At 39.2% G+C, this 144,179-nt stretch overlaps 6 protein-coding genes and 1 long non-coding RNA gene across 7 annotated transcripts in view; 6 read left to right on the forward strand and 1 right to left on the reverse strand.

Annotated features, from left to right (window-relative positions):
- Nucleotides 1-5,258, reverse strand: part of LOC139128390 (uncharacterized) — a 12,450-nt gene extending 7,192 nt beyond the window's left edge. The window contains exons 1-2 of the long non-coding RNA XR_011551283.1: nucleotides 5,136-5,258; nucleotides 4,000-4,079 (exon numbers count right to left, since the gene is read on the reverse strand). This is a non-coding gene — a long non-coding RNA (uncharacterized lncRNA). The remainder of the gene's footprint in view (nucleotides 1-3,999; nucleotides 4,080-5,135) is intronic.
- Nucleotides 5,259-5,503: 245 nt separating this feature from the next.
- On the forward strand, nucleotides 5,504-8,589 carry LOC139128381 (uncharacterized). The gene is made up of 4 exons (XM_070694165.1): nucleotides 5,504-5,863; nucleotides 7,307-7,377; nucleotides 7,786-7,874; nucleotides 8,061-8,589. Exons 1-4 carry the CDS (start codon nucleotides 5,555-5,557, stop codon nucleotides 8,171-8,173), a joined length of 582 nt encoding a protein of 193 aa, XP_070550266.1. The 5' UTR covers nucleotides 5,504-5,554; the 3' UTR covers nucleotides 8,174-8,589.
- A 2,481-nt stretch (nucleotides 8,590-11,070) lies between these two features.
- On the forward strand, nucleotides 11,071-18,952 carry LOC139128371 (uncharacterized). The gene is made up of 6 exons (XM_070694155.1): nucleotides 11,071-11,370; nucleotides 12,018-12,158; nucleotides 13,355-13,755; nucleotides 17,178-17,445; nucleotides 18,303-18,473; nucleotides 18,869-18,952. The coding sequence occupies exons 1-6, from the start codon at nucleotides 11,143-11,145 to the stop codon at nucleotides 18,950-18,952; spliced, it is 1,293 nt and encodes a 430-aa protein (XP_070550256.1). The 5' UTR covers nucleotides 11,071-11,142.
- A 17,295-nt stretch (nucleotides 18,953-36,247) lies between these two features.
- LOC139128372 (solute carrier organic anion transporter family member 3A1-like) lies at nucleotides 36,248-70,620 on the forward strand. Its single transcript, XM_070694157.1, has 7 exons — nucleotides 36,248-36,388; nucleotides 61,749-62,528; nucleotides 62,715-62,972; nucleotides 64,510-64,708; nucleotides 66,425-66,489; nucleotides 68,234-68,488; nucleotides 70,598-70,620. Exons 2-7 carry the CDS (start codon nucleotides 61,928-61,930, stop codon nucleotides 70,618-70,620), a joined length of 1,401 nt encoding a protein of 466 aa, XP_070550258.1. The 5' UTR covers nucleotides 36,248-36,388; nucleotides 61,749-61,927.
- A 13,479-nt stretch (nucleotides 70,621-84,099) lies between these two features.
- Nucleotides 84,100-85,251, forward strand: LOC139128373 (uncharacterized). The gene has a single exon (XM_070694158.1). The coding sequence runs from the start codon at nucleotides 84,100-84,102 to the stop codon at nucleotides 85,249-85,251; it is 1,152 nt and encodes a 383-aa protein (XP_070550259.1).
- A 271-nt stretch (nucleotides 85,252-85,522) lies between these two features.
- On the forward strand, nucleotides 85,523-88,462 carry LOC139128374 (uncharacterized). Its single transcript, XM_070694159.1, has one exon. It carries the CDS (start codon nucleotides 85,523-85,525, stop codon nucleotides 88,460-88,462), a length of 2,940 nt encoding a protein of 979 aa, XP_070550260.1.
- Nucleotides 88,463-88,591: 129 nt separating this feature from the next.
- LOC139128375 (uncharacterized) lies at nucleotides 88,592-89,725 on the forward strand. Its single transcript, XM_070694160.1, has one exon. The coding sequence runs from the start codon at nucleotides 88,592-88,594 to the stop codon at nucleotides 89,723-89,725; it is 1,134 nt and encodes a 377-aa protein (XP_070550261.1).
- The last annotated feature ends 54,454 nt before the right edge of the window (nucleotides 89,726-144,179 follow it).

Here is a 144,179-nt window from a genome sequence, read left to right on the forward strand (position 1 = left end):
GCCTGTAACTTTCATGACCTCTGCTGTTTCAGTCCAGACACCCGAGATGTTTTTGCTATGAGTAACTAGAGTATGCAGTTTTCTTGGGCTGTTATAAAATTAAAGTGGGGTCACTAGCAAATTATAAATCAACAGACCAGACTCTAATTTACTAGGGAAACTGCAAATGTATAAACTTTTGGCAATTAACAAAATTGATGACTACCACGTTTGTATTTCTCATCATGTAAAATATTGCTCAACTTACTCAGCAAGATTACACCCAAATGATAAGGTAAGTTAAACTTAGATGAAAGTTTAAGTTGGGCTTTGCTGCAGTTCTGTACCCCACAATTATCTGCGACAGTGTGTATGTGTATAGACCTCTCAGGTCCACAAAAAACATCAAGGAAGTCATGGGCTCTTGAACTTATGGCAAAGTTGGGGTGTGGGCTGCACTTGTACGGGCAGACACGGCTAGGGTGCCAGGCGAAACAACCAGGGTCATAAATATTATGGGTTGAAACCAACACAGGCTAAAATATTTTATAAACTTCTTTAGGAAACCTTTGATGACACTACATTACTTCAGCCATGAAGGCGCGACATAGGCTTTTTCTTTATTATCGGATAATATCGTCTAAAATTTCTAAGTTAGAGAGTTCCAGAAACATGAGACCAAAGCGATCTAATAGGGATAATATTATCGATTTTATCCGATAAAACAGCGTTTTTAGAATTTTCCACCCATCTGCTTCTAATATTAGACTCTAACTTAGAAGTTAGACGATATTATCGATTTATCGGATATTATCCGATAAAACAGCATGTCGGGCATCTGCCTCTTCCCCACTCGTCTAATATTAGACTCTAACTTAGATTTTAGACGATATTATCGATTTTATCGGATATTATCCGATAAAACAGCATGTCGGGCATCTGCCTCTTCCCCACTCGTCTAATACTAGACTCTAACTAAAATTTTAGACGATATTATCGATTTTATCGGATATTATCCGATAAAACAGCATGTCGGGCATCTGCCTCTTCCCCACTCGTCTAATATTAGACTCTAACTTAGATTTTAGACGATATTATCGATTTTATCGGATATTATCCGATAAAACAGCATGTCGGGCATCTGCCTCTTCCCCACTCGTCTAATATTAGACTCTGACTTAGATTTTAGACGATATTATCGATTTTATCGGATATTATCCGATAAAACAGCATTTCGGGCATCTGCCTCTTCCCCACTCGTCTAATATTAGACTCTAACTTAGATTTTAGACGATATTATCGATTTTATCGGATATTATCCGATAAAACAGCATTTCGGGCATCTGCCTCTTCCCCACTCGTCTAATATTAGACTCTAACTTAGATTTTAGACAATATTATCGATTTTATTGGATATTATCCGATAAAACAGCATATCGGGCATCTACCTCTTCCCCACTCGTCTAATATTAGACTCTAATTAGATGTTAGTGTCTATCATTAGACGAGTGAGGTATGGCTGATGCCTGACATGCTGTTTTATCGGATAATATCCGATAAAATCGATAATATCGTCTAAATTCTAAGTTAGAGTCTAATATTAGACAGGTAGTGAAGTGGCCACTATATTATCCAATAAAAGAGCATGTCTGGCATCTGCCTCTTCCCCGTCTAATACTAGACTCTAACTTAGATTTTAGACGATATTATCGATTTTATCGGATATTATCCGATAAAACAGCATGTCGGGCATCTGCCTCTTCCCCACTCGTCTAATATTAGACTCTAACTTAGATTTTAGACGATATTATCGATTTTATCGGATATTATCCGATAAAACAGCATTTCGGGCATCTGCCTCTTCCCTACTCGTCTAATATTAGACTCTAACTTAGATTTTAGACGATATTATCGATTTTATCGGATATTATCCGATAAAACAGCATGTCAGGCATCTGCCTCTTCCCCACTCGTCTAATATTAGACTCTAACTTAGATTTTAGACGATATTATCGATTTTATCGGATATTATCCGATAAAACAGCATATCGGGCATCTGCCTCTTCCCCACTCGTCTAATATTAGACTCTAACTTAGATGTTAGTGTCTAATATTAGACGAGTGAGGTATGGCTGATGCCTGACATGCTGTTTTATCGGATAATATCCGATAAAATCGATAATATCGTCTAAAATCTAAGTTAGAGTCTAATATTAGACAGGTAGTGAAGTGGCCACTATATTATCCAATAAAAGAGCATGTCTGGCATCTGCCTCTTCCCCGTCTAATACTAGACTCTAACTTAGATTTTAGACGATATTATCGATTTTATCGGATATTATCCGATAAAACAGCATTTCGGGCATCTGCCTCTTCCCCACTCGTCTAATATTAGACTCTAACTTAGATTTTAGACGATATTATCGATTTTATCGGATATTATCCGATAAAACAGCATGTCGGCATCTGCCCTTTCCCCACTCGTCTAATATTAGACACTTACTTACATTTTAGACGATATTATCGATTTTATCGGATATTATCCGATAAACAGCATGTCGGGCATCTGCCTCTTCCCCACTCGTCTAATATTAGACTCTAACTTAGATGTTAGTGTCTATCATTAGACGAGTGAGGTATGGCTGATGCCTGACATGCTGTTTTATCGGATTATATCCGATAAAATCGATAATATCGTCTAAAATCTAAGTTAGAGTCTAATATTAGACAGGTACGCAGTGAAGTGGCCACTATATTATCCAATTAAAGAGCATGTCTGGCATCTGCCTCTTCCCCGTCTAATACTAGACTCTAACTTAGATTTTAGACGATATTATCGATTTTATCGGATATTATCCAATAAAAGAGCATGTCTGGCATCTGCCTCTTCCCCGTCTAATACTAGACTCTAACTTAGATTTTAGACGATATTATCGATTTTATCGGATATTATTCGATAAAACAGCATGTCGGGCATCTGCCTCTTCCCCACTCGTCTAATATTAGACTCTAACTTAGATGTTAGACGATATTATCGATTTTAATCGGATATTATCCGATAAAACAGCATGTCGGGCATCAGCCACTTCCCCATTCCTCTAAATTAGACTCTAACTTAGATAACTTAGATAATATTATCCGATAATGCCTATAGTGCCAATGTCGCGGTATCCTCACTTCAGCTGGCAAAGTCAAGACTCTTCCGCTACAACCATGTGCTTTGGCTTGGACCTGGCCCTATGTTTCATGTAACCTCACATTTAGCAGTTTGTTAGACAATTATAACAACTCTGAATGCCACCAGATTATCAAGCTAAACGATCATACTTAGAGCTAGTTTCTTCAGGAAATCTGAAAGTTGCATGAAATGGTCTACTTCCTGTACATATTTGACCATTCTATAGCCTACAAGCCAATGAACAATGCATTGTTTGTCCAGTGCATGTGGTCTTTACACCTGACAAGATAAGGGACAAGCAGTGGACAAGCCAATAAACAGTGTATTGTTTCATGTTTACAGACTGACAACATGAACTGGCTGCTGTGATCAAAGGTGAGAATGGGTGAACACCTTGCTCAGTTTCAGGTTTTCAAACAAACCAGAAGGATGGGCAAATCAACAAGACCCTTCCACACTAGCTACATTCTAACACTAACATTTTGGTAGATTCTCAAGACAAAATTCGAATAGTTTGAAGATTTCAAAATATTTTTCGATATTCAACAATTGTGAAATATAAGTGGGACAGAATAGACATTAAAAATACATGATCAATTGTGTTGACATGACAGTCTGGGAAAAAAATTATGAAGAACACATAATTCTTTGCAAATAGCGTATATATTGTCTTGTACCCAATTAAAATTGTCATCTGAAGAATATTTTTTGTTTTGTCAATACTTGATTATTCTGGCTTGGCTATGGCATGATGTATATACTAGTATACAGACCTAAGAAACCATGGTGGTAGCAACATTACTTCCTCGCTAAAATTAAACAGGAAGGATCTTGCAACTTACCGTATTCAGAATTCAAGTATCAGTCAACAATTACAATAACTGATGAAGATTGCTATTTCAAACTGGCATGTAGGAGCGACCTACAGGGAAAAACATAGGGAAAGCCTTAGTATTTGCTTTGTTAGTCATGACTTGTGTCATAACAGTGGTACTAGGATCATGCCATTTCCCAAAACCTTAAACCTATGACTAAATCGCTTGAATGTTCATGGAAACAATGGATGGATTACAATAATTTGAGTCTTGTCCTGATAAGAAAATGTTTTTCTGGACTATTTCCAGACATGAGCTCACCGCTGCATTTGACAATGAATTTATTTGCTTTTAGGACCATAGCTTTTTTGATTTTATGCCCATAACAAAATTGAAAGTGTATTTTTTATTCCTCTATTTGTGTTCAAAACCACTCTCCCTCGTGCCGATGTGAAACCATGGAACTACCAATTTTGGTAGCTCTAGCCTATAGCCTCCTCTATGGTGAAACAGTGACATTTGCCCTACGAACGTAAGGTGAAGTAGAGTGGTAAACATGACTTAATTTTCTACTGAAGCTGTATGGAGATTTGGTATACAAATCAATACATTCGTTGATGCTACTTTCTTGGCAGCATTTTTTCTTACGTACGGCTAAATCTGTACATCGGAGCAGGGGCAGCATATCCGTGGGGGTCATTCACGGTTCCGTGTGTTTCGATACATATTGGCCGGCCGCCGCGTGGTATGCATAGAAAAGTCGGCATGCATATCACGCGGCGGCCGATACGTATCGAAACAACACGGAACCGTAGGGTCATTTGGAGGGGAGGGGTAAGGGGACCCGGGGATCCAACTATTACAAACCGTACCATCGGCGGCGGAGGCCCAAAATTCAGTCAAGGATTTGGTGAATTCATGGGTCGAAACGGTACGTATTCAAGTTTCTAGCCTCCAAAACATTCTGCGATCCATTCTGAATTTCTGTACCGGTCCGCCACGGATATAGTACACATCCACGATACATGCCGAGGGAGAAATTTAACTTTGGTTTTACGTTTATGCCGTACTTCGTCGTCAACCGATGTATACCAATCGTGAAATGGAGAAGAAAACATTTATTCCTTTTCACCGATTGCCTTGCCTTTATAAAATAAACTTACCTGTAGCACTCTCTGTGCTCTCGGATTCGCGTCTCTCGTTGCACGCCGGAAAACTCTGTCAAGGAACAGGAAGTTCAAAGTTCAGGTCTGGCAGCGCCCTCATGCTCAGAACGTCCTCGTGCGCTTCAAAACAAAGTGCCTATTTAAAATACGCGAATGTTGGCTCCACAATGTGGCTCTTTTACAGAAATCAGAAATCAAACCTACAAATTATAATGTTTCATCTATGTTCACAGACAAATGTGTAATGTGCGAGTGCGTCTTATTATTTTGTGGATCTTCCCATTAATGTCAAAGGTTAGAGCCTAATGGGGCGTGGTATATGCTAAACTGAATCGAAATTTGCATACATACGTGTATATAAACAGTACAACAACCGCGAAGTTTAAACAACCCTCAGCATTTCGAAATCATCTACGATGTCTACGCCAAGCACCGAAAATCAAACAGAAGTAACTCCGCAGTCCAGTTTGACTGAGTCATCATCCATTCTTGGTCTCATCCGGCCAAGACGAGAACTTCTACTGGGTGGAGAGGACGTGGGTCCGGGCACTGACGCCGCAAGACCGTCTACTAGTACTACTGAAGAAGTTACTATCAGCAGAGAAGAGTTTCAGCGCCTCCTCAAGAACCAAGAAGAAATGCTAAAAAAGCAGCAGTTACTCGAGGAAAAGCTGGCAGAAGAGTCTCGGGCTAGGCGAAAAATAAGGCCATCGAGAAAACTTAAGGTATGGACAAGTTAAATTTAGGCAATATTTTGACAAATCGAGGACGTAGGCCCTGTATCCAGGGAGATGTTGGCCAGTGCTAGTGTATGCGAGCGGCAGCTCGCCAGTGCTCGCAATACAGACGTGATCATAGGGGAAAGAAATCAGTCCCCTGGGGTGGGGAGGGAGTTTTTTGTGCAACGGTTTACCTCATTTGATTTTATTAATTTTGGCTGATATTTCAAATAAAGTTCAAGTCCAAACCGTCTGACTACCTTCTTTTTACTACAAGTATATTTTATTATTTTGACTATCGTATTTCAAATACAGATTTCGACTCCACACCGTCTGACTGCTTTATATATTACCGACAAGTCCTTATCTCCTCTCCAACTTGTGTATACGCCTCTGTAATGCTCAGAAAACATTGCCAACTTGCTAATCCGCTGTCGGTATCAGCGGATTAAGTGATTGAGTCAACACCACAGCCGTCTCACACACATTACGTGTGGACGGCCGTGGTGTTGACTTAAATAAGCTAATCCGCTGATACGCTCAGTCATTAACAAGTTGGCAATGTTTGCGCAGCAATTAGAGTGGTATGTGCACTGGTTGAAGAGGAGATAAGGAATTGGAAACACAGTCAGACAGTTTGGAGTCGAAAGCTTTATTTGAAATCTCACAGTCAAAATTAATAAAATCAAATATTAAAGGTGAACCGTTGCACAAAGAAAACCTCCTCCCAACCCCAGGGGACTTTCATCTGCCCCTGTGACGTGATGTTGAAGTATGTTCCCACGCAACGTCGATAATATGTACGTAAAGACGTTGTGTCGTATCACGCCTGTGTTGCGAACAGCATCGGCAAGGCACAGGCGCAGTACGAATTTTTTAAAAGTCACTTTTCTGTCCAGGCCACTGATGCTGTTGTGGGTTCGAACCTGATTGAAAACTAGCCGTATTTAATGTTGAAACATGCGTTTTATTGAGATTGAACGTGCAAATGAAATCGTTCGGATTGCCTATGTGACACACAGCCAATAGCGCACAGTGCACGGCTTTGGCCGCTTAGGTCTACTGTTACGTTTTCACTCGGCGAATTTTACAGCGTTGTAAAATCACTTGCCTGCATTTAATGTTGAAATATGCATTTTAATTTTTTATTGATAACTGTACTGTAAACGGAAATCATACGGTAGCATTTGATAGTACATACAGTGATCAGGACCCATAGCTGGGCCGCCGAAATGCCGCTCCGCTGTCTTGCGCACATTGTTTAATCTATGTGCAAGAGTGTATCTATTACATTTAATAGGCCTACATTAACAACGAATTGTGCGAAGAATATCTTATGCTCCAAAATGACTACGGAATTTCGGTAATAGTTTTTTTTTGTTACCTCACAACAGAGAACCTGTGAACACTGGTTAACATGTTGATTGTATATTTCTTATTCTTTTTCAGAGTGCTATTCATTCCATTTATGATGGACTTATCGACGCAGACGCTGGTAAAAAGTGGGATACGACCAAACCGTAAGTATACATTTTTACTTATATTTTTTTTTTGCTCTAATGACAATAGAGACGAATACTAAACGATTTCAACTACAACTTAAAAACGCAAATGATGAAGGAAGATACTAAAATAGTATCTGGAAAGAATATAATGAATATACAAATTTTACTTTCTTGTGTTTAATAATAAATTATGTAACTGAGAGCTCTTTGATGAGATAGTTTTCAATATATCAAACATTTTTCAATCTAGCTGTATGTACCGCAAAAGCAGCAAGCATAATAAATCAGTAAGAATTTCAAACCTGTGTCATGTACCTCCGGGATAAACATTCCAAACCTTCTATGCTATCATTTTTATTTTCACGGTTCACTTTAATTTGTGATGCTTAGCTTAGTTCATTCTGGTTAACTGTTATCTTCCAGATTTGGCCATGCACACAATGTGCAGATAAACAAGGAAATCAAGACAGCTGTCCAAGGGCAGATGACAGAAGATGACTCTGTTATTCATGGTGAGTTTCATTGATGTAGTGCACGCTTGCATTATTTCCTTTTCTTACCAACAGTTTGTGCTGATGGTTTGACTAACGACAATCACACACTTTTTTGATCGGTTGGTGCTTTCTTCTCTTTCACTTAATGATTATAATTTGTCCCTACCTTGAAAGTAATTATCTCCTTTCTCTTCTTTATTACAGTTGCAACGAAAACTTATTTTATGACGAAACGGCGCGAAAGCAAACGGCAGCAAAAGGGAACTGTGGCATCGTTTAAGAAAAAACAAGCCCGCAGACAAAGAAACAACAGGTAATTTGTGTACATGCAGGTGGCAAAAACCTGTTATTAAAGGTTCTACTCAAGCTAAGATTTGTTTGACAATACCCCAAAAACATATACTGCTGAAAACGCTAAATATGTGATATCGACCATGTTTATTTTGTTTTCATTGATTATATTTGTAAACATTGACATCAGATAATAAGACTGCACAGTTTCTTTATTCTGCAAAATATCTTTTGCTTCTTACTTGTTCAGTCGAGTCACACGTGGCTAAATTGAAAAAATATAGCTTAACGTCCCATAATCTCTAGGGCCATTGTTTGACAAGTAATACCCATGTCTATGTGTGACCATATAAGGAATGCATTGAATTCGTATTGTAAAGATATAATGATTCTGCTTATTTATTGATACAACCTGAATGTATGTTGTATGGCATATAATAGATCGATCATAACCTGTCAAAACATTTAAGAGCTTCTATTTTTACCCTTGCAGAAACTAACAAGGCGCCGTGACATGCTTCAATCCTCATCGTCAATTAGTCAACAGGAAAAACATTACATAACCATGCTGCTGAAAACTACAGATTATATCTCCAGTGAAGAGACAGACTCAGGCTCCTGCGAATCTTCCTCTGACGACGAATTTAATATTGCTCCAAATAGAAAGAAAGTTCCTTTGCAGGCGGCCACTCCCTTGGAGAGCCACCAGAATTGACAAAGTTTTTGAGATTTTAGATGCAAAACACGAAAAAAAGTTAAAAAAAATGGGGGGGAAGTACATTCACACAAGAAGAGATGGGGCGCATTCTCTGCGTGCTGCCCCTGACGACGCTCTTGATTGGGCGATTCAATGATATTTATTTATTTTCAATATATGCTTAGTCACTTTTTTGTACTGAACATGATTTTTATGTAATAGAATAAATGTTTTCAAATTGCATATTTTTGTATTGGTTTTGCTTTATCAAAGTATGTGTGCAGTTGGTAGTAAAAGTGTGTTTTAATTAGTGGTTTTGATTGTTGTCATTCAGCAGGTTAGATTAAGTACGTTATGTTTGAGGGATGTTGTATGTGTTGCATTAACATTTGTGTGAACCAAATTTAAAATTGATGAAAACTACCTGCTTTAGAGGGGGAGCTGTATGTGTTGCTTTATTTCACATTTGTCCTGGCCGAATTTCAGCGGCTTATGGCCACCTTTGCCCATATTTCCCTCCTGGGGTGTAATTGATGAAAATTACCTGCTTTAGAGGGGGAGCTGTATGTGTTGCTTTATTTCACATTTGTCCCGGCCGAATTTCAGCGCCTTATGGCCACCTTTGCCCATATTTCCCTCCTGGGGTGTAATTGATGAAAATTACCTGCTTTAGAGGGGAGCTGTATGTGTTGCTTTATTTCACATTTGTCCCGGCCGAATTTCAGCGGCTTATGGCCACCTTTGCCCATATTTCCCTCCTGGGGTGTAATTGATGAAAATTACCTGCTTTAGAGGGGGAGCTGTATGTGTTGCTTTATTTCACATTTGTCCCGGCTGAATTTCAGCGGCTTATGGCCACCTTTGCCCAAATTTCCCTCCTGGGGTGTAATTGATGAAAATTACCTGCTTTAGAGGGGGAGCTGTATGTGTTGCTTTATTTCACATTTGTCCCGGCCGAATTTCAGCGGCTTATGGCCACCTTTGCCCATATTTCCGTTCTTTGGTGTAATTGATGAAAACTACCTGCTTTAGACGGGGCGCTGTATGTGTTGCTTTATTTCACATGTGTCCCGGCCGAATTTCAGTGGCTTATGGCCACCTTTGCCCATATTTCCCTCCTGGGGTGTAATTGATGAAAACTACCTGCTTTAGACGGGGCGCTGTATGTGTTGCTTTATTTCACATGTGTCCCGGCCGAATTTCAGCGGCTTATGGCCACCTTTGCCCATATTTCCCTCCTGGGGTGTAATTGATGAAAACTACCTGCTTTAGAGGGGGTGCTGTATGTGTTGCTTTATTTCACATTTGTCCCGGCCGAATTTCAGCGGCTTATGGCCACCTTTGCCCATATTTCCCTCCTGGGGTGTAATTGATGAAAACTACCTGCTTTAGAGGGGCGCTGTATGTGTTGCTTTATTTCACATTTGTCCCGGCCGAATTTTAGCGGCTTATGGCCACCTTTGCCCATATTTCCCTCCTGGGGTGTAATTGATGAAAACTACCTGCTTTAGAGGGGGTGCTGTATGTGTTGCTTTATTTCACATTTGTCCCGGCCGAATTTCAGCGGCTTATGGCCACCTTTGCCCATATTTCCCTCCTGGGGTGTAATTGATGAAAATTACCTGCTTTAGAGGGGGAGCTGTATGTGTTGCTTTATTTCACATGTGTCCCGGCCGAATTTCAGCGGCTTATGGCCACCTTTGCCCATATTTCCGTTCTTTGGTGTAATTGATGAAAACTACCTGCTTTAGACGGGGCGCTGTATGCGTAGCTTTATTTCACGTTTGTGCGGGCGTAATATCAGCCGTATATGGTCACCTTGCCCTATGTGTTTATTGTTTGAAGATATGTCCCTTTGCTTAGAGGGAAATGTAATTAGATATATGTACATATAAAGCCTTGGTAAAGCAGTGAATTATCAGAGAAAACATAGATATTTACATATACTGTGACACTGATATCAAATGCGGGAATTTGTCAACTGTGTCATCCCTGTCAAAGCTCTGTGTCAGGCGCATATGTGAACAAAGATTTAGGAAGTATGATGTGGTCAAACTTGGAAATTTGACTACCTTTGACAGGTACTTTACCTACCCGTTCAAATCAGCTTTTTGGTAGAGTGTTAGATAATATTTATCATGTGCTACCTTTTGGGTGGCCTTTTGGAAAAGCCAAATTCGCTTTAAGTGGCCTGATTTTGCACGAAAAGAATGGAAACAGTTGCTGAAGTTGCAATTCTGCTTATATAATAATGCTTATATTTTATTGTTCATTTCCTCCAGAGATTTTTTCGCATCCATGCAGGACATAATGAATCCTGACAAGTTCGTCAAAGCCATGAACAATCAAACACAGATGGGCTTGATCTGCAGTTTACGCAAGCATGAGCTGTTCGAATATGTACAGCGCAAAGTTGCTGCATATTATCGAACATCCTTGGAAAGGAATGAACCGACAACCCCGAGAATAAGCACTGCAGTGGTGGGTTTTAATAAATCAAAGAAGGTCTTTGTCTTATCTAATACTGTAAGTTTCCATTTATTAACATGATGCATAATATATGATATGCACATATGCTGGAAGACCAGACCTATTGCAGGTGCTTCTGGTCCTCAACCCATGTGCTACTGCATTGAAAGTACTTCCAAAGTCTCAATCGTTACAATTTTGCTAATAAATTTAAGTCCTCTACACAGTCTGCAAGTTAGTCCTCTACACAGTCTGCAAGTTAATTTTCTAAACTATTTGTCTGTGCCTGTAAAATAGTCATAAGACATTCAAAGTCTCATGACTTGGTCTGGATCATGTATCTCAAACCTTCAAGTCTACAAAGTTGCTTTATTAGCTGATTGATCTTACACTGACATTCACACAATAAGAAAGGTGAGAACTGTATGTCTCACTGATGCAGAATTGTGTTAGAATTCATTCTCATATATATAATTATTGTGATTTGCTGTGTGTATTATTCATGTCACATTGTTATTATCAACACTTCACAATATAAATGAAGCCATGTCAAAAGAGATTATTTAAAGTACATGTAATCCCTGAGGACTACAATTTAGTAGGACATTGTATAAATTTAATGCCATTGCTCTTTAATTAATTCTACTTTCACCAAAGTTACCCTCTGTAATTGTACCTAAAATTCCACCTGTATTTCTCCCTAGCTGCAGTTCTCTGAAAATGGACTATTGCTTGCAGATCCACCTTGTATTTTGACTGATGAAGTCAAATATTTAATTCCAAGTATTCCTCTGCCTCTTTGTCAGGCAGAGGAACCCCTCAAGGACCTGTTGGCATTAATGGAGGTATTTACAATATCATTATTTTGAAACTTGCTGCAACTTTTTTTCCACCAAATTTCTGAATTTGCATTGACAATTTTTTAAGGGCTTGTATCTTTAACATCCCCCCCCCCCCATTTTCATTTAGCATGTCAGTAAAAACTTTTCTCTTCTTCTCCTCAAAACATATTTCAATATTCACTTCTTAGAGTATTACACTGATCATCTAAGAATATTAAATGCAAATTGCTTTACTTCTAGTATGGACCAGAATCTACTTCTCAATGACATTAATGCATTTTACATATGTGAAGGCTGAGTACCCAAGCTTAATACTGTACATTTCAACCTGTTTTATGGTGTACACCAAGAAACTAAAGTTTGCATTCAGGACAATATTTTGAAAAAATAATCAAGAGTTTCAACTACTGTTCCTTTAAAATCTACTCAGTGCTTGTAATTATCAGACTGGAATATACATATTTTATAAATTCAAGTGAGGTTTCCAATTTAAGAAAAATACTTTTGACATTGTTTTGGTTATGTTTCCTATGTGGTTATCGCATCACAAACATCAAAGACTATTATGAAGTTTTTGTAGTCACACTTAACTTTACTTCGGCTGCGCTCACTAAAATCAGTTAGGGGGTTTGAAAATTTTTGGGTTATCAGAAAGAGGGACTTGGAAGTAACTTTTGAAGTCCCCCTTTCTGATACCCCAAAATTTTTGTTTGTTTTGCCTAAAAGGGGTATCTGAAAAATGTTTTGTTCCCATTTTATGATTACAAGGTTAAAGTTTGATGGGTAATTCTATGACAATTTAATAACATTTAAATGTCATCCAATTGTTCTTATAATACTAATACTCAGACAAGATACTGAAGCATTTTGTTGCATTTCATTACTTTTGACATCCAAAAAAAAAATTCTCCAGCCACCCCAGTAAAAGTCAAGTTTTGGGGTTCGATGATCTGCAAGCTGTGTTATCCATTGAACTTCATGCCTGATGCACGTGCCTCTATTGATTATGAGGGTACGTACCGTTAATTTGTGACTATGCAGGGATGTTAACTTATATTGGCCATTGTTCTGAAAAGTGCACCGCATTATAAAGGGATAATCACTATGGTGATATCACCATAATTCTAATTAAAATCAGAGCACTGTGTTGTTTTTATTAGTATAAATTTGTAACTACTTTCCTCTTTTACCCTCAACAGGGCATGTTTATGCATAACTTTATGTCTGCAGTTGGCATTCTAGCAGGAGGACTGATGTCCCTGCATTATTTGCGCATTGTTGAAGCTTTTGGAAGTTGTCCTGTAATTTTTGCATTTTCTAAAGATGTCGACACTGGAAAGACAACAAGTTTGAAGGTACTGTGTAATCTTTTCGGGGTTGCAGACAGCTTTCATTCCAGTATCACGGAGGCAGTCCTGAAGCGAATACTCAGCCAGAGTACACTTCCATGTGTTGTTGACGATGTTGATTCTGTCCGTGGAATTGAGAAATTGGCCGTGCGATACTTCAATGGAGGAGCTCAAACTGATTCTAATGGTACATACAGTCCTGTTACCACCTTTCTTTGCTCAGCAAACTTTGTGCTCGGAGAAAATGCCAGGTAAGTATTTAATTAGAATCAGTATATTATACCACATATGGCTTCATAAAGATAAGTGAAATAATTTTTCTGGAACAATAACTTAATGCTACATACATCATGTGTTGGAAGAATTTTTATTGATTCATCATCATGAATTTTTTGCATATGAGGTGTTTTGAAAAATCTAGTCATTGAGAACAAGTCATCGTTGATGACACAGTCCCCACTTGTAATGGGTACTTTGATTACAGGTCGTCAGAGAGGATAGAGTCCTCTTCATTAGGTCTGTGATAAAAATACTTTTGAATAAATTCGCTTGATACATGTCTGAGCTGTAGTTCAGGACATGAAAGAATCGTAATAAAATGGCCACATGGCGGCCTAATTGGATCGTATCACAGAACAAATCTATGTGCATATGTATGACAGACATCCAGCTCTATGGGTTTGCTCAGAATTAGATATATGCATAATTAATGAGGTACAGTATGAAGCATCATAAGGTCTCCATATATGAAGGGTGTAGCACTTGTGGTTACTGAGTTATGGACAAATATGTATATTTGAGGTCAAAGGTCACCGAGGTCACATGACATTTTGTCAAAAAAATTGTAGTGCTAAGTTATCCCTATATACCAAAAATCAGACCTCTAGCTCTATTGGCTCGCTCAAAATTAGACATGCGCATAATTGATGAGGTACAATATGTGGCGTCATAAGGTGTCCCGTCATACCATATATGAAGGGTGTACCACTTGTGGTTCCTGAGTTATGGACAAATATGTATATTTGAGGTCAAAGGTCACCAAGGTCACGTGACATTTTGTCAAAAAATTGTAGTGTTAAGTTATCCCTATATACCGAAAATCAGACCTCCAGCTCTATTTGCTTGCTCAAAATTAGATATGCACATAAATGAGGTACAATATGTGGCGTCATAAGGTGTCCCATCATACCAAATATGAAGGGTGTAGCACTTATTGTTACTGAGTTATGCACAAATATGTATATTTGAGGTCAAAGGTCACCGAGGTCACGTGACATTTTGTCAAAAAAATTTTATTGCTAAGTTATCCATATATACAAAAAATCAGACCTCTAGCTCTATTGGCTCACTCAAAATTAGATATGCACATAATTAATGAGGTACAATATGTGGTGTCATAGGGTGTCCCATCATACCATATATGAAAGGTTTAGGACTTGTGGTTACTGAGTTATGGACAAATATGTATATTCGAGGTCAAAGGTCACCAAGGTCACGTGACATTTTGTCAAAGTTTCTGAGATATCTGCGTGAACGGATGGACTCATGGATGGACTCACGGACGGACATGACCCAATCTAAAAGCCCCCTTGACTTTATCTTTGGGGACTAAAAACTGTGTAACTGCATCTTTTTGCAATATGAATACGATGAGAAACTAAATTTTTATTTTTCTTGGCCTTATACATGGGAGTCTATGGACTGCCTTATACATGGGAGTCTATGGACTGCCTTATACATGGGAGTCTATGGACTGCCTTATACATGGGAGTCTATGGACTGCCTTATACATGGGAGTCTATGGACAGCCTTATACATGGGAGTCTATGGACTGCCTTATACATGGGAGTCTATGGACTGCCTTATACATGGGAGTCTATGGACTTCCTTATACATGGGAGTCTATGGACTGCCTTATACATGGGAGTCTATGGACTGCCTTATACATGGAAGTCTATGGACTGCCTTATACATGGGAGTCTATGGAGGTGAAAACTAAAAAGTCCTCTAACACGGCCAATTTTATCGCATTGTGAAACAAATCGATGTGCATCTGTATGAGGTAGGGTACTATCCTTGTACCAAGTTTGAACGAAATCGCTCCAGGCGTCTCTGAGATATCTGCGTGAACGGACGGACGCACGGACGGACGCACGCACGCACGCACGCACGCACGCACGCACGGACATGACCAAACCTATAAGTCCCCCCGGACGGTGTCCGTGGGGACTAAAAATCACTTACACAATGCATGGTAGACACTAAACTGTGCCTGACCTTGACTTTACTAGCCAATGTTTAAATGTTTAGTTATAAATTCACAAATTGACTTTCCGTTTTTAGCTACTATAGACTATAGTCTATAGAAGCTATTGGGATGGGTATCCGTCCGGCGTCCGTCGTCAGTCTGTATGTATGTATGTATGTATGTATGTATGTATGTCCGTTTGTGAGGCGTCCGTCCACTCAAATATCTTGAGAACCACAGTACTTACTGATTTGATATTTGTTGTGTAGATGAAAAATACGATTTTGAGAAACTATTTTTTTTTAATTTTTTGATATTGTTGAAAATAGGCAAATTAATGCCAAAAAAGGTGTTTTTGGTAAAAAATCTTCTTCTTCATAACCGCTGGTCAGACAGCTTTGTTATTTGGTATACAGGTCCATAGGGGTAACCCAACTGACATTGTTCAAATTGTGATGAAATATGCAAATGTGTATTTTTAAGGAATTTTTTTGTCATTTTAGGTCAAAATTTTTGACTTACATTGTATGTAATTCTTGTACTGTGTAAACCCTATCAATTCACCCAGAAAAAAATAATTAATATGATTTTAAATAATTGAATTAATTAGGAAATCATCAAAGCCATAATAATTTTAGTGTAGAATTATCAGAAAGTTCAACTTTTTTGACAGTTCATAGTGAAATGCTTACCTTCTTGGAGGATTAAAACATGTAAAGGCAACTTTCCTGAATCCCAACTTTGACATATTCTGAACCGTCATTTATTGTGCCCTGTATGTTATCTAAAAGAAATTGCTCAAAATAGTCAATAGAGATAGAGATAGAGATAGAGAAAGTTCTAATTTCCATTTATGGTTGACTTGGTAAGGATAAAATAAAATTACTTTTTGAGGAAAAAAATAGAGTGGTCAATTAAAAGAGTGGTCAAAGTGATAGGGTTTTTATGGTAAAGCTGGGCTGTATAAAGATTCCTCATGTGCTATTTATAGTAATTATGCAATCTGTGTAAACAGTGCCATGAAAGTGTAACATGATTCCTTATAATGCTTTTGATGACCTTGAACTTCTTAAGTTTCAAACCTTTGTCTCTTCAGTGTGCTTTCTCTGAGTATGTACAGTCTCAACTTATTAAACAGAACTCACAATGTTAATCAAAGATATCTACCTTCTTCATCAATACATGTGTCACAAAAGGTTATTCTCTACATAACTCAACAGAGCTCTGTCAACTGTTGAGTTGCTTGTTCTTTCAAAACCGCTGGCAGACAGCTTTTATATTTAGCTTACTTGTCCGTAGGATGACCTTAGTGAGATAATTTCATACAGTCAGGAAATACTTAATTTTGTATCCATGTCTATAGTAGCTTCAGGGACTTTGGCCCTATGACTTTCCGTTTTTTCTTTGGGTACTCAATTTTCACAGGCTAGCAACACGTTGCCTTCTTGTGCCGTTCACACTCCCTAGTATCACACCCACAACTACAGACCAATACAAATACTTTGAAAGCTATGTCCAAGTGGCGATCGAAGCAAGCTCAGGGATTGGCCAGCTGCTTGCAGTTGGAAGCAAGTTCGTCAGAGAACAGGATATAGTGAAGGATATTTACAAAAAGGAGGTTGAGAATGTGTTGCGCGGAAAACACCCTCGTCTGCAGAGTGGCTATGCAGCACTGCTGTACATGATGCACGAGGTAAGAACAATTAAACTTTGTTATAACTCCAGCCTATCACATCCACATACAGATACATGTACTGGAAGCTTTCTTTTACATCTATTTTATATTCTGTACAAGAGTAGTTACCCTGCACATTCATGCCTATTTTAAGAAAAGACTAAGAATATTTCTTTTAGTCCTCACCACTTTTTGGCTAAAGTTACTTTTGATATCTAATGAGAATATGCATGGTGACAGAAGTTATTAGTACAGACTGTAAGGCATTTCGCTCATGAATTTACTAAGTTATACGTATGTGAAATGATTATTTTTATGCAAACAATTGCTTGCCAAGACCATGACCGGACGGCTGAAAAATTGCACGTTTTGTAGATGTAACTTCATGTGACTTAAAATTTAGATGAATGTAAATATCCGCATTCTTCAAAATTTTGACACATAGTATTTAGTATTCACCTATTGGAAAGAGTTCCTGAAAGCCCCACCAAATTTTTATTTTCTTAGGTAGGATATACAACACTTTTAAATATGCTAACCCTAACCCTATAAATTCTAAATCCCTCCAAAAGTTGTATTTGATGTGCTTCTTCCAAGAGGTGTCTTCCAAGTAAAGTCCATGATTAAAGTGATTTCCAGGGGTGGTGGGCCTGAAGGAAATCTTGCTAACTTTTTATTGGGGTCAAAATTTTGTCTACCATGAACACACCAAATCTGTTAGCCAAAGTATATAATTGAATTAGCTGACCTGTCCATTTTAATTGTCCTTTGTATTTTACATACCAGACTGATATGAACATTGTGAATTCCAATAGGTGTAGTATTTTGTATTATGTATTATGCAAGGAGATGATAGAGTTATTGTTTTCTGTTAGATTCTGCTCCTTGGTGGACGTCACAAAACTGTAGAAGAAATGGGCTGCTACTTCAAAGACCTGATGGTACCAATCATTGATGACCTTGTCACTCTACAAGAAGATAAGTCCCATCTGTACACTTTCTTATGCGATGTCGGAAAACTTATTCAAGTTACCTCCCACGAAGAAGTAAGTATATGATACAGTCTATGATATGCTTATGATAGGTTTCAATACCATTGTTGTATCCAATAATTTTTATCAATGTTATATTTTTACAATATCATTTCTGATATATATTTATGATGCAGCATAGGACTACGGTATATTTCCATGCTGTCATCCATTATGTTGTTTATTATTGTGATCATCAACAGAGCTGCTCACCATGCCATGGCAACATTAGCTTTCTTTTATTTTTTGAAAATTAAGTTGAAGTTAAACAACATGATCAACATGCAACACTTTGTATGTTTAACTAGAACAATTCATAATCACATATGATGTCATGGAATAACATTTTTCCAATTGCTACTATAGGTATGTGTAATACTGATCCATTACTGTGTTCATCTGCTTTTAAGGTGAAAACGTTCATCAATGCAAGCACCTTACATGGTGACCGCTTGCGTGGCCGCTTGTGGTGCTTGGCATGGAGTTATTGGTAAATAGTTGATGATGTAGGGCATGAGGTGAGATATGGACCCAAAGAACCCAAAAGATGATTAAATATATCAATCAAAAATAATTCTAAGCTAACAGTATAAACTGCCTAAAGATAGTTCAGTGTGGAAAAAAGGTTAAATAATTCAGAAATAAGAATTAACAGTCCAAAATAGTAATGACGCACTTCCCTACTGACCTGAGTGCATGTGAAATACACAACCTGGCATCTGTAAATTAAATGTATACCAAGTGATCATTTTAAGTCACTTTAACTGTTTTTAAGGGATATTCCAAAGAGTCCTGTGGAAATGATGAAAAACGCTTATCTGGTTTTGTGTTTGTAAAACCTCATGGTTGATAATTGTCATAGTATTCAAAAGAAATTGAAAGTGAAGAAATTACTGTTTTTAATAGGCATATTTTCCTTGAAATACATGATCGTGTAAAGAATATATGCTAAAAGTGTTTAAGATAAATTTCTTTTCAAAAAATAATTTAATCTGTGACCAAAGGATTTTTATTCTTTGAGTTTACAAATTCAAACATTGCAATTTGTTCAATCATCTTGTGCAGTGCAAAATTTATAAAATGATTGAAAAATAAAAAAAATTAGCAGAATTACAGTCTTTGTGATGTAAAATCATGGGTCGACATCACGATAATTGTTAATCTGTTCGAAGTACTTTCTATAATTTAAAAAAGAAAGTTCATGCAGAAACGGTAACATATATTGTCAGAAATGTAGTGTTAATTTTGACTTTATATCAAAATATGCCTTTGCTGGATACCAAATATGTAGGGTGAAATGTTAAAATCAGCCATGTTCAGCAAAATCCACACAACAGCATTGATCCTTTTCTAATTTGATTTGATTTGCTTATGTTATCCTTGTATGACAGTCAGTACAATATGGAACTTGAACACAACACAGTGAATAAGTATGCTGTAAATGAAATGGTGTGGCTGCATCCACATGCAGCAATAGGAGTGCCTTTGTCTCTCACCCCTAATTTCCAACCTGTCCCATCCCTGAAAAAATAGTTTGGTCTTATATTTATAATGTTAATAATTTCTGTATTTGTTAAAATGTGCACATCTCAAAACTTTTGATCATAAACATTTCATTGTTTTTTATAGCTGACCAGTCAGTTAACCTGTTTATTTTGAATATTTCAGATTTTTTCTCAGTATTTGACATTTTCAGAATAGCTTCTTATTCAATTTGTCATTTTCTAAAAGTTAAAATGCTCCTTTGTGTGGTCAAGCTTTCCACAAGCATCAAATGTTGTACTTCATATAGGAAGGTCTGCCTCTAGAGGGCGGCATCATGAATAGTGTTTGTTAGTTATTTCCTCCACATAAACTTCTGATTGTACTGTAAACATTGAACATGGCCGACGTCCGATTTTCCTGTCTAAACTTTCACTCATTTTCGTTCATATGACTCTGAAACTCACGGAAACGATTGGGAAGAAAGATTTATCTTGAAATATTGAGGTACTCGCCGATATTTTGCAAAATTAAATGAGAAAAAATGCAAGGAAAATGCCGACAGGCTTACACAACGACCGTTTTCAGACTCAGAGGCATATGATCATCTGCAGATTATGGAACAGGCCCATATCACGTGAGGCCATGAGGGGATACCCACGCAACTCAGTACCAAACACTAGCGCACACAGGGTGAGCAAACACAAAGTGAGTACCCCTAAAGTCAGCTCAGTAGTCTGTAATAGATCGTAGTCAACTAAGAACCTTGGAGAAAGGCTTACATGTAACACTGTGGCTTATGCCACTAAGTCCCTTTTGATTTTTGTCACAGCTCAAAATCGTTCTCCTACACCTCAACCTGAACCATGAACACCCCCACCAGTTTATGATATGACCCATCACAATGGCATAACGTCAACGGATCTTGACAGACGGAAGTATTGACAGACGGAAGTAGTTGACACCAGCATACTCGTTTTCAACTCTAATACCTTCTCTGTCTATAAATAGACACGAGAAGGTAACATAACGTCAACGGTTCTTGACAGACGGAAGTATTGACAGACGGAAGTAGTTGACACCGGCATACTGGTTTTCAACTCTAATACCTTCTCTGTCTATAAATAGACACGAGAAGGTAAAAACCTCCGTCCTAACCAAACCATGCCGGCCAGACGAAGCACGCCTCCATACGTCGACACGCTGTTGGATTACGTACTGATCCGACAAAGTCAGATCCCGTGAGGAGTACGGTGCCCAGAGTACAGTGATCCAAGGTCATCAACATGTCGAGAAAAATACGGAAAACGGAAATAACAGCCAGGTTAACGAAGTCAAGTCGACGGGCTATTGATAATTGGATCGTGTACTGATCCGACTTACTTCACTAAGTCAGATCCCGTGAGGAGTACGGTGCCCAGAGTACAGTGATCCACGGTCATGATTTACAGGGCGGGAACCTACTGGTGGATTCCCTTCCGGGCCCCCGGCATCTTAAAAATGAAGAATATTTGCCAGAAGTTAAATTGCTTTGTCAAAATGGAACGTCAGGTGCTCGTTAGAGTCGTCAAAAGGTGCAGACCACTGTCCCTCTACCCACTGCACAGACCAATCTACTTATGGCTGTTTGAATGATACTCCAGTCAACTTGTTGGTGATGAAAACTTCACGTAAACATGGCCTCCTGGTATGGTATCCATCGATAAGTACAGCATGAATCTGCCCAGTCGACTGCATACCGATGTAAACGAATGCGATTGTAGAAAGTAGAGGTCGATTACGCCTACGGTCACTTAAATGTATGGATCACTGCTTCACCAAACATCTTCTCTTCAGGTTTTAGGCGTGATATTACAGGATTAGTCTCTGGATCATCCCAGCTCAACAATAAATCGCACGAGAGTGGTTTTTCCACGTCTTCGACGGCTCCGTAGCTAGGTTGCATACGTACGTCTAAAAAACGTCTACGTCTCTGAGTCTTATGGCGAGCGCGAGAAGAACAAGTCTATATTTAGCCCTCTATCGTCACTCAGACTTTTTAAAAATTAGACCCGCGTGTGTTCGGGAAACTTAATGTGCCACTTCCTTCTTAAATTTGATTTTTAGGTGCTAAGCGATTTGGAAAATACAATGAAAATAGTAAAGCACCCCTTGATTATCCTATTCCGAAGAAACTTCACACAATTTTGAGGGCTATGGTGAGGGGTTTACAATTTAGATGTTACGTCCTGGCGGAAGAATATTGCGTTTTGTAGTACGCAAGTGGGCCAGCGGCGGTTCCTATGACTACAGCACTATCGGAAGGAAGCTATGGGTAAGCATTACTTCTTAGCAGGGGGTGCAAGCATGCTTGTGACGTTTATTCCAGCAGTCAAGTTGAGATACAGGAAGAGTGAAATAGAAATAATGCTCATGTTAACGCCTTTACAAAAAACGTCGATTTTCTTTGTTTTCATCACCCATTTTGGACTGCTGTCAAGTCCATATTGTAAGACTTGATTCACACATATACCCGTACACACAGCTGGTGATTCCGTGGTAGGTCTAAATCGAGGCTATGTGCTATGGTTTAAAACCAATAATTTTGAATACATTTAACGCTCGTGCTATTGGATGAAGTTTTAGGGTGTCGAGAAAAAAGCAGGGGTTCCTGATTCACTCCTTGGCGCTGACATATGTCAACTTTTGAATGCGTTCTCCAGAAATTTGCACAGATGAAAGAGAATATATTTTAACCACAGGCGCCCCTTAGCTGGGTAGTCTGCTAAATAGATCGATTTTCGGATGGTATTTAGGTTGCAGTGGCGGACATATCGACCACGGGATCAATAGATCGATCCGAAAATCGATCTACTTAGCAGACTACCCAGCTTAGGAGCGCCTGTGGCTCGGGCTGCGGCTAAGTCGCAAAGTGTTTTACAACATGTCACGACAATCTTAGTTGTAAACAAAACGTTTACCGAAGTGTTGAAGTAAACATCAGGCGATTTCAAACGGCTCTGTGATCATAGTTACGCCCAGTATGATGCGTGGTGAAAACTGATACTCGGACACCCAAGGCCATGAAGTTAGGGGAGAACCATCTGATTTCTGGGGGGATTGGAGGATTTTGAGAAAAAAAAAATTGTCACCAGGTGAGATAAAAGAAAATAAAATGATCCTGTCATGGCCTGAGAAAAAATAAATTGTCATAACAGACAGAAGTGAAAAAAATTGTCACAATGCACCAGAAATTAGCAAAATTTGGAAACCTTATTCTCATGTATTCTTTGCCGGCGCGCCACCATAATGAAATACAATGCGTGAGCCTTGTTTCTCTGACCACAAAAGATAACATCTTCCTTGCCTGAGAACTTACATCGATGCTTGGTCATGTTATATGACACCACACACTGGATCGCTCACTATAGAGTCTATCAATAGTGGCGAACTCTGTCAATAACTAATCTGGCTTCTCCTCTTTGAGGACGAAGATGACTTAATAATCACACAACCAAGCGGAGGGGATACAAAACAAGAGAGCGACCGTGATGAAGGAACCCCATTTTAGTTCTTAAACACACCGTTAAGACGAATCACTTAAAATTAATCAACAAACCGGTTTACCGGGGACTGAAATCACATGACCAGGGTCAAAGCACTATCGATTCACCGGTGTCTCGCCATGGCATGTATTCGGGGGAATGTGAGGGGGGAGGGGGTCACTAAAAATTGAAAACTTCAGGGGGTGTTACTCAAAATGTGGAGAGGAAGAAGGGGGGCGGGGTTACTCAATTTTTTTTGTTTGAAATAAATTGAAACATCTCAGATTGCACCATTGCACACATCCATTTCTCAAAATTTCAATGCTAGAGGGGGCACCCCCTCTCGTTTTCTCTCCCCTTGGGTCTTCCAACAGTTTTACTGGTAAAAGACAAATTAAAAATACCTCTCGGATTGCACTACACTGCACCGTGGCGCACATCAATTTCTCGAAATTTTCACTGGATCTAGGACAAAAATAACTCCTTTATTATCACAGAAATATGTTTTAATTTACCTCACTTCAATGACCATTTTGACAGTTAAACATACCATATTCAGGATTTTCATTAGAAACTGGCAGCTGGAGAAATGACACAAGAAAGTCACAGATTTTCTGTTCTTGTATAAGTCAGTCTCTGGCAAACAGAACTGTTTTTCACAAATTGTATTGTCATTGTTTGGTTGTTGAATATTGTGACTCAAACACTGATCATGCAAAAAATGTAAAAAAATCAGTGTTCTATGTCATTTTCAAACAGTTTTAGCGAATGCAAAATAAACTGAAACTCCTTTCAGATTGCACCATTAAACATCAATTTCTAACAATTTCCAATACGAGAGGGGAACCCCTCTCGTGCTCTCCCCCTTGGCGTATTCTAACAGTTTCACCTAGTAAAAAAAATTAAAAACACACCTCTCAGATTGCAGCAGACTGCATCGTTGCACACATCAATATCTTAAAAATTTCCATGCAAGATAGGGGAAAGCCCCTGTGACACTTTCCCCCTAAGCCTCTCGCATGTTCTCCCCCTGTACTTTCAATTCTGCCCGATCAGATATCCTAGTGAAAACCCTGTCATAATACCCATCCAAATTAAACAATATGCAATGTGGTTAGATACTGCGTGAGCTTTTATATCTTTATTTTATTGTGACTTTGTTCATTTTGATGGGTTCACCTTTTTTGAACCATCATGAGATAATTGATGATAATCTTGCAGGGTACATCAGGATTTGAAACGTCTTTACTGTTGCTGTATTTTGTAAATTTTACAATTACATGTATTGGTATTTAACTTTTCTAAGTGGGGGGATCAGTCAAAATTCAAATTTAGAGATGGAGGTTACTCAAATTCATCATGGTTGGCGGGGGGGGGTCACTCGAAATTTCGGAGTTTCAGGCCGTAAATAATGACGACTCCCTTATATACAACGCATTACAAACTTGATGACCAATAAAAAAAATTGCACTGCTACTCCATCTGAAAAAAAAAATTGATGCTCCCATATTTGCTCCCATACCCACTTCCTCCATACCCCCCCCCAGAAATCAAATGGTTCTCCCCTTATTTACATAAGTCAGTGAGGAGAGTGTAATTATCATTCTGGTGTAGGTACAAGGAGGCTATCCCTAGACGAAGTATTTTTGCCACCGGAGACTTTTGGCCTTCGCCCGTCGTGGACGAGGGCCAAAAGCGAAGTATATGTGTAAGGTCTAAGCTAGCCATTCACTGAACTCTACTGGACATGCCCGGCTGGACTTAATACGTCAACGGCTAGCCCTGCGAATCGTACGATGCTGCGAGTTCCCGGCGTTTATGGCCTCCCTGTGGTGGGAGAAGTCATATGTAACGCTGGGAGCACACAGCATCATGCGCTATAGGCTAGTCCGATGGCAACTAGCTGCAATAATTGTAGCCCTTGGTTGGTGGGGATTGGGCTTCTGTCGTGCGGCTCGCGCCTTGCCCCAACCTGGTTGGGGCAAGGCGCGAGCCGCACGACAACATGCTAGCTCTGCGTGACAGGGCTGTGTGTGGTGGGAGGCCGTATAAAGCCGGTAACACACAGCCCTGCCACGCAGAGCTAGCATGTTACAAGCTGTAGTTTCTACATTCGCGTGCTTGTCATCTGAATGTAATATTTTTTGTGTGTTATGAAAATCAAGGCATTCTCTGGTATTTCCATTTCATTTTTTTGCACATACACGTTCATATTCAATACCCATTCGTCAATCCATCATTGAGTCACACTGCATTCAAGTAGGCCCTGCACGTTGTGAATTCACAAACAATATCATAATATTAAGCATGTATTTGACATCGCGAATTTTAAAGATAACTTTATTCCGGCGCTATCAGCGAACAGTGTTCTATTAGGATATGACGCAAACTTTAACCACATATAATTGGGGCCGCCGATCTGTATGCATGCAAAAGCTGACGCACTCGGGGGAGGGGTAAGAATCCGTGGCATTTTTATGCCAACCATATTTCCAATTTTTCGATGTTGAAAACACAGAAAGACATGATAATTCATAGCTAAATTGCATTTTGTTACGGATTTCAGACCTAAGGAGATGACGTTGTCAAGCAATTTTTACATAAATCGCTGCGAATTTGTGAACGAATTCGAAAATTCAAATTGCGCGAGGTGCGTGATACAGTTTGAAGCCAGGCATTTTTCTAGTGTGGTAAGAGAAACCATTTGTGTGGAATCGGCTTTAAATTGATGTTTATGAGTGTTGACGAGCAATACTGTGCATAAAGTACTAGTTGCTCATGTGTGACGTGTTCTGTCTTATGCTAGCAACAAAATCGAATATTGCAATTTGATGCACGGATTGGTTAGAGCCCGATGCGATTTGCGTCAAAATCACTCTAAGGATTCAATAACAAAATATTTGAAAAAGTATCTCGACCGTTGTACCCCCGGTGGTGGCAGTCTCTGCATGGGTGGATACCCACGCTCGTTAGCAGAGTTTGAAATGTACCCCTTTTCCCAGAATTTTTCTCTGAAAAACACCCCTTTTTGGGAAAAATCTGGGAGAAAATCATTGCGAAAAACACCCCCTTTTTCCGATATCTGGGAGATTTTACCTAAATGTTTGCCGAGATATTTGAACACCATAATTTACCAATTTCAAAGCAAGTGTCTGACTCTTGGTGAAAAAGGAACACATAATACATTAGCTTAGCATGGGTTGACTGTGTGTTTGATGTGCACAGTAACAGACTGCCTTGTTCAATGTATGCTTTAACATAAGCTTAATGAAAACTTGAAATACAGTGATCGTTCAATGTTTTGTCTTCACCATATGTTCATCAGTTACACTATTCTCGGAGGATGACCTGAAAAAGTACCCCCTTCTCTCGATTTCACGGACCTAGATGTCTCCATGATGTCCGACGAAAATCACCCCCTTTTTCCGCGAGATTTCTAACGAGCGTGCGTACCCGGCTGCTCCGAAACTGCCACCACCGGGGTTGTACCATAACAAATACGATATTTTAGGTGTAATAATACATGACAGCAGAATTCTGAGGAGTTCAAGAGAATCTCGACAGAAAAGAAAGACACAAGAGAGTGTTGTGCGGTTCTCATACCCCGGGTCTCATACGTGTTGTGAAAATAAGTGACGCCGTCGGATACAGTACTACATGTATATCTCTGCCTTGAAACACAGGGACAACTATGGAAATCCGGTCGCAACATGCGACTTCAAAACTGCGACCTGCGTCCTGCGTGTTTGTCAAACTGCAACCTGCGACTTCCGGGGCTCTGGCATATAGCTGCCACCTGCGAGTTTGAAACTGCGACCTGCGAGATCACGACCTGATTCATGATTTTAGGTATTTGGTGTTTGTTTATTGAGAGTATGAAAAGCAGTCACAAGTAATATCAGTGATAGGTGGTGTCATTTAGGTAAGAGATGAGCTTCGATGACACAGCTGTGTTGGCCTACTTGTTGTTCGGTTGCTTTCAAAGTCCGGTTTCAAAGGGACAATGCTCAACTGATCACCGATTTTCATGAATAAAATTTGTTTTGATAGGCCTACTTTAACAAGCATGTTGTTATATAGGCCCTATGTTGTTTCCTAAAGTGGTGGCTATTTCACAGATCGAAATGACCTAGTTTAGGCCTAAAGAAGTATTCTGTGGTTGTTGTACTTCGATTCGGTGACCATGCACCCCACCCAGCCCTAGACATTATAAATATAAAGGAAAATGAGGGCAACTCCACACATCGGCTCTACCAATTTGTTTAATATTACGAAATGGTGAATAAAAGGATCATTGCATTTATTTTGTGTGGAATACATAGCGAGACACCGGTGAATCGATAGTGCTTTGACCCTAGTCTGATCATGTGATCTGGGTCCCGGTAAACCCGTTTTGGTGATTGAGTGATTCGTCTTAGTTTCGGAACCAAAAATGGGGTTCTTCATCAGTCGCTCTCTTGTTTTGTATCCCCCCCCCCCGCTTGGTTGTATGATGAAGTCATCTTCGTCCTCGAAGAGGCAAAGCCAGATTCGTTCGAGTTAGTCACTATTGACTGACTGTATAGTGAGCGATCCGGTGTGTGGTGTCAACATGACCCAGCATCGACCGGAGTTTCTGGACGCTTATAAGGATTTTTGTTTAGGGCATATTTTGAGCGTTGCTAGTGCTCGGTATGTTAACAGTAAATGTTGTACTAATCTGACAACGATAAGTTTGTTTTGGACATTGAAATCAATTATCCGAACTTTTGGTTTTGTGTCAATTTTTCACATGGACTTTGTAACAGATTTCGGGTCGATATTGATGCCTGTTTTCCGGTGTTTGAAAAGCATATTGTGAAAGGCTGTTTCAAGAAATAAATTTTATTTTTCTGTGTTTAGCCATTCCCAGGTTTCATGGTTTCGTTAACAATATTTGCTGTAAACGGCCTTTGAAATTGGTTTGGTCTGAGGAGAGTATTGGTTTATTTAATTCATGCCGCCAACTTTGATTACTTGTATGGCAGCTCTCTCAGTTTTTGATTTTCTTTGCCAGATGATGTTTTCTGTATTGCTCAGCAATCTTTTCAGTTTGGTTGATTGTAGTACCAATTCGATGACAGATTGCATCTTGGTTTTATACGATAAGTTGTGGCATAAAATGGAGACAAATTAAAAACAAATTCAGATTCCCCGTTGTTAAACCCGCAGTTGTGAAGTCGCAGGTCGCAGTTTGACAAACACGCAGGACGCAGGTCGCTGTTGTGAAGTCTCAGGTTACACCTAGGTCTAATAAAAGTATTGCCATACCTTTCTTCGAGTAAGTTCCATGCAGCTTTGTATGATCCCTCAGCCTTCCAAGGTGATGTACACAGAGTGAGGAGTATCAACCCAAGTGAGCTAAGGTGAGGTACAGAGATAAATGCCGAAGTCGCAGGTCGCATGTTTCAAACTCGCAGGACGCAGGGTCGCAGTTTTGAAGTCGCAGGTCGCATGTCGCATGTCGTGACCGGATTTCCATAGACAACCGAGTATTAACAAAACACATACTTTGAACTCTCCTGACAGACGATGCAGAATACATGGCATGTTGAAAATGTTTGCAACGTAACCTGGAAGTCTGTTTATCCACATCGTTCACATTTTGCATAACGTACATGCGTTGAAGATCGGTGGATATTTTTGATGATACATAGAAAACAGCACGGCTTTCCTGAAACCAATTTCGCATCGAGTATCCTTTTAGGGGGAGAGATTGACACCAAAATTAAGGAACTACGTTTCTAGTGCGTCAGCATTTGATTGTAGACTCCTTTATTAGGCCAAAACAGAAAATTATATTTCTGGTTGTAGGCCATGTTTTCAAAAGTGATAAGACAACACGATTTTTCCACTTCAAAGACCAAAAGAGATTTTTTTTTCTGACAATTGACATTTTGCAAAAGTGTTGTGGTGTTATTTTTTCTTTTCTTAATCCATTTTTGTTTGACATTTTTACTGGAATTTCACTTTTCCACTGATTGAAGACTACTTTGCCTTCGGAGTGTTTTAATCAAAATATTATATTGAATATTTTTTTTTTTTTTGGCCCGGCCGCCAAGTTTAGAATACAGTACAAGGTACACCCTGTCAAGGTGTACCTTGATGTAGCTGAAATCTTTGTAGCCCACGGGCCATGCGCCGGCTTTTTCTGTCGTGCTGGGTGTAGCCCCGGCCAGCGTTCAGTCCGTGAGCTACAACAATTTCAGCTAACCTTGATGGTATTAGGTGTAAATTAAACGGGGATCGTGACTCTTGTGTCTCATTAAAGTCAAAGTGAAACAGAGCAATGTGAAATCTTCTGGAGTTACAAATAACACCCTGATGACATCATGAAGGTAGCAAGGAGGTGACATGCAATACTTCCATATTAAGCTAAGATCACAACAATACAGAAGAGGAAGAAAGTTGAACTCCAGTTAACCAATTGGGGGTTATCGTGGTATTATTAGAGAGATAAGTTACCTAAGATTTCCTAATATTTGAAATTCAAAATGGCCGCCATCCCTGTAACTGTTTTGTGAAAAAAAAAATTCCGATTTTCGAAATACCAAGACAGTGGTAGATTTTCTTGCGCCAAGAGCTTTAAAATGAGCCCCTACAAGTGGTAGATCAGAAGAGAATTGAGAAAATTTGAAAATCCGAATATCTGTCCCCAAGGCGCGATTTACTTCATAAAGCCCCAATAGCTGCGAATTTTATGCATTATTTTCATAATTTTTTTCAAACCAAAGTTTGTTTGTATTAATGTGCTAACTGTGGGACATGCATAGAAGTATCACTGATCGCTAATTTACACCATGCCTACGGGTTTTAACAGATTAATAAATGAGTGCCACACATAAAATGGCGCCACACATAAAAGAACGAAAACTGCAGTATTTCCTGCATAGACATGTGCATCTTGATCATAAAGGAAACAAGCATGATCCCATTCACTTGCATGCACAACACACGATGGCCATCATTTTGTTGTTGTAATCCTTAACCCTAAAATGATGTTGAAACATTTGAGTTTATATCCACTTTCACCACTTATGACAGTGTTATACACTTTTTCATTCTTTAATGGGTCTTATTGAAAGAAAACTCTTGAAAAACTCAGGATATTTTGAGATTGGGCTATACACATTCGCAGCTATTCGGGCTTTAATATGCATGTTTTACAATCGACTGACGTGAAAACATTGAAAAGACGTGATTGGTGGTACACTGCAACATCATTACAGGTATAAGAATACAGTGTCCTGATATAGTGATCCTACTTATATCTCCATCGATAGCTCTTATCTGATTGAGAGCAGTTTAGACAGCGTTTGTAATTCCAACTGCGGATGTACGCCCTCTGTGTTCAGCCCAGTTTGCGGCATAAATGACGTCAGCTACTATTCTCCATGCTATGCAGGTTGTGTCGATATAGTAAGTGCGTTGTGTGACTGCCCTCGCATGGCAATCAAAATACATTCACAAGACATGTGAATTCTTCACTCTTGGAATCCAATTAAAGAGCCAGATTAGATATTGCTTCACTGAAGTTTAAACTTCGAAATTCATTAACGCTTTCAAATCATCTTCATTGTGGATATACTGTATGTCGATTAATGCTGACAACACATATCACACCAATGAATTAATAAATCCTCATACATAACTGTGTGTAAAATTCACCCCACACTCAAACGGTACATATCTATATTATGTGCCTGTTTCTTTCTCTGAGTGTCCTTGCGTGGTAACTGATGTTTCCGTGATCGACGATGAGTATTCCTAAGGAAATTCAAGTGAGCTTCTCCGGGAATGTGTGTAAGGAAATGCGATATCATCATGATCACATTCGTCGTCATTGCTTTCTTGTACAGCTGTGCGAGTGGCGTACCTTTGACGCGTGACGTTTTGGTCGCTATATATACGGTGAGACGATCTAGAGTATTTCAGCTTTTAGTAGACTTGTAAAATAAGACTAATTCGGCAGACTGATAAGTACGAACATGCGCACTTAATTCTGCACTACTATGCACAATTTATCAATGTATGTTTTTATGTATGAATTGGGGAAGGTATGCATCTCGTATAGAGTGAGTTGATGTATGCATACCTGTATCTGACAGTCATAGACAAATGTTGTTGTATTTCGAAACTCATTTACCCATATTATCAATATCTGGTAGCTTACACTTCTTAAAGGGACATAAGCTGTAACTTGTGGCAAGTTTTTCAGTAATCTCCTTCTGTATATCAACTGCCGTGTCTGACCCTAATCTGTTTGTCATGCTGAAATTTCGAGTATATTCTTTTGTCAACACAGCTTGTATGTGTGTAGTGATCATTGTTTATTGTTTACAAATGAATTCTTGTCCGGACTTTAATACAATTTCAACAATAACAATGAAGATTATACTTATATAGCTTGGTTTATATGCTAAATACGTGGCTTCAAATTACATATTAGGGATTCAATGCAGAAGGTGTAGGGAAACTACCATACAAAAGTTATTCTAAAGTAGCCAAAAGATACGGCTTGTGGAGCTTTAAGAGTTAATTTCTCCTCAACTAAAAATATTTTATAAAGTTTGTTAGAAAATTAACATGCAGACTTAAGAAGAACATGGGGAAACGTGACTACGTCTTGAGCGTCAAAAATATAGGAAAATTTCGATAACAAGTGTCTTTTATTCGAACATACGTCGCCCCAAAAGTGTATTACATTTTAGTCAATTGCAATATATTTGTTGTATTTAAAACCGAAAGGAAATAAAAAAAGACGTGGCACAGATATCATACCTGTGCCGAATTCATAATCAAACATCAAGAAAGTGCAGTTCTTTGATAACTACAAGAATTCGGTTATGAAACAAAATATTAAAAGTAGCAGTGCCAACGATTAAGACGTATGTAAATATTGGTATCAAGACTTCTAGATGTTAAGAATTTATAGACAACAAACGATGGCAAGATTCTCAGTAGGACTTTGTGCGACAAACACAACTATACAGCCAGGATAACTGGTATACTTGGAACGGATGAAATCTCGAACATTCCGTCAATGGTGCTTTGTTTTTTCATAAACGATTTTACGAAGTCTCATTTAATAAAGGGACAGGGTCCATCGAAATGCGCATGTGCAACTTTTTTGTTTACAAAAATGTATTTCATGCATTATATCTTGAAACATCCCGTCAACATTGCTGCAACATTAAAGTTTGGATGTACATAATGACAAATATGTTTGTTAGCGCAGCTCAGACGAACACTGCCACGGCTTTATTATGAGACGATCATGTCTACTGTAATTTATTCAATATATACAGGATGGATACCAATCCTCTTTACATGGGTTTGATCATTGACTCATCTTGTATACTCTGGATGCGTATAATATGATTTATACCTAAACTTAACGTTGAATTGTTACTAACGACTTGTATGCATCATGCATAGCTGTATAACCAGTTTAGAAAACTGGACAATGGGAGGGCGCTAGGAATATAACCACGGGGGAGGTGAAACCATAGCTTCAATTTCCAAGAGGGAGGCCATGTTGTCGTATTTTTTCACGTGCTCGCTTTTCAACATTGTTGAACAAAAATCTTGAAATATATCTATCGAGATGTATCACCCGTTACAGGTAGACACTTTCATACTAAAAATCGGAATTTGTTCAACTTGAATTTGTTTCGAAAGAAACTGTTTCGACCCACCGTGATATACCACAAGAGTATCTATAATTACTATGATAATGGTTATCTATAATTACAAATCATTCTTCTACTGTCACTTTAAAACTCGGAATGTTCAATTGTTCGTGCATTGTGGTAAACGAACCAAATCATATCGCTTAGATTATCTGAAGTTCATTCATCTTAGTGATAGCAGAGTGTCAGTCGTAACTCATGGTTTGACCGAACTTTGGAAAGACTGGCGATCTCTCCAGGCCTGGTCCCGTCGCTTTGGGAATTTTCAAACGGGCTTTGCGATGTCTCCACTTCAAATACATGGTCATTTTGCTGAATCGAACTTTATAGAATTTTGCAATCCACGAAATCCTAACTTTGGCCAAATGATATGATGACCAAGAAGAGCCGGAGACATCCTGACCCACTAAGTCAACATGTATAAGTCCAACATTTGACCAGGCACGGCATAGAACCGTCTGGAGAAAAATTAGCCGGCCGTCCATTAGCTAGATATGGACCCTTAGCCGTATATCGCAGGTAAAATAACAGTTTGGGACATCACAAGAGTAATTTTTTGCAGTCTGTGAGCGATTGAGTTATTCGGGTAGGCATAGAACGGAATAAAGTTGATTTCAGCCAAAATGGTTAGAAAAGGTAGTTTTTCATGCGCGGTCCAATTCGAGACCGCATCCGCTGGATTTCCTATGAGAGTCAGCAGGGCTGTGGTGGCGGCCGTATAACGCCGGGAACACGCAGCCAGGTACGAAGGGCTAGAGAAAAATTCAAGAAAAAATTACGAGTCTAAGAGTTTCAAGTCGCACTCACTTTCATTTATTTCCTTGTGGGTGTCACAAGATTAACAGTTTGGATATTATATTCACGGGTAATTTTACGTAAATATGGACAGAATAAATGGGAAAGTGATCTGTCAAAAGTAACGATTTATGTAACATGGAATTGATCCAGTAGAGTGCTGTACACACATAACAGTACTGCAAGGCACAGTTTTGTGTAGTGAATTTCATTAAAAATAGTACACATACATTTGTTGGAAAGGACCACAACTAGTATCACTCCAACATACCCACCATTTTTATCATATTTGGTGCTCATGGGCAAACTTTGTACAGCTCGTATACAATTGACAGATGAAATGACAGAGAGTCACCTTTGGAACGCATGTGCTCATTTACATCAAATTGATGGTGAACCCAGGCATGCGAAAGACTGAGAGCAACATTAAAAAAGGAAGGCTACACTAATTCAGCTAAATTTCACTCGTGATTTGCTTTTATCGATGCTTCGCGGAAAACTTGCATCAATTCCTTTCACGAAAATGAGTGTCGGACCGTGAGGGCGCAAAGAGCCATTCTCCAATCCATAACATGAAGGGTCTTGATGTTACAGGTTCGTCTCGGGTCGTCTCGGATTTTCACGTTTGCAAGGTGACTTGCTGTCAATAGGCTGTGCTATAGCGAACCTCTTGAGGTAAGTTTGTTGCTTTTAAGCTAATAAAAACATTTTTTTTTAAATTTAAATTGATCATCATAGTATAGTATGCAATGTTTGCCCATCGTCGTACACCACGCCCTCTTCGGCGAGTCTTATCACCCAACGCCGAAAAGATTTTTGCGTAGGTCAGCGGAGCGGAAATTATTGCTCTGGCCTGCGAGAATGTGTTTGCCCAACTTCACTTTGTTATCCTACTCTAAAGAGGCACTCCCACTTGGTAACATTTTTAAAACACATTTTTTTAATGCCAACGGTCGATATTTGACGTGGAGACTGCGCGCGGATCGCGAGATATCGATAAAAACATGTCCTCAAAAAAGTAAAAGTTTGAATTCCGGTGGCCCACCTAAATTCAGCTTCCGAACATCGATCGTTCGGCACTGGGGCCATTGTCAACTAAGCTATGGAGTACGAGTCTACGCTGACGCTGCTGTACGCTAGAGTACTCGCGTCGGTGATCGGTCATGCCCGGTGGGAGAAAGCTGAGACTTACTGACTTGGCGAATAAACGGAAAACAATTTTGCTGATTTCACCAGAATTCACATGGGTGACTAGCACAGTTACGTGCGGTTGATACATAGCGGCCGCCGCGTGGTATGCATAGACGCTTACCACGCGGCGAACCACACGTAACTGAGTGACAGACGACCAAATTAAATGTAGTCATCAACTGATATTTATGTGGTATTGGTTAGAAATATAATACAGCCGATTGAGAATAATGAAAACGACAAAAAGTAAGGAGAAGTTTCAAAAAACTCACCTGAGGTAAAGGCATAATGCTGTATATAAAGTCTTTGCAGTGGGAAGTAAATTAATTGCGTCGAATTTGAACTTATTATGGACTCCCTAGAATATCGTCACTCAGCACAACAACAATCATTCGGGTGATTTCGGGTCATAATCAGAAACGATCGTAAAACTTCGGGATGTGAAAATACGCTCGGGAAATGACATGTTTTTATCGATATCTCGCGATCTGCGCGCAGTCGCCACGTCAAATATCGACCGTTGGCGTTAAAAACATGTGTTTTAAAAATGTTACCAAGTGGGAGTGCCACTAGGGCCTGTAATGCTAACTTTTGATGATTTTTTTTCATTTTGTTATTTTATATATCAATTTTTGCAACTCTTTATTCTACTCCACAAAGAATGTTGAAACACCCACTATTTAACTCGTAAACGTTAACTTAGCGTTTGTATGCGTTAAATACATTTGTTATTATTTACCTTTGAATTCTGGTCCGGACCAGAAGTCACTTTTCAATAATAACAATGCAGTTTACACTTGTAGCGCTGAGTTGCCAGGCTGAACAGTGCATATTAACATGCTTTGGCGAGTAGAACAAGGAATTACGGTTCACATTCAAAACAAAAATGGTGAAAAAATATCAAAAGTTAGCAATACTGGCCCTTCAAAGGAAAGGGTTGTGTTAGTTGCGGCAGTTTCCGGGAAAGAGGCAATATTCAATATTTGAACAAGAATGCCGGTCGTGCAGCCGCAGATAGGACGACCCCTCCCTTTAATTGTAACCGAGGGACCCCCTAAGAAGGGAGTTATGTGAAAGTGTAGGCTAGGTGCAAAAGGACACAATCTGTTGCGACCTGTATTAAGCATTTGCTTTTGAAATTTTGACAAGCCACGGACTGAGTACAAGACGAACACGTTTCGGTCGCAGAGCAATCTGCCATATCTGGAAGACTTCTTACACAAGTCGGGTAAGATATTTTTTCTATCAAATGCTCTCTGACGAGTTGGGTGCCAGCATGTATAGAGCACTGTCTTAGGGAGCCTCCAGTAATTACAGGGGTGGGGGAATCCGTGCGCACCTGTACTGTGAAATGTGACCCTCCCCCTTGTGCGGCATTCTAAAAGTTGACCCTCCCCAATCGCTGCTGTATTCTCCCCAGGAATCAGTATCACCGAATCACCATAACAATTAGTTTAATTGTTATGTACGTTACGGACAGAAATTACAAGGGGGTCCCAAATATTTTCCGCAATTATAAGTCAGCAAGATGTGGCTGATATAGTGCTTCACCCAAAATATCAATACATGGGAGTCAATCAGGCAAACTATTGACAATTTTCCCCTAAACAACAAGCTCTACCTGCACATTTATATATGTTTAATAATATGCGTCAATGTACGTTGCTTGAAGTGGGAAAAACATACACGTGTGTACAAGAAACTGGATTTTTGGATTTCATTGAAACAGTTGATTTACTTTACATGGTACTCTATGAGGAAACTATGAATATTTTTTCCAATACAAAAACAGGTAAATTATTGTATTTATGTATGCTTAATCATTGATATGAAGGTATTTGATTAGACTAGGATGGTTAAAAATGGACGTATGCGCAAGAAATTGCATATTGGAATGTCACCGAAAATGTTGATTTGCTATGAGTACACTATAATTATTTTTTTTTAATACAAAACACAGAAATTTTTGTATTTGTTATGCTTGATTATTGATATTAACGTGTGTGATTAGACTAGGGCTTTTACAAATGGATTTGCGTTCAAGAAATTGAATTTTGGAATTTCACCGAACATACAACATAAAACTAACAATATCTGTGCATTTATAGACATTTGATAATTAATATACACTTTGCCATCTGTCCCATACGTTTTCGCCTCTTGTCTTTTATCAGTTATAACTGTTCAAGGTGTTTAATGTAAGATAACACTGCATCTTCTTTCCTTGTGAAACTTGTCGATAATGTGTATGTGTAAGAATCAATGTATTTCTTTGGCAATTTCCTATTCAGGAAATACCAAATGGACATTCAAAGGTTTAGCCGTAAAATCATCTTCTGTTAACAGTGACCCCCCCCCCCAGATAGATTTATAAAAAGTTACTCTCCCTTTGGACGGTTTTCTAAACCGTTTTCTAAAAAATGCCCCGGCCCACCCCCTGTAATTACTGGAGGCTCCCTTAGCTAAACCAGACGCCAGATGCCCTTCGTTTGAGATACGCTGTCACTATTAACATGGCGACCGCGCAAAGAAATTTTAAACAAAGAGTCACAATTAATGGTAAAGATCAAAAGTGTCACGACTCTGCGCCAAAAACTGCCGACAAGTAACATTTCTACGATAGCGTCGCAGATTCTTTTCTCCAGTGTACCGCCGCACTATCGCCGATTCGCACGAGCGGCCAGCCGCCTGTATTGCATTGAAGTGAGACCTCAGCAAACAATAAGGGTCAAGAGAGGTCACACTACAACCCGTAATGTGAACTGTTCTTTAGAGGAATGCTTTGTCAAAACCGGCAACTAGTACATACCTGAACTTATTACATAAAGAAGAGCCAATGTACAGGTTACCGAAATTGCAAAATCAAAGTATTGGTCACAAGCACCGAGAACATGGCACGAGAAAGAAAAATAGCTGTAAACAGAACAATCTTGTTGTAGCCTGAGCAGCCCATAAAAAGGTTACTGTCAAGAATGCTTAAATCTATCCTTTTCTGCCACCTTAGTTATGATCTAGATCATTCAAAAATAGCACTGCATTGGGACTAGGATGGAGGCAAAAGGTCAGCGGGCAATGGGCGATGTATCTTTGATATTTCGCCAAGACATGTTTACCTACAATTCGAATATGCAATTCCGCTCAGACATTGTTTAAATGTCTAACACGATACTTGAACACACTTTATGTTATAAATTTCTTATTGTGTATTTATACATATTGAATATTGACTGTCCCTGCGATATTGGGCGCCAAATGTAAAATAATTAGTTTACACATTCAAAGACGTTTTTAAAGGTATACAGTGAAATAAAATGGGTTGAGTTTGCACATATACATGTAAATACAACACGGATAGATTTACATGAACGTAGCCATGATTTCAAATGTGTTCGCGTTACATATATTGCAACAGGCATATACACAATGTGTATATGCCTGAATGCCTGTTAGGTTCATTCATACACCCGCACATATTTACATGTGTGGGTGTTTCATAACATACCAAGATTCGAACTAATTTTGGAGGATAGGATCTTTAAATTCTTCAATTTATCAAAAGTGGTAGGTGCCCTATATTACAAAATACCCGTAAAAACAAGTGAATTGCAAAAAAGGAAAAATAGACGATTGTACTTAAACTTGCAGATTAAACCAACATCACTTCTATATTTCAATCGTTTTATATGTTATCGCCCGAGAGAGAGAGAGAGAGAGAGAGAGAGGAGAGAGAGAGAGAGAGAGGAGTTGCTCGACATAACATATTTTAAGAGCCTGGAGTTGACGCATATTTATACGACGTATCTTCACGGTCTGAATAACGTGCTGCCACTTATTTTGAGTTGCAAGACGAAAGGTTGTTCACTGTCGTCGAAAGACAAGAAGTCTGTGCACCAATTTATATGAAGTCCTTGGGACTTATATTTCCGAGTTTAAATACGTTTCTCGGTAACTCAATTCGCATTTCAAATGGAAGGGAGCTGGGAATAGAAAAACCAGTTTATATCCACCCATAGAAACGGAGACACCCCGTGCCATTTGCCCGCGCGTGTGACTCAATTCAAACAAATGTTGAAACGACCTGTACCAAATTTTATGAACATGTACAAAATAAAGGGCCTAAATTGATGGTGTTTCATTAAAAAGAGTATCAGTTGTTGTTCCATTCACCGATACGTACATCAAGATTACGCGCTCAACAAACAATGATTGTCGAATGTTGAACTTAAATCGAGGTAAAATATGGCAGTTTTTGACGTCACACGCTTCTAACTTATACTCATAAATTCGCTTGCCACATGTGTTATTCTGAACTGAGAGTCGAGCGATTCCTTTCTGATATCATAAGCATTCGAACGGCAAAGAAAGTGCAGGAGACATCGGAGATTTCTACATTTTATTTTCAAAGTTATGTCTGACGAGACTATCGTCGCCAATAATCAAAATACGCCGTACAACCACATACTGAGAACTTAAAGTCTTCTCAGGACAACAGAAAACGACAATTAATGCCACAAAAAAGAGGGTTCTTGCAAAATCAAACTATGACACGAACACAAAAGGTCTTTGGTTGATTGAGGTCGCGAACGCGAAACGCCAAACACTATGAGCCACTGTTTTGAATTGCGCTTCACTTTCTGGTATCACCACAAATTGAGAAGTCTTGGTACCACAGAGGAAACTTTTAGTATATCTCATTGAAAATGTGCATTGTCATTACGGCTTTGTGCAAATCGCGTTCGTATACGTTCAAGACATTCCTGCTGCTTTGAGTGTATGTTGTGACCCATTGTCTTCACGGCGATTGACCCAAGTATGACCCAGATACATTTCTTAATGTTTGGTCAACGCACTGAAAGGACAGCATTTTGAAAAACTTCGAGAAAATTGGCACGAAGGGTGTGTCCTATATGGAATAAGGGACTGGTCAGTTTCTTCGGCGGGGGGGGGGCGGTGGATTCATGGGGGGGGGGTCACCCTGTTTTTGACTTTGGTGATAGGGGGATCACCATGTTTTTGAAATGCCCAATAGGGGGTCAGTGTGTTTGTAATTTGGACACAGGCTCATCATTGCCTAAAATGCATCGTGTCAGCCACAAGTTTCATCCAGTTGCATTTTTCGGCGCGCCCTTCGGGCGAGTAACTTAATAATCAGACATATTTTTCAGAATGCCCAACTATAACATATCAGGCATACATATATCAGAGATATATGTATGTTCAATAGTAGTAAAGTAAACGTGGACAACTGGGATGAAGTAAGAATTTTACACCCCATTTTATTCATTTATCTACATGAAGCGAAGGAAAAATTAACCATCCATGTAACTAAAGTGTGACCCTGACCTATATACGAACTCACGCACGCGCAGCAGTGCATTGTCCTGAACTAAGCGGGAAATTCCCTGCTGAGCATGTTTATACACGTTCCGAAGGTGTACGGGAAATTCCGTGTGAGTCATCACCATCAAACTAGCCTATATAAAGGACCCCCGTTGTCAGTCCGGCCGGCCGGTCGCGGAGTCTAGCTGATGTTGAACACGAAGTTCCTATCGGTGCGAACTAAATTTCATATCCATTCAATCCATAATGTCTTAAATATCTTTCCAGAGGTGGACTAAATCCTTCTTGTTTGAATTTCTAGTGCCTGATGAAATATGTCCTGAATAAGTTCTGACCCCGGAGCCTCCTCGTTCCGAAGGGTTGTACCTTTTTCTTGTATTTGTGTAAGCAGCTGTTTATATTGCACATAATAATGTTTATATTTCTCTCGTCTCTTTGCTACACCGTTTTCCCTTGTATTACATCAATAACAACACCTGGTATAGGAGTTAAGGCTAACAGTACCGGAACTGTCGGAATTGCTGCTATTACAGCAGAGCTTACAAGAATTCCCTTAGTCACATTAAGAGCCATATCAATTCGTCCCATTAATTTATAACTTCGTCGATATGCAGCACTTGTTCTTTCTATGTAATCAGCCAATTGTTCAACGCTTTCAACAACTGAGATGTGCATTTTTACTGTATATGTAAGGATGATAAAAATAATTGTAGTAATATAGAAATACAATATGGCAGAAGGAGGAGAAGAAAATATAGATCTCCAGGATTTCGATGATGCAAATTTAAATGATGATGATGACGCTACTGCTGAAACATTCTTTATAGACGATGATAATGCTCTTGCAGAAGCCGATCCTTTCCTTGCTAGCCCGAAGGTTGATCGCTTGAATGAACTTAGAGTAGATAAAAAATTAAGTATGATTAGGCAATTCTTAAAGGAGAATAAGATTACTGATCCGGATGCACTAAATGTATTGGCTACGGAATCTGAGATTAGGGATGGAAAGCTGTATTATAAAAACCTCAAGCTGTCTAAAGATAGAGGAGGTGGATTTTATAAGCTCACCACATTAATGAGAGAAAAAGGAGGACATGAATTTATGAGAGATGTACTCGGAGGTCGCTCTAGCGCAGAGCCTGAATATGTGAGTCGTACATTGTATTCTGAAGATGTGAAAAATGATAAAATACCGGCTGAGAAGATGACGCCAGAAGACATGGGTATATACAAAGATGAACTGACAGAGTTACGGCAAGATGCTTCCGGTAATGCAGATAAAATACAAGATTTTGAAAATAAAATCGAACAATGGAACAATCTAAACCCAGAATATATAGCTATTAATGATGAATTAAGGATTGCGAATATGCATCTTGGCGAGCTTAACAACGAAAAAGTTAAAATAAGGCTAGAGAAAAGAGAAGTGAAAAACAGTTAGAGGATCCTGAAACGAGCACCCAAGGAAAAGGAAAAGCCGAAAAAACTACTAGCTGAACTCATAACAAGAGAAGCTAAAGTTGACAATCGAATTGAATACGAACATGGTAAGATCAGTGAGGCACGTGAAAGTCTGGCTACGACTAGGTCTCTTCGTGATGTAATTTCGATCCAGAATTATCACTGAGCTGAAGCTGACAGAGTTATTTAAACGAAATGGTATTACAATTGCTGCAATACTGACTGCCCTTGGAATGACAATATCAACAATTGCCCTGGCTGTAACTAAAGGAGGAGGGGAGGAGGGGGAGCAGGAACTGGCGGGTCTGGTTCAGGTCCGCCCAAAGTATATACAAAAGCGAAAGAAATTGTAAAGCAATTTGGCGAATGGTTAAAAACCTTGGCCGCAAAAAGTGCTGCTGCAATACCCGGTCTAATCGGTTCCCTCGTCAGTTTTCTATTAAAAACAGCAGGATCGGTTGTCGGATTTGTTGGAGAACAGCTATGGATATTTTTAACTGGTTTAACATTAGTCATTATAAATAAATTATGTATTAATATATGACACCCCTACGGCATCGACATGTTTGGTGAAAAGAATATTGCAAAGTTTCTTTCTAAAAATAAAGACCTGTTTGGTTTCTCCGTCGAATTGGAATGGTGCAAACTTCGGCGGTAAATCGACATATACTTCGAGCAAATCCAGGTGTCCGACTCAAAGATGATAATCTATATCATAACATTTTAGCTTTCGTGAAGGAATGTCAAAAGACTAACTTCTTTAAGCGACTAGAATTCATAGCTGTATTCCAGGATACTGAGGATGACCAGGAGGCTCATCATCTCCAAGAATATTGGGTTCTTCGATGATTCGCGACACAGGTAATCGATTTATCTTTCAGTCAGACGGAAATATTTATGTAAAGATGTGATTTTTTTTCTAAGTCATTATATACACAAAGTGAAACTTAATTTTCTTTATAACATGTAATTTCTTTTTTTTCTTCTACTATATACATTACACGAAAAATGGGGTACGATAGAACATTATCACCGACTTTCACCAACCGAATACCGAATGGAACGAAGTCAGAAAGAACTCATCATGTGATTGCTCATAATCCAAGTGAGGCAGATCCAGGCCAGACACTTATCATACGATGTCCGAAGTTAGAAAGCGGAGTACTCTTAGTTCCAGATACTTTCGACCTGGTTTTTGATCTCGAAGTAACGGGAGGTGGAACTACCCGTGTAGTACAAAATGTTGCAAAAATTTTGGTGGAGCGAATGAAACTCACATTCGAGGGGCAGACACTTTCCGATTTGAGTAAATATAACTTTATTGAATGCTATCGTGATCTCTTCAAACATAAAAAGGAGAGAACGAACATGACACTGTACGGAATTCAGAACGAAAATCTAAGAAAATTAAGAAGCGGTGCGACCGATGCAGATGCTGCCGTCGTGGGCGATAATTTACTTTTCGACACATATAAAACAAAATATGCTATTCGTCTCACTCATCCCCTCATAACAGGCCATGGAGTTGCATATCCAAAAGCGTTAGGGAGTCATATTGAATGGGAAATTACGTTGGCACCCGCCCCCAATTACTTGTCAGTAATCAGTTTATTACAACCAATTATAAATTAAAAAACATTCAAATGGAATACGAGACAATTTCTGACCTCGATCTCGCGAGGTCAACTGCTGGTTATTACAACGGTGGAAAAAGTTACCTTTACGAGCATATACATTATTTTAGAACAATCCCATTCAAAGAATCGGACACGGTTATCAATGAAAATATAAATGTACCACGACGTAGCATTAGAGGTATCGCTATACTCTTCACTAAAAATCAGAATCAGGCAGAACTGAACAGTGAACTTTTCTTTAACCCATCCATTGAATCTGTGTCTGTATCAATCGAAGGCATTGCAAATAAAGTGTACGCTCAGAAGATGATACCAAGACAATTTTGGCGAGAGGTGCGACGGTATTTTGCTGAAGATAAAGATTGGTGTGAAATTGATATAGATGAGGCCGATTATTGAAGAATAAATTCTGTCTGTTTATCGATCTGCGTAGTTTTAAAGATATTGAGTTTCATGGAAATGGTTTAAAAGTAATGAACACAAAGGACGGAATTCAACTTGAGATCCTGAAGAAAGATACCGCGTGGGGTGGCGATGACGCTCACAATGATAATATATTTGCCCACATTTATGTTATCAGTGATGCCCTAGTCTCTATTGAAAATAGTAGATTAATGTCTTTACAATTTTAACCATGACCCGTCGTCCGTCCTATCGGCCATGTTTCTGCCAACCATTCGCCCGTGTCTGGATTGTATAACTGCACACGTTTGATATCATTTGGCGCCATCATGATTTTACTACGCTTTTCACTACGGATTTCTCCAGCCTTTTTCCGTACAAACTGTACAAATTGTGCCGGCTCGGGCTTCTTCCCAGTTTCAAACAGATCTTTATAATCTTCAAAGTTCAAATGTTTTCTAACACAAACATCTTTCACCCCTTTATTTTTTTCTCTCCGAAGTTGGAGTTCGAAAAGCATACACTTTCGAGCGTATGCCGACAAAATCAAGAATAGGTTCACCATTCAACTCATCTTTAAATTTACCTATCACTTTTTTATTAATCTTCGGAAAGTTGGGCGCGAACTCATCCCACTAGTATCATATATAGACTTCTCACCATTCTTTTCCACATCTTCACGAACTATATCATTGAAAGTTACGTCGGATCCGGGGAGGGTATTGGTACACTGTAAACAAAACTGTCAGTATCCATGTAGGCTAATCGTATTCCAGGGAACTGGGCCCGAAAGTAATTGTAATGCGTCTCATACATAAGCAGCTTAGAAAGTTCCAGTACTGCTGCGCCAATGAAAACTGGTTTTACATATCTATGCTCATCCGTTTTCAGTTCCAGTAGGGCACTGTCGCAGGAATCACCATCCTCTTCGGAAGTTATGAAAGTTATATGTTTCATCTTTGGATTATACTTCTGAATCTTTTTACGTCCACTATCCGTGCCGTTCCAGTCCGAAACAAATTTAAAGTCTCTGTACTTTCGAACATCTTCTATTGTCTTACCGAACATTGCATTATTCATCAGCTTATAGAAATTCTTTTCAAAATCTGTCTCCCCTTTGCCCTCATTTTAGTGTTAAAGTCGATATATTTCGCGAGACATGGAGCTTCATCGAAAGCAAGCACCCGATAAATCTTTTTCAATCTCATTCCCATCCGAAGATAGAATTCCAGCAACTTGTAGTGTAAGACATAGGACTCTCTATCCATCACACTTGTAATCAGTCGACCGCCCTGCCTCGGAAATTCATAGTGATGCGGTGCTAATGGCAAATCGCTGTGTTCTTCATGTAATTCGGCTGGGTATTCTAAGTCTACTTCTAGAAAACTTGGTGGAAAGGTGGAACCAGGTCCCCACCCTCCGCCAGCTCGGCCCCCCGCTCCGCCTCGGCCCCTTCTTCCCATTCCTCCCACTCTTCCATCGTCATCCAATGAAGTCCGCCCGTAGGCATTGCCTGACTCATTGCCCAGCCGTAGAGATTGTTTGCATCGAGATATTTTATTTCGGTCACCGGCTTCTCTGGATCGTAATTCCCGCCGGCGGGGCCAGCGTAAGCAGGATGATTTGTCTGTAAATAATGAATATTACACTGGCTGATACCGCCTCGAATTCCCCGTTGTACGAAAGTCATCTGCTCAGCATCTTGAATGAGTTTAAACTTATTACCCGTGTAAAGTAACATAGCATCCCATGTCAAGCCAGGCGCTGACATGTAATGGGCCGGATCTAACTTATATGCTTCTAAACATGTGTCGCGAAAATTTTCGAATATATTAGCAAGAAGGAGAACATCCGTCTCACAATAGAATTCCATATAATCACGAATCGTCTTACATCCAACTTCGTCCCATACTCTTAATGCATGTTCGTAATCGGACTCTGAAATCCCCTCTTCCGTCAATTCGCTATAAAATTCCCCCTCTCCGGGAGCTGGTTCTCTCCCAGTCTGTCAACCGAGTCTAAATATTCGTAGGGAAGAAACCTTTCGCCCTTTGAATGTCCGGGTACGAAGTGGGCCGCCGTCCACCCCTGGGTCTCCGGCACAGTTTTGCCAACTTCGCCAATGACCCCATCATCAGCTGAGCACTGTCCATAAACTTTATAGAAAAGAAACGTCTCTTTATCTCCCTCTTCCCTCCGGCAACAACAATTGAGGCGTGAAAAATAAATGTTTTCGAGAGACCCATAATTCCTCCATTGCTCGTCTTAGCTATGATTTTAGGCTCTGGTCCGGAACCCCCATCATCTCCTTCGGTAACGATTTCATGTAATTCTTTCAAAATAAAAGAACCATCGTATCCCTTGAGGTTGTGAAAGTAGATAGGAATGGTTCTCGACGGCCGGCATCCTTCGCAATAGAAGGTCGCCTCCTCCTTCACTACTCGGTATCCTGCCGGCTCTCCACATGCAATACAGACTGGATCACATCCGTCGCGCCGGTAATTAGAAGGATCCCTCATCGGTATTATTTTCCAATAATACGATTTAGAATAATACTCGGCCCGTTCTTTCATATCCTTTAGAAAGTCTGTAACACAGGAGAGACCTGTGAATGTTCTTTTACCATAAACAGTGGGTCGGCCGGGCCTCGTTTCGAAGGTCCCCACCCCCGTTCCACCCATAACATATGAAAGACAAATTGGAATGTGCGGCCGGTCCCCTTCTCAATAATTGCCTCAGTATCTGCATAGACGACGTAGGGAGAAGGAACCTTCTTCCGATGTCCTTCAAATTGACACACTTCCTTAGGAAAATCTGGCTGGGCAGTGTCTGTTCCACAGTATACCTGATGTTTTTCTAATTCTTCTGTTGACTTAAAACCTCTTTTACAAACCATACAAATACACTTCCGTCTGCGCTCATTCTTTCGATTAGTACGAGAATTACGAAGGCGATTTTCCGCAGTAATTGGTACGAAGTGAGAACGGCCGCCGTCTTCACCAACTATCAGTAAGATATTTGCTATTTGATTCCTATCGGCTTCACCTTCGGAATGGGCTCCGCCTTCCGTTCCGTCAGGGCTCCGCTACAGCTACTATATAAACATTTATTCCGGACGGATCGGGATCATTTTCGTAGATCTGAAATACTTGAAGTTTGATGCTGGATTTTGCTGCTCGAAGCGCCTGAATACAGTCAGATCGGCGGGCGTGGGCGTGGGAATACCTTCCCAACAGTAGTCAGCAATAAATGGGGCGTACGTATTCCATTTTCTCCTTACCTGACCACATTTCTTTTCACGAAACTCGGGGTCGGCCAACTTTAAACTTGCTACGATGGCGTATTGAAAACAGTTCTCGCTGCCCGAAGGTAGCACCAGATCGCTCACACAATGCTTATTTTTTAACCATCTGGGAAGTTGGACTGCGCCAGCTCCCCCTTCGGAACGCTCCAGCCCCGAGTAAAACTTCTACTAGAATTACTTCAAAATTAAGTATCTCCTCGAGAACGAGACCAGAACCCTCAACATTTTCAATTGTATCAAGCATACGATCGTAGCGATCTATTAATTGTTGCCCCACATCCGATCCCGATCCTCTTACATCTTTTGTGTATGTATCATTTAATTTAACATACAATGAACGCGGTTGTGTATTACCAGTTTTCGGATCCGATAATTTGACTTCCATTTCAGTATAAACAGAGTACATCTTTCGTTCCGAATGGTTTCTTTGACCATACCTTCAATATCCACCAGCTCCCCGATATCCTTGACTCGCTTGACTTCAGGAAATTTTTTTGTAAAACTGCTCCCTTGAATGCTGTATGTAAACTGGCCATCTTTATGATATATACTATCCTAAAATTTTTAAAATGAAAAAATAATTATTCTATGATAGGTCATCAAATCCACTATAATATTTTTGTCAGCATTTATTTGTTTATATATCTCACCTAATCTTTCTAAGTCGACTAGTTCTTCCACATCTTGAATTTCTGGTTTATTAGGCGCAGCACAAAATATAATCTCTCAACAGTGAAAGAAAGGCCACGCTTACTTAAGCGCGGTTTAAATGCTAAGAATTCTATCTTACTACCTTTCGGATATTACGAGGTACAATAGCAGGATTTTCTCGGACTGGTAGTAACGGACTCACTGTTTTAAAACCGCAGTCAATTTCTTGAACCATATCAATACATGTAGCGAAATCGTGATTTCTCCCTCTCCCTCTTTTAAACTGAAATTTAAAATACCTCATGCCCGGCTGTGCCTCGCTCCCTCGCTTCTGATACACTTTAGATGGATTGTAAAATCCGCAGGAATTATTCTTGGAGTGAGCGGCCAGGCTTGCAGCATAACTTTTAGCAGTGCTTGCATTGAAACTTTCACCTAGGGTACGGAATATTATTAAATCGGTAAACTTTTGAAGACTCGGTTGCCAACGGACACACACCCCATCGCATGTAGCAGGATCTCCTCCCGAACCATATTTAGGTCCGATGTTGAAAACTACTTCTAGCTCACTGTCTACGTATATGAAAGGATCTACATATTCACCAAATACTAATTTGCCTCCATCATCAATTTTGATGTTTTCTCCGGTTTCAAGTATTTTTATTGCATCTGAAATAGAAAGGATTGTCATTGTCTTATCGTATATATCTTAATAAAAAAAAATTTAAAAAAATTTCTATGATATAGTATCCCAAAATGTCATACATATTCATAAATGGACCAACTGGAAGTGGTAAGAGTTACGATGCAGTAAATTTGGATCCGTATCACGTACCAGAATTTGACACTAGTTTTTCCAGCAACATTGCCGACTTTTATAATGGGCGCCACGTTTCGATTGCCGATTTTCAGAACCAGTTTATAGAACATACGCTTAGTTTACAATGTCAGGCTGGGAGGAGGAGGGAGGAGAAACCTCCCCCCTCCTTCAGAACAATACATTATTTGTGACTCTTCCATAATTCAACATCTGACTTTTTCTCGAATCCGGGGCGTTTCCACGGAGTGGGAAGAAAAAAAGATTGTTTCTAGAGCATTTGACCATTTACCCAGTTTCATTATCATATTCAAAGATATGCCTTGGGATTATTGCAGGCGGAATGTGTTGACTCGAGCCAGGTCGTACGAAATAGCCGCCTTAGAAGAACTAGAAGAGATTCACAATAAGTTCAAACAGACTTTCTTAGAAATTTGCCACGACTACAGACTTCCATGTTTGGTAATTCGGAACGCTCTTACCCCCCTCGTTCTCAAGAATATACTTAATCCAACAATTGATACCGAGACAGTCGGACCAGTAGAATATCCACGAGCTTTTGACTTTGGAATTGCATGGGGCAGCTCACGCGATAGCGGCAGCCAGGGATTTTTAATAGACGGTTTCAAGGAGGAGGAACTTGAAAAAGCGTACTTCCCACCTGGTCAAGAACAACTAGAACAACCTCGAGTCTCACTAAAGAACCTACACAAACTTCTTAACGCTTGTGAATCTGTGTGTGCTTATAATGCTTCGTTTGACCTACGAGCACTTGACATTATGAAACCCTACGGTTCTGTAACACCGGACTTTGAAGTTACTTGTCTATGGCTCATGTCAGTTGTGTACATTATACTTCAACCAGAAACTTATCGATAAAGCTGAAAAAGGGGGACTCGAAAGAACGGACTGTGGTAACATGAGAAGTCGTTTTGAAGATCTTGCAAACTTAATATGTTCAGGAACTGAGGGGGCCCCACCTCATCCACATACGGCCGAAAAAGATGCAGTAAGTGAACATTACTTACGACAGTACATGATAAATACTTGGCCAGGTGGGGGGTGGAAGTGGGGTGGTAAACTGACACTTTCGGCTTTCAAGAAATTAAGACTTTTTCCATGGTACTTATTGAATAACTTTCGTAAATACTTACGTTAGTACTTGACAAGTACCAGCACAGGAACTTACGAAGTTCTAATAACATTTCCTCTCGGCTCCCAACTATTGAAACTTTCTGGATAACCTTTCCATTTTATCAGATAATATTTCTTTCCTCTAATTTTTTTCGTCTTCAAAATTCGTTCAACTCTGTACAGCTCGTCGCGTTCTGAAGGTGCGCTCTGAAGTTCATCGGAGTAGAAAGTGCCGAGTATTTCCTCTCCATTCAGATCTTTTATTTTGTAAACTGGTGGCGTTCCCAAGCCAGCTGCGTACACAACTTTTGAAACACGAAAATCTCCTCTGTCCAATTTGGTAAATATCCTTTCTTAAAAGTGGTCTTGTATTTTGTAATTCGAACCCGTTCTCCCGGCTTGAATTCAGGGTTGGCTCCCCGGCTGCCAACTCAGGACCGAATAGTGTATAAAATGCCTGCCAATCGTTCTCCTCTGTTACGTCCCTGGGTTTCATTTTGATACTTCCGTGAACGGTGTTATTGTAATTCTCGAGAAGGTGGGGTAGAATGGGGAGCCAGGAACGTGTCTGTTTATATGTAAAGTATTTCCACATCATCGTCTTGAGGGTCCGATTAAAACGTTCAACGACGCTAGCTTTTTTGTCACTGTAGGTGTGAAACCAATGAATGCCTGACTCCTGGAGCCACCCCTGCATTTTTCGATTAGTAAATTCCCGCCCCTCATCTGTCTGAAGTTTGTCGGGCCTTCTCCCGGATTTCTTAATCACGTCTTGTAGCGCCTGCAACGTATCATCAGCCGTTTTTGACTGTATTGGCCTAGCCCAGGCATATTTACTGAGTACATCGATTACTGTTAGCATGTATCGAATGTTATGATTCTCTTTTGCGAAGGGGGAGGGAATTCCACGAGGTCGCCTGCCAAAACTCGTCCACCGATGTTACGAAAACGCGCCTCCCGCCCGAACACCCCCCGCGAGTACGAGGTACCGGTTTATGTAGATTATAAGTTAGCTGAGTTTTTAACCAGTCCTGCACCTCTTTCTTAGTAACGTGGAGTCCGCTGGCCCGTGCTGCGTCATACAATTTTTGTACACCTCCAAAACCAGTTTTCGGGTTGTAATATAATTCTCTAAGAGTGCCTTCAGCGGAGCCTTCGGCTTCAGCTTCCATAATTGCTATATTATACGAATAATTTTATGTCGTACGGATTCCGTAAACGAAATACTAGTTTACTGAATGGTCTACTTTTCAATTGCTTGATTAGGCCCACGGCTTCCTGTTCTGACACCTCCATTCCATATTCTTTTATAATAGTTTTGTTGTCTATCTTGTTCGGTGTGTAAAATAGTACTAACATCTGTATGTTTTCCCTAATGGTTTACTAATACTAGTATATGTTGAGTCAGAACCCAGACAGATAATCCGTCATGTCTTGCGCTGAAACCAAGTTGGACTAAAACGTTACTGCGCTTCTTCATATCTTTGGACGAGGCGCAGTCATCGAGGATTATTAAAGTGTTCGTTCCAGCCCATTCTTTATGCACGTAGGTTAATGTATCATCCACTGCATCGAGTCCGACTGGAAATATAAACACATTATCATCGGTGAAAATGAATCTTCTATTATACGCTTTATTATTCATGAATGTTGGGCAAATGAATATCACATATTCGAATTTCCTTAAGTACGGACCGGTGAGGAGGTCCAACATAAATTCTGTTTTGCCAGAATATGTCGGTCCAGTTATAATCATGTTGAATGGTGGGGTACGTATATTGACATTTCCTCTGGATCTATATACTGTAAATTAATGAATCTCTTCTAGTTCTTTTAAGTTACTGGTTCGAGTTAGATGAAACCCAGTCACATCGACAGCATCTGAATGAACTATATAGTTAGTGACTTTATTCCAGTACCTACAATAGTAATGAATATTGCTAAAGATAACAAACCAATTTTACCATATTCGTGAATAGGGTCTACGCTGGTCACGGCTGCTGCCCGTTCTGGGGAGGGGAGGGGAGGGGACCGAGTCGTGTCATTGTGAGGTGACTCTCCGGGCTCGTCCTGCCACTTCACAGGATCCCCCCCCTCCTCCCCTCCCCCTCCATCTCATGTACAGCACTTTCTCGAACTTCCGTGTTTATATCACCATTCACCCCGAAGGACATAGATTCTGTTGCGTATTGCAATTCATTATTATAACCCGAGATTGCCGGGCCCGAAAGAATGACCATCTCAGACGGTAAGAGAAGTAAATTTGGTGAGACTGCCATATCAAGTTTGACGCCAGTATTCATTATTGTGTCTTGATATCGCCTATAACTAATTACTTTGTCGGTATTACGAATTTCATCTTCGAGGAGAACACCGAATTCTTTTCGGACTTGCTCTGCACTGCCAGTATCGCCCACTATGGTACTAGCGAATATTTGCTTGTGCGCCGAGTATGCAATATACGTAGGCTTCAAGGCTTTCATTGAGGCGGGCGAGACCGGCCTTTGTTAGTCCCGAGTCTCCCTTCAGAGGAATGAAACTATTGTATTGTCCCTCCGATCCATCATTTCGGAAGAAATAATAGTGTGTCTGTCTTTGTCGGGCAGTACATGTTTTTTCTTTCCAAAAATGGTATGTGTATAGAAAACGCCTCCGTCGGCGGAGAGGAAAAAGTCATGACCGTTGTATATCGCTTTTGGCTGTCGAACAGGCCACGATTAGTGTAATATTCATATCCATAACCAAGACCTTTATTTTGACCTTTTCGATAACGAAAGTCGGACTTCGTTGGACTTATATTTCCAAATTCTGTACATAGAAGTTCATATTGGACGAGATTGTATGGATTGTCGCCGGCTTTGAAGGTGGGGGTATCGTCTGGAAGTGCAACGCCCATTTCATGAAGGATACGACGTATTGTAAAATATACATGGAAACGGCAGAATGATCGTATTTGCGGAGGAAATTTCTTATCAAAGAGATGGGCGAATGATATACCACAACCAGTAGTGCTGCACCATACAGCGAAATTCAGTTGCTGGTCCCAGTATTTCATGTTTGGTCCGCCCAGCCAGACATTACTTTCTTTCGCTGATCGATGAGTGATTACGTTATCTTTGAACACATCCCGTGGATGAAAAGTAAATTTATCTGTCGGCGTTACATATATTTCTAAGTCCATGAGAATAGGTTTTATTCCTCCGTCCGGTTTGGAAGGAATATCAGCATGCTGTACTGTTGGTATGCTCGTCTTATTCAATTGAAAAGCAACTGGGAATAAGTCTGTACTCATTATTCGTGTTTCTATATACATATAGATTTAAATGGAGGAGAATTTTCCCGGAATCCCTGTCGGAATCCCTGTCGGTACGGTTCTGTTAGGGGTACTAACATTCCAGACTATGTTAATACTTTATTTCGGATTCAGGTTTAAACGAATTTTTTATTTTTACTAAGAATAGATAACATACTGCAAACAATGGAGAATTTAATAAAGTCATCAGCAGCGGCAAATATGGCAGCGCATTCCGAAGGGCTTCGGCGCCTTCGGACAATAATCAATCCATAATAGAGACAAAACGTGAAAAAATACTCTGTGTCATCGCAAGTGGTCAAAGTAAGTTATTTTTTGGTAAGGAGTTTACAGTTAGAGAAGTGGAAAAGTGGAAAGATGAATTCATAACACGAGCCTTTAAAGTCTATGAAGCGAAATACAGTTCTCTTATAAGTGATACCATCACTCAAAGTTTCATAGATCTAGGAGCCCGTGCAATCAGTCAGGTAGTTCCCAATCGATGATCGAGATAACTATGCCACTGATCTTAAAAGGATTTTATTCTAAACAGTGAAATAAAACGATTATCAGGGGGAATAGCGTACACCGTGGGGGCCCCTGATTGCTCTAATTTCCACCGGTTTAATTACGGGTAAACATTTAAATTTTAAAAAATCGGGTTTAATATAGTACCTGAAATAAATGGATTCAACTTCGCGACTCAGCAAACGGCTCCGCCAGGGACTCCGTCAGAAGCCCCGCCGACGACCCCCACACCGCAAACGGCTCCGCCGACTCCGACACAGCGCAACATAGAGAAAGTGACGTTACCGCCGAAGCATCCAGGGAGAGTTGCTTCAGGCAAGCGACTAGCGGAATGGAACAGGCAAACAGGGAGAAGAAACTAAAAGCAATGGAGGGGGGGAGAGGGGGGAGGGGATATGATGCGGTAGCAGACCTACGCCTACAATGAAAGAACAGTGTGATAATAATTCACGTGGTATAATAAATGTTATCTTGTTTTAGGAATTGTGGGAGTTTCATTGACTGCATTAGGGCTATATTGGGGGCGTGCTCGACATACCCCTGTTCCGTCCGGAAGATCCTCCACAGAAAGCGAAAAAAAACAGAGCACGTAGCAGCTCCATCCGGAACAGTTCCGACAGGGGTTCCGAGAGGAGGGGAGGGGGAGGGGGAGGGGGGGTGTTCCCAGCTCCTCTACATTGTATGAGATGGATTAACTCCCATATTTTTATTTTTATTTTTTATTTTATATACTAGTCAGCAATCATGGATATTAAAACAGTTGTAAACACAATGTACGATGGTATTGTAATCGCAGGACTTGCGATGGGATATCTTATGATCTCCAGCAAATTTCTGAAAATAGAGGTTGGCGATCCAAGTCGTCCAAATTTGACTCGATTGGCAAAATTAGGCGGTGCGACTGCTGCCGCGGTTGCGACCAAAGATCTCCTTGAACAGAAAAATATTCCTGCAGAACCTTATACTTCGTAATGGGCACCTTCGGAATAATAATAATATTCATCGAACATTTATACTTAGTAATATATACATACAACGTACAACGATGATCATTTGGATTGAAAGCAAAACAGGTGAACCTGTTACTGTTAATTTTTACCCTTGTATTGACACGACACAGTTTACGAAGATAAGACTGCTAGAGTGCGGACTATATAATTCATGGCATAACATAACATCGACGAATAATGTAATAAAATATCAAGAAGGTGACCAACCGAAGAAGACTAAATCAATACGTCCAGGTAACTACAATATCGATACGTTAAACAAAGCAATCGGGTTGAAGCAAAAAATTAATTTGAAAAACATCTGCCGACAAACCACGTTCTTCTAACTTTGGCTAAAGATGTTAAAGTTTATTTCAATGCTACAGGTAGCTTCGCCAACGTCGTTGGCTTTTCAGATAAGCCAGAGGACAACCAGTTATAAAAAGTACTATGAGTCCGAAGAAAGTGGATTTCTTAACAGTCACTAAATATATAGTTCATTCAGATGTAGTCGATGTTACTGGAAATTATGTTTCATTTGGTTCGGGTGCCTCCGGAGGATACATACAGGGGAAAGTATCGAACTGTTTACAAATACTTCCCATCCGGGATACGAGAGAAATAAGTGAAAAGGTTACTTACGATTTTAAAAACGGAGCAATTTCTATGCCATTGAGAAAAGGGGGAGATTACATGAATTCAATGCGTATCTGGATAACAGATCAGGATGGGAACATGATCGATTTCAATAACTGGCCAATTAGCTTTTGTATTGAATTATTGTAGTCCCGAAGCGGGGCCGGTGTAACCCTATCGGAAGATAAACCATCCCACGACCAATCCTCCAGCAATATATATCATTTCATATTTCTTTTGCTCAGGATGGGTTGATAATAATCTGAGAATTGCGCTAACGCTTGCGCTGGACTTGACGTAGAGTTGCTTTGCACCGCTTCTGCTTCTTCCAGGATTTCTGCATCTGTATCTCTTAATTCTGCCGCAGCATGTGCATCCTTTGCCTGATTTTCTCTTTCCCAGTCAGCCTGGAGTAATCTTTTTTCTGACCAGACGTTGCGATCATGTTCAAATTTTTCTAATGCTTTATCATGTCGAATTTTCTCTTCAATAAGAGCTCACCATTCCAGAAAGCTTTTGTCCGATAATATTTCCTCCTGTGAATGCCGTTGCATTTAATACAGCACCGGAACTGTCATTCCTATAGCTGAAGCCATGACTGTGTATTGTATATTACAAGGTATATTTTATTTTCACTGTATATAGGTCCCTACGGAGTATGTCTGATCCAAGTGGCTTCGGTCTAGGTACAATTCGTATGCAAAATCTTGAGCTTGAAGATCTGAGTGATGTTAAAGTTAACAATAATACTAAGATGGCTGCTAATCATAATAAGGATTACGTCCTTCGTTATAAAGACCGCGAAAAATATTTCGTTTTAGCCAATGCCGCGGCGCCACCCCACGAACATGCTGTAGAATTTTCCGAACTTAAAGACATTGATGAAACTGTAATTGACGCCACAAAGGCTTCGAATGATTCTACTCCTTTTGCTCTGACATGGGATGGGGATAGTCAGAAATTCATGCCTTATAATGTGCCGCGTAACATCTTAGATATATTGGATAGTGAAATTGCAGGAGGTGTTGCTGAACCACCAGGAACTCCGAATGTGATTTATTTTGATAGCAATGTAAACAAATAATATAAGTGTTAGATTTTCGTAGTTGGCTTACTCCTACGAATCCATACATTGCACTTCTTGGTATCCAATTCATCTTAAAATTAGTCCTCTTAATACAATAATGAAGGCAGATAATACACTAAGAAGGTGGATAAACGAGGGGGAGAATTATTGCTCGTATACAGCTAGCGGAGTTCCAGTTAGATTATTTTGGGACACAACTTTAAAGAAACTGGGTCTTAAAAGTGTCGGTGATGAGGCAGCTGTTCTCACTTTACAGACTGTAAATCAACAGATGACTGATAATATGAAAATACTTCAACATGGTACAGTTCTCATTAGATGTGTAAAGTTAGCTACTGGAGATGAATTTGACGATTTGGTTGGATATTATGCTATGAAAACAGATAACAGAACAACTTGTGATATTATCATAAGTATTGATAAAGATCGGGGAGGGGAAATGAGTATTGAATGTTTTGTTGGTGGGAATAGAATAGAGAACGACTTAGGAACTACATTTGTACGTAGAGATAAAAGAGTGAACACTTTAGATATCAGTACCATTCATCTGAAACGTCTCATATTATTTGAAGTAATGGTCTTCCGTCACATTTTAAGTTCAGAGGAAATTACTAAAATTTTATCTATCGGGTGAACAAGTTCGCACCGATAGGAACTTCGTGTTCAACATCAGCTAGACTCCGCGACCGGCCGGCCGGACTGACAACGGGGGTCCTTTATATAGGCTAGTTTGATGGTGTGATGACTCACACGGAATTTCCCGTACACCTTCGGAACGTGTATAAACATGCTCAGCAGGGAATTTCCCCGCTTAGTTCAGGACAATGCACTGCTGCGCGTGCGTGAGTTCGTATATAGGTCAGGGTCATACTTTAGTTACATGGATGGTTAATTTTTCCTTCGCTTCATGTAGATAAATGAATAAAATGGGGTGTAAAATTCTTACTTCATCCCAGTTGTCCACGTTTACTTTACTACTTTCAATATTTTTAGCGTGCTCTTCAAGCGTATTACGTTAATATATCAGACATTTTTCAGCACACCCTTCCTGTGCATTACTTTGATATACAAGACATATATATCAGAGATATCAGGATGTTCCATTTTTTCTCCGCGCCCTTCGGGCGCCATACTTTAATAAATCAGAGATATATGCCAGAGATATCTTGATGTTTGCTAAGTGAAAGTGTACTATTATGAAATCTGCATTTCAAATGAAAAGCATGACAAATTCCTGATACTTTCTGTTCTCTCTATGAGAATTAAGTATGAGAAAGCAACATGCACAAATATCAATGTTACAAGAAAAGGTCATCTCAGACTCTGCACACATCAGATTTGGCTAAAATGCCTCTCTATTGTTCCCCAGGAGATTTAATTGGATGGCTGGCAAGTCTTAACACCCATCAAAGTTAACTGCTTTTTCCTGTTGATATTCATGATTGACATCCATTTCTGTACAACAGTTCAGGACATCCGGTTAAGCATAGAAAGTGTGAAATACATTCACAGCTCAATCAAAATGTACTGTATTCAAACTTTAAGATTGACACTTTGAAATTCCTTACAACTGACATGCCAACATTTCATTAAAACACAGAATGACTTCAAATATAAATGTATGTAAAATATAACAATATATTTACATATATATATATATATATATATATATATATATATATATATATATATATATCTATATATATATATATATATTGTTGATGTTTATTACACCTCACTCATTCAGCGTGCACTGTCATTGGTTAAACACGACTCACGTGATATGTAAAAGAACGTGATAATGCCCTCTGCGAACTTGACGATGCCCTCTGCGTTTGATATTACATGGATGACGTCATTTTACTTACTGCGCATCCTCTATGCGAAACGTCATGCAGAGCTGTCACCGGCACAGTTGGACGATATTTTGATGCAAGTAAACAGAAAACGAACGAAAATGGCAACAAGGAATGCATTTTCTGTGTTCAGCGACTATGCAAGCAAGCAAATTTGGATACGGCCAACCGAGGAGATCGGCAAACTGTCAACGGCAACCCTATAGACTCGGCACTGACAACATTTTACGCTGAGGTTCGGACTCATAAAGACGAACTGTACTCGAAGAAGTCTTTGTGTTTTTGGGCCTTTGCTTGTTTGCTTGTTCGGTGTAATAAAAATAATAACACATGAGAGCTAGGGCAATATCACGTTTTTTGCCTGCCCTCGGGCTGGTGGTCATGATCGAAATACTGATGATGCCCTTGCCTACAGGCACGTGAATGTAGGTATATGATAAGAACATTAACTGCATGGTCCGATCCTCAGGTCAAATCCAAATATACTGCAATTTTTTAACCGCGCTGAGTATGGCCTAGAACATTTGACACAACTTCAACATCCTAACATCGAACTGTTTTTTGTGTCAGGCCCTTTTAAATTCGTTTAAAGGAAAGCAAATAATGATGACTATCAAAACCAAAAGTTGGGCAACTGATCTCAGTGCCAAAAAAACATATGAAATCAGCGAAAGGTTAAAAACAATCACATAAAACGTTTTATTTCTGAAAACAGCCTTTCACAACAAATATTTCTAACATTGAGAAAAGCGTGGGCTTGAAATATGTGCCAACACGGAAAAGCTAAGGACCAAAAACTCCGATCATGGGTAAGTTTTTGCACCACTAACACTGGATTACACACAAATGGAGTCAATACATATGTGTCGAAACCCACGTTAGAAGACGAATAACAAAAAATTAGGCTTACTCTTTATAGGTGACCAAGGCAAATGACCATGAGGTCAAATCACAATGAAGGCGCGATTTTGCACGATGTTTAAATATCGGACAATCTAGTATCGAAGTTTCATGTCCAACATATTTCTATCATACATAACAATCTCGGGTCTAATATCGATAGGTTAGACGATACTTGAATGACCTACCTTGTGTCGCAGCATGACGGGTCTGTGAAATTGCCGATGTTTTACGAGTTTGTTAAATAAACAAGTCACTCTTAGTCTCTGGTTGTACATTCACTCCTTTTATTTCTAAAGCCCACGTTTCGAACCCACACGGGGGTCCTTCAGGGCACTAAACAAATGAAAGAAAACATATTCAAAGCGTAAATACAAAGATAACAAAGCTATTTGTGAAAGCCGTACAGAAGTGGTAAAAATGAATACAGTATAGTGGTTGCTAAATTAATGGATACAATACGCAATATAATAGTTGCAAAACATAAAGAAGATGAACTGATAAGGAAATACACTATTTATAGTGGTGAAACTTACATTGTAGGAGCGTAGAGCCGGTAGTGTGTGGCTCAGACTCTAGGTGGAACAGAGTGTGAATGAGAGGGCTCCCTAGTAGCTAATACAATGGTGAAAATGAAAATGTTTTACCTCAGGCTGATACATATCGGCGATTTTGGACTCTAATAATCGATACTCGATGATACCAGAATGACTTGCCTTGCGTCTCGAAACGCCGATAACTAATATCGATACTAGAATAACTTGCCTATGTCTCTGCACGTCTGGTCTATGTCTTAGTAAAATCGCCGATGTTTGCGGCGATTTTGGGACTCTAATTTCGATACTAGTCGATTCTAGACTTGTCAAATCGTGGGTTAATATCTGATATACTAATATATCGGAGATTTTACCATCTTACAGATCTGGCCAAGCCCAACTTCTATAACAGACGATACTATATATATGCTACTTGTCAAATCGTGGGTAAGTAACGATTTACATCGGGATTTCCACTGCGTTACAGATCTGGCCCGTGTTCTGGCCAAACCCCACTTCCGTAGTCCGTAAAGTAGCCTATATAGGAGATTTCACCACCTCACATCTCTGACCAAACAATCCTACTTTTTCGGTACTGTACTGTCTAGTAGCTGTAAATATCCGATATCATATATATAAAGTGTAATGTGTATGGAGTACAATGTTGATAATTATTTTACATTATGTTCTTATTTTAAACTTTCGCCTCTTTTTATTCGTCGTCAAGTTTTAGATCTTTGGTCTATTCACAAGTGTGTCAATTTCATTACCGATTGTCCAGATATTAATAGCTCCTTCACTTTCTTTGTGCCCCCAAGGCGTCTCAGGTCTTCTGACCTTTTCCGGATACCAAATCACCGCGTTAACCTGTCTAAATATTGTTTTTCGTCTCGGGCAATGTCACTTTTAAATAGTGTCTATCGTTTTGATATTGATTTGTTTACCAGTCTTAGTGCTTTTAAAACACAAGTGTCATCTGTTTTATTATCTCTTGCTGATAGTCATTTTACTACCGAGAGTTTTTGATGTTTGTCAGTCTCTGTTGTTACTTGTTTAGTGCCTTTTTTAAATTAGTTTCTGCATGTTGTAATTTGTCTTTTTTCATGTTTTAATTTTTCTCTGTTTGCATCCAGTTATTGGGCTATGCCTGTTGGATGTCAGAATGAATGAATAAATGTTGCGGTGTCCTCAAGATTTCTGTGCGATTCAGTTGCGTCTTGCCCTGTATTTCACACAAAATAACACAAACTGCAATGATTCACTCGATATTTGTGGTAGATCTAATGCGTGAAGTTTCCTTCGTTTCTTTTCTATTTACTATTCAAATGCTTGCACATACATACTTCACGTTTTACCAATCGCCATGCGTCACTTGAACTCACCACTTGAGGTAAACTGCTCGCTAGCCCGAAAACGACGAGCAGGTTACCTCGACACGGTCAATACGCTGAACAATAAGGCGACCGCAACGAGATCTCGAACCCAACATATGAGGAGATATTGAATAGCGCCACTACTCTCGCGACAGAGCGTGAGGTGAGGCATTCGCCTTGATGCACTACCGGTCTGTCTGTTCAGTTTTTATTTGCGAATTTCACGTTTTACAAAGCTCTTGAAAGATTGAATAATTTCGTATCTTTGAATAAATTGTCAGGTATTCAGCTTAGCAAAACATTCAGGTAAACTTCATTACATATAGGAGAGTTACAGGCCAGCGTCTGTAGGACCAGCAGGACATCTTTCAAGAGTTACTTTACCGGCATGAAAACAGCTGGCCTCGGGCCATCGGGTTAGAGTGAATTTCGCACGCTGTGTACACGAGGAGCACTGTATGATCATGTATACGCAGTCCATAGAGCTCGATCCTAAAGTTTATGCAAATAATTTGTGTGCAAGTCAAAGTTTCTACCCGGATTGCAAAGGAGAAGCTCAGTAAAATATAAAGACCTCTCTCTCTCTCTCTCTCTCTCTCTCTCTCTCTCTCTCTCTCTCTCTCTCTCTCTCTCTCTCTCTCTCAGGACAATGGCATCGGAAAAGACCAAAAGGAAGAAGGCGAGGAGTACGCCGTCAACGCTGATGAAGCGATGTCCGGCATGGAGGTAGTAAGAGATCATTCTTCTACCTCCTACCTCCATGTGTCCAGCAATGACAAACATGAGTTTGATCCCGATGAGACGACGCTTCACGATGATCAGAAATGTGGATTTTGGAAGTTCAAACCGCAATGTCTCAGTGCTTTGCTAACGTGAACGTCGCCTTCGTTTCCCTAAGCGTGGCCGCATTTCTGAACACCTTCGGCTGGGGAGTGTTTGCTACCGGTATCACTAGCATTCAGACACGGTACGGCCTCCCGAGCTATATCATCGGTCTGAATGCGACCATGTTTGACGTCGCTACCATGGTCGCTGTCGTCTTCGTCACATACTTCGGCGGAGGCAAAAATAACCATAGACCGCGATGGATCGGGTTTGGCATCATCTTCGCAGCCTTTGGCACATTGCTCGTGGCGAGCGTACACTTCATATACGGCCCGTATGATTACGGCCAGGCGGGTGGTACATCCGGGAATGTCTCCGATGCAGACGGACTCTGCGTTCTACGAACCAATGGCAGCGCATCACCCGAGTCTGACTGTGATACGGCAGACGGGGGTAGCCTGAGTTCCCAAAAGCGAGACACCAACATCATCTTACTGGTTGGACACTCCATAATTGGTGCAGGATTTTCACCAATTCTGACCCTTGGGACAGCCTACCTGGACGACCATCTGGTGCGAAAGAAGGCGCCTATGTATTTAGGTATGTAACTATCCGCATTAATAATTCCTAGAATATAGTTACAACTAAATGACTGAAGCCAAAGTACTCCTTAAAACCTTGTTATGAATTAAAATGTGAAAAAACAACATTTTCTCAACGTTTATAAGATGAAACAAAGCTTAGTGAAAACATACATAAAAATTATCGGATATTGTCTTAACACAGGTATTCTGTATGCGATGTACCCACTGGGACCTGTCGCCGGTTTCCCATTTGCTTCTCTCTTCGTCAGCTATTACGTCGACATCGACACCATGGACGCCAGCAAGGTGGAGCTTACCCCCGATGACGCTCGCTGGGTCGGAGCGTGGTGGATGGGATACCTCAGCAACGGTATTTTGACCCTTTTCTCCGCCATACCTTTCCTCCTTGCTGCCGAAGAGACTGCCCACTCCCAAGGATGTGAAACTAGGAAAAGACAATAAGGAGAAAAGTCCGAAGAAGAGATGGGGAGAGAAATAATTTCTCGGATTAAAGGTCAGTCATCAAGAACATATGTACTAAGAAAGTGAAATACGTTTCATACACACACACACACACACACACACACACACACACACACACACACATATATATATATATATATATATATGTGTGTGTGTGTGTGTGTGTGTGTGTGTGTGTGTTGTGTCTGTCTGTCTGTCTGTCTGTCTGTCTGTCTGTCGGCCTGTCTGTGTCTGTGTCTGTGTATACATATGTATGTTTGTTCAATACATACATACATGCATACATACATACATACACACATACATACATACACACATACATACATACATACATACATACATACATACATACACACACACATATACATACATACATACATACATACATACATACATACATACATACATACATACATACATACATACATACATACATACATACATACATACATACATACATACATACATACATACATACATACATACATACATACATACATACATACATACATACATACATACATACATACACACTTAGGCTCTGCAGATTGATGGAGGCGTTTATAGAAGAAATTGTGTCTCGCACATTTGATTTAGCGCTAAGAGGCCAATATAGATTTCTGAATCTCGAACATTTCTAAATATATACGTGCTTAGCATTTTCACGTAATATCTGAATTTAGACACTGCCGTTACAACTTCTATCTCAATCCTCACGTCGGTCGTCTTTCTTACTTTAGAATTTCCAAGTGCCACACGTCTATTTGTAAACATCGCTTTTATGATGGTTGCTATCGGCAACGCGTTGGAGTCCGCCATTGTCGGCGGTACAACCACATTCTTCACCAAGTACTTGGAAGAACACTTCCGAGTGATTGCGACACTCGCTGCAAATCTCACAGGTGGGGCAAGACAATAATTGCATACGTTTGGCCATCGAATCTGTATTTTCATCTTCCATACCTTTTGGACCTGATAAGCTAACGCTGATACAAATTATCCTTACATATTATTTCTGCCAGAGATGGCAAAAGTTCGCACTTTCCCTAAAATTGAGTATATTTGCATGTTTTGAAAACGCCCCAGGTTACAACTTGTTAAAATTGGCGGGTTTACGGCCCCCTTTTTGAGGTCTGTTTCCAGATCTGTTACAATCTTTGAAAAGAGTGATCTTCTCTTTTATTAAAATCGAGTGTATAAGGCGAGGGTAGTGCATTCACTAATGATGCACAGACGTAACAAGTACACATTGTTCCATTCTGTGGGTATGGTATAGGCAGCCCTCTAGCATATAGTCTGTGGAAACATTTTCACTGGCACTTTGCAGAATAGTTGACAAGCTTATTGCTTAAGACCACGTAGTTATGATGTTGCGAGAACATTTTGGAAATATGACGTTCTGACTCGCCATTTTTTCAATCCTTCTCGGTTTAAGCTTGCTAACTTTCCTATTCTATGCACATGCGCAATACATTGATAATAACCAACGTGTTCATTCGATATTTCCGCAACAGCTATATGTGTAACCGCTGCAGCTGCCGTTGGCGTTCTCATCGGAGGGTTTTACTTGCGAAGGAAGAAACCAAGTCTCACTGACCACGGAAAAATAATGGTAATATTCGGAGTCATTTCGTTTCTCCTTTCCGTTCCGATGCTGTTCTTTGGCTGCGATCAAGAGAGCTTCGCTGGTATCACTCTGCCATACGGAGGAGGGTAAAATTTTATTTTAATTCAAACTATACTATTCTTAAAAGAGAAGAGCCAGAAAACTTTCCAGATACTTTTCATATGTGTCAAAAAGCACTAATCACTCGGTATATAGAAAGTGCCAGGTTTATTCTGTGCAATACAAAGAATGTACAAAGTTAAACAATAGTAACGTCATGATGAAAGAAATTTCGTTTTTCACCTGGGTATCGGAATATAATGTCAACATTTCTTTGACTTTCATGGCATTGTTCAGATGTGTTTTCTCCGGGTATGCAAATTTCTAAAAGCTAGTCATCGAATACTGATTAATCGGTCGATAATTCTTTCTTCGTCGTCAACTCATGTAGTCAGCGGGTAATTTAAGGCAACGGAAAGTCAACCCTTGTATTTGTCTCTTTTCTGCCTACCTGAGTACCTATAGCAAAGTGCCAACAAGGTTTGTGCATTCGCCAGTCGGCAGCATTGCAATATTTAGGGACACATGACGGTTTAAAAATGTGAAGGAGACGATAGGAGGAACAACGGATAGACTGTCTTTCAAAAGGATGATTGATTATAGCTATCTGTCCTGCTTGATACAGTCAGTGTACTGGATCGATGCATTTATTGCATAAAGTTGGTAGTTTGGGCATTAATACAATCGACTGAGGAAAAAAAATTCAAACAACACAATTCGTTCACTTCAACATCATTGTAGGTATTTTAATACCCTAATATACTCGTGCTACCTTTATTTTCATCGATAGCTCTGATCTGACTGAGAGAAGTTTAGACAGCCGTTGTAATTCCAACTGCGAATGTATGCCCTCTGTGTTCAACCCATATTGTGGCGTAGATGACGTCACCTACTACTCTCCCTGCTACGCAAGTTGTGTCGATGCTGTAAGTTCATTGTATATATGTTACTGCCATTCTGTGGCATTCAAAAAAACATTCAACAGATATGTGACATACCGTATTACAAATATCTGTATTAAGGGCAAGACAAGATATATTTTTGTGTGTGAAATGTATAAACTTCGAAATTCATTAACACTTCAAATGATTATGCATGGGGATATCAGCTGTGCAGATCAACGGTAACGAAATGTATCGCATCCATGAATTCATAAATGCGCATACACTTATTCTATTATTCTCTCCACACCCAAACGATAAGGTTACACGTTCGTATTGTGTGCCTGTCTCTTTTATCTAGAACCTCACGCAGTGCTCTTGCGTGGCAACTGACGTTTCCGCGGCCGTGATGTCTTCAAGCCCGTCGACGATGAGTATTCCTAAGGAAATTCAAGCTTCTCCGGGAATGTGTGGAGCGAAATGCGACACTATCATGATTACATTCGTCGTCATTGCTTTCTTCTACAGCTTTGCGAGCAGCGTGCCTTTGACGTGTTACGTTTTAGTCGCTATACGGTGAGATGATCTCGGGTGTTCCAGCTCTTAGACTTGTAACCTACTTCTACCAAGTCGGTAGATTGATAACTACGAACGTAACATATGCAAGTCGATGCAGCATTAGTATGCATATTTTATTGATGTATACATTTATGTACGAACGGGAAAATACATATCTCGTGGAGTTATGTCAATGGATGCGTACCTGCATCATATAGTCAAAGACAAATGTGGTTGTGATTCGAAACTGTCATTTACCCACACTCTAAATATCTAGTATAGGTTACACTTCTTTCTTAAGAGTTACTTTCTCCTACACTTAAGGTCTGTTGATGAAGCTGACAAGCCATTCGCACTGGGCATAAGACAAATGATAACTCAGTTACTGGGTAAGTGAAGTTACACGGAAAATATATTTAGAAAAGTTTGATGCCAAATCAACGTGCAGTCTTCAGAATAAATATGGAGGAAAACGTGACTAGGCATCGAAAAAGAAATATACGGAAATCCCCTTAACAACGATAATAATACTTATATATACCTAGGTTCCATACTCATGTTGCTTCATCCTAGTGACGTTCACCGTAAAATATCAGCGGTGATATTTCACGGTTAACGTCGAGACATGCACGATAAACGTCATCGGTTTAGGAGTTTTCCCGAACTACATCAGCAATTCGTTGGTAAACCACGTACACAAACAAAATGCCTGCCGCTCCCCCGCCGATGTGGCCGACTTAAAAAAACTTGGAGGGCTTAGAGAAACACGGGTATTTCTGGTTACCAAATACGGAAATAACATGTTGTGTTTTGTAATAATGTTTACCATGGTTTTCATCTGAAGTTCTCGATTTTTTTTTTTTGGGGGGGGGGGGGGGCGCAAGCTCTAGCAAACATTCTGCTGTTCGCGCGGCGCCGGTACAGTGCACGGTCTACCCGCGAACAGATAGTGAGCGGATGGCGTGACAGCGATGTAGCGCGCGAGCTCCATACCGTACGGCGACGATCAGAATCAGGATAGATTTAAAGCTGAGCAGTTTTGATCGGTTACAATCGTAATAACATATTGCACCTGAAAAGGTTCCTTCTGTATGACAATTTTGGTATCCCGGTGTCTTCTTCTTGGGTTTATTGAGATATAGAGGACTGAATTGCAGCGATGTGATGTTGGCCTCGTTCTATACGTTATGAACATGTGAATGAAGCCTGTTCACATAAACATTCCAATATTTATGCGCAAGGCGTAATAAAGTACAGCCTCAAAATTTAAGGTTTTTTCGTACTATTCGTAAAATTATGGGCATGGGTATATGATAAATCGGTTATCACCCAATATTGCCTGCTCCTAGTGTCGTATCAGCACTCGTGTCTGACGCAGCACAAATGACACTCATGCTGATACGACACAGGAACAGGCGATATTAAATTGCCCGAGATGTCAATTAAATTTTGGTCAGTATAATGAAGTTTGCTGTATTTATATTATTGAAATGAAAATGATAGGCCTGAGGCTACTGATCATAAGCTTAATACCCGTTTCCAGCACTGCACGTAATTTTCATAATCAAACATTAAGAAAATGCAGTTCGTTGATTAGTACAAATCTAGAATTCGTTTACCAAACACAATACTTGAAATCTTAGTTCCAACATTTAAGACAAGTAAAAATGTCGTTAAGAATTTAAGACAACAAACAATGGCAATATTAAGTGTGACTTTCTATCGACACACAATCACCGACATGATAACTGGTACTTGGCACGGATGACGTCTGGAACATTCTGTCAATGGTGCCTTGTGGTTTTCCATTACAGATTATTCGAAAATTCGTAAAGGAGGGGGTTGTCCGAGCTGCGCCAGCGCAACTTTCTTGTTAACAAATAATGTACTGTATATCATGCATGATATCTAGATGCGTAGCGTCAACATTGCTGCAACATGTGCTTTGTACTAGCCACAGTGTGATAAGTATGTTTTAACTTTCATCGATCGCTCGCTTACAATAGATACAGTGTTTACATTGATGGGTTTCGTATGAACATTGACCGCGGTTCAGATGACCTTTTTCATTTCAAAGCATTACCACAGCTTTATAATGAGACTATCATTGCCATTTTAATTTATTCAATACAGGATGGATACCAACTCCTATTTACGTGGGTGTGATCATCGACTCGGCTTGTATACTCTGGGGCGAGGATGCATGCGGCGATCGAGGTGCCTGTTGGCTGTACGACCTAAAGGACTACCGCTTGAAAGTTATCGGGTTCGTTGTCGGCATGAAATTTCTCTCCCTGCTCTTGTTTACGGCGACTTGGATTGCTTTGAAATACGGCGAGAAAAGGGGGAAATATCAGTCGAAAGACGTAGACAGAGGGAACGACTGGAGTAAATCTTGTAAAACCGAGAATTTAATTTCAATTTCGTCAATTCATGGTAATTCAGTGCTGGCAAATTCATGAAAAACTAGTTATCTATGTTAATGCTTAAACTTCAACTTTGCAGTCTATACAATTGTTACGACTTGTGTGTATCATGAATAGCTGTATAACCAGTCTACAATTGTTACTAACGGCTTGTGTGTATCATGAATAGCTGTATAACCAGTTTTGAAATCTGGACGATGGGAGGGCGCTCGTATTATAACCACGGGGAAGGTGAAAACATCACTTGAATTCTTATTGACCAGCTTTTCAAGCTTTTTAATCAGGAAAACTTGAAATATATATATATATATATATATATATATATATATATATATATATATATATATATATATCGAGATGTATCAAGCGGATTAGGTAGACAAGGTTTCATTTAAAAAAAATGTTCGACTTGAAATGTTTCGAACGAATTTGTTCCGACCCACCGTGATGTAACACAATCACAGTTACGTGATACGTCACATTACAATATATATATAATATATATATATATATATATATATATATATATATATATATATATATATATATATATATATATATATATATATATATATAGTCAAAAGTAGTTAAACAGTTTCAATTCACTCGGATGGAAATAAATACAGCAATGATGTAAAGTAATGTCATGCAAGTGCAAGCAATAGATTATTATGGGTTCTCTATGATTGTGTCATATGAATGATGAAGATTGACATCAGCAGGATTAGTTTATAACAATTAATATACAGCAAAGAAATAACATCATCAAATCTCCTAGGTGTTCATCAGTTATTTACCAAGGCGACTGTTTCGGGGATTTGAAAACAATACAGTCAACTGCCTTGAACACAATTGGAACTATTTTGTGATTATAAGATCTTGGGCATTTTGTGTAATCTATTTAAAAATCACGAATCTAACAGTGTTTTTGTGTGAAGACGAGGGCAAATTTTATAAATTATTGATAATTGCACAATCATCAAATACACATATAACAAATTTTACATTTTTGTCTAGCTTTTCGCACTCTCAGGAAAGGAGAACCAATTAAATGTAACTGATTTGTCAATTTGTTTAGGTTTAAGTGAAAATACAAATTTCCTTTCCAAGGCTGATTTGTAGGCATTTGCTTTTCTCACCGAACGATGCATGATAAAATTTTAAATTTTCGATGGTAAAATGGCCTTCTACCTCTACCCAAATCAGTTCTGCTGTAGTGTATGTTTTTTTGGTGATCTCTCTTTGAAATGATTTGGTAGATGTTAAGAAAATGACTTGTACATTTATTTATTTCAAGGAAATGAGACCTGGTAAATTTGATAAAACTACCCTTTTCTTGTGCTTGTGCTAATTAATGCTGGAAAATTTTTAAAAATCACTGAACTATTTCAGCCCTTCTATTAAAAATGAACTCTTTTTGGTAGATTCAAAGAAATGTAATCAATATCATCTGTCTGTTGAAACCTTAAAATATTAACGGCAAAAACCAACAGTTTTTGTCTAGAATCTTTAGGGACTGTGCAGAGATGTCTTTGCAGCTTTCAGCATAGAGAATTGCAACAAAGTCAGTCCCCAGGGGTAGGGGTGTCTTGTCTAAGGACAGGGTTCTTCTTGCTATGGTTTATTTTATTTTAATATCATGAGGGAAAATGCCAAGAGGGTTTGACCGGTTAAGAAGGGCTTGACTACGCAGTTTCTGCATAGTGAAGCTTCATTACGTATTCATGGTGACCCTGGCCAGCTGTCAATAACTTTGGGGGCTTTTGTATTTTGGCCTGCTTTGCATATGCGTCGTTGGACACGACCTGTCAATCACCCAGGTAGTCAATTAAACTATTAATTGACTGTTTACCGACCCAATTAACATTATCCAGCAGTATCAGTCATATTTTAATCGCGTGGCCCGGGTGGAGCTATGTGAGAGGTCAGAAATCGACAGTCTGCGCCCCCAATCTGCGCTAGCGCATTTCAATCTGCGCTATCAATCTGCGCTCCAATTCTGCGTTATCAATCTGCGCTCCCATTCTGCGCTCTCAATCTGCGCTCCCATTCTGCGCTCTCGAACTCTCAGGGTACAGATCATGGAGTGAGTAGAATTCAAAGAATATCCAAGGTAAAAGGGACAACATATTACATTATTGTTTTGAAAACTTGTATTTTTGTCCATTACTTTTTCCCGAACGACTTTGCTCAAACTGTCTATAGTTAACTTAGTGGTAGATGGTTTGTTGCGTTATATGTGTCCGCACAGTAGGTCAACCTAATGTCCCCAAATAAAAGTGCATGGGTGAATGCAAGTGTTTTCACTGGCTAACTTATTTTTCTTACTAAGATCTGCTTTACCTCAGTCAAAAAGATCGGACTAAACAGTTTCCGAATTTTCCGAATCGGCACAACATCTTGCTGAGACACGCGAAGACCGAATTTGACTGTCGTGTCTGTTTTCAAAAATATCTTCGCACAGACGTACGCATGAACTGTGTTCAGAAAGGTAGAACACTGCGGGACTAAACTGTGGTCACTGAAAAGCTAGAATTGTCATTGTGGAACAAAAAACTAAATTAAATGTCATCGTTGACGTGTCATTATGTTGAAAATCCAGTTCCAAAATGACTAATAAGTCACCAAAGTATCGGGGAAGTCAACTGCACAACGTAACCGATCGGGTATTTCCACATGAAGGAGCGACTTTGCACAATTTTGAAATATTGCCACAGATGTGAAGACGAAATATCCAACTCTAGCCAAAACATGACTCTACGTTTTGGGCGGCTGCACTCGACGTCTTTTTACCAATATTAGCTTTACAGCAAGGAAAACGGTTGCGCGACAGGGCACGTTCAATTCGAAAATAGAGAGCAACTTGAAGGCAAATTTGATCGAAACATGGAGGTTTAAAAAGACCCCTTGACTAAGTTATGATTGGAAAAATCTCGCTGAAGTGTAGCGAAGCCCCTTCAGACAGGTTCCTGCGTGAAATATTACATATAAATGGACAATATGTGGAACTCGCGGTAGAGAAAGTCATGACCACTGTACTGTCAACAGTGCACACGACGTAACGAGGCAATCATACAAGGACGCCGTGTAATTTGTCTTCGCTACCGCTGGTAGTACGGCGAGAGTGCAAAGTAAAATGTTTTACACCCTTGTGTTTAGCTTTTAATTTTCAAATTGAGCCCGTTTGCGAAGTGAGACGTACATACAAGAAAGCAGCTGGTAGTCTTTGTCAAGAATGATTTTATAAAGAGAGATTCGTACATCTGATCCCCTTTTCAACAATACTAGCAATGGAGCAAGAGAGTCAGTTACTACATGTATTAGAGAACCCGATGGGAAAATCGGGCAAGAGCTCAGACGTCGCATGGTCACCATGCAAACCGGCGGTTCTATTCAGAACAGAAGGTACAGCAGGTGATGTTTCACCATCTCCACAAAATAGAATATTTACGTATGCTTATCTTTGACCCCCAAAACCTCGAATAGCTAAATTGTACCAACCACGAAACTAGTTCAGTCACGTGAATATGTATATTTCGATACATATATGAATCCTTTCACAACGGAACGCATCAAAAATAAAGGTCGCAGTTCTGGTTCAAGGACGTTCACGAGAAGACTACGTCGACTAACGTCTATCCCAAAATTTTTTGACGTTCTTCATTTGGCTACGAACGCTTGTTGCTCTGAAGATCAGTAGCCTAAAACTGATAGAGATAGTCCCGAATTTAATTCTTTAGCTTGCTGGGTCTGTAAAAGTATCTGGTCATCATTGCAAATCGCATCGACATGAGTTTCTAAGAACTTTTACGCTTTGTATCACGGTCCCTCTGTCATAACTTTTGACACAGTCCCTCCACAAACTGTGGAAAGACGATGCTTCGTAATACCATGGAGCTAAAAACAGAAGAGGTATCCCTCATGGTAATTTAGAACTATCGTACATGTATCTCGTCATGTTTCCTGGTCAAACAAAGCCGCATATGCAGCAGTATATGCTTTCATCCGCTGAAACCTGGAATCATATTTTACACGACGACGACGTCATGCTCAGCGGTATATAGACAGTAGACACTAGGATACTGCGACATTGCACTTTTATGTGATATCGGATATTTTCAGGAAATGAGGATTGTTAAGTCAGGTATGAGGAGAGGGGAAATCTCCGATATATCGGATATTTACCCGTGATTTGACAAGTCTTTAGTATTGTCTAGTATTGTAAATAAAATCAGACTGACGACGTCGGGCTGAAGCAGCCCGAAATCTCCGGTAGCACCTACATTGGATATACTTACCTGCGTTTTGACAAGTCTAGTATCACCCAGGTAAGCATATGACAAATGTGATTTTTCGCACAGTGCTTGTATCAAAGTTAGAGCTAGACTAACAACGCCGGGCTGAGCCAGATCTATTCATGGGTGAAATCTCTGAGATTTATCAGATAGAATTCCAGCGATTTTGGCAAGTGTAGTCTCGGTATTAGAGTTGGAACATCTCCGATAAAAATCGGATAATCGACGATCACGCAGACCCAGCGTGCCCAGATACAGGTACCTCGTTGTGGTGACGTCTAGTATTGATATGGGACTCAACATATATTCCAAGTCTGTTATCTATAACAGAAATGTATATCTATCGATAACAGAAATATATGGGACGTCAAACTTCGATAGTGGACAGTAAATAACCAAAGTTTGCAGTAATCTCAAACGAATCTATTTAGTTTTCACCACTCAAATTAACTATTTTATTGGTTTAGCTTCTGTAATAGTGATAGTTGGGTTGAAAATGAGCTGATAGAGATGCTCAGCTTGTGAAATTATTAAATTAAAGGGACATGCTCATGAGGGATCGTGACTAGAGAAAGATTTACGGCTGACCATTGTTTACAACAGCGGAACTTCAATCGCAATTTTTGTGCTTGTTAGTTCAATCGTTCCGTATGAACATGGTCTCAACAATCGGAAGAGAAGGAGCACACACATACATTTAGGGCCGACTCGCAGCGATTTCGAAGCTGTTATCCAATTGGGTGGCTGAATCTTACCAATATAATGAAAACAATACAAATAGACTCCCTAAGTGGCTGTGAATAGTGACAATCGACCAATCAGATATAACCTTGCAAACACGCTGCGAGTCAGCCGTACATTTATGGGTGAGTGTGCGTCTATGAAATAATGGTACGTAATTTATTATCTTTACAGACGTGACACCACCTTGCCTTGATTATATCGGGACAGGTTGATGCGGTGACAAGGGAGGGAGTACATTGTCGTTTCTGACCTCCTTGCATGATATAAACATAAAGCTAGAACGGATGTCATAATTTGTTGATCAATGCCATCTACGATCATACATGAAAACAAGGGAGCAGCATTGAAAGCGCTACAAAAGTTATGTAGCTTTAGTCGTGGGTCGTCCTTGTGGACAATTGAAAAAATATTTACAGTTCGAACCAACCACTGAAGTTGAAATGACTGGTACAAATCAGAGCGTTCCAAGTTCACAGGCATTCACTTCTTGCATGATAGGACTACATGTAAATCGCCTTCCTGTTATAAAGTGCAAATCTTGAAAAATCGAAAACATCTCGAGAAAATATATCATTGTTTTTACTTGTCTTCTGCGATGTGTTATAATGGCATCAACTTACCTAATCTTCACCGTCATAGTATCAGTTTCTTCGATGTCACATCTCTCAGATTAGTGATGTCATCTTTATTTGAGAAATTCATTAAATCCTCAATCGGAGTCAAACTCACAACGTGTGTATTCAGCTAGCTTGACGTCACTGGACGTAACTTGTCAATCATCATCACGGACATTGCGAACTGGCTAACGTCAGAATTGTCGGGCTCAAACGTTTCTCTGAACATGAACAGAAATGCTCAATATCGACAGAGAAATCGTAAAAAAGGGTTTTAAATATTGACGGTAACCCAAACCAAAAGTTTGTATCCACTTGCGCTTCCGTAGGCCATCCTACAAACTGCTTCAATCAATGTCGCAAGGTTGCTGCAGTGGCTGGTAGCAAGCCCTGCCACTCCCTCTGCTGTGCGTTGTTAGGCTGTCGTCATAAGTCGTCCTCGACTTGTAGCAAGGTCTACCATAATTGTAAGCGTACTTGACTTTGCGCTTACTACATGTACTTGATCATTTCTCAAGCTTTTTATATGAGAAAGAAAATTCATCGAATGTCTTCTTCATATCCCTAAGATCCATGAGACTATAACTGTATGTCGCGCTTGATTCGGAAACGCATTCGATCGTACATTACTCAATAACCAGTCTTCCTGACACTCGTCGGTATGGTGTACAAAAATACAAATCTATTTCAACACTAAACCATGCCATGTCTTATTATCTAGCAGGCGGCTATATCGCGGCAGTGTCACAAATGCCACCGTAATGACTAAAATCAAAACATTCATGGAACGAGAGAGCAGAATGGGAGCGAAGATTGATAACGCAGAATGGGAGCGCAGATCAATAGCGCAGATTGAAATGCGCTAGCGCAGATTGGGGGCGCAGACTGTCGATTTCTGATCCCCAACATACCTGCCGGGTGGGCACAACGTAGGAACGCGTGTATTTCTATGTGTACGTTTCACTTGTGGTGTTGTTTGTATTATCGTGCGTTTGAAGTCCTTGTTTCACCTACAGCATTACCTTCAAGGTGACAGGCTTACTATTAATGTTCAGTATCATTGCACCGAGTTCTGCCCACGGTGAAAAACACCTGTTTTGCCTACTAATTACTGCCCGTCGCTGCCCGTCCTGAATGTAGCCTATCTATAGCTACAGTAATCACATAAATCATTTATCAGTTTTGATATATACTCTTAAATTGTAAGTTTGATCAAAATCGAGACCACATTCAAGGGCTATGCAGACTGTCCATGTACGCACACACAGTGACAAGAAGGCGGCAAACACCTACTCACCAGCACATCAAATCGGCGAAAAGAAGCATAAAAAGCTATACTCATCGCCAAAACAAACGCGCCAAGCGCTAACAAAAACCCATACCAAGCGGCCCTTTTCTGGGCCACCAAATACTCCGAAAAGAGAACTACCAAAAAATACGATAAAATGACATAGAACACACCAAACACTTAAAAGAAATAACAAAAATCGTACACATAACAAACAACTGAAACACAACATTAAATACAAAATAAACAATCACAGTAACGTAACAGAAAACATGGCCGTGGAAATAAATCAGCTATTTCTAAAGAAAAGCCGACAACAACATGAAATTCAACAACAACCTATCATCGCTCAAACTATGAAACTCCGAAAAATAGTACTAGGCAAAAGCCTTAAAATTCATTCGGACACCAACAAAACCAAAAAGAATAAAACCACCTCAGGATTTCAACAAATTAAGTCGTATAATGTGACTACGCTACATCGTGAGACACAAACAATCGCAACACCAATTCAAAGAAAAGTCAAATTGGACGGTCCTACTAAATACTGCCCGTCACTGCCCGTCACTGCCCGTCAAGGCTAGAGGTAAAATTGGGCTTTCAATTACCGAAATAAGTCAATATCTAAACACCACTGACCCATACAACATATAAATATCCTACAAATTGATCGTCAAAGCCACCAATGCGTCGATTTACAACCCCAAAATTACTTCCGTAAAACGTCCCTGGCAAGCCGCCATCGTTCATTTATGAACGTGCGTGCACCGAAGCTGCGACCCCTATCCCCCAAAATAGTATAGTCCAAAAGGCAAGACGGCGGCTTGCCAGGGATGTTTTACGGAAGTAATTTTGGGGTTGTAAATCGACGCATTGGTGGCTTTGACGATCAATTTATAGGATATTTATATGTTGTATGGGTCAGTGGTGTTTAGATATTGACTTATTTCGGTGATTGAAAGCCCAATGTTACCTCTAGCCTTGACGGGCAGTGACGGGCAGTGACGGGCAGTATTTAGTAGGACCCAAATTGGACTCCACGAACAACAAAAAAACAAAAACTTGAAAGCTATCTGAAGCTTCTAAACTCGCACTTCTAGAGATACCCTTTCAAACAAGGAAACAAAACATGTCGCGTGCCAAAAGAATCGCGATAAACCAGCTTTGCAAACAATGGACAAATTTGGGAAAATAACCCTTCGACAAGGGTCGGTTTTTCGTTATTGTCAACACAAACGATTACGTACTCGAATGAAAAAGGCAATTACGTAACACTCAGTATTATACACAACAAGCCAGAACAAACAGTAAACAAAGTAAACGAACTATTAATTAAAATGTACGAGAACAAGCACATCAATCAGGATACTTGTAAGTATCTTGATCCAAGAAACATAAAATCCGTACCCCGCAGTGGTACTTATTGCCTAAAAATTCATAAACCTCCGCAAAAATCTAAAAGACACACCAGTCAAAACAAAATTTACCGAAGTAAAGAAATATAGAACAAACAAACCGAACCACCAAACGGACTCACAACGTGACCAAAATTAATATATTGCCTCGCTTATCGGAAAGCAAGACCACTAAAATGCATTAAAATAAATTTTCACAAACACAAACTAAGGAAAGAATCTACACTGCGACTGATGAGAAACCACACTCGGGTTTCGAAACGCAAGCGTCAAAGGGCGACTCTATCAAGCTTTGTAACAACATAGGTCTGGCTGCGTCTCGCCATAAGCTTTCCGCACACAAACAAAACAATACCGTACACACTAATCCAAACTTCTCTACAAATATCCAAAGCGAAACAAACATTTCATTAACACAAACAATCGGATAAGAATGTAGGAACACATTTTCGAAACGAATCAAACACTAACTCGACACAAAACATTTAGGATAGTTAGGTGGGGAGCCTGTTTCACATTTTTTACATCTCGCTATACTGTCTATGATTCTAAAAATAAAAGTCATCTGCCACTTTTTCTGTTTGGCAAAACTCATCTCTTCAATCGAAAGTCGGGCGATTTCATGGTTCTTTGGGGCACTTAAGTGTACGTCGAGCTTAAGGAATGTAGTTACATTCGCGATGTTTTATTCGAAAATTATTTGTTTCTTCAAGGGCAAATGCACATAATTTATGCTGTTGGAAATACTGGCCGCTCATAAACAAGACAATAAACTCAATATATGTGCATCTTTACTTATATTGTCAAAGTACCACCGACACCCACAAAAAACAAATGGTTCAGTCCAGGTATTTGCAACTCTGCCATCCGACTGGTCAACAGGAAATCAACCATAGGTGTCTTTTGGCAAGCGTATACGCCAGTCACCTAGGCGACGGTAATCTGCACCACTTATCACCATCGGGAAGGTACCCTCCCCATATACCACTGGCGATCCCACCCTCAAGGCACTGCGTCATTCGACCAAGCATTGTTATTGTAATTTCCTGCATAAAATTAACAGCGAGCTCGAGGTCAACCGGTCAAAATGTCTTGGCATTTCTGGCATGATGTTTTACTATGATATATATTGCCAATAAAGAGTTATATTAAGGGGAAGTTCACCAAGGATGATTTTTACATATGTAATAGCTCTATGGTCATTTACCCAGGAAAAACTATTTTCACCATTTATAACTCGCAGGATTTTTTACAAAAAAACGATAAAATAGTACAGGAAGTTGCCCATGTAATTTGAATCATGGGAAAAAAGCTCCAAACTTGGAGCTTGCATAATGTGATATGGAAGGGACCATCTTCGGATGGGTATGGCCCCCACATTGTCCACTCACAGTAACACAGTAGTAAACAGCAACACAAAATCTGACAGTGGAAAGTTTATTATAAGTGATTCATTGTTTATGCAAGGATAAACAGTATAAACAAAAATTATGTAAATACGCACAGCCTGGTTTAAGCATGGGTGAGTGGACAATGCCATACCCATGGGAAAATGGTCCCTTCCATATCACATTATGCAAGCTCCAAGCTTGGCGCTTTTTCCCATGATTCAAATTACATGGGCAACTTCCTGTACTATTTCTATCGTTTTTTGTAAAAAATCTTGCAAGTTATAAATGGCAAAAATAGCTTTTCCGGGGTTAGTGACCACAAAGCCAGCACATATGTAAAAATCACCCTTGGTGAACTTCCCCTTTAGCAACCTTTCTTTGCAGCTTTGGTGTCTTTGTCTTATGTTAGCGCTAGTTTTGTAACGATTTCTTTTTTCGTATTTGTCCTTGACAATCTTTAGCGAAGTTTCGTCACTGTGTTGCGTCTATTATCTTACCAGTTTGATTGTGTAAATCGCCAAGGCAAGCAAGGGTAGTAATTTAGTCTATTATCTGATGAGTTTGAGTGCCTAATTTGCCAAAGTAAACAAGGTAAATTACTAATCTGTGGACGCAGTCACCAGATTATCACCGGATTAACTTTGACAGAGTCAACAACGTACGCACCAGCAAGGTATAACTGAAGAAAGGGCTGAAACTCTCAAAAGCCGTGTCCACAGAAATCTACTTTACAATAAACATTTCCTAAGTTTTCGGACGTCAAAAGTTTCTGACATGTTTAAACGGGGACAAGCCAATTTATGCCTTCGTCGGTTGCTTCTTTGAGCAATAGAACACTAATCGAAGTGGTGGAGTCAGTGTGCCGATGTGGTCCGTCAGACCGGAAGCCGGAACTAGAAACCTTTGACCTTAAAAATGTTTAGTTTAAGCCCACATGATCGAAAGAGGTAAACAAATTAGCCAACATGCTTTGGGATCGAGGGTCAAGCTCATCGGTGTTTATAAACACGGACAAGACAATCTATGTGTTTTTGACTACAGCCGGTCATCGTTTGGGGGAAACTCGCCGCTTGTTACATAAAAACTGACTAGTCGGCAAAAGTATTTTCATATGCTTATTCGTTTCAAGACGAGATGAAAGCTGCAAAGACACATTGGAAGCATAGTAGGCCTAATACTCAACCAGGTTGATCTATACGTTGGGGAGATATTGATGTCACGGTCTTGTCGAACGAAAACGGGGATGTTTAGGCCATAGCAAAGACGATAAATCAGTCAGCTGAATAAAACGAATTTTTTTGGACACCATATCTTTTTATGTCAGTTTTTAACCCGCGTGAAACCCTGCGTAACAATGTAATAACTATATATAATCAAAACCTTTGGACATATCTTTTTATGTCAACGTTTGGACACGCTTTAGAAATGCATGATATAGCATACTGTACACACTGTGTACATGTCTGACTGTCGGGGAAACACTTCTTGCGCCGCTGTCGGACTCAGTCGCGCGATCGCTGTGTCTTTCCCCGTCTTTCCCTCGCACATTCGCTTTACCAAAAATGTGTTTTTGTATAAAAAACCCCAGCTTTACAGTTAAGGATGTTAGACTTCGAAGTTTATGCAATCCATCATGATATGGCCACTGGCTCGCCTTTACATGTTATGTGGGACTTTGCTCGGAGTTCACTACAATTTGACGTAGGCTTCGTCGACTGATAGAATGGAATAACAGAGATTTGTACATCGGACACAAATGCGAATGCACTGTTTTTTGCGCCTCCGTCGGACTCAGTTGCTGTGTCTTTCCCTTGCACGTCAGCTTTCTCGAAAATGTGTTTGTATAAAAAACAACTTTACAGTGCAGGATGTGATCCCTCGAAGTTACTAATACACTTGTCGATTTGATATATGCGAAGACACACTGACGACCAGTTATTAATTAGTTCTCAAACCTGGTGAAAATCATTCCGCGACACTAATCGCTTATATGTCTTTTGGAGAACGTCCTAAGAACCTGACATGACCGTACCCTGTTTGATGCGTTAGGTAGTTGAGTATAAGGATTGATAAAATAATGTATCAAAATATACACAGATTCACGCGACTGCACTATCATATTCTTGGCAGCTCAATGACGTTTATGGCCGAGAGGGCGGGAGTCTCAGACACAAGGGAGCATAAGCAGTATGCAGTACATTGCATGCTTTCCGTGCAAAATCCGGCTTTGACTAATGTTCCCGTCCTGTTTCCGAACATAACTTTCGATCTGCGTTGCTAGTAATGTTGAGGTCAAGATATCCGAATCGTTCGTGTTCGAAATGCTTCTTGATTTGCAGAGAGAACACTCGACCTTCTTGTTTGTGTTTTAACTTAGCATATGGGGTCAATTGAAAAATTCAAAGCAAAATACCGCGGTGTATAAAATCTGCAGCCACGTAGTCACCAACCCACAACACTGCTTGTACTTCAGAGCACACAATCGGTCGTATGTAAAACATATCTTTTGTTATTGAAAAAGAAGACTAATACAAAAGTGTACGTATTGCAAGAACGCAGTTGATAAACTGGACAAGTTGAAGGCGAGCTCGAACGTCGAGTTAATAAAGTCTTTTCCGTTCTTGTTCTCGACTAACACGGAATTTTTCAATATACCCGTGAAGTCTGATTCAGTTCGATACGGTGTTAGGCACGTCGACTAACGTGGTTTTTGCCGGGCCAGCAGGAAGAGTATAAACACATCTCCGATGCGTTACCAAGGTGTGTTCAACACATACCACGCATTCCTGGGAGGTCCTCCTTTCCGACCAGCTCGTTTACAAATGAATATTCAAGTTTGTTGTGCCTTCTGTTTGTTTCTCAATACATGAATATAAAGTGTCCACTAGTTTTACGGACCACCTCTGGACACGGCTTTTGAGAGTTTCAGCCCTTTCTTCAGTTATACCTTGCTGGTGCGTTTGTTGACTTTGTCAAATTTAATCCGCTGATAATCCGGTGATAGCGTCCACAGATTAATAATTACCCTTGATTACTTTGGCTAATTAGGCACTCAAACTCATCAGATAATAGACGCAGCATGTTGACAAAACGTGTACGCAAGATTGTCGAGGGCAGTGCTAAACATCAAAGGTTGGTAGAATATATCTTTATTAGCGATACAACGAAACACCTACCCACCCCTGGGGACGGACATGTAGACAACCCCCTGTGCTTTCAGGGACCACTCCAAGGAGACCCTAAATCTTTTAGAGACCACACTGACATGACCTTGAAACTTTCAGGGACCACCCAGATGAGTCCTTGAAACTTTTAGGGACCACCCAGATGTGACCCTGAATCTTTCAAGGACTATCCTGTTGTGACCTTGAAACTTTCAGGGACCACCCAGATGAGTCCTTAAAACTTTCAGGGACCACCCAGATGAGTCCTTGAAACTTTCAGGGACCACTCAGATGTGACCCTGAATCTTTCAAGGACTATCCTGGTGTGACCTTGAAACTTTCAGGGACCACCCAGATGAGACCCTGAATCTTTCAAGGACTATCCTGGTGTGACCTCGAAACTTTCAGGGACCACCCAGATGAGACCCTGAACCTTTCAAGGACTATCCTGATGTGACCTTCGCTCGTCAGCTTGTGCATTCACAAGCATTACTTGGTAAAGCTGACAGGCAGACGAATCACTGAAAAGATTTGGTCCAACTTCCTGCACATACAGCGTCAATATTAATGATGGTCGAAGCTAAGATTATGTAATGGCTTAACACAGCGTCCTCATCGCTCCCATGTGTGACTGGTCGGTCGGCTCCAAAACACGTCTTTGCATATTTATCACGCGACGAGATCTACAAGGCATGTTCTTCCCGGCATAAATGTGATAAACTGGGCAGTGGCTGAACCTTCAGTCGACTTAGACGAGCAAGCCTTGACGATTAATGGTAATTTACTCGCTGGTTGAAGTATGCTGTTACTGGCCGACACGCCGCTGGTCTGAACAGTAACAAATTATTCGCAAACTATCAGTTCATAATGGCACATTCCATTTTAACCTACAGGGGCATCTAGGATTGTGCAAGGTCCCGGGTAAGGTACATGTTGCTCTTTTATGCTGTAAAGTTTCCCCACCATTTAAAATACTATGATTGTATGTTACAGTCTTCATGATTAATTTGGAGATATAGTCAATGATACTTTTCTCATTAAGCGAGACACTGAATCGTACACCAACTAATATGGTCCTTGCTAATTACATAGTAAAGGTCACGGGTCACATTGTTGTGAGGCTCTGCATTGTTTCAAGTCGAGTGTGTAAACATCGTGATGTTCGAATGGATTTTGACTACTGCACTAATTCCGAGCGGGAAAGGTTGCCGATTCTGAATGTAGGACGTCCATTACCCAAATTATTAGCTCCCATAGCCATATGTATATATGGCAATGGAAGCTATTCTTATAGGCTAGAAAAATGTATGTATGTATGTATGTCTGTATGTCTGTATGTCTGTATGTCTGTATGTCTGTCCGTCAACATCAAAAACTCCAAAACCGCTGTACATTTCATCTTGTATTTGGTTGTGTACATGGATGATGGGCTGTAGATGAGATTTTGTTCAAATGAAGTTTTCATTGCCAAAAATATGCAAATTAAGTGAAAAAATGTAAAAACAGTCAAAATTGAAAAAACTCAATAACCACGGAGCAGATTACATGAAAAATTAGCATGTAAGTATTTTGGGCTGACATGAAATGATTCTGCCATCTTGGGTCAGTATCTTGGACTTGCCATTTTCATGAATTTTTTTTTTAATTTTCTCCCATTTTGGTCAAAAAATCTTCTTCTCTGAAACCACAAGTCCGATTGATTTGAAACTTGGTATGGAAGTGCATAGGAGTTGTCTTGGAACTGCCACGAATATGCATTATTATGTAACGAACTTGCTGTGGACAATAGACACTAATTACTGAACAATAGATCATTTAGATGCAATAAGATTTACATAAGTTATTCATTTATGTTGATTATTCATTCACCCAGAATTCAGTAAGTAGTTTTTCTGTAATTCTCTCATATTTTGACCATGGATGTACATCCATGTTTTGACTTACCTGGATAAAAGCATATCAAAACTAGTAAACTTATATTAAAAGGTAATATGCTCTATTTATGAGAGAAGTAAATGACAGTTGACTACTCAGAACGTTTCAACTAAGAACTCTAAGTTGCGTTACAACCCTAACTAAAGTTTCTGTGTACTCCATTTATCTGTGTGATAGTTTTTTGTAATAAAGGTTCTCGTTTTGTTGTTGTCTACACATCATGAGTCTATGTAACTGTGAATTCAGCGATTGACTGCTGCAACTACATTGTGCTCTGCCACAATTTGGTGCCGAAACCCGGGAGAAAAGGACGACAGAAGATGATGTGAAGACTTGCTACCCGCCTTACTTGAAGATTTGAAGAACGTCTGGAACTCAAGACGCCCGAAGAAGTGCTACCTGTTCGATGATATGAAGAACCAACTCAAGACGCTTGAAGAAGTGCTACCTGCTTTACTGAAGATTTCAAGAACTTGAAAAAGTGGTACGCTTGAAGAGAATTTCGAGCCAGTGAAGATAGCCTACAACTGAAAGCTGATACTTGATCTGGTAAACCTGGAACTGAACTGAACTGAACTGACTGAACTGAAACTTTCGACTTTGGTATACCAGATGAAACTGACTGAACTTTAAACACTTTGAAGTGGTGAGTTACCAAATAACTGAACTCTGAACTGGTAGCTTGCTATCCAAGCAAAAAGATTCAGAGCAAGAAATCTCGTCAAAAATGTCGCTTTCATATCTTAAAGGCTTGAGAACAAGATATAGAAATTTGTTGGACAAAGAGGTAGCTAAAGTTGATCCTCTAATGAGAAAACATGTCAGCACTGAAGAACTGGATCAACATATCTGGAAAATAAATTCAATGAAATTGAAATTGAATGACTACTCTGAAAAGCTGACTGGAGTCAATGAGAAATTGTCCATTCTGGTTGAACAAACTGAAGATAAGAAAGAACAAACGATATTTGAACAGGAAGAAGCAAGGGTTATGGACTTCCTTTCTACAGTTGAAGATGCTATAGGTGAGTTAACTGCATATGAAAAACACCTTCAGGGAAGTAAAGCAAGCATACATACAGGCCTAGAAAAGCAGATGGAAAAACTGATGGAGATTCAAATTCAAATGCAACAGCATACCAAAGAACTCTTACAAGCCCAGGCACCACAACATCCCCCACAAGTGCCTTTTCAGGAACAGAGTACATCTGTTGCTGTGAAACTTCCAAAACTTGACTTGAATTGCTTCGATGGAGATGTCCTGAAGTGGAAAGAGTTTTGGGATTGCTTTGAATCTGCTATACACAAGAACCCTAAATTATCTGCCATCGAGAAGTTCAACTACTTAAGAAGTAAACTAAGTGGAGATGCTATTGAAGCTATTGCAGGTATGGCTTTAATCAATGAGAACTACGAAATAGCTATCAAGTTACTTCAAGAGAGATTTGGTGATGAACAAACTGTTATTAATACCCACTACAATAAGATCATGAATCTGACTGCAGCAGCAAACGAAACCAATAGTTTGCGATGTCTTTACGATACTATTGAGAAGCACCTACAAAGTCTGGCAGTAATGGGTCAAGATGTAAATCAAGATATATTCGTCTCCTTGATTACATCTAAACTTCCTAAAGAGGTGTTATTCCAACTTGAAATACAAAAGGGTCGAGAAGATAAGTGGACTGTACAAAAACTTCGACAACTTCTTGGCTCCTATATTGGTGCATTAGAATCAGCAGAACAATTTCCTTCAGCCTCACAAGATAAAAGAAATTTTAAGAGTTTGTCACTGAATACCGCCAAGCCATTCCCGAAAGTGTCTCAAAGATCATCAGCAGAAGCACTTGTTATCAGTGAGAAGGGGAATTATCAGTGAGAAGGGGAAGTTTCTGCAGAAAGTTGACAAGGTGAGGCCCAGAAAATGTGTTTACTGTGAACAATCACACTGGAGTGACCAATGCATTGACTATCCAACAATAGAAGCTCGCAAGAAGAAGATTAAAGGTAACTGCTATATCTGTCTTAAGAAAGGTCATATGTTAAAGGACTGCCCTGTAGAAAAGCCTTGCTTCTTTTGCCGTCAAAGGAGGAATCACCACAGTAGCCTATGTCCAAAGAAATTTCCTGTGGTAGCAACAGAATCCTCAATGCCAAACCAAGCAACTTTACCTGTCAGTACATCAGTGAACTTAGAAAAGGCCATGATCGCTTCAGGTGAAATGGTTTTGATGCAAACGGCTACAACTAGAATCCAGAATCCTACTTCTTCCTTGGCTGACACTGTTCGTATACTACTAGACTCTGGCAGTCATAGGTCCTACATAACTGAGAAACTGGCCAAGAAATTGAAGCTGAAATTCGGCAAGGTTGAAGAAATTTATCTAGTTACATTTGGAACTGAGAAAACCAAAGTCATCAAAGCACCTGTCACTACACTTAATATAACTCTCAAAGATAATACTGAAATGACTATCTCAGCAAATGTTGTTCCTAAAATAACTGGAACCATCCAGAGAATGCCTATTGATCCAGAGATTTGCCAACATTGGGAGACACTATGGAAAGATATTCCACTTGCTGACTCTCTCCCAAATGATGTTGAAACTTCCACCATCGAGTTGTTGATAGGAAATGACTACTACCTAGATATGATCCTACCACAGAAAATTCAGGTTCATCCTGGATTATACCTACTGGGATCAAGATTAGGATGGATACTCACTGGTAGAACTAATGGAATCTCTGAACAACACACGGAACCAAATATGCTGATCCTTACCATGGGTACTCAGGTGTGGTCAGAATCTTCTACGTTCACCAATCCAGATTCTTCCTTACCAATCAAGCCAAACCTTGATGACTTTTGGAATTTGGAAACGATTGGCATAAAGGATTCCTACCAAGAATCTGATGATGATAAGGCACTGCAACACTTCAATCAAACTATCAAATTCAAATATGGACGATATCATGTAAAATGGCCATGGAAGGAAGAAGAGCCTGACATTCCTGAAAATAGAGAATTGGCATATGGTCGACTGAAGTCACTTGTCAAAAAACTTGCAAAGAATCCTGAATTGCTTGAGAAGTACAATTCTATCATTATGGACCAGACAAACAAACGTGTTATTGAGCCAGTGACGAGCGAAAGTGAAGACGGACCTATCAAGCACTACATCCCTCATCATGCTGTCATTAATGCAGCTAAGGCAACAACTAAAGTTCGAATTGTCTATGATGCATCTGCAAAAGTTGGTAAAGAAAGCAAGAATCTTAATGAGTGCCTATATCGTGGACCTGTTATGCTGCAAAACCTATGTGGCCTGCTGATGCGATTCAGACTTCCCAAAATTGCAATCATAGCAGACATTGAGAAGGCTTTCCTTCAAGTTGGTTTACAAAATCCAGATAGAGATGTCACTCGATTTTTCTGGCTGAAAGACCACAAGGACCCTCATGTAGAAGGTAACATCCAAATTTACAGATTTTGTAGAGTGCCATTTGGAGTCATCTCAAGTCCGTTCCTTCTTGCTGCTACTGTCGATCATCACCTGAAGAAATATGAAAGTCCCACAGCAGAAAAGGTACGAGAAAATATCTACGTTGATAACTTGATAACTGGGACAGGTTCCTCTGAACAGGCCTACAATTTCTACACTGAAGCAAAGCAAATATTTCAAGATGCATCCATGAACCTTCGTGATTGGTCCTCAAACTCTCAAGAGTTGTTGAGTCATATTCCAGAATACGACCAATCAAAATCAAAGAAGATCAAAGTCCTTGGTACAGGTTGGAATGTACAAGAAGAGGTTCTGACTGTTTCTGGTCCAGACAAAGACAAAATATCTTCAGTTGCAACTAAGAGAGAAGCACTTCAAGCTGTGTCATCAGTCTTTGATCCGCTGGGTTTTCTAATACCTGTGACTCTGAAAGCCAAGCTCTTTCTGCAAGAATTATGGAAGGACAACTTGAAGTGGGATGACAAACTTCCTGAACCTAGACAAAGCCAATGGTACAGTATTGCTGAAGACTTAATGATTGTCAAAACTTGTCAGATTCCTAGATTCATAGGAACAGAAAAAAATGACGGACAAATGAAATACGAGCTTTTCTGCTTCTGTGATGCTTCAAATCGTGCATATGCAACGGTAGTTTACCTTGGCATCCAAACTGAAGAAAAATGCCAAGTCAACATGGTGTTCTCCAAAAATCGACTTTGCCCACAAAAGAGATTGACTGTACCTAAGTCTGAACTCTTAGCTGTTCTTATTGGTGTACGAAGTCTTAACTTCGTTCAGAAGGAACTTAAATTGCCACTTTCAAATCGTATGTTGTGGTCTGATTCTCAGTGTGTCCTGAAATGGATCAGAAGCAAAAGACAACAAGAAGTGTTTGTGGAAAATCGACTGAAGGAAATCAGAGCTGAGAAAGATATCCAATTCCGATACATCTCTACTAGTGAAAACCCTGCTGATGTGGCAACAAGAGGAACTTCAGTTCAAGAACTTCAGAAAATGTCAAGCTGGTGGCATGGTCCTGAATGGTTGGTAACTTCAAAACAGTCATGGCCAACGTGGAATTTTGAGGTAGAGTTGCATGAAACAGATCTTGTTGCTGGGGAGGATCCGAATTGGAAAAATGACACTGATGAGGACCCTCAAGGTGAAAATGCAACTGATGAAAAAGTGAATTCGCCCATGAATATTGATGACAAAAGGTTCTCATCACTACTGAAACTTCTACGGGTAACAGCATGGGCCCTGAGATTTATCAAGTTGCTCAAGAAACAAAGGCAGTTGGGACCCCTTACAGCACAGGAATTGAGAGAAGCAAAACTTTTATGGGAACGTGAAGTCCAGAGACGATCATTTCCTGCTGTCATAAAGGCTGCCAGATGTAACCAGAAAAGTAACTTAAAAGAGCAACTTGGTCTGCAGATTCATGAAGATGGTTTACTGCACTGTCATGGAAGACTTGCGAATGCAGAAATCACTGAAGGAGCTAGATTTCCAAAACTTCTTCCGAAGAAAGACCACTTTACTGACTTGGTGATCAAGGACTATCATAAGAAACGTCTTCATTCTTGAATCTGTCAGACTTTGCTTCAAATTCGTCATGAATATTGGATACCTCAAGGCCGTTCAGCAGTCAGACGAATCTTATACTTCTGCAGAACTTGCCGCAGACATGATGGTGGTCCATTTCGAATGCCAGTCATGCCACCACTACCAAAAGGAAGAGTTACCCAATCAACGCCTTTCACATATACCGGCTTAGACTATCATTGTCCACTGTGCCTAAAGGAAATCTCAACCACCAAGAAAGTATGGGTATGTCTTTTTACTTGTCTTGCTGTAAGAGCTATCCACTTAGAACTGGATCAGTTTATACTGTGTCTACAAAGATTCTTTGCTCGATGTGGGATACCAGAACACATAACTTCTGACAATGCCCCACAATTCAAGTTGGCAAAAACCATCATCGACAAGACCTCAAAGAAGATCTTATCGGATCCTGGTGTAAGAAGCTATGCAGCCAACCAAGGAGTCCAGTGGCACTTCATTGTGGAGCTTGCACCATGGATGGGAGGTTTCTATGAAAGACTTGTTGGTGTTGTGAAGAAATGTCTCCGTAAAGCAATCGGGAAGGTCTGCTTCACATATGATCAGCTGCAGACTGTACTGGCAGAAGTAGAAGCAGTTGTGAACTCACGACCACTAGTATATGTTGGAGATGATATCAACTCGTCTATTACATTGACACCATCTCATTTCCTCACACTCAATCCTTCTACTGGAATTCCTGGAACTGAAACTGAAGATGTAGATCCAGAATACCTGCCAAAAATGAGCACATCTGCAAAGCTACTTCAAACTTGGAAGAAAGGACAAAGCCATCTGAACAGGTTTTGGCAGATCTGGCGAGATGACTACCTCCTAACCTTGAGAGAACGTTTTCAAACTCGCCACAAAGGTCCAAGGAATCAAGTTCCATACAAACCTAGTCCAGGCGATGTAGTACTGTGTAAAGAAAACTTACCTCGTGGCACATGGAATCTTGGGAAAATTCAGAATGTGATCAAGAGCAGTGATGGTGAGATAAGAGCTGTGAAAGTTCTATTCCCTTCCAAGAAAACAATCACCCGGCCATTGAAACTTCTGTACCCTATTGAATGTCCCGAAATGTCTGGAGCTGAGGATAAGACGGACAAAGTACAACAACCAAAGGAAACTGAACAGAATCAACTGAAGGACGACTTGCAATGTTTAAGAAGACAACCCAACCGACAAGCTGCGGAAATTGCCAAGAAACGAATAGAGCAACAGCTACGCCCTGGACATGCAATTTAACAAAACGCTTTTTGTCGGGGGAGTGTCGTGGAACTGCCACGAATATGCATTATTATGTAACGACTTGCTGTGGACAATAGACACTAATTACTGAACAATAGATCATTTAGATGCAATAAGATTTACATAAGTTATTCATTTATGTTGATTATTCATTCACCCAGAATTCAGTAAGTAGTTTTTCTGTAATTCTCTCATATTTTGACCATGGATGTACATCCATGTTTTGACTTACCTGGATAAAAGCATATCAAAACTAGTAAACTTTATTAAAAGGTAATATGCTCTATTTATGAGAGAAGTAAATGACAGTCGACTACACAGAACGTTTAAACTAAGAACTCACGTTGCGTTACAACCCTAACTAAAGTTTCTGTGTACTCCATTTATCTGTGTGATAGTTTTTTGTAATAAAGGTTCTCGTTTTGTTGTTGTCTACACATCATGAGTCTATGTAACTGTGAATTCAGCGATTGACTGCTGCAACTTCATTGTGCTCTGCCACACCTCAGAAATCTGGATGTAAGAGGATTGCCAAGCGATTTAACAACACATACAGATATATCGATGATCTCATCAGTTTAAACAATCCTGGTATATCCAATTATCTACACCACATCTACCCAGATGATTTAGAAATAAAAGAAGCAACTGAAAGTGTGGACTCGGCTTCATACCTAGACGTAATGTTTGAAATTAGACAAAATACACTATATACTAAGCTGTATCACAAAAGAGACGATTTCAATTTTGAAATCATAAACTTCCCTTTTTGTCGAGCAATATACCATCATCTCCAGCTTATGGTGTGTATATTTCACAACTTCTTAGATACAGTAGAGCATGCAATTCATATGAAGACTTTCGAGTTAGACACAGCCTATTAGCTCAAAAGTTAGTGAGGCAAGGGTTCTCAGAAAGTCGATTAGTGAAATCATTTAAGAAGTTCTACGGTAGATACGGAGATGTTGTATCAAAATATGACCTGTCTGTTACTCAAATGATGAGTGACAGCATACCAAATTTTGACTCACAAAAGTAATTTGGTGAATTCACCAAATAACAATGGATTTGTCGCTTTGGGTCAATCTTGACGGGTGCGGCTAGCTGGCAGGGTACGCTTACCCATTCCGGACACCTGGTACCACACTACTTTGTGGTTCAAGATGACCCCATTGCCTTTGTCATTTTCAATATGTTCCTTGGACCTGGTAAATTTCTTAGTTACCTTGAATGATAACGATTATTGGACCTGATTTGATGTCTATTTTCAACTTCAAATGAGCATTCTGTTCATTTTCACTGATTTCAGTAAAGAGCACTCTCAAAACATTGCTCTGATCATTTTGAAGAAAAAGAAACAGTAAAAGGAGGTACCCTTGAGCTCCTATTAATTGAGTTAGGGGGTCCTGAAATACCCAACTGCAAACAGTCTTACTTTTTCGGCATTTTTTTCATATTTTCAGCAAATACATGAATAAAAATTGATATTGATATTGTCATTTTCTGATTTTTGTATATGCCGTGTAGGGTACTGTAACACGACAAGAAAAATGATGAGAAAACAGTATTGCCCCATCTTGCTTTTCGAGATACGTCTTATAGAAATATGACATAACCTTTGAATTGATGTAGTTTCTCTGCTTTTAGATATTCAGCCCTTAAACATGTAGGGAGCTGATTAAGACTTGAAGTATTGCTATTTCCTGAAATATAGACTTCGAAAAATTGCTTTACTAATGACTGTTACACTGTGTGAGGAAAAATGAGTCATGCTGAACAGTTGATGAAGTTAGGTGATGATGTTGGTGAATAGCTGTTAGAAAAACTGCTGAGTCAGCATATTTTTGCAGATTTGTTTGTATAAAAAGGCATAATCTTGGCATTTCATCTTGAAATGCAGCACGCAGACACCACCAATTGTACATACCAATAAATTTTTATTCCAAGTCTTTTATGAAAGTTTCAAGAAAATGACTATTACAAGGATGTGTTCTTGCATTTGTACAAGTAAACCTTTGGAATCGCCTAATATTGCACTATTCCTGCCTTCATCCAACTGTCAGTACATCGGTTGGCAATGTCAACATTTGCTCATTTTGGCAAAACATGCCAGGTTTTCACTGTTCTAAATATAATTCACCGTTCTCAAACTTCAATGTAACTTATTTCATCATGATTTCAACATAAGTAAGTGTACAACAGCACCATTTTTGAACAGACACATTTCAAGGCAATCTTGAAAATCTTGAGATTGGTTTATCAAGAGGATATTGTGGACAAAAATGGACAAAATGAGAAAAATTCAGCATTAAGGTAGTATGAGCCTCAAAAGTGAAAGACTTTAATTTTTGCTCAAACTTTCCTAAACGAAACTTTTAAACATTCTCTTACTAAACCCTTTTAAACATTCTCTTACTAAACCAACAATAAAATTGGGGTTATCATGAAAGTTTGGAACTAGCAAAACAAATTATCGAACACTGTGTGATATTTGAAACTTAAAATAGTTGCCAACCCTGTGTTAATTCCATGGGGGATAATTAAATTTTGGATATTTGAAAAACTAAGAGAGTGAAAGTTTTTCTTTCTCAAAGAGCTTTAAAATGAGCCTGCACAAGTGGTTTATAAGAAAAGAATTATAGAAATTTGAGAATCAGAATGTCTGTCCCAAAGGCACGTTCTACCATAAGTGACAGCTACATCACTGTAAAATTTAAAACTTCTACAGAAAACATGAGCTTTCTCGATCTAAAGCTCCTATAACCCTAATATCAACATCAGCTGACCTGTTAATTGTCCCTGAGTTTTTGATTTTAACTTTTTAAGCCAATTTGCATATTTTGACAAAAGGTATCCCTTATCAATATGACCCAGTAGTGGTTCTAAAGTTTTTGCACTCGTCTGATACAGGCATTGATATTTGCTGATACCTCCATTTGCTATATGCATATAATATATTACAATGTAAGGGCTTGAGTGTCTATTCTTTGAATTATTGTGATGTATTCAGTTGGTTCATTTTGCTTATGAGTAATAAACCTCGCAAAATACTATTACAATTTAATTAAAATTAATAGTGAAAGTGTTATATAAAACTGGATTGTGATATAACTAGACATGTACACGGCTTGATTACGACTACGACTGCGAGAAAAGCGTGCATCTGACATGGACCATGGGAAGTTAGCGATCGATCACGTGAAGCGAGATTGTGAAATTGCCTTTCTTCAATTAAACAATGTCACGGTTTGAACCTCCGAAATTCCAAAGCTATTTGAAAGTCGAAAACAAAACTCAAGTAAAATAAATTCACAAACTTAAAGATATATAAACTTTAGCTTGGCTCCTTCAAGTTTTGACAAGCATGACCTGTTGACGCAGCAAAGAAATAAATTTCGTTCTCAATCAGTTGCCTTCAACGGGCCCGCCGCATACACCGTCTAGGCTATACGTTTTTATTGGACGTTTATATGAGAAACAGGATTGTTGTCAGAGTAAATTACACTGTGTTACCTTGACTTGAAGTGCTGCGGTTCCACTTTATATCCAAATCTTTGGATCTGAGCACACATTCTGCTACTCAACTCGAGCCTAGCGATAGCCTTCATCGCACTGTCTCCACCAATTAGGCCAAAGTAATTAAATTCTTTGTTTTGCGTCCCCACCCGCGTAGGTTTTTAAGGTTTTCATGAAAAACGCACACAATGTATTTGAATAGGAAATTTTAGGACATGACCGCTTAGCTTTTCTGAACTAAAATTTTGTTACAATTTTTTTTATTTGCTGCAATCAAATTACATTGTGTTAATTTTCTTGTGTGCGTTTCTCAGCCGCTTAGACGCGTACATTTTCCCATTTAGAGTGGACGCAAAACAAAGAATTTAATTACTTTGGCCTTACCAATGAGGCTCCTTAATCACTTTCTACTGATAGAAACTTTGTTAAGCTTTGTCTGATTGGCTAAATTGCAGGGAGTGATCCGTCTACTGCCAATTAAAATGTATGTTCCTCAATATGGTGATACAAATGCAAATGTGGTTGCTGTCTTCGTCCAGTCAACACCGAGTAGAGCTGAAGCCATCCTCATTTTGCAATATTAAAAGCGATCAATTTTTGATAGCTATTTTCCTTGCAAACGATCTGAAATTCATTATGTCGAACTAAAAATGAAAATCAAAACATGAACTGGCAGGAGAAGTGTTTTCTCCAGGGACCATGCACGCGCTGAAATCGACAGTCAAGACTTTTTCCGTTCGATTTCCACAAACATTACACCAGTTTCGTTCGTAAAAGTAGTTTTGGAATATTAATGAACCAGCAATGACTAGACTAGCTGTCCCCCAAGCTCAGTGTGGCTGTGAATAAAGATGGCCTATATGCTCCTGACGTCACAGAGTATCCATCACTGGTTTCATTTAGGTTTGGAGTCACACTTTAAAGGCCCACACGGATTTTTTTACTGTAAAGTACAAATTGTTTTACTCTGATCTCGAAAAAGTGAGTTTGGGTCTTTTTCAGAATCACACGTATGATTGACCTAAAATATCGCAGTCTCGGTCAATCCACTCCTCGGGTTAAAATCTTAAAATAGTCGAAACCAGCTCGTAAAAGGCGAAAATCCCGTTTGAAGACACCAAAGCTATGGACCCACAGCTAGGTCTAACCATGATAGCTCGCAGAGTTTGCTGCCGCAATGATCAACCACACCAGATCTGAAGGTTCGTCCATTTTACATCGAGGGGCATTATTTTTAAAGGAAAGGGAATATTGAAATAAATGCAAAAACTGAAGCTAGTCTTTTTTAAATGACCAAGAATACATGTGTATTGAACCAGAAGCGTAGCTCAAGGCGTGCTTGTAATTCGTTAATTATGACCGATGGCTCTCAAGTTTCCATCAGTTTCGCCAGTTTCAATGGCTTGCCATGAACAGGCCATGAACTCAACGTCAACACACAGTGATACTCAATGTCGCCCACTGTAAAAGTTTATGGCGGGAGTTACTGAACATGTCTTGCAAAAATACACAAAATTGTCGTTGCTGCCATTCGAAGTTTCTCTGCGCTGTTTGTGATCCACGAAACTAGTCGCCTTATTACCAATCTCTCAATATTTCACCAACTATCAGTTACCGGAGATCACTGCTGCAGGTTGCCTTTCCACGAACTGACGTACGTTCTTCCTCCCTGTAATGTGCATTCTCTTGATGGATTAGTTAAAGGTAATAAATATAACTAGGCATGAAGATAAACTGTTGGCCCTATAGTTTCTGTTCAGCCAGACAGTTATGACTGTTACACTAAGTCAATAAATATAAGAAGGTATGAAGATAAACTGTTGGCATGTTGTGAAGGGCCGTGTACCCCTAGACCTCCAAGTAAGCTCCGTGAACTAAAGAAATCATCTGGCCACTCCAATATTAGACTTTTTTTGTGTGTGTGTGTGGGGGGGGGGGGGGGCAAAAGTATTCCCCAAGTGGAAGAAGGGAACTTGAAGAGTTCTCAGTCTGTCAGGAGAGGTACATCAAAATTGCCTTGATTTTCCTGCTACCATACCCTGTTCCTCCAGAGGTGATTGTTCATACAGTTTTTTAATGTACTTTTTCCTGTAATTCTTGAACCAGTTTATACTTTGACAAACCTGTACTCTTTGTTTGCAGATGTATGCCAAGTGCCCTCACGCCGCCACTGTAGAAGCCCGGTTACTTTTGTTTCTTTGTTTCATCTTTGCCATCCTTTGATGTTATCCAAACAGCACAGGAGTTGTGTGTATAATTTGCGGCAGAGGGCGCATCTCATTGACAAGGACTTGAATGAGCAACTTGAATGTTGTATACAGATAATGAAATTCTGCACATACGCACACGACGATTAATTAGATAGGGTGGAGTATTTGTGTATATATATATATATATATATATATATATATATATATATATATATATATATATAATATATATATATTATATATATATAATATATATATTCAAAAGTAGTTAAACAGTTTAAATTCACTCAGATGGAAATAAATACAGCAATGATGTAAAGTAATGTCATGCAAGTGCAAACAATAAACCACTATGGGTTCTCTATGATTATGTCAAATGAATGATGAAGATATGACATCAGCAGGATTAGTTTATAACAATTAATATACAGCAAAGAAATAACATCATCAAAATCTCCTAGGTGTTCATCAGTTATTTACCAAGGCGACTGTTTCGGGGATTTGAAAACAATACAGTCAACTGCCTTTGCTCCCCAAGCAGTACTGATCAGGTACAACCACACCTTAAGTTATTCTGAGTCTTATGTTATATATGATGTCTTTCGGTGTTACATTGAATTTTCAAAAAGTTGAGGATGTCTTGACATAGCTGAATGAAACTGTCTGATAATTTTAGGTTGTTGTCCTCCTTGATACAACATCCTGTTGTACAGGCTGGCAACTCTTGGAAGAAAATCTTCTAGGGGGTCAAAAAATTGAAAACGACAAGGAATTTTTTCAAAGTGTGGAGAGAAAAAAGGGGGTTACTCAATCTTTGGGGCTATATAAATTGAAACAAATTGCACAATTGTATATATCAACTTGCTCGTACATCCACCCTTTCGTGCTCTCCCCCTCGGGGAGCCTGAATTCTAACAGTATTACTTAGTAATAAACAATTTGGAAAAACTCAGAATGGACCATTTCACACATCAATTTCTCAAATTTCCACGCAAGAGAGGGGACAACCGTATGACATCCCTCAGCGTCTCGCGTGTTCCCCTCCCTGTGCTTTCAAATTCTGCCAAGTCAGATATCCTAGTGAAAACTCTGTCACTACGATGAGAGCCATCCAAAGTAAACTAATACAGCGTATGGTAAGATACTGGTTATAGCGTGAGCTTTTACATTTATATTTTGTTGTGACTCTGAATCTAATTTTGTAGGTTTCACCTTTCTCAACCGTCATGAGATAACCAATGATAATCTAGCAGGGTACACCAGGATTTGAAAGGTCTGTACCATTGCGTTGTGTGTGTGTGTGTGTGTGTGTGTGTGTGTGTGTGTGTGTGTGTGTGTGTGTGTTCGTTTTGTTTTGGTTTGTAAATTTTACAAATATTTGTATGGATATTTAACTTTTCTAAGTGGGAGTGGGGGTCAGTCAAAATTCTCTGTTAGAGAAGAGGGTTATTCAAATTCATAATGGTTGGTGGGGGGTTACCTTACTGTTAACTACAGAGTTTCCGATGAAATTCCTCCGACCTCGACCGTAAATAATGATAGTTTCCTAAGCATAATGATCAATACTGATTTAGAACTGAATTTTAGCTCTTGCTAGCATTCATTCTTCATCAATTACAACACATCTTACAATCAGGCATCGTCCGCTCGAACGGGCTGTTAGTTCGACCTTAGTCTCCAACTTACTACTTGATTTCGGGGAACACCAAGCTTCCTGGCAAGAGACCAAGGCAAGCGAAGATTAAAATCAGAGTGATATGAACAACGTTGTAGTTATTTATTGGCCACTTCATTTTAATTCGGAATAGAATTCTTCTTCAGAAATGACAGTACAGCATATTTACAATACTATTAAAGGACCTGGGAGAGTTAACAATGATGTGAAGTGTCATCCATCGTGTGCATATAAATCAGGGAGGAGGGCCGACAATTTTTGTTCAATGATGACAAGTTTTTAAACTGCAGCACAAAAAATAAATGTATTGTACTGTCAAATAGATTACGTTCAAGTCGGTGAATTAAAAAAAACCATAAAATCATTTTAAACTGTTTCCCTTGTTTATCTTCTTTTTCATAGAAACCAATTTGAAATATGGCACGTCAGGTTTTCCTACGATAATTGATCGGACACGTTACATTTGAGTCTGCGCAGTAGTTAGTTTCTGTCGGATTTCGGGTGAAACTCCCCTGTATCGCGTTCACCCCACTCACACGTATGTCATGTCTACCCCACCAGTAACCGTGCGCACGTGTGTCCACAGTACACAAATCACCACGTTTAAGCCACTAACACGTTTACAAATAGCATACTTGAACCAAGTCTCTGTCAAGTACATCATCTGCATAAAACTTTTTGGATCAAGGAGGACTTTTTGTGAAAGCAATCGAAGCAGGGTCGGCACTTTTAATTCATCTTTCCATCTTAATTCCATATAACGGAATAAAAACTAGTATTCAATAGACACTTCTATCTGACACAAATGTCGTAATGGCTGCTTCATTCATTTCCCTCACTGTTTATAAATGTTTAACAGAACCACTAAGCAGCATCCGTCTACATTCCATTGTTAATGTATAACAGACAGCAATCTGTCTAGGGATCATCAACATGATTAGCATTTCGGCACCGGCTTCGTCAGGAGCTCATAAAGTAAAAGACGAATTCTCTTTTTCCTCATGGTCTGCTAACAAGTTGTTTTGAGAGAGCGATAAGGCCCTCCCCGTTGGTGACTGAACAAATCAATGAATTGGATTAGGAGGGCAATTAACAGAAATGGACTGTGCCAATGTTCTGTGCCAATGTAGGCGCCCCCATATTATTGGTGATAATTCGTACCACATGCACACAGCGGCCGGTCGCCGTGTATCTGTTAGGGATGGACCATTAGATCTTGGGAGGGGGGTGGTCAAAAACAGAAAAAAAAATCAGAGCAGAAAGTTAGGAAAAAAAATCTTCAACTAGTTTGCAAAATACAAAATAAATAAGAAGACAAAGGCATAAAAAAAATCTGCAAAAGTCTTTAAAATTTTGAATTTTTTTTAGATTTTACCGACAGAAAGCAACTTCCTGTATTTTTAGTACGTCTTCCCGGCACATTTTAAATTTTAATTTATACATTTAGAGTGACTGCATCCCTTATACTGGAAGTTGTGATTATCTTATCTTTTCAGGGCTTTTGTATTCTGATCACTTGAAAATTATGAAATTATAGAGCCTGTTTTCTGCTTGTTTCCTGCGTACAAACCAAGCAGGTACACTAGGTAGAACATTGAAACTATGGTATGGCTGTCAAGACAGAAAGTTGTATTTACCTTTTAAGATCAAAGTAAACAGATGCAGGCCACATCAGTTTCATTTTTTTCACAGCATTTTATTGCAATGATGAATGCAAGAATGGGTGAACAAGTAGAAACACGTCAATAATGATAAAACAACATACCAAGTCATTATGTATTATTTTGCTTTTAAAAGGCATTTTCAATTCTTTTTTCTCAAAAAACAGCCTCAAAAAACAACAGCAACACATGTTTAATATTCAAAAATACACTATGTAGAATGCCATCTATCCTACAAATCCCAACACAAAAACACACAAAGGGGTTGAACTTTGAAAGTTTCTCGATAGCAAATACTGAATAAATCTGCATGAATAATTTTTTTTGTGTAGCAAATTTCAAAGAAATTGGACAAGCCCTTTCAGAGAATACCGATTTTTTGACCATGAATGGTATAAATTGCCCTTAAAAGACAAATATTGAAATTTCAACACATCTATACACATCCAATCCATTTGGACATGGTGCTACAGAGAAATAGATGTTTTGATCAAAAATGGGCAACAATTACTCTAAAAACACAAATATGCAAATTTAACTATATTATTTAGCTTTTTTAGCTTCTCAGCTTGTCAAAATCAATTGTAAATTATGAGATATGCATGATGTTTGGTGGGGTGAATGTAGGCATTTCACCACGCAGTAGGAAGGGAAGCCAGGAAACCAAAATAGTCAATTTTCAAAACTATAGGAAGCTACTGAGGAGCAAGAAGACCATGTTTCAGAGGAAGATGTGTAATCCGAAAAAATGCTCCCAAAGTGCCACCAAATAACACCATTTTATCTCTATTTTCAAAAGCTCCAACAGCAGAAGGGGGACACCCCCCTCCTGACCTCCCCCCGCAAAATACTCCCCAAGTGCCACCAAATAACACCATTTTAATCTCTATTTTTCAAAGGCTCCAACGGCAGGGGGGGACACCCCTCTCCTGACCTCCCCCCCCCGTGACCGCTTGCGTGGCCACTTGTGGTGCTTGGCACCACATCTTTGCCCTCTTTATCTTCAGACAGCGACGAACTAAAAAAAAATTATAAATCAGAAAATTTACTCAGAAAAAAAAATTTGCACAGCTAATCTCAATTGGAAAAAAAAATTCAGAAATTTACAATAGTAAAAAAATTTCACAATTTCATTGTGACCACCCCCCTCTCAAGGTCTAACGGTCCATCCCTAACTCGCGCCTGTGGCAGTGACCATGTGACAACAACCTTACTGGCTTACATGTACTTGCCAGACGATAATTTCGGAAAAAAATTTGATATCGCTCTTTTTCATATGTCAAATCGACGTTCTAAATGATCAAACGGCACCGCTTATGGAAAAGACGGCGTTTTCGTCGCAAGGTCACGTCACGAGATATTTCGCGTGATCTTGTATTCCAGTATGGCGGCCTTGAAAGTAAGAACATGTACAACTTCAAATGATCGCTTTCAAGTTTACTAAACCAGTAACTGTGAACTATTTATTCCAAAACAGTGTGATATCAAACTGCAACAGTGTCAGTCAAAGTCTTTGCTGTTTCAATGTTCTTTTTATGGATTTATTTGCGTGATTCACAGTGTTAAACTTTGTTCGAGCACGACAATTGCGTTCACAAAGGAAAGTATACAATCACGGTCCCTCCACTGTGATACAATTTACAAAAACAAAATGAAACCCTTGGCCGTGACGTCCTGTTGTAATATTCTGAACGCATTTTGAACGATACATGGAGGTCAGCATACATCTAGGAATATCAACTTGCTGACTCTGTTCGCAACGGTCGTTCTGAAAAGAAAATGAACCGCTCATACGCGGTATTTGCCGTATGTAGTCAAAACGACATACGCCTTACTTTTTTGCAATAATGTCATACCATCATTGGTACGGGAGAGTGAAAAAGTAGTACGTTTATGGATTAAATTACATTTACCATATTCTGTGCACAATTGTGAAAATGCCCCACATGAAATATGGTCTGTGTTAATATGAATCTACTCGAATGGCAATGTGTAATGAGTTGCAATATTATCTCAGCAAATATTTGGTATGATAATTTTCCAGAAAGTATTTGTTCAAGTTTAGTTGTCATATGTCTTGAAAATAAAGAAAATGTTGATGAAATGTCAGATTTTGGTGCCAAAGCAGTGAATTGATATTGACAACACAAGTTGACCATGGAAATTTTGTGTTAAGTAGTTTCTTTGAAATTACAATATATTTTTGACTTTTTGACTTGATGTAATGTTGGCATATGACATTATCATAACATTGCAAAGAATGCTGGGTAATTCTGCTCTAATTGACCCAGTGTCATGGCAGTTGAGAATCAAGTGTAGGAAAGATTAGTTTTTCCTCCACTTGAGGAGTATAAATCAAAATGTCTGTTAAGATTTTGAAAACTATTCAAATGAATGACTATAAAAATAAACAAAACATTTTCATAAGTGTTTGCTGAAATATTGCTGATTAGATGCTCTTCTTTCAAAGTTGAAATGTGTTGTTAGTCAGTGTTAACAATATGGCATGGATGCCTGTACATGAAAATATTGTGAACACAAAACAACATCATCACCCAAAAAGGATATATTATATATATTATTCACATTCAATCAAAGTTGTACACATCAAGTTTTAGCTTCTCAGGGATACAGTATTTATATTATGATCACATTCATATTTAGCATAAAAAATTACAAATTTGTTAGTTTCTTACAAATTTGTACATTTCTGTAGTACAAATTTTATATTGTTATGAGGAATACTACAATCAGAAGTCCACACAGTTTGTTACAAATTTTTTACACATAATGGAGATTACAAAATATGCCAAAACAGATCTTATACAAAGTAAGTACAAGAAAAATACACAAGAACAGGTTTAGGCATAGCAATGTTGTATCATAAGGATATTGATGCAGAGTGGACGTTTTGCTGCAATTATTTTCAAATTATCAGCCGTAACATACACTTATCTGTAACAGATTTCATTCTAATGTTTTGTGCAATATGATCTGATAAACCATTCACAAAAGGTGAAACTGATTTGAAAAATTGCAGCCAAATATAACGAGTAGCAGGTCAGTTTTACTGACAGTCAACTAAAAATGAGCCCACTGGACAGCGTTGTTAGTACTCTGCACACAACAATACAAATCTGGCTTTGCTGATTGTGATGTGATTTTTTTCTTCAACTGATTTCCGAATCACACTGTGGCAAAGTCATTTTCACAACTTTAATCCCTTTAGCGTAGAAATGGTTTTGAAAATGTGAACACATTGACTGCACTCAGTGTGATGTTTGTTACATTGTTTGTTTCACTACAAAATACACTGAATTGCGGATGAAAATAACAAAATTTGATACAAGAAACTGTAGTGAGGACAGCTTGATTTCAGAGGTATCAGTTTATTTTGGGGTGATTGGTAAAATATTGACAAAAATCCAAGGATATTTGCTCTGATATGCTAAAATGTCTGGGGAGAACTGGAGTTGATTTTGAGATCACATTGAAAGTCGGTACAATGACAATTTATCTACAGAAGCAAATATACGCCTGTCTAACAGTTGTTAGTGATGATCACTTTTGTTACAATTTGATCAGAAGCAGTTAAACTTCTGGTGAAGTAGCCACGACTTGTTCTATGAATTATGTTGAAATTGTCACACATGTTGCACTTTAAATCTGGAATTGGGACTTGCCGATTGGGTTGTGTTAGTCCATGTGTCTATCCTGAACTGTTTCTTGGATATGACTGATTTGTCTCAGTCTGGGTAAAGGACAACACTACATGTCATAGATATGTTTGCTGACTTAATTTATTTCCTCATCCATTCCAATACAGACACTAAACGGCCATTTTGTGCAAAGAATGCTATTCACAGTTGCCTTAACTCATTGCATTCAAAGTTGGTACAGAGACAGTACACTATTACGTAGACACCCTATGTGCATTTTTATTTTTTTGAGGGACAGAGGGTAAAGAACAGATTTGAATACAAACCACATCTTCTCGGTATGAAGGATCCCTATCACATGAAAATTGTGCAAAAAGTTTACATCAAAATATGTTTTCGTGAATATTTTGGTCATTTGTTAATTTCACTAAAGTTCGGAATTATTCCATAACCTTATTCATAAAATTAAATCTTTAATAAGTTTATCCATCACCTAACTTTTCCCTGTTGTATAATATTCGAGTCTGGCTGCTATATACTCATTATGTTCAAGCTGAGATCACAAGCAGCTACTTCAAGAACGGACGTTTGTTGTTTGCCTATGTACATGTAGGTTTGCCCATTAAGCATAATGGTCTTCAAAAGTTGTACTGTTATATTTGTGAAGAAAACGTATAAAGTTTCGTGAGAGTAACTTTAAAGTACCGATTTCCCCATCTAAGTTGCCTTTGTATACATGATTGCCAACCCCTTCAGACTCACGGTCACATCAAAAAAGTAATCATAGTCTATTTCTCACCTTGTGTTTGCCTCCCTCGGCAGTCTGACAGCAGTTCTACAACAGAGGGTTGTTTAACAGGTATATAAACAGTAAAAACTGACAAGGTTGATGGCTCTGAATTATTTTACAATCCATTTACTCTGACACTGATAAAATGGCATTCAAACTCTTGAATGAAGGATATACCTCTATAATGCACATGGGAAAATACTGACCTCTCACCACAGTACATTATCGAGAGCATGTGTTGCAAATCTTTGTGATGCAGTTTCATGTTACAACAGCAGGAACGACCATTATTTGCCATGTAGTTCATCAATTTCCTGGACGATTTTACAGGAATGACCATTATTTGCCATGTAGTTCATCAATTTCCTGGACAGATTTTATAGGGATTTATAAGAAACCTTTAAAATATTAAGGACATACAGTGATATCTAGAGTGCGTACTTGAATTTTGATGAGCTCAGCTAGCTGAGACGCCAATAAAGCAAATCTCAATGTGCCATTTTTACATTTTGATGCAACAGCTAGGTCACATACACTTCCCAATTAATGGTCCAGATCCATGACTAAGAGTGGACATGCCTTGACAGATTTCTTTTAAACTTGGCACAGGGATCACACACAGTGATTTACACACCATTGTCAAGTGTCTTCATGATACAATCTGACATGGCCACCCAGCAGCCATTTTCTTGTATTTTTTGTGTGTGTGGAGCCAGTACTAAGGCATGCTTTGACAAATGTCTTTAAAATTGCACAAGGACTATACACATTATGAATTATCTACTAGGCAGCCATTTGTCCTGGTTTTTTCTTGCTCACTCTGATTACATCATGCATTAAATGACATGTGGTTGTTGCTGATCATGTGTTTAAATGTGTTGCATATACACATATACTGGTACATATGCAGTTTAATAAAATGCATGTTTGTACCTTTACATACTTTTCATTACTGCAATTTATACTCCTTTTATCGAGAAGTATTTTACTGCAATTCCATTGTCCTCTACAAAATCTAGGGAAATTATTCAGTTTTTAGAATTGTACAGGCACATTCAAGTCAACCCCAGCCAGTTCACTTGAAACACATCCCCAGCTACTCTTGCAAGATAACATGTGATAGCACCCTGTACAACCTCTTTACTTGAAAAGTGTTCACCACTACTTGCAAGATACTTGCCTCAGTTTCTATCCTGAGACTATTTCTCTACTACCATTGTGATCTTCTACAAAATCTGACGTTGCCAAAACAAATCTCTTGCCAGCATTGACAGCATTGACATCTTGACAGGCAAATTCAAGTTCACCCATTCAGTACGCTTTTAAACGTTGTGTGTGATAGCACCCTCTGTGACAAATTGTGTATTTTCCATGTTCTGATTCTAAATGGCCACACGGCACTTGCAGCATAATGTATCACCACTTCTATTGAAAGAGAAAAAGGAAACATTCTTTGTCTCAGGCCTCTCAGCTAGGCGACTGATGCCGTATGTAGTGGGTTCGAATCCGATTGAAAACTATCCTTTTTTCGCTGATTTGGCAATTATGGACTTGGAAACTGCAGTTACAATAATATTTGTGCCCTTTTACTGTTGCATATTGACAAATTTATATTGTATGTGACTATGTCATCAACAATTTGTTATTTTTATATTTACAGATCTGACTACGGACAACAGGATGGAAGAAGACAAGATACAAAGCTAAGTATACCTTTCATGTCGTTAGTTCATTTACCCTTGACAATGAATAACAACTTCAGTTTTTTCTACAGACACGTGTCACCATTGAAGACATGACTGGAATGGAAACTGAAGTTTGTCCTGTAATGATGATGAATTAACTGGTATCATCTTGAAATCATCATTTTCTCATGAGTATTGACCCGATTGTCTGTTTTGTTTTCAGGTGTTAGTAATGAAGACCTTACTGAAGAAAAATGTAATGATATTGAGTTGTGATGTTTGTGTATTGACAATCATCACAACTAAAATAATGTTATTAACCCATGTTTCATATTTATTTACAGGTGCTGCCAATGAAGATCTTATGCTGCAGGAGTACTGTTAACTTGATTTTTTTTTCCAGGTTTCACCGGTTAAAACATAGTGTAATATTTGCCATTTAATGAGAGTGACATTCAGTTACTTCGTGTTGGCTGGCCACGAGTAATTGGATGTTATTCTCCATATTTATTGATGCTGTTTGCAATCCCTTTACAATTTTGATGCACAAAATATCATAATAACGTATGCTCTTTGTTTATTTACAGATGTTACCATGGTAATGCTGACTGGAAGAAGGAACATTTAATTGACATGTTTGCTTAGGGACTGGTCCGTTTCTTCGGCCTGGGGGGGCCGGTGGATTATTTTTTGCCGACGTCAAAAAGTGGCTGACCCCCCCCATTCCAAATTTTGAAAACAGGGGACCCCCCTCACGTAACAACTGTAATATGTAACAATATAATACTGTAATATATATATGTAATATTATATATATATATATATATATATATATATATATATATATATATATAATATATATTATATATACATATATGTATATATATATATATATATATATATATATATATATATATATATATATATATATATTTTACATACATTTATATTTTAACAGTCATTCTGTGTTTTAATGAAATTGTTGGCATGTCAGTTGTAAGATAGGAATTTCAAAGTGTCAATCTTAAAGTTTGAATACAGTACATTTTGAATGAGCTGTGAATGTATTTCACACTTTCTATGCAAATCAGATGTACTGAACTGTTGTACAGAAATGGATGTCAATCATTAATATCAAACAGGAAAAAGCAGTAAATCAAAAACTTTGATGGGTGTTAAGACTTGCCAGCCATCCAATTAAATCTCCTGAGGAACCATAGAGAGGCATTTTAGCCAAATCTGATGTATACAGAGTCTGAGATGACTTGGAACACTGATATTTGTGCATGTTGCTTTCTCATACTGAATTCTCATAGAGAGAACAGAAAAGTATCAGGAATTTGTCATGCTTTTCATATGAAATGCAGATTTCATAATAGTACACTTTCACTTAGCAAACATCAAGATATCTCTGGCATATATTCTGATTTATTAAAGTATGGCGCCCGAAGGGCGCGGAGAAAAATATGAAACATCCTGATATCTCTGATATATGTGTCTTGTATATTAAAGTAATGCACAGGAAGGGTGTGCTGAAAAATGTCTGATATATTAAAGTAATGCGCTCAAAGAGCACGCTGAAAATATTGAACATACATATATCTCTGATATATGTATGCCTGATATGTTAAAGTTGGGCTTGCTGAAAAATATGTCTGATTATTAAAGTTACGCGCCCGAAGGGCGCGCCGAAAAATGCAACTAGATAAAATTTGTGGCTGATGCGATGCATTTTAGGCAATGATGAGCCTGTGTCGAAATTCAAAAAACGCACTGACCCCCCCCTATTGGGCATTTCAAAAACATGGTGACCCCCCTATCACCAAAGTCAAAAATAGGGTGACCCCCCCATGAATCCACCGCCCCCCAGGCCGAAGAAACTGACCAGTCCCTTATTTTCAAATGTGATCAGAGTGATGTTGATTTTCTTGGTGTTGGCTGGCCACCCAGTGAGTCAACATCACTCTGGTGTGTAATTAACTCTTTTGATGCACAAAATATCATAATAACATATTCTCTTTGTTTATTTACAGATGTTACCATGGTAATGCTGACTGGAAGAAGAAACATTTAATTGACATGTTTGCTTATTTTCAAAATGTGATCAGAGTGATGTTGATTTTCTTGGTGTTGGCTGGCCACCCAGTGAGTCAACATCACTCTGGTGTGTAATTAACTCTTGATTTGTTTTTATTTCTTAGGTGACAACATGGAGTATCTCGCTGTAGAAGTTATGTCAACTGGTCTGCTGTTTTAAATTGAATCATCAACGGATGTTGTTTGTTAATTTACAGATGCCACTGAGGAAGAATTGACTGGAAGATGGAATATTGATATAAAAACTTTTGTATAATTTTCAGATGACAACATTGAAGACCTGATTGAGAAGAGTGCATACACCCAAACAATTAACTTGATTTCTTTATTTGCAGGTATCATGGTTCAAAACTCTACAGAAGATGATGATATAATTCATTAAATGATTCATTGCATGTATACATCTACTGCCACTGACATGTTTGACTCAAGCACACGCTTAATTTCTTTTTTTTGTTTTATTGCAGGAGTACTCTTACATGGCATTGGAATGGACCAGCTACAAATCGTACAGAGGTAAGTGGACATACAACAAGAAGACGACAACAGTACATTGGATGATGGACCATATGACAGAAGACAGAACTTTGGGAGCACATTGAACATCACATCACATTGGACAGAGGACGATACGTGTACATTGGACAGACATCACACAACGGACTGTGCCTTGGACATCCATGATCACTAGAGAAGAAAGAAGACAGAGAAGAAAGAAGAAAGAAGAATTGCTACTTGGAACTTTGAAAGCACCGATGAAGATGCCGGACATTTGATTTTTTTTGTAGAAATGTATTGACTTGTAATATTTGACTGTAAATGAAAATAAAGACAACCCTCCTTTAGGGATTCTATTCTTCTCTTTTCTATTTGTTTATTGCAGGAGTACTCTTAGATGGCATTGGAATGGACCAGCTACAAATCGTACCGAGGTAAGTGGACATACAACAAGAAGACGACAACAGTACATTGGATGATGGACCATATGACAGAAGACAGAACTTTGGGAGCACATTGGACATTACATCACATTGGACAGAGGACGATACATTGGACACACATCACACAACGGACAGCGCCTTGGACATCCATGATCACTAGAGAAGAAAGAAGACAGAGAAGAAAGAAGAAAGAAGAATTGCTACTTGGAACTTTGAAAGCACCGATGAAGATGCCGGACATTTGATTTTTTTGTAGAAATGGATTGACTTGTAATATTTGACTGTAAATGAAAATAAAGACAACCCTCCTTTAGGGATTCTATTCTTCTCTTTTCTAGAAAATTCGTCAATAAGTTTAGGTAAATTTTATATAATTTGTTAGGGACCCCTGAAACTATCAAAAATTAGTTCACAGAAACTAAACTACGTTCCTCTGTGATCTGGTGATGCCTGACACCCACTAATGATATTAGCCTTTGTCTTCAGGTCAGTTTCTCAGCATTTTCCTTTCTCAAAATGGAGAAAGGTTTCCTGAGTTTTCTGGACTGCTAATATCGAATTTCGTTTGCACGGTTACATTATTTAGGTGCCATTTAATACATTCTGGCCCCAAAAAACACATGACAAAAAATTACTCCAAAATTCTTCTGTCACTCATAAACTTCACAGACAGTACTCGGTAAGAATTTTGATAGGTTATGCATGAACAGTAATAGCACTGTAATGGCGCCTATTGCACTGTAATACCACTTAGTAGCACAGTTATAGTCACGTAATTTGCATATCGGCATTCTGATTGAGTACAGACTTACAGAGTCTTGGTGACAGTGTTTCGTTTGGCCTAAACAATTCTATCTAGTCAAGCTGTATTTGGTTTCCAAATTTAATCAGTTTGGCATTTATAATCAACATTTAACAGTGATGTCATCGTTACCACTCCAACTATGATGGCTGTGTAATCATTGCAAATGTTCAGACAACAAAAACACACCGTGATTACAATTGAACACTGTTTATTTAGGAATCCAACCATGCATTTAGATATGAAGTGAAACTAATGAATCTGATCAAAGTCTAAAATTTGGTAAATTGGTATCAAACTATAATTGAAAGACATATTGATGGGCGTGAGTCTTCTCTTATGATATTCAGCAACTGCTGAATACATTTCTCCTCTGTACTTTCTCCAGCATTCTATTGGTTTCTGCCAGTTGGTCTCCTCTTGGCACAGCAATGAAGATGTGAAGCTTTCTCAGAACTGATTTAGTTTTGGCATTTTGATATGCAAACCGCTTGATCAGAAAGATACTCACTTTTAAGAACTTTAAAAAAAGTTTTCCAGAGAGGATAAAGTGGAAAAATTCGATATTGAATTTTAAGTTCAATACAATAAACAGCGAATTAACATTTGTTGGTGTGTATGTTTTTATTTTACCGTACAAAAATGTTGCAGAATAAATGAATGTATGATGAATAAATATTAAGTTACGGTTAACTCAATTATGACTTCATTTGTCTTTATAAGTAAAGGTTTAAGGTAAGTGGATTGGCTCAGCATTAGATGACCCCATTTCAAACTTTGTCAAGTTACACCAGCTTCTATTTGCTGCTACCAGATTTACCCTGTGTTTATAGCGAAAACGTCATTTTATGGATTTTTCTATCTCGTTCGATATGTGGTCACCAGGTCATGTGATCAATCATTATTTCAAGGTGTAGGTGCTTAAGTAATCATATCACATGATACGTATTTTGAGGTGGAATGCACCTCAGAGACAGTAATTCTTACTCAAAAACTTTTACAGTTCTTTTCTGATCTATCACTTGTGGGGCCCATTTTAAGCTCTTGGTGTAAGGAAAATTTTCACAGTCTTAGTTTCCTGAATATCAAATATTTTTGGGTTTTTTTCTGTAGAGTTAACACAGGGATATTGTCCATTTTGAATTTCAAATATCATTAAATCTTGGGTAATTTGTTTCTCTGGTGCCAAAATTTGCACAGTGACTCCCGAAATTTATTCTTTGAAAGAGCATGGTTCAAAGTTTCATGTAAGGAAAAGTTTAAGTCTTTCACTTTTGAGGCGCAATTACCTTAAGTTTGAGAAGTTAGTGTAAAGCAGTATTTGAATGCTGCCTTTCAGTGGAATTAGTTTTGAAAGTGAATGAATAGGAAGTAGAAATGTAGCAACACCTATAGGGGCCTACCTAGTAGGCATGTCTACCTCGCGGTGGCTTGAACACCTCGCTGATTATTTACATATGTTAATATCTTAATTGACTGAAGCAATTATGTTTGCTACACAAATTTGACAATAGCTAGTAATATAATATCAACTATGTTTATGATTTCAAAATGTGACAAGTAGTCGTGTCATTCTTCACCATGCTTTGCATTGCAGAGATGCAAAAATAGGTAAAGCTGTGGCACACACATGGTCTACACAATAACAACTGGTAAATTATAGAATCAACAAATGGTTATTACTTACACCCAGACTGTGAACAAATCAAGAAGCTTGGTCAGAATGTGGATACAAAACTAGTACAAACTGATATAAACAAGATGAAAACTGAAAGTGTTCCCATGTTTCTGTATATGTTGCTGTTGTCTGTAAATTGGTAGATTTCTTGAAATTACTGCGACAAAATTGCAATTCCATTACAATTGTCATGATCAAAATCCGCAATTTTCATCATGTACAGCTTCAAATGACACTATACAAGTTTAAACATTAGTAAGGCCATAAGCAGTTGGCCATTTGATATCCTGGGGTGGAGGGATTTTCAGATAAAGATTCCCACCAAATGTTAATGAAGAAAAGTCAGCCATAGAAGGGTTGACAGAAAGAAAAAATATCCATCAAAAGTTACTTTCTGGAACAATTTTTTTTACTTTCAGGATGCCCTTTATACTTAAATTTTAGACTGTATCAGATATACTACGGTTCTTTGGTGAAATTAGTGAGGTGGGGGGGGGGGGAGAGAGAATATTTAGAGTTCAATGTGTTCTTCCTATAGCTGAATCCCAAGGGCACAATTGTGGCCAGTAAATGTAGTAACCTTTCGCTTTTAAAACTTTTTGTTCAGTTTTAAGGCTTGTTTCTTCCATCAGTCACCTCCCACATATTCTGGGTAACTGACTGAGATAAACCATTGGTCAACAGACATTATTTTAGCAACAGTGTTATATTTCCTATCATTTCAAACGAGTTTCCACATGCATAAAGACTTATACATCTCATGGACAAGAGAACAGGCTATATTGCTTCACAGATCAAATTTTCATTTTAATACATACCTTTGATGGGCATGGTTTACAATAAAGTGAAATTGTAAGTATTGAGAAACTTAAAGCCTCAATGGCTGAGAATGTGTATTAAACCTACATGCCGGAAAATGCAAAGAGAGTTTGACCGGTTAAGAAGGGCTTGACTACGCAGTTTCTGCGTAGTGAAGCTTCATTACGTATTCATGGTGACCCCTGGCCAGCTGTCAATAACTTTGGGGGCTTTTGTCTTTTGGCCTGCTTTGCATATGCGTCGTTGGACACGACCTGCCAATCACCCAGGTAGTCAATTAAACTATTAATTGACTGTTTACCGACCCAATTAACACTATCCAGCAGTATCAGTCATATTTTAATTGCGTGGCCCGGGTGGGCACAACGTAGGAACGCGTGTATTTCTATGTGTACGTTTCACCACAGGGCGTTGTCTACATGTCCGTCCCCTGGGGTGGGTAGGTGTTTCGTTGTATCGCTAATAAAGATATATTCTACCAGCCTTTGGTGTTTCGGTCATAGCACTACCCTTGACAATCTTGCGTATACGTTTTATCAACATGCTGCGTCTATTATCTGATGAGTTTGAGTGCCTAATTAGCCAAAGTAATCAAGGGTAAATTACTAATCTGTGGACGCTCTCACCAGATTATCACCGGATTAAATTTGACAAAGTCAACAACGAACGCACCAGCAAGGTTCTGCCCACGGTGAAAACCACCTGTTTTGCCTACTAATTACTGCCCGTCGCTGCCCGTCCTGAATGTAGCCTATCATAGCTACAGTAATCAGTCAATATATAATACCCCGCGCCTTATACTTTCTATATACACTTGTAAAATCATAGTCCGAGCCGTAAAATTGTTGACTTTCGATCCGATATACAGGTTGATCGTTGAATCGCACCGGCGCATCCATGTTTACTTGCCAATAAGCTTACTACTCTGCAAAGGGTGGGTAGATGGAATTCCAGGGCCAAAATGAACACCGGGGCGAAACTTTTTGTGAATCCATGTGAAAACATAAATCATTTATCTGTTTTGATATATACTCCTTAATTGTAAGTTTGATCAAAACCGAGACCACATTCAAGGGCTATGCAGACTGTCCATGTACGCACACACAGGCAACCAACGGTGAATATCAGCGTCAGCGGCATAACTATCGGGTCGTAAATCGATCGGCGGTTTGGGGGCCCTGGACTATGATTTTATAAGTTTATATCACAAACAAATGTTGTGGAATATTAAGATATCGACCTATTACTGTATTGAAAAGGCCAATTTCGTGACGGGCATTGCTAGAAGAATGACGGGCAGGGACGGCAGTAATTAGTAGGACCGCACTGACACAAACTGGTTTGACAAGCATATAATTCAGGTTTTGTTCAGTGTTGTTACCATTTGTCCGTGGTGGAAAACATTGACGGAAAACCAGAGAAAACGGTTCCGCTCCGAGAACAGCCCCGAGACGGGGACGGCCACACTTGTGGTGTTGTTTGTACCATTGTGCGTTTGAAGCCCTCGTGTTATCTACAGTTATTACCTTCAAGGTGACAGGCTTACTATAAAAGTTCAGTGATCATGGCACTGAGTGTGTTACATTTCATGATGTAAATCACGCAATGTTTTTTTTTTTACATATATCGCAAGGATTAGTTTTCGCTTTCTTTTGCCCTCGCGAAGTTTGCGAAAATTTCTCGCTCTGAAAAAAATTCCAGCCACAGTATCATTGAACCCACTCATTTTTTCTGGGTGACCTGTGACCAAATGTACGTAATAGTGAAGTCGATCATGCGGGGAAATAAAGGAGTATTAAAAGCAAAGTTCTATTCGTCTATGTCCGTTCATTGTCAAAAGTCAAGGCAAAATGGTGATCCTGAATGATTTCATGACCATTGGGCGATAGAACTTTAATTTACTCTGCAGTGCGCCTGTTCGATACACAAACATTACAACACTTTGTCAGGGTAGGTATTAAATTTGGTCTGGCCGAGAAAAAAAAGGCATACAAGACCATAGTCCAAGTTTTAGAAAAACTAACTGGGACACGAACGGGATTCGTGAATCAAATTTGTTGAGCTTTACAAGTTGTCTGGTTCACGGCTTATTGTGCACAGGCCGCGTCTTTGCCCTTGCCATCATGTCATTGAACTTGAAAATGGACGCATCAATTTAAACGATTTCTTTTTATGAATGTTCTATAAGTTCATAATCAAACACCGATCTTTGTCGGCACGCTCAACATGAGAAGAAAAACTGCCGAAGTGACGATCGGTTTCGGAGCACCCAATAAAATTTCCACAAATTAACAAGTGTGTGTCATTTGTTTGGACAAGTGTGCGTAACTTTCCACATTCTATTGTGGTCACCGTGAAGGCGTTGTCACGTAACTCGTCAACTGCCGAAACGCGGGTGCGCCCGGGGGGGGGGGGGTGTTGACATAGTACAGTAATAGAGTTAGTTCTGATTGGTCAAACAATGTTTAAAACAGTTCGTAATTGTAGGAGAGATATCAGTTTGGTCAGCACAACTATATCATCAACACCACCAGAATGCCTTCCAAGAAAGTAATCATCCGTGGCCTACTATCGCAGTGGGCGATCCCTTGGAGTTGGTGAAGTATTCGAGCTCACTAGAGACGCGGTCTGCCTGTACGACAGGAATGCCGTGTCTATTACATTAGGCGGCCTTAAAGTAGCCAGCCTAAAAGAGATGCTGCAAAGCTGATGGCAGAAATCATGGATGCACAGTTGCAAAATGGGAAGATCTTTTTGAAAGTCAAGAAGAGCGCGTTCTTCCATTCCCGAAGAAGTGGCGTTGCGCAAGAGTGCAACGTCGGCTTCTATGCTGACGAAAGGGTGGTTGGAGTGGTAGAAAATATCGTCAGTGCTTCAAATAAAAATAAAAATAAAGTCATCTGGCATTTTGAAATTTCTGTAGGCTCATATCGAAGTCGGGCGATTCCATGGCTCTTTGGGGCAATTAAGTGTACGTCGAGCTTAAGGAATGTGGTTACATTCGCGATGTTTTATTCGAAATCATTTATTCTAGGGCAAATGCACACAATTTATGCCGTTGGAAATACTGGCCGCTCATAAACAAGACAATAAACTCAATATGTGTGCATCTTTACTTTTATTGTCAAAGTGCCAACGACACCTACAAAATACAGAATAGTTCAGTCCAGGTATTTGCAACTCTGCCATCAGACTGGTCAACCGAAAATCAACCATAGGTGTCTTTTGGCACGCGTATACGCCAGACACCTAGGCGACGGTAATCCGCACCACTTATCACTATCTTGAAGGTACTCCTCCCCTATACCACTGGCTATCCCGCCCTCAAGGCAATACGTCATTCGACCAAGCATTGTTATTGTAATTTCCTGCATAAAATTAACAGCGAGGTCAACCGGTCAAACTCTCTTGGCATTTTCTCTCATGTACCTCAAAATTTCTGAGTTTTTCCAAGTTTTCTATGAATAAAACCAATTACAGACTAAAAAAGTGTATCACACTGTCGTAAGTGTAAAGTGGTATGTAAATTCAAACACTTTCACATCATTTTAGGTTTCCTGCCATTTGCAAAAACTAATCATGTGACAGAGATTAAATAAAGACAACAGCAAAATGTTTGCCATCAAGTGATGTGCATTCAAGTAAATGGCATCATGTTTGTTTACTTGATCACAATTATGTGTACAGGAAATAATGCCTTTTTGTACTTTTCTATGAAGGTGCCATTTTATGAGTGTGGCACCCTATGCATAGGCATGGTCCAAATCAGTGAGCAGTGATACTTCTATACATTTCCTTCAGTTAGCACATTTACACAAACCAGTTTGGGGTTCGAAATTAAAATCATGAAAATATTGCTTAAAATTCATAGCTATTGGGCCTTTAAATTTCAATATTTATTTTCAAGTGTATAGTAATTAGGCCTCCCAGAGATAAGGTGGCGTTTAAAGAGGGTGTTTTTTTTTAAATTATTAAATGGTAAATTCAGCTGATCATCTTTGAATTTGTGTTTTGAGATGTTCAAAGTAACTTCAGAGACCTTCAATGCAGATATGCCATCTTTCCTCAGATCATATGCATTTATTTTATCACCAAAATTACACTCAGTGCCCAAGGTATATACATTTGAACATATGTACAATTATTATGTCCCAACTTATAATGATTATCTAATATGGCAAAATACCCTCATAATTACTGAACCGGGTTCCTTAGGGACCGTTCAGTTTTTACGGCCGGGGGAGTATGTCAAATTACCCGCACGGTTTGGATTTGAACTCCGGTACGCAGCGCACTGTATTCGTGTAGCAGAGATGCCAGTGCACAAACTTCCCAGCTACAACCATGCGATTCGTCTGTTAAGACAACTGTAAGGCAATTTTTAACGTCATTTCCATAGACAACTCATGTCCATGGACATTGTATAAAGTAAACTTTATTGGAGTGGGCTGCCAAAGGCGGGCGCCTGTTAAGAGGGTCACGGGCAATTATATAAAGTTAATTTTTTATAGTTTCGGCGGCCCACCGGTAAAGAGGGTAGATCATGGCAATTGCATGAAGTAAAATTTTCCTTCAGACATTCCTTGTTACTTTTCAAGCATTCAACATCTGTATCCCACCCGGTCGAAACACAAGGGAAATCTTCTCATCCCTAAATATACCACTAATATAGGACAGTGTTCAATGAAATACTCTGGTGTTACACTCTGGAACCAAATCCCAGAAAGTATAAGATCCTTGAGATCTAAGTCAAAAGTTAAAAGAGACCTGAAACGTCATCTCTTGTTTATATGACAGGTTTTCTTCTCTTTCATGTATATTTTCTACGACAAAGTTTTATAATTTATGTACTTACATCGACATAGAATTTATTTCTAATATCGAGGATAGGTCACAATGTTCAACATGACGCCCTATGGCAAAATGATAGATTCAGCAATTGTGAATGGTAGGAGGCTGGACTCGATTAGTATGATACTATTTTCTAGTTCCTACCCAATTTACTAATCCTTAATTTGTCTGTATTTTTCTTTTCTTTTCTGTTCTATTGGGAAATAAAATATCCCTATCCTTAAACCTAATTGGAGTGGGCCACCAAAGGCGTCACCCGGTTAAGAGGGTCATGGGCTATTACATAAAGTCAATTTAATGAATTCAGCGGCCCGCCGGTAAAGAGGGTCGATCATGGCCATTGCATGAAGTAAACCTAAATGGAGTGGGCCGCCAAAGGCATCTGCCCGTTAAGAGGTCATGGGCCATTACGTAAAGTCAATTTATTGTAGTGGGCCACCAAAGGCGGCCCGCCGGTAAAGAGGGTCGATCATGGCCATGGCATTTATTGAACTTTATCGTAGGTATTATGTTTTGAAAATGTGGTGACCCCCCTTTCTACCAGTGAAAAAGTGATGACCCCCCTTTGCGGATTCCAAAATTACGATGACATCCCCCGGGATTTTGCCCCCTCCGGTCGTAAAACCTGAACGGTCCCTTATCTGGTTCCAAAAATGATCACCGTTTACACTCGCATGTTCATCACACACATTTTCTTCTAAAGTACACACAAAATGTGTTGATAAGACAAACATCAACGTTGCCGACTCATTTAAAGGCAGGGGGAGCCTATAAATACCCCCTATCTCCCTGGGGATTCATAATCCAACATGAGTGGCACATGGTAACAAAGTCAACGAATGCTCCCGAAAATCTGGATCTTTCAACAACCATGGTGTAAATTAAAGCACTGTTCCAACATATTACGTTTTGTGAATACTGTGGCATCACCCTGTTGGCGAAATTCTCTCATTTTTTCCATTTTAAGTTGATTTTTTATGCCAAAACTGCTTCGATGCTGTGTTTGAAGCGTCCAACGAACAATAGATGAAAGCATTCAAACAGCTGCCAATCACGAGGGGACGCGCAAAGGTGCAAACGATCAAACATTTGTTGTGTACATCGGATCGATTACGATGTCAACAATGAATAACGATTCTTACTACTGAACGAAAAAACTTGACCAACGGTTACTGAACACGCGCCTCAATGAATTCAGACACAAACGGACTACTTCATGGTTTCAAGCAGATTGCCTCTCCCTTTTTGTTCGTTGATATGTGTACTGTAGCTATGTGTACCTGTAGGCCTATGAATGGGTGATGTTTTTGTTGACCTGCAGTACGATATTTTACGATAGATCGCCTTTGGAAGTATGTTGTGGCATAGCCCTGCGTACGATGACGTGTATTCCCGGCGTTATACGGCCTCCCACCACAGCTCTGCTGATTACCATGGACAAAACCGGCAACATGCGGATCCAATTTGGACGGAGCACGAAAAAACTACTTTCTAACTGTTTTCCGCCGAAATCAACTCGATTCCGATCTACATGTATGCAGCCTACCCAAACCACTCAACTGCTCACAGACTGCGGAAAAAAATGCTCTCGTGACATCCAAAACCGTTGTTGCTCACGATGCACGGTCAATGGCTCATGCAGTGGACGGGCATTGGATACGTTCATGCCACTATTACATGTATACAGGTGCCCATGAGCTTCATTATTTCCTGTCGGGTCGGGGCGATGAAACTAAATCGTGATTGATTCATCTCTGTCGGATTTGACAAAAAAGAGACACTTGACATAGATTATGGCATCAAATGTTGACCGTTCAGACTGAAACATGATAAAAGGTCTGAAGATCGCCGTGATCGGTGATGTCGTTCTTCTCTATACGTTTTTCTGAGCTAGTTTTTTACTAAATTGTTCGAGTATTAGCTTACGTTTTTTGAAAACTTAATCAACTTTTCTTTCCCAACCAGGGCACAACATTACCTTTTTACTTTCATGGTAACCTAGGATGAATTAAATCGTAGATTAATAGACTCTTATGTTCTTCCTCGATTGTCTGTGACTGATTTTGCTATCTCCATATCGATATTGCGTTCGCACTCGGGTGTCTTGAAACTTACGTCATTCACTGAAATAGTTTTCGGACAAATTCAAGAAATTCAACAACTACTAATGAATAGTCGGCAAAATTACAGAGACTAGCAATAATAATTATGGTCATTTTACCGTCTTTTTACCATTTTTGCCGTCTTTAGATAAGCGGACTCGTTTGACGGAAGCAGTATATAACGATCTGAGTTCCCATATTTTACCCTACCGTGTGAGTGTAGTATTCAAATGAGTGAGATCATAATCTTACGCTGTTCCGAGTGGTCTGGAGATTTTTTATAATATACAATAAATTGACCTTACAAAATTATTGTTTTACATTGCTTGGATATTGATACTTTTTCCGTACGTTTTGACTGGTGATTTGAAGTCTTTTGATTCTCCATTGGCAGCAGCACATGTACGGTTACAACCGCCATGTGATGACCAGAGTGTGATTGTAAAGTTGTCGGGAAGTTGTTCAGAAGAAAAATCATTTTGTATTTAGAGGCTTCAGTTCGGGATTTTTCAAGATAAACAAATCATTATACATTTCCTACGTCTTTGAAACGGGGATTACGGTAGTAGTAAGATTTTATTGACCTCCAGGACAAAATAAGAATTTTACACCCATTTTATTCATTTATCTACATGGAGCGAAGGAAAAATTAACCATCCATGTAACTAAAGTATAACCCTGACCTATATACGAACTCACGCACGCGCAACAGTGCATTGTCCTGAACTAAGCGGGGAAATTCCCTGCTGAGCATGTTTATACACGTTCCGAAGGTGTACGGGAAATTCCGTGTGAGTCATCACCATCAAACTAGCCTATATAAAGGGACTTTTACACCCGTTGTCAGTCCGGCCGGCCGGTCGCGGAGTCTAGCTGATGTTGAACACGAAGTTCCTATCGGTGCGAACTTGTTCACCCGATAGATAAAATTTTAGTAATTTCCTCTGAACTTAAAATATGACGAAAGACCATTACTTCAAACAAAATGAGTCGTTTCAGATGAATGGTACTGATATCTAAAGTGTTACACTTTTATCTCTACGTACAAATGTAGTTCCTAAGTCGTTCTCTATTCTATTCCCACCAACAAAACATTCAATACTCATTTCCCCTCCCCGATCTTTATCAATACTTGATAATATCACAAGTTGTTCTGTTATCTGTTTTCATAGCATAATATCCAACCAAATCGTCAAATTCATCTCCAGTAGCTAACTTTACACATCTAATGAGAACTGTACCATGTTGAAGTATTTTCATATTATCAGTCATCTGTTGATTTACAGTCTGTAAAGTTAATTCAGCTGCCTCATCACTGACACTTTTAAGACCCAGTTTCTTTAAAGTTGTGTCCCAAAATAATCTAACTGGAACTCCGCTAGCTGTATACGAGCAATAATTCTCCCCCTCGTTTATCCACCTTCTTAGTGTATTATCTGCCTCATTATTGTATTAAGAGGACTAATTTTAAGATGAATTGGTATACCAAGAAGTGCAATGTATGGATTTGTAGGAGTAAGCCAACTACGAAAATCTAACAATTTATATTTGTTTACATTGCTATCAAAATAAATCACATTCGGAGTTCCTGGTGGTTCAGCAACACCTCCTGCAATTTCACTATCCAATATATCTAAGATGTTACGCGGCACATTATAAGGCATGAATTTCTGACTATCCCCATCCCATGTCAGAGCAAAAGGAGTAGGATCATTCGAAGCCTTTGTGGCGTCAATTACAGTTTCATCAATGTCTTTAAGTTCGGAAAATTCTACAGCATGCTCGTGGGATTGCACCGCGGCATTGGCTAAAACGAAATATTTTTCGCGGTCTTTATAACGAAGGACGTAATCCTTATTATGATTAGCAGCCATCTTAGTATTATTGTTAACTTTAACATCACTCAGATCTTCAAGCTCAAGATTTTGCATACGAATTGTACCTAGACCGAAGCCACTTGGATCAGACATACTCCGTAGGGACCTATATACAGTGAAAATTAAAATAATACCTTGTAATATACAATACACAGTCATGGCTTCAGCTATAGGAATGACAGTTCTCGGTGCTGTATTAAATGCAACGGCATTCACAGGAGGAAATATTATCGGACAAAAGCTTTCTGGGAATGGTGAGGCTCTTATTGAAGAGAAAGTTCGACATGATAAAGCATTAGAAAAATTTGAACATGATCGCAACGTCTGGTCAGAAAAAAGATTACTACAGGCTGACTGGGAAAGAGAAAATCAAGCAAAGGACGCACATGCTGCGGCAGAATTAAGAGATACAGATGCAGAAATCCTGGAAGAAGCAGAAGCGGTGCAAAGCAACTCTACGTCAAGCTGTTCCGAAGGGGCAGTTCAATTCTCAGATTATTACCAGCCCAGTCCTGAGCAAAAGAAATATGAGATGATCTATATTGCTGGAGGATTGGTCGTGGGATGGTTTATCTTCCGATAGGGTTACACCGGCCCCGCTTCAGAACGACTACAGCAATTCAATACAAAAGCTAATTGGCCAGTTATTGAAATCGATCATGTTACCATCCTGATCTGTTATCCAGATACGCATTGAATTCATGTAATCTCCCCCTTTTCTCAATGGCATAGAAATTGCTCCGTTTTAAAATCGTAAGTAACCTTTTCACTTATTTCTCTCGTATCCCGGATGGGAAGTATTTGTAAACAGTTCGATACTTTCCCCTGTATGTATCCTCCGGAGGCACCCGAACCAAATGAAACATAATTTCCAGTAACATCGACTACATCTGAATGAACTATATATTTAGTGACTGTTAAGAAATCCACTTTCTTCGGACTAATAGTACTTTTTATAACTGGGTTGTCCTCAGGTTTATCTGAAAACCAACGACGTTGGCGAAGCTACCTGTGGCATTGAAATAGACTTTAATATCTTTAGCCAAAGTTAGATAAACATGGTTTGTCGGCAGATGTTTTTCAAAATTAATTTTTGCTTCAACCCGATTGCTTTGTTTAACGTATCGATATTGTAGTTACCTGGACGTATTGATTTAGTCTTCTTCGGTTGGTCACCTTCTTGATATTTTATTACATTATTCGTCGATGTTATGTTATGCCATGAATTATATAGTCCGCACTCTAGCAGTCTTATCTTCGTAAACTGTGTCGTGTCAATACAAGGGTAAAAATTAACAGTGACTGGTTCACCTGTTTGGCTTTCAATCCAAATGATCATCGTTGTACGTTGTATGTATATATTACTAAGTATAAATGTTCGATGAATATTATTATATTCCGAAGGTGCCATTACGAAGTATAAGGTTCTGCAGGAATAATATTTTTCTGTTCAAGGAGATCTTTGGTTGCTACCGCGGCAGCAGTCGCACCACCTAATTTTGCCAATCGAGTCAAATTTGGACGACTTGGATCGCCAACCTCTATTTTCAGAAATTTGCTGGAGATCATAAGATATCCCATCGCAAGTCCTGCGATTACAATACCATCGTACATTGTGTTTACAACTGTTTTAATATCCATGATTGCTGACTAGTATATAAAATAAAAATAAAAATAAAAAATATGGGGAGTTAATCCATCTCATACAATGTAGAGGAGCTGGGAACACCCCCCTCCCCCTCCCCCCTCCCCCTCCCCTCCTCTCGGAACCCCTGTCGGAACTGTTCCGGATGGAGCTGCTACGTGCTCTGTTTTTTTCGCTTTCTGTGGAGGATCTTTCCGGACGGAACAGGGGGTATGTCGAGCACGCCCCCAATATAGCCCTAATGCAGTCAATGAAACTCCCACAATTCCTAAAACAAGATAACATTTATTATACCAGCGTGAATTATTATCACACTGTTCTTTCATTGTAGGCGGTAGGTCTGCTACCGCATCATTCCCCTCCCCCCCTCCCTCCCCCTCCATTGCTTTTAGTTTCTTCTCCTTGTTTTTCCTGTTCCATTCCGCTAATTTCTTGCCCGCAGCAACTCTCCCTGGATGCTTCGGCGGTAACGTCACTTTCTCTATGTTGCGCTGTGGCGTAGGAGGTGTCGGTGTCGGTGACGGAGTCGGCGGGGCCCCTGACGGAGTCCCTGGCGGAGCCGTTTGCTGAGTCGGCGAAGTTGAATCCATTTATTTCAGGTACTATATTAAACCCGATTTTTTTAAAATTTAAATGTTTACCCGTAATTAAACCGGTGGAAATTAGAGCAATCAGGGGCCCCCATGTGTACGCTATCCGTCCTGATAATCGTTTTATTTCACTGTTTAGAATAAAATCCTTTTTAAGATCAGTGGCATAGTTATCTCGATCATCGATTGGAACTACCTGACTTATTGCCGGGCCCCTAGATCTATGAAACTTTGAGTGATGGTATCACTTATAAGAGAACTGTATTTCGCTTCGTACATTTTGAAGGCTTTAACCACCGTTTCATCTTTCCATTTTTCTACGTCAGCAACTGTAATCTCCTTACCAAAAAATAACTTGCTTTGACCACTTGCGATGACACAGAGTATTTTTTCACGTTTCGTCTCTATTATGGATCGATTATTGTCCGACGCTGAGGTTGGCCCTTCGGAATGCGCTGCCATATTTGCCGCTGCCGATGACTTTATTAAATTCTCCATTGTTTGCAGTATGTTATCTATTCTTAGTAAAAAATAAAAAATTCGTTTAAACCTGAATCCGAAATAAAGTATTAACATAGTCTGGAATGTTAGTACCCCTAAGAAATCGTTCCGACAGTGATTCCGGGAAAATTCTCCTCCATTAAAATCTATCTGTATATAGAAACACGAATAATGAGTACAGACGCATTCCCAGTTGCTTTTCAATTAAATAAGACGAGCGTACCGACAGTACAGCATGCTGATACCCCCCCTTCCAAACCGAATGGAGGAATAAAACCTATTCTCATGGACTTAGAAATATATGTAACGCCGACAGATAAATTTACTTTTCATCCACGGGATATATTTAAAGATAACGTAATCACTCATCGATCAGCGAAAGAAAGTAATGTCTGGCTGGGCGGTCCAAACATGAAATATTGGGACCAGCAACTGAATTTCGCTGTATGGTGCAGCACTACTGGTTGTGGTATATCATTCGCCCATCTCTTTGGTTCCGAAGGGAAATTTCCTCCGCAAATACGATCATTCTGCCGTTTCCATGTATACTTTACAATACGTCGTATCCTTCACGAAATGGGCGTTGCACTTCCAGACGATACCCCCACCTTCAAAGCGGGCGACAATCCGTACAATCTCGTCCAATATGAACTTCTATGTACTGAATTTGGAAATATAAGTCCAACGAAGTCCGACTTTCGATATCGAAAAGGTCAAAATAAAGGTCTTGGTTATGGATATGAATATTACACTAATCGCGGGCCCGTTAGACAGCCAAAGCGATATACAACGGTCGGGATTTTTCCTATCCTCCGACGGAGGCGTTTTCTATACACATACCATTTTTGGAAAGAAAAAACATGTACTGTCCGACAAAGAACGACCGCACTACTATTTCTTCCGAAATGATGGATCGGAGGGACAATACAATAGTTTCATTCCTCTGAAGGGAGACTCGGGACTAACAAAGGCTGGCCTAGCCCGCCTCAATGAAAGCCTTGAAGCCTACGTATATTGCATACTCGGCGCACAAGCAAATATTCGCAGTACCATAGTGGGCGATACTGGCAGTGCACAGCAAGTAAGAAAAGAATTCGGTGTTCTCCTCGAAGATGAAATTCGTAATACCGACAAAGTAATCAGTTATAGGCGATATCAAGACACAATAATGAATACTGGTGTAAAACTTGATATGGCAGTCTCACCAAATTTACTTCTCTTACCGTCTGAGATGGTCATCCTTTCGGGCCCGGCAATCTCGGGTTATAATAATGAATTGCAATACGCAACAGAATCTATGTCCTTCGGGGTGAACGGTGATATAAACACGGAAGTTCGAGAAAGTGCTGTACACGAGATGGAAGGGTGGGGTCCGGATCCTGTGAAGTGGCAGGACGAGCCCGGAGAGTCACCTCACAATGACACGACTCGGATTCGGTCCCCTCCCCTCCCCTCCCCGGAACGGGCAGCAGCCGTGACCAGCGTAGACCCTATTCACGAATATGGTAAAATTGGTTTGTTATCTTTAGCAATATTCATTACTATTGTAGGTACTGGAATAAAGTCACTAACTATATAGATCCAGAGGAAATGTCAATATACGTAACCCCACCATTCAACATGATTATAACTGGACCGACATATTCTGGCAAAACAGAATTTATGTTGGACCTCCTCACCGGTCCGTACTTAAGGAAATTCGAATTGTGATATTCATTTGCCCAACATTCATGAATAATAAAGCGTATAATAGAAGATTCATTTTCACCGATGATAATGTGTTTATATTTCCAGTCGGACTCGATGCAGTGGATGATACATTAACCTACGTGCATAAAGAATGGGCTGGAACGAACACTTTAATAATCCTCGACGACTGCGCCTCGTCCAAAGATATGAAGAAGCGCAGTAAGAGTGTTTAGTCCAACTTGGTTTCAGCGCAAGGCACGACGGATTATCTGTCTGGGTTCTGACTCAACAATATACTAGTATTAGTAAACCATTCAGGGAAAACATACAGATGTTAGTACTATTTTACACACCGAACAAGATAGACAACAAAACTATTATAAAAGAATATGGAATGGAGGTGTCAGAACGGGAAGCCGTGGGCCTAATCAAGCAATTGAAAAGTAGGCCATTCAGTAAACTAGTATTTCGTTTACGGAATCCGTACGACATAAAATTTTCGTATAATATAACAATTATGGAAGCTGAAGGTACTCTTAGAGAATTATATTACAACCCGAAAACTGGTTTGGAGGTGTACAAAAATTGTATGACGCAGCACGGGCCAGCGGACTCCACGTCACTAAGAAAGAGGTGAAGGACTGGTTAAAAAACTCAGCTAACTTATAATCTACATAAACCGGTACCTCGTTCTCATGCTACGGGCGGCCGACGCGTTTTTGTAACATCGATAGACTCACAGTGGCAAGCAGACCTTGTGGAATTCCCTGCAGCATTCGCAAAAGAGAATCATAACATTCGATACATGCTAACAGTAATCGATGTACTCAGTAAATATGCCTGGGCTAGGCCAATACAGTCAAAAACGGCCGATGACACTCTGAAGGCACTACAAGATGTGATTAAGAAATCTGGGAGAAGACCCGACAAACTTCAGACAGATGAGGGGCGGGAATTACTAATCAGAAAATGCAGGGGTGGCTCCAGGAGTCAGGCATTCATTGGTTTCACACCTACAGTGATAAAAAAGCTAGCGTCGTTGAACGTTTTAATCGGACCCTCAAGACGATGATGTGGAAATACTTTACATACAGACAGACACGTGAATGGCTTTCTATTCTACCCCACCTTCTTGAGAATTACAATAACACTGTACACGGAAGTATCAAAATGAAACCCAGGGACGTAACAGAGGAGAACGATTGGCAGGCATTTTATACACTATTCGGTCCTGAGTTGGCAGCCGGGGGAGCCAACCCTGAATTCAAGCCGGGAGAACGAGTCCGAATTACAAAATACAAGACCACTTTCAAGAAAGGATATTTACCAAATTGGACAGAGGAGATTTTCGTAGTTTCAAAAGTTGTGTACGCAGCTGGCTTGGGAACACACCAGTTTACAAAATAAAAGATCTGAATGGAGAGGAAATACTCCGCACTTTCTATTCTGATGAACTTCAGAGCACACCTTCAGAACGCAACGAGCTGTACAGAGTAGAACGAATTTTGAAGACGAAAAAAATTAGAGGAAAGAAATATTATCTGATAAAATGGAAAGGTTATCCAGAAAGTTTCAATAGTTGGGAGCCAGAGGAAAATGTTATTAGAACTTTGTAAGTTCCTGTCCATGGTACTTGTCAAGTACTACGTAAGTTCCTGTCCATGGTACTTGTCAAGTACTACGTAAGTACTAACGTAAGTATTTACGAAAGTTATTCAATAAGTACCATGGAAAAAGTCTTAATTTCTTGAAAGCCGAAAGTGTCAGTTTACCACCCCACTTCCACCCCCCACCTGGCCAAGTATTTATCATGTACTGTCGTAAGTAATGTTCACTTACTGCATCTTTTTCGGCCGTATGTGGATGAGGTGGTACCCCCTCAGTTCCTCCGGAGGCACATATTAAGTTTGCAAGATCTTCAAAACGACTTCTCATGTTGCCATAGTCCGTTCTTTCGAGTCCCCCTTTTTCAGCTTTATCTATAAGTTCTGGTTGAAGTATAATGTAACACAACTGACATGAGCCATAGACAAGTAACTTCAAAGTCCGGTGTTACAGAACCGTAGGGTTTCATAATGTCAAGTGCTCGTAGGTCAAACGAAGCATTATAAGCACACACAGATTCACAAGCGTTAAGAAGTTTGTGTAGGTTCTTTAGTGAGACTCGAGGTTGTTCTAGTTGTTCTTGACCAGGTGGGAAGTACGCTTTTTCAAGTTCCTCTCCTTGAAACCGTCTATTAAAAATCCCTGGCTGCCGCCGCTCCATGCAATTCCAAAGTCAAAAGCTCGTGGATATTCTACTGGTCCGACTGTCTCGGTATCAATTGTTGGATTAAGTATATTCTTGAGAACGAGGGGGGTAAGAGCGTTCCGAATTACCAAACATGGAAGTCTGTAGTCGTGGCAAATTTCTAAGAAAGTCTGTTTGAACTTATTGTGAATCTCTTCTAGTTCTTCTAAGGCGGTATTTCGTACGACCTGGCTCGAGTCAACACATTCGCCTGCAATAATCCCAAGGCATATCTTTGAATATGATAATGAAACTGGGTAAATGGTCAAATGCTCTAGAAACAATCTTTTTTTCTTCCCACTCCATGGAAACGCCCCGGATTCGAGAAAAAGTCAGATGTTGAATTATGGAAGAGTCACAAATAATGTAGTGTTCTGAAGGGGAGGCCTTCCTCCCAGCCTGACATTGTAAACTAAGCGTATGTTCTATAAACTGGTTCTGAAAATCGGCAATCGAAACGTGGCGCCCATTATAAAAGTCGGCAATGTTGCTGGAAAAACTAGTGTCAAATTCTGGTACGTGACACGGATCCAAATTTATTGCATCGTAACTCTTACCACTTCCAGTTGGTCCATTTATGAATATGTATGACATTTTGGGGATACTATATCATAGAAAAAATTTTTTTAAATTATTTTTATTAAGATATATACGATAATACAATGACAATCCTTTCTATTTCAGATGCAATAAAAATACTTGAAACCGGAGAAAACATCAAAATTGATGATGGAGGCAAATTAGTATTTGGTGAATATGTAGATCCTTTCATATACGTAGACAGTGAGCTAGAAGTAGTTTTCAACATCGGACCTAAATATGGTTCTAAAGATCCAGCTACATGTGATGGGGTGTGTGTCCGTTGGCAACCGAGTCTTCAAAAGTTTACTGATTTAATAGTATTCCGTACCTTAGGTGAAAGTTTCGATGCAAGCACTGCTAAAAGTTATGCTGCAAGCCTGGCCGCTCACTCCAAGAATACTACCGGATTTTACAATCCATCTAAAGTTTATCAGAAGCGAGGTAGCGGGGCGCAGCCAGTTGCGTATTTTAAATTTCGGTTTAAAAGAGGAGCTTCCAATTTCGCTACATGTATGATATGGTTCAAGAAATTGACTGTGCTTTTAAAGCAGTGAGCCCATTGCCAGTCCGAGAAAATCCTGCTATTGTACCTCGTAATATCAGGAAAGGTAGTAAGATAGAATTCTTAGCATTTAAACCGCGATTAAATAAACGTGCTCTTTCTTTCACTGTTGAGAGATTAATATTTTGTGCTGCGCCTAATAAACCAGAAATTCAAGATGCGGAAGAACTAGTCGACTTAGAAAGATTAGGCGAGATATATAAACAAATAAATGCTGCCAAAAATATTATAGTGGATTTTGATGAATTAGAATAGATATTTCTTTTAAGAAAATTTTTTATGATATATATAGGACAGTACAATGGATCCAATCGTGAATGAATATAAGATAAACCAATTGGTCGATATACTTGACCTCGATTTAAATAGAGGGCTAGACACTCAGAATTATCTGTATACCATGACTCACACAGATTTAACAGATTCTTCAGGTAAAGGTTTACTCTAGAAAATCCCTTCGGTAAAAAACCATGGATAGATTTCAATGATCTTAGAGAAGAATTGGTGAATAAATGGGAGAAGGTGCCGCCGCAGTTTATTCCAAGGAGACTTACTGTGCATTACAGCATAAAAAAACGGCGCTTACGGAGGGCATTCCAAGGTGTATTTATAGAAAAAGATTTTTCCTCCGAAGTCAAGCGAGTCGAGGATATCGCGCAGATTGATATTGAAGGTATGGCCAAAGAAAGAAAGATGTACCGTGTTTTTACAGAAATGGAAGTCAAATTCAAAAATCCAAAAGATCAAAGTGTGCAAAATCGTACACACTATGTTAACTATAAGGGGGTATATACACAAAAGATAAGGGAGGGGAGGCAGTGAAAGAACAATTAGTAAAAGACTACAAAGAATGGCTTGATAAAGCTGAAGCTGTTGAGGGCTCTGGTCTAGTTCTCGAGGAGATACTTAATTTTAAAGTAAGACTGGTAGAATTACTACTTGGGGCTGGCCCCGGCCCCCAACTGCCGGAATGGTTGAAAAATAAGAAATGTGTGAGCGATCTGGTCCTACTCAGAGGCGCCGAGGACTGCTTCCAGTATGCCGTCGTAGCAAGTTTAAAGTTAGCCGACCCCGAGTTTCGTAAAAAGAAGGCTGGTAATACCAGAAAAAATTGGAATACGTACTCTCCATTTATAACCGATTACTGTTGGGAAGGTATTCCTTTCCTACACCCGCCGATCTGACTGTGTTCAGGTGCTTCGAGCAGCAAAATCCAGGCATCAGACTCAAAGTATTTCAGATCTACGAGTCCGATCCCGATCCGTCCGGTATAACTGTGTTTTATAGTGCCACTGTCGGAACGGAAGGTGGAACGGTGCAGACAGCGAAAATTTTACTAATAGTCGGCGAAGACGGCAGGGCCCACTTCGTACCAATTACTGCGGAAAATCGCCTCCTTAATTCTAATAAAAATCGTAAGAATGTGCACAGACGGAAGTGTATTTGCCTGGTTGTGGAAAAGGATTTGCGTCAACAGGAGAGTTGAAAGAACATGAGAATTATTGTGGAACAGACACTGCCCAGCCAGGTTTTCCTAAGGAAGTATGTCAATTCGAAGGACATCGGAAGAAGGTGGTGTCCCCCTACGTCGTCTACGCAGATACTGAAGCAATTATTGAGCGGGGCACTGGCCGACACATTCCAATTTGTCTTTCGTATGTTATGGTGGAACGGTGGGGCGAAGGGCGACCACCCACTGTTTATGGTAAAAGAACATTCACGGGGCTCTCCTGTGTTACAGACTTTCTGAAGGATATGAAAGAACGGGCTGAGGATTATTCGAAATCGTATTATTTGAAAATAAAACCAATGAAAGATCCTTCTAATTACGGCAATCCAGTCTGTATTGCATGTGGAGAGCCGGCAGGATACCAAGACGGTGATGATACTTTTTATTGTGAAAAGTGCCGTCCGTCGAGAACCATTCCTATCTACTTTCACAACCTCAAGGGATACGATGGTTCTTTTATTTTGAAAAAGTTACATGAAATCGACGCCGGAGGGGGATCAGAGCCTAAAATCATAGCTAAGACGGGCAATGGTGGAATTATGGGTCTCTCGAAAACATTTATTTTTCACGCCTCAATTGTTGTCGATGGGGAGATGGAGATAAAGAGACGCCACTTTTCTATAAAGTTTATGGATAGTGCTCAGTTGATGTCTGGGTCGCTCGCGAAGTTGGCAAAGACTGTGCCGGACCACGGATGGGCGGCGGTGCCACTTTCGTACCCGGACATTCAAAGAGCGAAAGGTTTCTTTCCGTATGAATATTTAGATTCTCCAGAGCGATTGGAAGAAGAGGAGCTACCACCGAGACACAAATTTTATAGCGAATTGACGGAAGAGGGGATTTCAGAATCTGATTATGAGCATGCATTGAAGGTGTGGGATGAAGTGGGATGTAAGACGATTAAAGATTATATGGAATTCTATTGTGAGACGGACGTTCTCCTTCTTGCAAATATATTCGAAAATTTCCGCGACACATGTTTAGAAGCGTACAAGTTAGATCCGGCCCATTACATGTCGGCGCCCGGCTTGACATGGGATGCTATGTTACTTTACACGGGTAATAAATTTGGGCTCATTCAAGATGCTGAGCAGATGAATTTCGTACAGAGGGGAATTCGAGGCGGTATCAGCCAGTGTAATATTCATTATTTACAGACAAATCATCCGGCCGTCGCCGGCGGAGCTGGCGGGAATTACGATCCAGAGAAGCCAGTGACCGAAATAAAATATCTCGATGCAAACAATCTCTACGGCTGGGCAATGAGTCAGGCAATGCCTACGGGCGGACTTCATTGGATGACGATGGAAGAGTGGGAATGGGAAGGCGGAGCCGGCGGAGCGTGGGGACCTGGTTCCACCTTTCCACCAAGTTTTCTAGAAGTAGACTTAGAATACCCAGCCGAATTACATGAAGAACACAGCGATTTGCCATTAGCACCGCATCACTATGAATTTCCGAGGCAGGGCGGTCGACTGATTACAAGTGTGATGGATAGAGAGTCCTATGTCTTACACTACAAGTTGCTGGAATTCTATCTTCGGATGGGAATGCGGTTGAAAAGATTTATCGGGTGCTTGCTTTCGATGAGGCTCCATGTCTCGCGAAATATATAGACTTTAACACTAAAATGAGGGCAAAGGGAGGACAGATTTCGAAAAGAATTTCTATAAGCTGATGAATAATGCAATGTTCGGTAAGACAATAGAAGATGTTCGAAAGTACAGAGACTTTAAATTTGTTTCGGACTGGAACGGCACGGATAGTGGACGTAAAAAGATTCAGAAGTATAATCCAAAGATGAAACATATAACTTTCATAACTTCCGAAGAGGATGGCGATTCCTGCGACAGTGCCCTACTGGAACTGAAAACGGATGAGCATAGATATGTAAAACCAGTTTTCATTGGCGCCGCAGTACTGGAACTTTCTAAGCTGCTTATGTATGAGACGCATTACAATTACTTTCGGGTCAAGTTCCCTGGAATACGATTAGCCTACATGGATACTGACAGTTTTGTTTACAGTGTGCCAATACCCTCCCCGGACCCGGACGTAACTTTCAATGATATAGTCCGAGAAGATGTTGAAAAGAATGGTGAGAAGTCTATATATGATACTAGTGGGATGAGCGGTCCCATGGTGGCCCCCAACTTTCCGAAGATTAATAAAAAAGTGATAGGTAAATTTAAAGATGAGTTGAATGGTGAACCTATTCTTGATTTTGTCGGCATACGCTCGAAAGTGTATGCTTTTCGAACTCCAACTTCGGAGACGAAAAAAAATAAAGGGTGAAAGATGTTTGTGTTAGAAACATTTGAACTTTGAAGATTATAAAGATCTGTTTGAAACTGGGAAGGAGCCCGAGCCGGCACAGTTTGTACAGTTTGTACGGAAAAAGGCTGGAGAAATCCGTAGTGAAAAGCGCAGTAAAATTATGATGGCGCCAAATGATATCAAACGTGTGCAGTTATATAATCCAGACACGGGCGAATGGCTGGCAGAAACATGGCCGATAGGACGGACGACGGGTCATGGTTTAAAATTGTAAAGACATTAATCTACTATTTTCAATAGAGACCAGGGCATCACTGATAACATAAATGTGGCAAATATATTATCATTGTGAGCGTCATCGCCACCCCACGCGGTATCTTTCTTCAGGATCTCAAGTTGAATTCCGTCCTTTGTGTTCATTACTTTTAAACCATTTCCATGAAACTCAATATCTTTAAAACTACGCAGATCGATAAACAGACAGAATTTATTCTTCAAATAATCGGCCTCATCTATATCAATTTCACACCAATCTTTATCTTCAGCAAAATACCGTCGCACCTCTCGCCAAAATTGTCTTGGTATCATCTTCTGAGCGTACACTTTATTTGCAATGCCTTCAATCATTACAGACACAGATTCAATGGAGGGGTTAAAGAAAAGTTCACTGTTCAGTTCTGACTGATTCTGATTTTTAGTGAAGAGTATAGCGATACCTCTAATGCTACGTCGTGGTACATTTATATTTTCATTGATAACCGTGTCCGATTCTTTGAATGGGATTGTTCTAAAATAATGTATATGCTCGTAAAGGTAACTTTTTCCACTGTTGTAATAACCAGCAGTTGACCCCGCGAGTTTGAGGTCAGAAATTGTCTCGTATTCCATTTGAATGTTTTTAATTTATAATTGGTTGTAATAAACTGATTACTGACAAGTAATTGGGGGGCGGGTGCCAACGTAATTTCCCATTCGATATGACTCCCTAACGCTGATGGATATGCAACTCCATGGCCTGTTATGAGGGGGTGAGTGAGACGAATAGCATATTTTGTTTTATATGTGTCGAAAAGTAAATTATCGCCCACGACGGCAGCATCTGCATCGGTCGCACCGCTTCTTAATTTTCTTAGATTTTCGTTCTGAATTCCGTACAGTGTCATGTTCGTTCTCTCCTTTTTATGTTTGAAGAGATCGCGATAACATTCAATAAGGTTATATTTATTCAAATCGAAAAGTGTCTGACCCTCAAATGTGAGTTTCATACGCTCCACCAAATTTTTGCAACATTTTGTACTACACGGGTAGTTCCACCTCCCGTTACTTCGAGATCAAAAACCAGGTCGAAAGTATCTGGAACTAAGAGTACTCCGCTTTCTAACTTTGGACATCGTATGATAAGTGTCTGGCCTGGATCTGCCTCACTTGGATTATGAGCAATCACGTGATGAGTTCTTTCTGACTTCGTTCCATTCGGTATTCGGTTGGTGAAAGTCGGTGATAATGTTCTATCGTACCCCATTTTTCGTGTAATGTATATAGTAGAAGAAAAAAAGAAAATTAATCACATCTTACATTTCACTTCGTGTATATAATAACTTAGAAGAAAAAATCACATCTTTACGTAAATATTTCCGTCTGCCTGAAAGATAAATCGATTGCCTGTGTCGCGAATCAATCGAAGGACCCAATATTCTTGGAGATGTTGGACTTCCATTTCATCATTGTCAATCTCCTGAAAGACGTTTATGAATTCTAGTCGCTTAAAGAAGTTAGTCTTTTGACATTCCTTCACGAAAGCTAAAATGTTATGATAAAGATTATCATCTTTGAGTCGGACACCTGGATTTGCTCGAAGTATATGGCGATTTACCCGCCGAAGTTTGCACCATTCCAATTCGACAGAGAAACCAAACAGGTCTTTATTTTTGGAAAGAAACTTTGCAATATTCTTTTCACCAAACATGTTGATGCCATATTAATACATAATTTTATTTATAATGACTAATGTTAAACCAGTTAAAAATATCCATAGCTGTTCTCCAACAAATCCAACAACCGATCCTGCTGTTTTTAATAGAAAACTGACGAGGGAACCGATTAGACCGGGTATTGCAGCAGCACTTTTTGCGGCCAAGGTTTTTAACCATTCGCCAAATTGCTTTACAATTTCTTTCGCTTTTGTATATACTTTGGGCGGACCTGAACCAGACCCGCCAGTTCCTGCTCCCGCTCCCCTCCTCCCCCTCCTCCTCTAGTTACAGCCAGGGCAATTGTTGATATTGTCATTCCAAGGGCAGTCAGTATTGCAGCGATTGTTATACCATTTCGTTTAAATAACTCTGTCAGCTTCAGTCTCAGTGACAATTCTGGATCGGAAATTACATCACGAAGAGACCTAGTCGACGCCAGTCTTTCACGTGCCCCACTGATCATATCAAGTTGTACTTCAATTCGATTATTAATTTTAGCTAGTCTTGTTCTGAGTTCGGGTGTAAGTTCTGTCTGCCCTGACATAATTTTATCTCTTTCACTTTTAAGCTCATTAAGACGCATATTTGCCATCTTTAATTCATCAACAAAAGCTCTGTAGTCAGGGTTTAGATTATTCCATTCATCGATTTTATTTTCTATAGTATGTATTTCATCGGCATTATCGCTAAAATTTACTCGTAAATCTGTTATTCTATCTCTGAGTCGTCCAATGTCGTAGGGTTTCAGTCTATCGGCCTGCCTGTTCATTAATTTTTTCGCTTCATTATCAGTCAATTGTGTTACCATTTCTAGTGGATATTCTAATATATCTCTTTTAAATTCTGCAGCTCCCTTACCTTTTATTGAGGAGATCATTAAAGACTTCTTGCCTTTATTATATGTCAGCCTGGCGTCTCGATAATACAGCTCTCCATCCCTAATACTAGCATTATTATGCATTAATATTCGTTTATGCTCATCAGTAATAATATTAATATCTAAGTATTTGTCAGCCATTTGCTTTGTAAGTTCTACTCTCTGTCTAGTCGTACGATCTATATACGGACTATCTCGTGAGCCAGCCTGGGAAGGATCGGCTTCCGCAAGTGCATTATCATCATAGGAAAAAGTTGTTTCAGCAGTAGCATCATCATCATCATTTACATTTGTATCATTGATATCCTGGAGTGGTATATCTTCTCCTCCTTCTGCCATATTGTATTTCTATATTACTACAATTATTTTTTATCATCCCTTACATATACAGTAAAAATGCACATCTCAGTTGTTGAAAGCGTTGAACAATTGGCTGATTACATAGAAAGAACAAGTGCTGCATATCGACGAAGTTACAAATTAATGGGTCGAATTGATATGGCTCTTAATATTACTAAGGGAATTCTTGTAAGCTCTGCTGTAATAGCAGCAATTCCAACAGTTCCGGTACTGTTAGCCTTAACTCCTATACCAGGTGTTGTTATTGATGTAATACAAGGGAAACTGGTGTAGCAAAGAGACGAGAGAAATATAAACATTATTATGTTCAATATAAACAGCTGCTTACACAAATACAAGAAAAAGGCGCAACCCTTCGGAACGAGGAGGCTCCGGGGTCAGAACTTATCAGGACATATTTCATCAGGCGCTAGAAATTCAAAAACAAGAAGGATTTAGTCCACCTCTGGAAAGATACCTAAGACATTATGGATTAAATGGATATGAAATTTAGTTCGTACCGATAGGAACTTCGTGTTCAACATCAGCTAGACTCCGCGACCGGCCGGCCGGACTGACAACGGGTGTAAAAGTCCCTTTATATAGGCTAGTTTGATGGTGATGACTCACACGGAATTTCCCGTACACCTTCGGAACGTGTATAAACATGCTCAGCAGGGAATTTCCCCGCTTAGTTCAGGACAATGCACTGTTGCGCGTGCGTGAGTTCGTATATAGGTCAGGGTTATACTTTAGTTACATGGATGGTTAATTTTTCCTTCGCTCCATGTAGATAAATGAATAAAATGGGTGTAAAATTCTTATTTTGTCCTGGAGGTCAATAAATCTTACTACTTACGGTAATGTGATGAATGTGATGAAAATTTTGTGAACGTCTTTGCAATGTGTTCCCACGATGAGTGTGAACTGATTCTTTGTTAGTAAAATCGTCAGAAATGGTCCAGTGACCGTGATAAAATAAACACAGATGCAAAACCATTGCGAGGAAGATAGTAAGAAATTCACATTGCAATATTTGCTGTCGTATTTTTCAGCAGGAATAATCAATTTTTACACGTTGTGTATAAGATCAGCAAGCAGGTGTTCGGCGGTCAATTGCTTCTATCATAATGATCTTGATCGGAGCTATTTGGCGAGAAGACAGCGGGTACTTTATATAATCTCGCAAAATTATTGATATCATGTCTTTGTGTTGAAAATTTTCGATCGGAGGCAGCTCAAATCAACAGCCGTGGTATATTCGGAATCGTGTTCTCACTGGACACCGAACTACCTGCTATCAACAGTACGTTATGTACCATCGGCGGTAACACATTGGTCGTAATCTTGTCTAATTCTGCCCCGCCGTTTGTACAGTCCAGAAATTTCAAAGCTAGATTTTTCACCCTGACATATAATACAGCGACCTTGCACACTAATGATCATTCCACTGTTTCTGTTGGGGTTTGTTGGTTTTTTAATTTGCTCCGTGGCCCCGGTAAGATTTTTCAATATGATACAAAGTTTGAAATTTTTTCAAGGTAAATTTAGTATATTCCCAGTTTGTGGGGTAAAGTTTTCTGGAGTGAAAGTTTGAGTTGACGCTGATAGAGTAGACGTCGAGCCCGGCACAGTTGACTGGGACCCGGTCGGTTTGGGGTCGTTTAGTCCAGAAACCTGCAGCAGAGTTCTGTATGATCACCGTTCAGCATTTGGGTGATTTTTGGTCAAAGTAATGCAGTAACAATGTACGCCAGATTTTTTGTGTTGTTTTTGTCACAACTGTCATGTGCGTATAGGGACGGTTTTCGATTAAAAACGGTAGTGATATCCAGTGCTCGTAAATGCGTGCAAAATTTATTCAGTGACTGTTTACGCAGCAGTCGTAAATACGACTAGGATTTAGCACTACGTAACAACTGTAAACACAGCATCAATAGTCCATACGAAAATTTTGTGCTGAATCGAGGGAGATAACAATTGCGGTAGAAAAGGTCAGTCCATCATCCGTCAAAGTTGTTGATCGAAAAATCTTCACTGAGCGCCAACTACATGAGTGGCTGTTATAGTTGTACACGTAATTCTGTGGGCTTTCCGCTGTCACTTTGTACGAGCTATGTTCAAAGTGCGTCAAGCTACGAATATTTTCATGTACTGAGTTACAGACATCGGTGAAGTACCGGGTACATTGATTTTGTTCAAAACCACTGCCTGTTTGTTCCTCGTGTTGTTTTTGTGTCCCTAACGTCGACTGGCTCTTAGTGTGCGTACAAACATAGCAGTCGGGATTAAGATTTCCTGGATAAATAGATTTATTCCGCCTCTGACGCAAAGATACACATTGTTTTACATGTGCCACTCCTTGGCCCTGGGATCGATTTTCATACCTTTAATTGGCTGAACTCGATTAGTGCCTAGAGCAACTATTTTTCAGTCCTTTTCTCATTGTAACGTTTCAATGTATACAAATTACTGTTTTTTTTCAAAGAGTATGAGAAATAAAATTATTATTATTATTAATTACTGGCTAGAAAAACATGAAAGTCATTCGGGTCTTAGGAAAAGACATCTCTAATTTAAAAGAAAAACTTACCAGGGGTTATGGTCTTTGCAGAGATGGATCGGTAGTTATCGGATTACAGGGTGCCAGTTTATCTCTTTCACGTAAACAGAAAGGCATTCGACTGCACACACACAAGTTGACGACACACAAAAATTGAACTAGTCACTGCATTAAATAGTACCATGACGGTTTTACTTGTAACAAATATCTTTTCATACGCACTACAACTATAACTACAAACAAGATTAGAAGAGAAAATGTCACTGCATTTAATGGTAACATGACGTTTTTACTTGTAAAAAAAATGTCTTGACTGTTGCATTGCTTTATTTACCTATTCAGTAGAATAAACATGATCAGGGCATCCTGAATAGTGTTCAACAAATCCGCTGTGTGTGCCAAAGTTGATAATGACAGAATTCATCATCTTGTGTTAAGTTAGTCTGTATTCAAATGTAAGGCGGGAAAGCAATCTGCTTCCAGCCTTGGATTCAAAATTTACCCTTTAAGAGAATTTAACATGACCCATTTTCTCTTGCAGAAACACTGTGTTTTTAATGCCCTGATTGCAGTGTTTTAGTGCAATTTTGAACTGAAATCCAACTTATCTTCAATGGAATTTTAATAATGCAAATGTATGAGAATGGAGACAACCATTTACAATATTTCAACGTACGTATTTTCAAACTTCAAGAAAAAAGTTGCTTCAGTACTATAGAGGGCGTTCTTGAAAGAAACAATCTTATGATTTAATGGTTTACAGTGTCTGTTTGAAAATTTTTTGTTTACAAGAACCTTCTATGGCAACTCTCAAGTGTTACTACAATGTTTATCCTGAAGTTCAATTATGGTGAATTTTCAGTTTATAGTTACAAGAGATAAGTGCAAGATATTTTGAAATGTATTGTTCTCACTGACATATTTACAGAATCTGTTCTTGCACCATTGTAGGTACCACACCATAAACACTTACCACTATCACAATAAAAGCAGCTATCTACATGTATACAGCCTTGGTGTCATGGTTACCAGCATACAATGGTGGTTTTCTAAAACAAAACAAAATCAGGTAAGTTGTTATTGGTTCACTGCCCTGGTATATTTCATGTGATTTGGTAAACATCAAGAAACTGTGTCTGAATTTTGAATCAATGATCTGTATGTAACAGATGACAGTGCAGCATGATAAACACCGTTCACTTTATAACAAACAAAAATATGAATTTGTTTCTAATCTACACGAGTATCACTTTAAATGCCATGCATCAACTCCTGTTAGGTTGTCTCCAAAGGGTCAAAGTTGAGCAACGGTTCCATTTACTTATTATGAAATATGTTATTTTTCTTATAATCCATAACTGAGTGTGGTTAGCCATTGAGTGTCACAGAGCAAAACATGCTTTTGGAATTTGGCGCGATATAAACTTTGCTAATTGATTGATTGATTGATTGATTGATTGATTGATTGATTGATTGATTAGGCAACATGCATCCTTGACTCATCACAAGAGAGGTAGCTTCGTTTGTAGAACCTGAGTTAATACTTTATACTCCCCATTGCATACCAAGAGTAGGGATATTGTCATAGCAATAGTATTTACAATTGTAGAGTGGTTTTGAAACCCCACCTTTTTGGCTCATGTAGACTGTGACAGAGGAAATGTTGATGAAATACTGAATTTGACCTTTGGTTTCCCAGAAGTACTATTATGAACCACCGTTTTGTCGGAAATATCAAGTTATAGTACTGGAATGTAGACTTCTTCAAGGACTTAAGAAAGAATGCGCTTTGGGGACAGATGTTCAGACTGTCAAACTTTTACAGTTCTTTTCTGATCTACCACTTGTGAGGGCTTGTTGTAAATCTCTTGTAGTAAGAAAAATTTTCAGTCTAAGTTTTTTGAAATTAAAAAATCTTTTTTTCCATAGATATAACACTGTGATGTCTGTCATTTTGAATTCTAAACATTAGTAAATCTTGGATAATTTGTTCTGCATTACCAAAATTTGCACGTTGACCCCCAGTTCTTATTCTAGATTTTCAAAGAGAATGGCTAAAGGATGCCATGAGGAAAGTTTGAGCAAAAGTTTGTCTTTAGCTTTGGAAGTGCATACTACCTTAAAAAGATGTTGTAGAGTTTGGTCTTTGTAGTTTTAACTGTGCAGAACACACCATTACCTGTAAACTCAGACACAGACTTGCTATTAACCCTTTGAGTGCTGTAATTTTCCCACCAAAATTTAAATGCAACATTTACCAATTGTTATGAATTTTTCTGTATTTGTTTTGATAATTTTGGAGAAAATGGGCATCACATTTAATTATCTACAGTTTGTTATCAAAATTTTGGCAAAGCTCTGAAAAAATTTGACCACAGTATAATTTGTAGAGGTGACAAAATTTGACTTTGGTGCTCAAAGGGTTAATGATATAGTCCACCAAAACATTACTCATATTACAAGTTTAAAGCAATGTGTACCTTTCCTCTTGAAAGCATTCCACATAATATAATGACAATATTTCTGTGGGTTCAAAGGTCACAGCTATATATGGTGTCTACCCAAGAGAATCCTGATCGAATTTGAAGCTCTACTGTTACCATGGAAATAGCTCATCAGACTATGGGTGCAACAATCCCAATAACACCAAGAGATAATAAGGAGAAATTGATTTTGATATAAAAACTGTATTTACATAAAATTTACTGAATTTTTTTTTATTTCCTTATTTCAGATCCATGTCCGTTTGTTCCCATTAGAATCAATGATTTGTTGTGGAGGTTATCAGCACATGATCCCAGAGTTAACCGTCTTATTAATCACACTACAGCATGTACATAGTGCATTGTATAGAGACTGCTATGATTTGTTTAAGTGTATTAAAGGACCTGTAGCTTTTGAAGTGTTTTTAGCTGTTCTTGTTTTAATGTAAACAAGTTTCTTGTTCTACTCTCCAAAGCATACTGAGATTTAAAGTTTTCATTGATATAGATTTAGCCTGTAAATGTGTAAACAGCATAGCGTTAATTCTGACTTGAACCAGAATTCAAATATAAACAATAACTGCATTTTAAACTCATAAATTCACTGTTTGCAGTGTTTCAATATACTTTATAGAGTTGAATATGAGTTACAATTGGCATCTACAACAAAATTATTGAAGAAATGGTGTTTTCACAGCTGTCTGCCCTTTAACAAGACAAAGTGTGACAATGACACAGTAAACGATTCCAATACAATTGAAAATTGTGTCATGTTTTGAGATAAGGAAAATGTCATTTTCAAAAGTAAAAGCACTGATACTGAATGTTTCAAATGTGAAAATTGATTCCTTTTTCCTTTTTCACTAATCTCAGGATGAACTTTTAGACTACCATGAGTTACTACTCCAATTAGAATAAAATTAAATTAGAATTAAAGTTGCCAAGAATTTATTTTGAATTCAAGGTTGCTCCAACCTTTTGATTTATTTTTAGGTTTACAGTGAAATTAAAACTCAATGTCTTCAATCAAATGCATGGATAAATATTTTAAGTAAAAGTAGTTGATGATTCAAAAAGTATTGTGATCAAATTTAAGGATATTGGTAGAAAACTTCCAGCATAGTTAATCAGTCATGATGATGATGATGGCGGATAATTCTGTATTGTGGAGTAAGTTGTAGACTGCAGTTTAGTGTAACAGTTAGTGTTGTATAAATCAGGTTTGAGAAGTAAAGACCTTCAATGATAAAACAGTTTCAATCTCATGATTTGTTCAGATATCCTTTCCTTGCATGTTGTAAATATTTTCAATGCCTCCATTTCCACCGGTGTTTGCACAGCCAACGGAAACATAAAAATCTTCCCTGTTTAATGATATAGTGTACTAGACTGTAAGTTGATAAAATTTATTTCAGTTCAAAATTGACAAGATTATAAAAATATTAAAAAATGTACATGATAACGCAAAATATTGAATATTGATCATTTTAAAATACTAGAAATCCACTAATGCTATATTAGCATCACATGATCTAACCATTTCATTTCAATGGTAAAAATATATTTGGCAACTGTAGAAAACTTTTAAGTTTACCTGAGGCCTTGTACATTTTAAGAAAAATTCAATTGTGACAGAAACTATTAAAGCAAGACCCTTTTCGAAGCATGGTCTTGTTGATTGTAAATGTATTGTTTAAGATGTATAGAAATCCCCCTGATCAGAATGATCATCATCTTTTAGAGATTTTAATAAAAACTTATTAGTGAAAGTACTCGTGTTTGTTCTTTGTATGTTCTTCACAGCTACTCAATTTTTTATCTAAATATCCTGGAATTTGTGGCTGGTGAAAACCAAACGTCAAAGAAAACATTACAGTGTTTCCCGAATTCTGAGAAGCTGAGAGAGTTCATAAGTCGAGAACCGTGAAAACTACAATGGTCGGGGGAAACAGCACGTTCATTCTGGCTGCCTGTAGAGGGCGCTCGACAACCACCTGTTGATATCAGGCTCTCCATACGAGAGATATCATGGGTTGATAGCAAAATATCGTGAAGTTGAGGGTCAGCTTGTCAAAAAGCTAAGTGGACTTAGGACCTTACCCTGCCGGTATTTACAAAAATCGATAATAACTCAGTCGTTTTAAATGAACAAGAATTGTCAGTAATTAGTTAATGATTTGAATCAGAAGAGACTCCATAGAGACCTATGTACAGAAAGCTTGGTTAACGTTAAACACTTAAGCTATGGCAATGTTGTATTTTAGGCCAAGACGAAACCATGCAATTTATGAGCATAAATATGTCAGGGACATTGGCAAAAATGCGTTATTTATTAGAAAAGCTATTTCCAACGCCAGCACTGATTTCAAAATATATGGCAGAAATCGAAATAATGATAACAATGCAGATTATTGCCTATATCAATTCCTATGTGAAGTACAGGATTTTAAAAGTTCAAAATTCGGTCATTCGAGTGTGTCTTTCATAACCTAATTTCACAAAATATAATATTCCGATGTAATTAAACTATAATGATATCGATAAATTTCGATCCCAGAACTGTTAATTAAGACTCTGAGAGACGATTTTTCTTTTCAACTTCGACAGATTAGGCCACGTTTATTCACTTCTCTTTGATTCCCGATTTCAACATAACTGAGTATTCCAGAAAGATTTTTCTTATGTCTGTCGGATTCTGTCATACCTTCATGTTAAAAATTATTCTTGCGCTATGGTAATATCAATATCCGACTTCAAAACGATTAAATTTTTTTCTTGTGTCCGTTCTAGTCGTAGGCCTAGTCAGATATCCCGGCGGAACGCAACATATTGTATAAAAAGGCATTCAAACGTCGGAATTTTTTTTACTCCTTCGTTATCACAAGACTTGGTGCAGTTCGGTAATTTACTCCGTATCAAGTCAAACAGTCTATACAGGTGCGATGTTGATAGAATGCCAGTCGTGTATCAATGGACGCCGCCTACGTACGCATATCTGTCGTTACTCACACAAGACTTGGTCAATATTAGACTTGGTCAAGTCTGTGATTTGTGAATGTTTTCGTGCGGTACCGGGTGAACGCGATGATTTGTGTTCTGTTTTCATGAACGCGTGAGAGAGTGTAAACGCTATACAGGGAGTTTCTCCTGGGATCCGGCAGAAACGTTAATCAACTCACTACTGCGCAGACTCAAAAGTAACGCGTTCAATTGCTTGCCGGAAGAAAACCTGGCCTGGGTCGCCAAATTCCAAATAGGTTTGTATGAAATAGAAAAGCCACAAGAGAAAATATTGCAAATAATTTTATATTTTTTTAAATTCACCACCTTGAACAAAGGCAAGTCAAATTGGACTCCACGAACAGCAAAAAATACAAAAACCTGAAAGCTATCTGAAGCTGCTAAACTCGCACTTCTAGAGATACTATTTCAAACAAGGAAACAAAACATGTCGCGTGCCCAAAGAATCGCGATAAACCAGCTTGCAAACAGTAGACAAATTACCATAAAAACCCTTCGACAAGGGTCGGGTTTTGTCTTTGTCAACACAAAAGATTACGTACACGAATGCGAAAGGCAATTACGCAACACTAAGTATTATACACAACTAGCCAGTGACGACATAGAACAAACAGTAAACAAAGTACACGAACTATTAAATAAAGTGTACGAGAACAAACACATCGATCATGATACTTGTAAGTATCTTGATCCAGAAAACATAAAATCCGTACCCCGAAGTGGTACTTATTGCCTAAAAATTCACAAACCTCGGCAAAATTCTAAAAGACACACTATTCAAAATAAAATTTACTGATGTAAAGAAACATAGAACAAACAAACTGAACCACCAAACGGACTCACAACGAGACCCAAACATTAATATACTTGCCTCGCTACTCGAAGAGCAAGACCACTAAAATGCATTAAAATAATTTTTCACAAACACAAACTAAGGAAAGAATCTACACTGCGACTGATGAGAAACTACACTCGGGTTTCGAAACACAAGCGTCAAAGGGCCACTCTATCAACTCTGTAACACAATAGGTCCGGCTGCGTCTCGCCATAAGCTTTCCCCACACAACAAAACATTACCGTACACACTGATCCAAACTTCCCTACAGATATCCGAGGCGAAACAAACATTTTGTTAACACAAACAATCGGATAAGAATGTAGGAACACATATTTGAAACGAATCAAA

The sequence above is a fragment of the Ptychodera flava genome, unplaced genomic scaffold, assembly GCF_041260155.1.
Source record: "Ptychodera flava strain L36383 unplaced genomic scaffold, AS_Pfla_20210202 Scaffold_51__1_contigs__length_905262_pilon, whole genome shotgun sequence".
Lineage (NCBI taxonomy): Eukaryota > Metazoa > Hemichordata > Enteropneusta > Ptychoderidae > Ptychodera > Ptychodera flava.

What these genes read in the sequence shown, in the direction of transcription:
- LOC139128381 (XM_070694165.1), top strand. Translation starts at nt 5,555, where the DNA reads ATGTCTACGCCAAGCACCGAAAATCAAACAGAAGTAACTCCGCAGTCC. An exon ending in AAGTGGGATACGACCAAACC is followed by an intron (nt 7,378 to 7,785) that starts GTAAGTATACAT and finishes GTTATCTTCCAG; the next exon opens with ATTTGGCCATGCACACAATG. An exon ending in AGATGACTCTGTTATTCATG is followed by an intron (nt 7,875 to 8,060) that starts GTGAGTTTCATT and finishes TCTTTATTACAG; the next exon opens with TTGCAACGAAAACTTATTTT.
- LOC139128371 (XM_070694155.1), top strand. Translation starts at nt 11,143, where the DNA reads ATGCAGGACATAATGAATCCTGACAAGTTCGTCAAAGCCATGAACAAT. An exon ending in TCTTTGTCTTATCTAATACT is followed by an intron (nt 11,371 to 12,017) that starts GTAAGTTTCCAT and finishes ATTTCTCCCTAG; the next exon opens with CTGCAGTTCTCTGAAAATGG. An exon ending in TGCTGTACATGATGCACGAG is followed by an intron (nt 17,446 to 18,302) that starts GTAAGAACAATT and finishes GTTTTCTGTTAG; the next exon opens with ATTCTGCTCCTTGGTGGACG.
- LOC139128372 (XM_070694157.1), top strand. Translation starts at nt 61,928, where the DNA reads ATGTGGATTTTGGAAGTTCAAACCGCAATGTCTCAGTGCTTTGCTAAC. An exon ending in GAAGGCGCCTATGTATTTAG is followed by an intron (nt 62,529 to 62,714) that starts GTATGTAACTAT and finishes GTCTTAACACAG; the next exon opens with GTATTCTGTATGCGATGTAC. An exon ending in ACTCTGCCATACGGAGGAGG is followed by an intron (nt 64,709 to 66,424) that starts GTAAAATTTTAT and finishes CCTACACTTAAG; the next exon opens with GTCTGTTGATGAAGCTGACA.
- LOC139128373 (XM_070694158.1), top strand. Translation starts at nt 84,100, where the DNA reads ATGTCGCTTTCATATCTTAAAGGCTTGAGAACAAGATATAGAAATTTG.
- LOC139128374 (XM_070694159.1), top strand. Translation starts at nt 85,523, where the DNA reads ATGCCAAACCAAGCAACTTTACCTGTCAGTACATCAGTGAACTTAGAA.
- LOC139128375 (XM_070694160.1), top strand. Translation starts at nt 88,592, where the DNA reads ATGCCACCACTACCAAAAGGAAGAGTTACCCAATCAACGCCTTTCACA.